This window comes from Enhydra lutris, unplaced genomic scaffold (genome assembly GCF_002288905.1).
Source record: "Enhydra lutris kenyoni isolate GAN:26980312 unplaced genomic scaffold, ASM228890v2 scaffoldscaffold47, whole genome shotgun sequence".
NCBI lineage: Eukaryota > Metazoa > Chordata > Mammalia > Carnivora > Mustelidae > Enhydra > Enhydra lutris.
The window spans coordinates 10,104,654-10,226,549 of NW_019154131.1; the positions used below are offsets into that span (position 1 = coordinate 10,104,654).

Sequence of the window (121,896 nt, forward strand, 5' to 3'; positions counted from 1 at the left end):
GTTGGCATGTTTTTATCTCTCTTGAGTAAATAAGCAATGGAATTGTTTGGTCATAGATAGATGTATAATTAACTAAATAATAAACTTCCATACAGTTTTCCAGGGTTTACCATTTAATACCCCTCCAAGTAATATACAAAATTTCCAGTTGTTCCATGTTCTTGTCAACTCTTGGTGTTGTCAGATTTTTTAACTTTAACCTTTTGGGTGAATGTGTAAAGGTATCTCATTTGGTATAATATGCATGACTAATGACTAATGATTTTGAACCCTTTCTCATGTGCCATTTGTATGTCCACCTTTGTGAAGTGTCTATTAAAGTCTAGTGTTGATTTTTAAGTTAATTTCTCTTTTCATTATTGAGAGGTAGAAGTCCTTTGTAAATTCTGGATACAAGTTTTTTGTTAGATACCTGTACTGTGAGTATTTCTCTTAGTCTGTAGATTCTTTATTCATTTTGATAATAATGTTTTTAATTTTGATAAAGTCCAAAATATCGGTTTTTCTCCTCACAGATATTACTTTCTATTTCCTATCTAAAAAAACTTTGTTGACCCAAGGGCCACACAGGTATTCTTCTGCTTTCTTCTAGAGGCATCATAATATGAATTTTTATGTTTAGATGTATAATCCATCTCAAATTAATTTTTTTGTATGGTGTGAGGTAAGAATCAGTGGTTTGGGTTTTGGTTTTCATATTGATATCCTATTGTTCCAAAAACATTTGTTGAAATGACTCTCCATTCTCCATTGCATTGTTTTTGTACATTTGGTAAAAATTATTTGGCCTAATTCATGTGGATCAATGTCTGGACCCTCTATTTGTCTATTTGTCTGTTCCATTGCTAGATTTGTCTGTCCTTTTACAAAATGCCACACTGTCCTGACCATTACCACTTTTAAGAAGTACAAGTCAATTTTGGTTTTCTTTTTCAAGTATATTTTAGCCATTGTATGTTCTTTGTATTTCCATATAAACTTTATAATTGGCTTGTCAGTTTCTGCTTTGGTTTGCATTGGGATTGCAATGAAATCAAATTGCAATTCATTCTACAGGTTACTTTGGGCAGAATTGACATTTAAACAGTTTTTAGTCCTCCTATCCATGAATATGTAATACATTTCCATTTATTTAGATTTTTCTTTAATTTTTCTCAGCAGTGTTTTATAGTTTCTATGTAGACATTTTTTCATATCTTTCTTTAAATTTTTCTTGAGGTATCTTATATTTTTTGATGCTATTGCAGAAGAAATTTTGTATTTTATTTTCTAATTGTTTATTGCCAGACTGTAGAAATACTATTGATTTTTTTAAAAGAATTTATTTATTTATTTGACAGAGAGAGATCACAAGTAGGCAGAGAGGCAGGCAGACAGAGAGAGGAGGAAGCAGGCTCCCCTCTGAGCAGAGAGCCTGATGCGGGACTCGATCCCAGGACCCTGAGATGTGACCTGAGCAGAAGGCAGAGGCTTAACCCACTGAGCCACCCAGGCGCCCCAATACTATTGATTTTTATTATTTGCTTCCAGTTTCCAGCAACCTTGCTAAATTTGCTCAAAAGTTATTGTAATTGGTGAGGTTTTTTTTTGTTTCTGGTGTCTGGGGAGGGGTGGTTACTTTGTTCACTAGTATTTCTTTGTACACAATCATGACATCTGTGAAGAAAGAGTTCTATCTCTTCCTTTCTAAACTGTCTACTTTTTCTTTTGTTACTTCAATGGACTCCATGTATAGTGTTAAATGATAGTGGTGAGAAAATATGTGCTTGCCTTGTTCCTATTCTAAAATGGAAAGGCTTCCATATTTCATTATTAAGCAGGATGTTAGTTCTAGATTTTTCATAGTGACCTAGATTGAAGAAATTCTTTTCTATTCTTAGTTTACCAAGAGCTTTTTTTTTTAAATCATGAATGTGAGTTGTATTTTGTCACACTTTTTCTGCATCTATTGAGGTGATCATAGAATTCTTCTCCTTTAATTTCCCAATGTTGTAAATTAATAATTAATTTGGGAAGGTTAAACCAGATTACATTCTTGTGATCAACCTGGATTGGTGAGATATTCCTTTCATGCATTGCTAAATTTGATTTGCTGATATTTTGTCAAGGACTTTTGTGTCCATATTCTTAAGGGATATTTTCTGTAGTTTTCTTTTCTTGGAATCACCTTGTCTGTTTTAGATATCAGTGTAATACTAGGCTCATTAAATGAACTGATGTGTTCTTTTCCTCCCTATCCTTTAAAATACATTGTGTGATGATGGTGTTATTTCTTCCTTAAATGTTTATAGAACTCACCAGTGAAGCCTTCTGACCCTGGAGTTTTCTTTCTGGGAAAGTTTTAAATTATGAATTCAGTGTCTTTAGTAGCTATAGGCTATTCAGATATTGTATCTTATTGTGTCAGTTTTGATAAAATATGTTCTAAAGAGAAGTATCCATCTTATTTAAATTGTCAAGTTGGAATAAACTATTTATATTATCCTCTTATTATTGTTTGAATGTCAGTGAGATCTGTCATGATAACTCTTCTTTCGTTCCTGAAAATGGTAACTCCATTTCTTTTTTCCCTTGATCAGTGTAACCAAGGTTTTCTTTTTTAAATCAATTTTGTTAATCTTTTCAAAGAACCAATCTGAGTTTGTTGGTTTCCTTTATTACTCATATATTTTCTATTTCATTTATGCCCACTCTTATTTTAGAATTTCCTTTTTAAAAATTAATTTTGGGCTTAATTTTCTCTTCTACTCTTCATCACTTAAGGTTGACCACAGACCATCTACTTTATATGTTTATTATTGTTTTCTGCAGTTACTCAAACCTACAAATTTCCCTCAAAACAGTGTTGTAGGGACGCCTGGGTGGCTCAGTGGGTTAAGCCTCTGCCTTCGGCTCAGGTCATGATGCCAGGGTCCTGGAATCGAGCCCCACATCGGGCTCTCTGCTCCACAGGAAGCCTCCTTCCCCCTCCCCCTCTGCCTGCCTCTCTGCCTACTTGTGATCTCTCTCTCTCTGTCAAATAAATAAATAAAATCTTAAAAAAAAAAAAACAGTGTTGTAGTTGCATCCATTGTCTTTTATTATCACTTATATCAAAATATTATATTATATATTATATATTATATAAAAATATATCAAAATATTTTCTAATCTCTTATAATATTTTTATAATATCAAAATATAATATCAAAATATATCAAAATATTTTCTAACCTCTTATAATATTTTTAAATTCATACATTATGTACTAGTACATTTTAGCTTTACAAATACTTGGATATTTTCTAGATAGCTTACTTTTTTTGATTTTTAATTTAGTACAGTGTGGTCAGAGAACACTCTGCATATAATTTCATTCCTTTAAGTTTATTGAGACTTATTTTGTGGCCTGCACGAGTGTACTATTATTCCTTGCTTTTAGGTAGGAGTCTTTAAAAATCGGTACTCTGGGAGCACCTGGGTGGCTCGGTCAGTTAAGTGTCTGACTCTTGGTCTCAGCTCGTGACAATTCATACGCATGTTAATGTTTGAGGAGTGCTGACTTAAACTATCCAAAATGTATATAGCAAGACATCCTGAGACTATCAGATGACTACTGTGGTCTGATTTGTACTTAACATTAAAATAACAGGACCCTCCTGACTTTAGGTCTTTTATCACCTTCCCATCTGCAGATTTTCCCTTTTGGTATTGTGGTCTTGACATCACAACATTGACACCAATTCAAAGGCTAAAGAATCCTTGGTGGCTTTTTCCAAAATAAACCAAGAAAGCATGTTATCTTCTTCTGTGGAAATCCATGCTCTACTCAATGATAGGCATCACACCAGGCAGCTTATTACTTGAATGCTGGACATCTAGACAAGACAGACATCTTCACTTCAGTGCTAAAATCTATATGCCAAAGTCTGAATTTAAATTTAGAAGGTGATCATGCAAAGTTTAAAAACACACCTTGTCATTTCAAGCTCACCAGCTCTTGGGGATGTACGAGTGTAAGCTGATTATGTCCCAGTGCATGGGCTGGCTTTACAACTCACTCAGCAGGTGGCTGTCTAGACTCTGCATGAACAGCTTCCTTGCCTTCCAAGCCAGCCTCCTCTCTTCTCCCATAGAACTGATGGTGCTCTATCCATTTTTATCCCTGTGGTCACTTCCACTCTTCCCTGTTCTTCCCCTTTGCTTGTATAGAAACATAGTCTTTCCTCATACAACTGTTATTTGGATATTTGTACTTTGCTTTTGTAATATCTCCCAGTTTTCTCTTTTTCAGGCTAACCACATCTGTATAGCTCTGAGAGAAAAAAAAAAAAAAAAAAACGAAGAAAGTAGAATGCTAACACTCTTCAAATCCTTTTAAATCCTAACACCATACTTCATAAAAATGTGAACAATACAAGAGGTCCCTTATAAAACAACCATTCTGTGACTCTGAGTATCCAGTCTGCATTTCCAATAGGCAGGTCATTTTGGCGTTATTTTAAAATTTCACAAACTACAGGTCCATAATGCCACTAGCTCAGAGAACTAACACAAAGGAGCAGAAACGCAATGGGTCTGGAGCTGTGCCATTATGGTAGCCCCTAGCCACACATCAGACTGGAGTCAGGCAGACCTTGGCTTTCACTCCAATTCCACCACTTGGAAATGTTGCTTAGTTTCTCTGAGTATTGGTTTTCTCTTCCATTAAATGGGAATAATAATGGAACTCAATAATAGAACTCATCTTATGTTACCTATTCTTGTGATGGACTGATATGATAATGTGTATAGAAGGCTTAGGACAGTGAATACATATTTCTTATCCAAAGCTGAGAAATCAAGTAACAGGGTTATGAGAAACACAAGGTTGGGACAGAGCATGTATCAAAACAGTGATCATCAGTACCTGGGGAGGTCATTTGGGCTGCCCAGTGTCCAGCTCAGCATGGCTGGAGACCGTCACCTTATATATTGAAAGATCAAGAAAGTTAAAAAAAAAAAAAAAAAAAAGCCCTGAAGTAATAGAGTGGAAATGCTGGAGCTTGGAGCAAAGCTGAAAATGACAAAATAGGACAATCATAAGTGGAGTTGTGAGCCAGTGGGGCCGCCATGAAAGTGGGAATGGAAGGATTGCAAGCAACTTATGTGAGCTGGAGTCCACACACAGGCAAGGGGTGGAGCCCAGGGGCCAGTTTCTATTTTGAATATATAAAAGCACATCTGATGGGCTCCTGCTGCCAGTGGGCCGGAGGCTAAGTGTTTTTCTCTCTCTCACTGAAGATTCTAATTTCTACTCTCATCATTCCAGGTCTCTTTGCTCAGGATAAAATGTATATGAACCAGCACAGTCTTCTCCTTATCCCAACACCATTTCCCTTGACCAACTGAGCAGGAATGAACCCACATGTACAGAAACATGCATTATAGCAGGGCAGACCATATAGGAAAAGGAATGGGACACAGAATCAGAAGAACCTCAAGTCGAACTCTGACTCAGCTTTGTCAACCACGTATATCATTTAACCTTTTTGAATACAAAGCCCTCGCCTGTGATGCTATTCCATGCCTGCTCATTGCATGGAGTATCGGGAGTTCCAGATAAGGATGCTGCTGAGCGTTGTACAAATATTAACTTCCTGGAAGGATGGTATCTGAATGAGGTCAGTGCAGCTTTCTCTGCCACGGAGGTCAGGGTGTTACCAGCTGTGGTTCAGCTCTCAGTATTCCAATGTGATTTAGGAGAGACAAGAGTCCTCCTTTCTACCCCTCTCCTTACATCATCAAAAATTTCAGCTCAACCACACTCCCTTCTGCTTCCTCCCAAGAGACTGAAGCTCTGGACAGTTGCAAGGGTCTCTTATCAAAGAACTTCACACTCTGATCAGAGAACTCCACACAAATGGGCCAAAAGATGTCCATTTTTTGATGCATTTGATGATGTATTTGATGATTTATGCATTTTACTGTAATTTCTGCAAAGGGAGCAGCAAAATCCCCTTTTCTCCCTTTCTTTACTGTCCCCCCAGCCAAATCCGTTCATAAGGCCCATCTGGACCCCTAGACTCTAGACAGAACCCCTCCTCCATGAACGGTTAAGGTCTGTGTTTTGGCACTGCTGCCTTTCCTCATGTCATTCTTCTTCTTCCTCCTCTAATTCTTTCACTTGATCCATCTCTGATCAAATTCACAGAGAAAAAATAGCAACCTCCTGCCCCACCAGGGAAATATCATTTCCTCAAGTACAAAGGGAACGTGGCCATTAGTTTGTTGTCACACAGAGGGGTACAGCCCAGGCCTTAAAGATGCCAGAAGAAGGGTGGCTTCTGGGTGGTGTCGGCCTCCTGGGTACCATTGTGTAACGGAAGGAGCTAGGACTGACAGTTTGAAGACTGTGCTTCTGCTCCTATGACTTTTCCTAATGGCTGTGTGAACTGGGATAATTGACTCTCCATAGGCCTGAGTCTAATGCTCATCTACACAGTGAGGGTGGTGAGTAGTAACGATGATGCTGAGAACTATCATCTAATGAGAACGTACTATGTACCAGGAATTCTGCTAAGCTTCTTACATGCTTTCCTCACTAGTATTATTTATCACATTTCTACTGCCAAGGAAACGAAAGGTGAGTGCAGATGAGTGAACCTGCCCAAGATTGTGGAGTGACTTGCAGAAATTTACATCTGCAGAAATTTACATCCAGGTCTGTCTGCTCCAGCCCCTGGGTTGAAACCTCTGTGTCTACAATTGTTACTCCTTCTCTGAAGACTTCTTTCATCTTCTTCGGCCAAAGTTGACCAAAGAATTGTCACGCTGCAATGCAGATATGTTTGCTGACCCATGTCTTAGGAAGAAGCATCTAGAGAACCTAGAACAGTTTTTTGGTTTTTTTAAGACTTTATTTAATTGAGAGAGAGAGAGAGAGAAAGAGAGAGAACAGACATGAGCTGGAGGGAGAGGGAGAGAGAATCTGAAGCAGACTCTGCTCTGAACACAGAGCCTGATGCAGGGCTCAATCTTACGACTGTGAGATCATGACCTGAGCTGAAACTAAGAGTTGAATGCTTAACCAGCTGAGTCACCCAGGTGCCCCTAGAACATTTTTTGGTACATAATAGGTAATAAAGATCTGATGGGTAAGTAATTGGTTTCTGCATATCATACATGAAAGCATTAATTTGATTTAGTAAATTGGCACACCATTCTCTCTTTGAGTTTAAGTACTTCCAGCCCCCTGGAGTGGTAACCCAGCCTCCAACCTTCTCTCCTGTGGAGAGGGGCTGGGAGAGAGCAATAAGCGGAGTTCACCAGAGCCTCAAGACAATTTCCATGTGGCTAAAAAGAGAAAGCTTAGTTCAACTCTATTATTTTCATATCACTGCTATATGATCCTTCAGTATATTGGGACTTAAAAGTGACAAATTATATTAAAAGAGCCAGCCAGGAAAATGCAGAGCCCAGTAAGATAGGAATTTCTAATAAATGAGTTGTGCACAGATTTTAGAGGGCACATTTAAGAGAAATGTGCTTTAGTCTGATTTTTTTATAGCTTGAGGACTTTATTTCCATACTTACCTACTTACCGCATGGTATTAAAGAACCCAAAGTAGATAAATCTTTGGTTACTCCACGAAAGTGGTTCAACTGTAATTATGGATTAGCACACACCCCCCGTTCAGAGTGGCTGCATAGTTATTTTCCTGTGCAACCACTCACATTGCTGAAATACGAAACACTCTTTCTGCCCCCACCCCAAACCCCCCAGGCACAATGAATGCCTACCAGGACAGGCTTACCTTCCACTAAGCAGATTTCACAGCTCAAAGCCTCAGATCATTTGTAATCATTAGGGAAAACATGAAACTGAACCAATTAAAAAAATAAAAACTATCCTGAAGCTCACAAAACCACGTAATTACACTGCATCACTTAGCATTTTGATTGAGTTTTTGGAAAACCGGACACAAAGGCTCAGAAACTTCCCTAAAAGGCCTTATAGAGACAGTGGCTTTACCGATGTAAACTCACTTTAAAAATATATATATATGGGGGTGCCTGGGTGGTTCAGTGGGTTAAGCCTCTGCCTTCGGCTCAGGTCATGATCCCAGGGTCCTGGGATTGAGCCCCACATCGGGCTCTCTGCTCAGCGGGGAGCCTGCTTCCCCTCCTCTCTGCCTGCCTCTCTGCCTACTTGTGATCTCTCTCTGTCAAATAATAAAAAAATTAAAAAATATATATATATATGTTTCAGGGCACCTGGGTGGCTCAGTTGGTTAAGCATGCGACTCCTGATTTCAGCTCAGGTCATGATCTCAGGGTCCTAGGATTGAACCCCATGTCAGGCTCTGTGCTTGGTGGGGAGTTTGCTTGAGATTCTCTGCCCCTCTCTGCTCCTCCCGCCATTTGCACTCACTGTCTCTCCCTCTCTCTCTCAAATAAGTAAATAAATGTTCTTTAATAATAAAAATTTTAAAAATGTATTTCCGTGACGGTAGACACAAGGAAGGGTGGAAGAAGAAAAAGGCAGGTGGGTAGAAATGTAGACAAATACTATTGTTATTTCCTCTGGTCCAAGCCCATTAAGCATTACTTTTTTATTCTCTGGTGTTGTAAATGTTTAATAGAAAATTTATCATTTTTCTTGTAGAAATGCAAGCAGTGCTGCCATACCATTTCTTTCCGAGTGTCTGTTTGTGGAGGCTTAAAGTCCATAGACCACTGGTTGTGATCAGATGACAGGGTTTAACACTACATTTTCCTCTGCCCTAAGAGAGATGACTTAGCTGTTTGGGCTCTCAATATTTCCATCAGTGGAAAGAGGTTGTCACCTACCTCAAGACTAGTCAGAATTTCAAAAGAATTCTGGAAAAAATATTCAGCTCCCCAGTAAAAGCCATAATATACATACTTAGCAGGTATCTGCAAGAGTGAGCAAGGCAATGAGTTCTCACTGTATTCTCTTTTGACACTGAACCTGAAAGCCTTCCCCCCACTACCCCGCCGCTGACACCGCACCTTCCATACCAGCACCCTCCTTGTGCACTTGGTAGCGCTCATTCTGTCCCCTAGGTTCTCACATTACTTTGCTTACTGAGAAGACAAAAGTGTGTCTGTAGCCAAGTGCTCTCGGGTTTCATCCACGAGCACAGATCCTGCATGGGAACCCGAGTAGACAGAGAAAGGCGCTGTAACAGAAGCAAAGAATAAAATTATAATGAATGTTTCATGGAGGCCACTGGCAGGAAAGCAAAAAAGGGATAAGATAGGAAGGGGAGCCCAAGAGTGGGGACCTGTGGGGAGGTTCGTGAAGCTGAGTTGAGGAGACAAGGGTGAGAGCCCAGAGTTGGGACCAAGGCATATACACAGACAGTGGTTTTTCAAAAAGTTGGCTAATTCAACTATTACCTATAGAAATCAGACTGCATTCAGTATCTCTTCCATAACTGTCCCCCAGACCCTCATTAGTATTTCTTTTCATCTAAGCAGACAAACGAAACAATACAGATGTGCAAAGAATTGATTTTAAAAATCAGAAATAACCACTGTTAGCATTAGAGGATAATCAGCCACGTGTGTGTGTGTGTGTGTGTGTGTGTGTGTGTGTTTTAACCCAAAAGATTATCATATTCCACATGCTGTTTTATAATTTTCTTTTTTCACTTGACACATCAAGAATAGTTTCCCATGTCAGTTACTATACAACCACATCATTCTTAATGGCAGTCTCATATTTCATTGTAGGAGTCAATGAGCTTTCATTTAACTCGTCTCTTGTCGGACAAACAAGTAGATCGTTTTTTAGTGATGACAAAGAATGCCTTATCAACTGATTTCCACTGTATAACAAGCCACCCCAAAACATCACAACTTTAACAACCCTTTTTCTTTTTTTTAAGAGTGAGTGGGGTGGGGGCAGAGAGAGATTGCAGCAGGGAGGAGGCAGATGAAGAGAGAGAGTCTTAAGCAGGCTCCATGCCCAGTGTGGAGCCCAGCGTGGGGCTCGATTTCATGACCCCTGAGATCATGACTTGAGCTGAAATCAAGAGTCAGATACTTAACAAACTGAGCCACTCAGGTGCCCCCAAAACCCTTTGTCTTAAGCTCACAATGCTTTGAGGAACCTGGGAGAACTGGGACAGCTGAAATGGAGGGCCACTCTCCACACAGTCTCTCATCCTCTAGTGGGCTAGTCTCAGCATCTCCATACAGTGGCCTCAGTGTCTCAGAGGGCGGACCCTAAAGTGCAAGTGCTTTTCAAGCCTCTGCTTCTGACACATTCACTAAAATCCTGCCAGCTATTCCAAGTCACACATCCAACCCAGATTCAAGGGACGTAGAAATAACGTCCTTGTCTTGGTGGGAGAAGCCACAATGCCACATGACAGGTGCTATACGTATAAGGATGGAGGAATTTTTGCCATTTTACCCCCCTCAGCAAATGCTCACGAAATATCCTTTTAATGCCTTCTGTGCACACGTACCTGATAACTGATACGGGATAAATTTCTAGAAGGGAACCCTTTCAGTAAAGGAACATTTCAAGCTGTGGACTCCTACTGCCACAACTGCGGTGTCTCTCATCAACTAGACTTTTTTTTTTTAATTATTTATTTATCTGACAGAGAGAGAGAGAGGTAGGTCACAGCAGGCAGAGAGGCAGGCAGAGAGAGAGGGGGAAGCAGGCTCCCCGCCGAGTGGAGAGCCCGATGTGGGGCTCGATCCCAGGACCTTGAGACCATGACCTGAGCCGAAGGCAGAGGCTTAAACCACTGAGCCACCCAGATGCCCCTCAACTAGACTTTTAATAAGAGCCTAGTATCATGGTATTCTATTGCACAGTAAACATGAATTAAATAATGGAATGAATGAATGGACTAACAAAACTAAATAACTAAGTCAACAAAAAGATGAGTCCATCAACAGCCCAACAATACTGAAATTATCATTCTTATTCTAAAGCCCTTCCACTCCACTCTTACAAAAAATTGTTTCCTAAATTTTCTTTCAGTACCTTATTCTTACTAACTTGTTTGAGAGAGAGAGAGCACATGAGCCAGGGGGAGGGGGAGGGGGTTGAAAGAGGGAAAAGCAGGCTCCCCACTGAGTAGAGCGAGCCCAACACAGGGCTCAATCCCAAGACCCTGGGATCATGACCTGAACCCAAGGCAGAGGCTTACCCGACTGAGCCACCTGTCCCCTTACTAACTTGTTTAAATTGTTGGGCTCTCAGGAACTTATTTTGCATGACAAGCAAGGTAGTATTTTTTTTTTCCAAAGGACTAGCCAATGCCCAATCTCATATAATAATATTAATATTAATATAATAAATAGAACTATTCCTTCCAACAGTTTGGACTATATTTTTATTAGAAACGTATGTATGCATTTGGCTCTATTATTGAATTTTATTTTGTTCCATTCCTTTGTCTGTCTATTCCAATCATACTAACCTTCCAAAATTAGTTTTTAGAGTACATTTTAATATCCAGAGGTCCCAATCCATTTTTACTACTTTTTTTTTCCCCTTTCCTCTTTATAAAGACCTTCTGGAGTATTCTGACATAGGTTTCTTTGATATGCAATTTGGAATCAATTTGTCTTTCACAAAAGAAGTACATTAGATTTATAGAAAATTTTTAAAAGATTTTATTTATTTATTTGAGAGAGAGAGAGAATGAGCAGGGAGGAGGGGCAGGGAAGGAACAAGCAGACTCCCCGCTGAATGGGGAGCCCATCTCGGGGCTCAATCTCAGGACCCTGGGATCAGATCATGATCTGAGCAGAAGGCAGCTGCTTAACCAGCTGAGCCACCCAGGTGCCCCGGATTTATATATTTTTATTACAGTCAACAGTTTTACACTTATATCTTCCTACTTAGAACTACTCACATCTCTCCAATTGTTCAAACTAATTTTACATTCTTTGTAAAATTTTAAGCCTTCTTTTACTTAGATTCCATAAGTTCTCATTAATTTCCTTTTAAGCATTTTATTTTTTAAGAATGTTATCAATATATAAGAGAGAAACAGACTTCTCTGCGTTTGAATAGTAAGTACATTCTTTCTCATTTGTGGTAAAAAAAAATAATAATAACACAAAATTCACTGTCTTAATCATTTTTAAGTGTACAGTTCAGTGACATTAAGGGCATTCTCATGTCTACGCGACCATCATCACTATCCATCCACAACAGTCTCTTCTGTTGCAAAACTGTACCCATTAAATGGCAACGCTCCATTCCCCTTGCCCCTCCCCCTTCTTCTTTCTGTCAGTGAAGCAAAGGACTCTGGGTACCTCGGGTAAGTGGAATCATACAGGATCTGTTCTTTTGTGACTAGCTAATATATAGTGCCTTAGTGGAACACAGGAACATTGGAAATAAATTCTACAGATAAAATTAACACTGTTTTTTACTTTTTAAAATATATTTTCAAGTGTTCATTGTTTCAGAAATCAAAGTCATGGGTGCCTGGGTGGCTCAGTTGGTCCTGGGATCGAGTCTTATTTCAGGCTCCCGGCTCAGCAATGTGTGCTTCTCCCTCTCCCTCTACCCCTTCCCCCTGCTCTTGTGCACTCTCTTTCTTGCTTTATTAAATGAATAAATAAAATCTTTAAAAAAATAAAATCAAAGTCAGGTCGGTTATACATGACAAAAATAACCACTCTATTATACCACTCCTAGTTAAATTTATATGTATATATTCAATTATTTTATAGTTTATTTACATCTGATAGACCTTTTCACATTTGTGTACAATACATAGTTGCTCCTAATGTAATATTTTTGAACTGGAAGGTAAATTAGTGATAATCTTGTCTAACCCTCTTTTTCTTTTCTAGATGATAATACCGATTCCCAAAGAAGGTAGGACAAACATGATGAAGAAGAAGGTGAAGCCCAAAGAATTAGCCCAGCCCTAACAAATATTTCAAGGACATGGAAAGAAGTAGAGAGTATGAAATTCAGAATCACCATCAGCCTTTTTTTTTTTTCCTGTCTTTTTGAGAAATCATGGAGAATAGTAGAGGTTCTAGAACGCTGGGCAAAACATATGCCCTCCCCCAGCATTTTTTTTTTTTAAAGGGAAGAGAAAGGTAACTAAGGGTGACTCTGTGGTAAGTTTGAGGCTGATAACGTTCATCTTCTTGTGAGGACTTAGAAAGAGTTGTGAAAACTTGGAGCCATCATATGTTCACAAAAAACGTCATGTTGACTAAATCCAGTTACTGCTTTGTTTTTGTTTTTTTTTTAGAGGGAGGAAGGGGCAGAGGGAGAGAAACTATTAAGCAGGTTCCATGACCAGAGCCCAAAGTGGGACTCAATCTCACAACCCTAAGATCATGACCTGAGATGAAATCAAGAGTCAGACGCTTACCCAAGCCATGCAGGCACCCTGAAATCCAATGACTTTTATTTGTTAATATTAATTATTCTCAAGTTCAATGGAAAAAATGTAATAAACACTGAACTTGATATAATTTATTAATAATACATAATAATATAATTGTCTTCTCAAATCCTTTTAGAATGTATGCATATATTTCACATGGCTATAATCAGCATATATATGCAATTTTATTTCCTACTCTTTCAACTCAATATCATTTTTACAACACATTTTCAATTATCTACGTGCATCAGGTATCTTATGCTGGGGTCAGGGCTACTCAGAAGGCTGATCTACTGAACTGGCAGAAGAGGGGGTAATAGAAGTCATATTAATTACATAAGTAAATTCAAGCAAAATCACCAGTCCCCTGGGCCCAGCGGAGAAAGAAACTGAGCAGGGAGAAAAAGCCAGGTGAGCCGAATAATGGTTGGCATCTCACTTGACCTAAGAAATGAGGTCCAGAGAACACAGTGGGAATTTAGTGAGTAGAGTTCAAGTCAAAATGGGCAGGAACTGCATATGGCTTGCTTCTGGTTTCCTAGGTGTGATAATTGATGGATAATGACAAAAATTGCATGCAGTGAGAAAACAGTGTCAACAGTAGAGTCCCACCAGGTGGAGGTCTGAGGAGGAGTCTGGAATGGCTGTGCCAATTGTCAGCCCCAGGCACTAAGAGCCTAAGCTACCAGATCAGGGTCTGTCCGGTTCCCAGCAGGCTCATGGTAAATATCTGTTCCGTGAACAACTAACAGGGTCACTAGCCCCATAGGTGAGGAGGTGGCCCAAGCCATTGTTTGTCTTGATTTCAATAAACAGTAGATGATTCTGTGATTCTATCCTATGGATAAGGTCATTGGCCAGAGTGGGTAATAGTTATTACATGTATTTTTGCTTGATAGACCAAATATACCCCAACTGTGGATTAATAGTTCAAGGAATATGTTATAGGACTCCATCCTTGGTTTTATCTGGTTTAATAATTTCAAAAAGAATTTGAACTTATATTTCTTCAATGTAATTCCTTTAAAAAAAACTGACAGACCCTCAAGGTTGAACTTAAATTATTTTTATTATAACATTACTTAAATATAGGCACAAACAAGACTAAATATTGCACATGGCTCTTATATCTCTATAAAGCTAAAAGTTAAAACTAAGATGCAAACCCCATGAAAATCAAATTAACAACATTAATGGAACACAAAATCACTGGTCTACCAATGGTCTACCTCACATGGTCCTGACAGCAATGGACAGGTGCTTAGAGTGTGGACTGGCGATACCAGGAAGGGTCTCGTGATATCTGTGTAGTCATTACTCCACAGCCTGATCCAGTGTTATTGACCTTAGCTCAGCACACGCACAGCATTTACACATCCAGTTGCCTGGTTTCCTTTTCTCAGTAGCCTAGATCATTTATTTCCAGCACTATGTTAAATGCTAATGCAAACACAGGCATTGAAACACCATGTCGGTCTCAAGAAAACTAGAATTTTTTAACCAATGATAATGCTCATGGAAAGGAAAACAGAACTCACTCATTCAACCAATAATGACAGAGCACTCACTAGACACTGGGCGGCTGCTAGATGCTAGGGATGAACTAGAGAGAGCGTGTTCCTGACTGCAGGAAGAACTGAAGAATTATTCCCCAGATTTATAATGACACCGGACTGGGCAGAGAAGCAACATGTGAAAACAGGACCTGGATTATAAAAAAAGAAAATAAAAACAAAAAGCAAAAAACAAAAACAACAAAAAAAATACCCAAAACATATATACATTTTTCCCATATAATATTTTGAAATTCCCAAATCACCACTTGCTTATTGTTAAAAAGAAATTGCAAGTGATACAGAAGTCTAGAAACTAATAACTGAAAGCTACCCCTCACCCAATACCCTGTAGTCCCACTCCCTGCTGGTCATAACCGTATTAGTTTGAACCTTCCAGAAATTTCCATGCGTTTGAAAAACTAATTCTGGAAAACTTCATTCTGTGAGCACAGTATTTAACCCCAGGTCTTTTTCTCTACTTGGTGGCATTTTCTAAAGGGTGTCCTTTTGACGTAGGAGAATCCTAGGTTGAAGTTCAAAGGGATCCTAGAGACTGGACTGGGAAAAATCCTTCAATTTTGCAGAATCGCAACCTTGTTTTAAGTTTTAGGAAAAGGATTAACGATGCAGTATGCAAAATACCTGGCACATAGTAGGCACTCACAAAATAGCAATTGCGAGTCTTCCATTAAAATCATGGTTGTTCTTGAACTGTTACTGGCTTTTCCAGGTGTGGTATACCATGTCTTGACTATGAAGTGACAGCAGTTCTTTTTTCAACAATCTTGAAAAAAAAAAACCAAACCACGTTTCTTAATGTGGCTGTTCTCGGACGATTATAGCTTTTCATATCTTTGGAACACCACTACTCAGTCACCCTTCCATTTAATATAATACCCCCCTTGTCTTCATACAGGACATGTCAGAAAGGAAGTGGAGGTTTGGTCATTTGAATGGAGACAGGGTATTAGCGTCAGGACCGTATTTCTTTCCAAGTCTAAAATCTAATTTCCTCAGAACTGTGTTTAACAGTCGTGCGTTTACGGCTTGAGTTCCTGGCGTCCCATCCACTCGCCTATACAACATCACTTAGGTAATGCTTGGAAAGTACTTTGAAGGAAATGGGCCCAGAAGTGCTAAGTGGAATTACATGATATGAGTCGACAGTGGGGAGCCATGTGAATAGATAAAATCTCCTGTCTGCCCTACATTTCATTTTCTCCAGTAAATTTTATGGAACCCTCATGTGTTACACTGGAAAGAAAGCAGAAAGTCACATTTTTATGAGTAATATGTATGTTGAACATTGAAAAATAACAAAGTCGTGGAGTGGAATATTTGCACTCAGTTGGGTATAATAAAAATAGTCGGTTAGAAATTAAGGGTTAGCCACTTTCCATTATACAGTATTTTTAATAAATAACAAAAAAATGAAGATAGGATTAAAGCAAAATATGGAGGGAAGAGTTCTGGAAAATTTCTTATCCAGGAAAAGTGGCTCTGGAGAATTTGAGAGAGAGAGTTTACATCAGAATATTTACCTATTCAACACTTGTGTATTAATTCGATAAGCTTTTACTGAATGCCATCAGAAAGCCAAGCACTGTGTTAAATACTGGTATAGAGAGTTTGAGGACAAGCTATGTTGGAGGCAAGGTAAATTGCATCCTTGAAGAACATGGAGAAGGAGTTCCCTGCAAAAGCCAGGGAAGGTGTCCCTCAAGGAGGTGATATTTAAATTATCCTAAGGGTGAATAGGTGTTTGCTAGGGAAAGATGGGGAGAGAGGGGCTTCATGGCAATGGAACAATGTTAACAAAGCACACAGATGTGAAAGACATGGGAGGTAAGGGAATGACAAGGTTTAATAACCAGGAACACATCATGCTAAGTCTAAAGGTGAGGCCAAGCAAAAAGCTAGCTCTGATTTTGCAAAACGTTGTACATATTGCTAAAAACATGTGTTCTTTCTTCCTTTTTCATAGAGAGAACATATGTTGGCATATTTGTGGAAATGATGTGTTCTATTCAATGAAATTCAGCAAATATACCCAGAGCAGTCCTGAGGACATCAAGATGAACATAAAAAGATCCCAGTGGTCCAAATTTCACAGTGTAGTTGGCACACTGTTCTTGCACACACCTTTGGTATTCACTTCAATCATTTGTCACTCCATTGGTTGGTACCACCCCCACCCCCAACCCCCGCCATACATCACTTTATAAGATCAAGAGCAGTGAGGCACAGACGCAAGAGTGGGGCTGTAGTGTCAGACTTGGGCTCAACTCCCAAGTCCCACAAATACTAGTTGCTTGACTTTGGGCAGCAACTACTCCTCTGTCAAATGGGAGTCCTAACCATTCAAACTCATAGGGATGCTGTGTGTACTAAGTGAGAAAATGCAGGCACAGCACCTGGCAAACTGTAAACACTGGAGAAATGTAGGCTGTTCCAATAGGCACTTTATATGTGCATCTGTATTTCCGTGAAGAGCTATGTGACTTCTCCGAGCATCGTCTGTAGCTCCATTGGGAAGAAACCACCACTGCTGATTGCTCCTGTTCTGTGACCGCTCTCCTTCCTTTGCAAGATGAAACAGAGATCATTTGGAGATGTTTGGTCACCATCGTCTGTAGAAACACTGTCCTCATCACTAGCGTTGTTACCATCCCATCATATATTGGGGGAGGAGGCTGCATGTAAGTGAACACGAACCAGTCAGAGAGCAAACCTCAACACAAACAGCCCAAGGGGACATGCAATACTGTGACATAGGAAATAACCTGATGATTTTTTAAAACTAAAGTAAATGGGGATTACATTTGAGGAAAAGTGTTTTCTCTCCCTTCCAAATGCCAGAGTGATGTATATATTTTATTTCTCAGTGTTTTCCCCTAACCTCATTTCTATTCCCCCAAATTGAAAAATCAGATGAGGAGACAGAGGGGCTCAGGAAGATTAAGTCCAAAAATATAAATAAATGGATTACTGACGTGTGTGAATATATTGAGAACATATTTTAACTTCTGACAATGAGCTTAGGCGTGATCACTGATTGGTATATAGAAAAGTAAACAATTTAGAAAGCATGGCAATTACTAACTCCAGGGAAAATAGAAAGTTGTTCAAAAAGTAAATGTAGGGACGCCTGGGTGGCTCAGTCAGTTGGGCCTCTGCCTTCCGCTCAGGTCATGATCCCAGGGTCCTGGGATTGAGTCCCATATCCGGCTCCTTGCTCCGAGGGGAGCCTGCTTCTCTCTCTGCCTCTGCCTGCTTGTGTGTGTACTCTCTCTCGCTCTCTCTCTCTGACAAATAAATAAATAAAATCTTAAAAAGTAAATGTAGTTACAATATATAACATGGCTCAGCTGTGAGAAATATTCACATAGTTATGTTAATGTAAAGTCTGCATATGTATCTATCAAGAGTATGATATAACTGTAGTGGGAGGATGTGGAAGGGAAAGTGTGTATGTGTGAGTTGGGGAGGCAGGAGAGGGCAGAAATAAAGGTAAGAATATTAAATCTGAAAAATCAAAACAGACAATCATGTTATTTAGAAATATGGAGGTAACTCAAAAGAAACAGTAAAAAGAGCTGAAAATGGCTGCTCTGGGAAGAAGCACAGGCAGAGGTTACAGTTTTTCGTAATAAATCTTGTAAAGCAGGACTTTTTCACTATCAAAACTATGCACATATATAAATTTAATACAAATAAACATTAAATATATTTAAAGGTAGGAAGACAATGCCGTTCAGTTTGAAGTGTTTGAATCAAGGGCTCCAAAGTGGGATGAATTTTAGTTGAACCCATTGTGCAGGGCTTCAGAAAGCAAGGAAAAGGTGCAAGTTTTTAAGCAAGGGAGTAGCAGATTCAAGTCGTATTCTGGAAAAACTAGTTATAAATATATAATAAGATTTACATATTATATATGTTCTACATATTATGATTAAATATATATTAACTATATAATTGAATTATATACATTTTTATTTATAAACATAATAAAAGGTAACCCCATAGGGAGTAGGAAAGGTTTAAAAACAGGGAGGCCGATTTGCAAGCTCTTGCAATAGTCCTAACAAGCAATGAAGACTTTCAGAACCAAACAAGAGAACGTGGGCATTGAGAGAAAATGGATGCAAGTGGTATGTATGAGGTGGACCTCTCTTGCTTCTATGGGAAATAAAGAGGGCGAAGTGAAGATTGGGGATGGTGGTACCATTAACTAAAATGGATCTTCGGAAGGAAAGGCAAGTCTCTAAAGGGAAGGCCAGGCAGGAAAAAAAAATGGTGCATCAGTTTCTGTACACATCTGAAATGTCAAAGGGACATCTAGAGGAAGAACTTGTAAACGCCAATCAGGAGGTCAGGATGGAGAAAGAAACAGAAGATAGGGATTTGGGAGTTCCTGGTTTATATGGGGTAAGCAGAGCCTCAGGAGGTATATGGTATAAATGTCCAAATGAAGTGTATGGTATAAATCAGGGCAAAGAACTATCCTGGAGAAAAAAAATCTTGAAGAAATAATCAGCTGGGCAAGAGCCAACAAAGACAGTAAAATGTCGAAAGGAAAGTAAGAGAACTAAGTGAAGTCACAACAGATGGGGGGTTTGAGTAGGAAGGAGGGTTCCATCAGGTCAAAAGTCCCAGAGAGAAGTCAAAGACACAAATTAAGGTAACAGCGACCTTAACAAGGCAGGTGCAGTGATGGAAGGGTAAGGACAGGAACCCAAATAAATGTCTCTTGACTAAGTAGATACAGAAAGCATGACAATGTCTTCAAGAAATTTGGTAGGAAAAGGAAATAGGAAAATAGATTATATTGTGAAAATCCATTTTCACTGCCCAATGCCCTTCCTTTCTTCTAGTTAAGCAAACCTGCCTTCATTTGGAGATCTGCTCCACCCACACATTTCAGAGAATGTTGGAATCATGGCACCCACGGGAGGGTGACACATGCCTCAAGAAAAGCCAACTGGAGCCCCTCTCTGGGGATTATTAAACAGGAGCTACATTGGTTGTTTCTCTCTGGTGGCAATGTTGAAAACAGATGCTCCCGGGGGATATCCTGAGACATGTTTCCACTTGGTGGAGAAATATAGTCTGAGTGGTTGAAGCCATGTAGACAAAAAGCTGAGATAAGCAACAGAGACATAAGGAGTCCTACAGAACAACCCTGGGAATCCTTAAGTTCTAGACCTCCAGGCACCCAAGCTGCCTATCCCTGAAGCCTGGTTGCTCAGCCCTTTTGGCTTTCCCTTCAGTTCTCTGAGCCACCCCAGGGTCCTTCAGTCAATCCTTCTGTTTGCTCAAATTCAGGTGGCTTTGTCATTTTCTACCAAAAACAAAAGTTCTAATAGAGAGTGGTTCCTCGAAGGAAAGACAGGCTAAAGAGATGATGGACAGATGATAGATAGATGACAGATAGGTGGATAGATGACAGGTAGATAGAGAGGTAGATTATAGATTCACTCAGGGAAGCAAGCATTGTTTGAAAGCGTAGGGGGATGAACTAGAAAATAGGAAGACTAAACATATAAGGAGAGAGGATGCCCGATGGACCTTCCAGAGAAAGTAGGATGAGGAGGGACTGTGAGCCCAGGTGGGGAGAGTAGTCCCTCTGAGACAGAAACCAAGGATAGGAACAGTTTAATTTGGTAGGGAATGAGCTTGAAGAACCCCATCCCTCTGCTACATTATTCCTCCTCCTGTGAAGTGGGGGGCAAGGTCATTTCTGAAAAGTGAGTGAAGGTTTTAAGGTAAGGGTATGTGAGGAGAGTAAAAAAGCTTAAAGCCACTGCCAAGGCCCATGAGACTAGGAGTTGGCGAGGAACAAAAATCTCAGTCTTATTTTCCTCTTTAACACTTATGTGACACCACATATTGAAAGTTCTCATCTGTGGGATTCTGTGTGAGCTGTGATGTGCACCATCTATTCACTTGCAGCAACGTGAAGGATACCTACATAGTCAATTGTCAATTCTCTAAAGCTGGGGTTGGCAACGTGGTTCTGTAAAGAACCAGAGAGTAAATATTTTAGACTTTGTGGGCCATATGGTCCCTGTGGTGGTAGCTCAGAAAACAGCCACAGACAAAATGCAAATGAAGGGGCGAGTTCCAATAAAGCTTCATTTCCAAAACCAGGCTACTGGCACAACTTGATTAAAAAATGGGCAAGGGACTTGAATAGACACTACTACCAAAAAAAAAAAAAAAAAAAAAAAGATATACAAATGGCCAATAAGCACATGAATATTCAGTATCACTAATCATTAGGGAAATGAAAACCAAAACCACAATGAGATACCACCTCACTCTCAACAGGACGGCTTCCATCAAAAAAATACAGAAAATATGTTGTTGGCAAAAATGTGGAGAAACCGTAGCCTTACCATTAGTGAGGTTGTAAAAGGTATAGCTGGTCAGAAAACAGTATGGCAGTTCCTCAGAAAATTACACATAGAATTAACATATGATCTGGCAATCCCACTTCTGGGACTATACCTGAAAGAACAGAACACAGCGTCTTAAAGAAATACTTGGACACCCATATTCAGAGCATGTTACAATGTGATTGAACCTTTGAGGACATTATGCTAAGTGAAATAGGCTAGTCACAAAAAGACAAATGCTGTATGATTCCACTTATATTAGGTACCCAGAGTAGTCAAATTCATAGAAACAGAAAGTAGGGGAGCCTGGGTGGCTCAGTGGGTTAAGCCTCTGCCTTCGACTCAGGTCACGATCTCAGGGTCCTGGGATCAAGCCCCGCGTCAGGCTCCCTGCTCTTTGGGAAGCGTGCTTCTCCCTCTCTCTCTGCCTGCCTCTCTGCCTACTTGTGATCTCTGTCAAATAAATACATAAAACCTTTAAAAAAGAAAGTAGCATCGTGGTTGCCAGGAACCGGGGGGAGGGAAATGGGGAGTTGTTCAGGGGGCATAGAGCGTCAGTTCTACAAGATAAAAGGGTTTCTGGAGACGGGTTGCACAACACTGAGAAGGTACTTAACATCGCTGAACTGTACAGTTAGAAATGGGTAATATGGGGGAGCTGGGTGGCTCAGTCGATTAAGCATCCAACTCTTGATTTCGGCTCAGGTAGTGATCTCAGGGTTGTGATACCGAGCCCCACATTGGCTCCCTGCTGGGTGTGGAACCTGTTTATGATTCTCTCTCTCTCTTTCTTATTCTCTCTCTCTCTCTCACTCTACCACTCTCTCTCGAAAGAAAAGAAAAGAAAGAAAGGGATAAGATGGTAGATTTTATGTTGAGTATATTTAGCCACAATCTTATTAAAAACCAAACAGATAAATGCCCACACTTACCCATCAGGCCATGGGTGGCCAGCCCCTGATCTAGAGATTCTGAGGGCAATGACGATTACAGAGTGGAAATAAAAGTTTCCCCCTTGGCGCTGGTTGGTGCTATAAGGGTAGAGCCTCTCCTGGGCCTCTTGGCCTCTCCCCCACTTAGTCCTACGGGTGACAAGACACAGCCACTCAATCCATTGTCATGGAATGGAACTGCAGTTTCCCTGTGGCCAAGTCCTAGAGAGGGCTGAATCTGGAGTCAATCAAATGGAAAGGGGGAGAAGGAAAGGAGTAAAAAACACGATTTCCTCCAGAGGAAAACTGGTTTCAATAACACCAGGGCTCTCTCCCAAAAGTAAAAGTTCCAGGGGCCTACATTAAAAGTATGTGTGTCCAGAGATCCTGTACGAGGCCTCTGAATGGCCCAGCGGGGTCCATGCTCTCCACAGGGCTGCCTTGTCCTCAGTGCTGTTGTTTTGTGAGGTGTACCTAGGACAATGTCAGACAATTGTTTGAGGCGGTTTCCAGCTGTCCTGATGTGCAACAGACGCAGGGTTTCTGGATTTAAAATAAGAAAACAAGTTACGGATGATAATGACCCGAGAGCCCACATTCTCCACCTCTTCTGGGGAGCACGTTCTGGGCAGGGGGGTTGGTGGCTCCACTTTCTAGTGCACAGACCTTGGCAACTCTCATCCTCAAGGATGGCATTTGTATCTCTCCCCTTACGCCCCAGCTTCCTGATTTTTCTTTGAATTATGCAACTGCACAGTGTTATCAAAACCTGTTTCTTTAAAGGACACCGCCACCCTGAGGTTGGGAAAAGATTTTAGTGAGAAATAAAGGATAACAGAGGGTCCCCAAATGATCACGAGGCATCAGAAAGGGATTTCTGGAGCCTTCAGAACCGATCCCTGGCTCCTAGCTAGCTCTCCTCTCAGAAAGCCAAACCCGGGGCAGGGAGCTGGGGAGCTCTCAGACCCACTGCCAAAGTCGAAACCCGTTCGTATTTTGGAAGGTTAAATGGCGAAAGTGAAGGTTTGATTGTTGGTTGTGTAAAAATAGGAAAGGAAGAAAAGAGACAAAAATGTGGCTTTTCAGGGTAACGCTTTTATCCAAAGCAGGTACATTGCAGAGCTCCAAGCCCAGAGACAAAGGGAGCCCTTGTGCAGCTCCCTCCGCCGGGCGGTGTGGTACTTCCACGGGGGTAAGAGGAGGCAGGGAAATGGTTTCTGTGTGCTGTGGAAAAGAAAGAGCAATTCATGAGGGCTGCAAATGAGGGCTTGCTTTGGGGGGCGCCTGCTGGCCAGGTTCAGGTAGTGGTCATATTTCACCATAAGGAAAGAAGGCCTGCTGGGGCTCGAACCCAAGGGAGGCCACGGGCTCCCTGCGGCTGATCAATGGGCAGCAGGCGGGATGGTGCAGCTTCCCCCGCAGAGCATCAGCAGAGCAGGAGTCCAGGACTCCTTGGAACGGGACGCCCAACAGAGAGGGACAGGTGGTGAGCGCCCCGCGCTGCGGCCTTACGAGTCCGTTCTCTGAGGCAGACCCAGCGGAGCACGCTGTCCAACATGGCGGCCAGCAGCCCAGGGCGCCGACTGAGGACTGGAAAAGTGACCAGTCCGAGGTCTGCTGGGAAGAGTTAAAAGATACCCCCTATTCCACAGAAAAGAATGTAAAATGTCTCAATACGTTTTGTATTGACTGCATACTGAAAGGATAACATTTGGGATATACTGGTTTAAATAAGACGTATCATTGATTTTACCTGCCTCTTTTCCTCTTTTTACTTTTTTAAAATATGTGAGTACTGGAAAATTTTAAGTCATACATGTGGCTCGCATTTTATTTCCCTTGGACTTTGCTGCCTTGGAGAACACATTCAGAGGAGCAGTGCCATCCTGAGCTAATTTTCTTTTGGTATTGGATAAAAGAGAGACTAAGATGGAAGAGAAAATCCAGTGAAGAATGCATTTATGGTCCTAAAGGCTGAACTCCTAACTTGAGGTGACTGATTCACATGGCACAGATCCATCCTAATCCTGTCCTTGGCCCCAAACCCCTCATGCCTGGGTCACACTATGTTCCCAGCACCCAGCCTGGCACAGAGAGACCCCTGTGTTTGTCTGAGAAAGGTGTATTGCCGGGATCCCTTCATTTTGCTGGGATTTTAGTTATGGTGTAAGGGGCCTTGGTGAAAAGTGCAAAGCCCGATTTCAAAGCCAATTTCACCACCACTAGTCACGTGACTTGGGATGGGTGACTTAGAGCAGCGAGACCTGATTTTTTTTTTTCTGTCAAACAAAAATGCTAACCAATGCTCTGATGTCCTTGTAGGGTGAGGATCAGATGAGAAAAATGAAGTCCAAAGCTCCTGCTGGCATTTGGAGTAGGAACGATGAATGTTATTCAATGTGAGATTCTTTTGAAGCAGAAACAAAGGGTCTCAATGTTCCCCTCAGAAGTCAAGAAATGGTACCTGGGACTGATCAACAGGGGGAGGGAACCCAACACCAACCCCAACGCCATCAGTCAGTCCGGAACCCTGAATGGTTACTCAGAGTCTACTCTCCTCGCCAGCTACCGCAGACTGAAATCATGATCACAAATGTGTTCATGGTGTCAGCGCTGAAAGAGCTCTAGGGACAATTTGTGCTGCGCCCTTCTATAGAACAAGAGAAGCAGGGAGGTAAGAATCGTTTTGGATCACTCAGCCCAGTCCCTGCCCAGCCCCATGTAGAACTCAGTTGTCCCAACATGGGGAATCACTCATGCAGTTCAACACATGAACCCTGAGACCCATGGACCCTACCACCACTGAGCTTGTGATAGGATGAGTGACACGGAATCTGGACGCTATCCCAAGACGAATGTAAAAGACCATGAAAGGGACCATCTGATCCGAAACAAGGCTGGCTCATCTTCAGAGTGCTCACAAAGATCTATCCAAAGATTTGTGAGTGAGACGGAACCTCAACTCATGGGCCAAACAACGAAGAAACGGAGTTGTTTATTTTAAAGTATGAAAAAAAGCCAAGTTTATGGCTACAACATTGTATTTCAAAGAAATGAATTAACAAGTTATGTATTTTATTTAGCCCTTCTGGCTGAGTACATGGTGAGTGGCTGTAAGCCCTTGAGTGCACATTGAATTATCGAATAAATCGCCCTAGCATCCCCAACAAAAAGAGTTCAATTAACACTATCGACTCCCACTAGTTTTTAAATCCTAAACAGGATGTAGAACTTACTTGTAAATCGTTCAGCTTTGCTAATCATTGTACCCTAGAGGGGCTGACTCCCGGTGCAGAAGGGAATCCAGAAAGAAGGGAGCATATAGGACCAAATGAGGTCAGACTGTAGGGGCACGCAGGAAGACAAAGGGTGTCTCTTCTCCCCAAGCTCCCAGGAGGCCTGCCTCTTACAAACCCCACCCGCTGTCCTAAGGCTGGGAACCACTCTGGTTTTGCCATCTGCCTTACAGCTTTTGTCTGATGTCCTGAGATCATTTATTTTTTTTTTTTCTGGGATAGGAGGGGGAGTACACAATATGGATGTAGTTTATGGAAAGTCTTCCTTCTCCTCTCCCCTCCCCCAGCCATACATGCAAAATGCGATTCGAGAATAAATGACAGGAAGGCTTAGACCAAGGCTCGTTACTCGATTTGAGAGCTAGAACCACTGGTATCCATGGTAAACGGTTACCCAGGAGACACCCTAGTTTGGGAGACGTGGGCCTGTGGGAAGAGCATTCCAGATGGGAAACAAGTGATGTCAAGGGGCAGGAGATTGAGGTCTTTTTAAAACATGGATTCACAGAGCCTAAGACAACAGCTGATGGAACAAGGTATGACACGGCGTGGGCCACCAGTCCCTGAAAACTGGCAACCAGTCAAAGAACACTAGAAATCTGTCATTGTCTATCAGAGAATCTAAAGGACTGTGGAACCAGTGATTTGAAGGGCCTGAGAATGCTGAATGGGTTCCCCTTTTAAGACAGGGATAAAGACAGCCCTGGTGGAATGACCGTTTTCTTGAAAAATGGAGTTCTTAGAGAGCTCTGACCTGGATGGCTGCGGAGGGCGTGAGACAGGGAGCTGTAAACAGCCGCCTGAGGCAATGCAAGTCGAGTGGGCTGGAGGGAGGGTGCGCTGGCGGAGAGCCCCCACCCCATGGGTGGAAGGAACCTACACACCTTGGTGGAGAAGCATCAGCAAAGCCACAGCAAAGCCCACTGAAGGAAGGGAAGCTCACCGCATTTTGAGCCTGGAGGACATCCTGACGATCACATAGTACAGTGGTGTGTGAGTTGTCTGCTGGCCTGGCTGCCTCCGAGTCACAAGGGAACTGAATACAATTAGAGTTTTTTTTCCACCTTAAAAGATTGGGGACAAAATGACTATTTTTTTTTAAAGATTTTGTTTATTTATTTGACAGAGAGAGAGATCACAAGTAGGCAGAGAGGCAGGCAGAGAGGGAGATGGGAAGTAGGCTCCCCGCTGAGCAGTGAGCCTGATGTGGGGCTTGATCCCAGGACCCTGAGATCATGACCTGAGCTGAAGGCAGAGGCTTAACCCACTGAGCCACCCAGGTGCCCCACAAAATGGCTATTTTTGACAAGCTCCTGGGGGGCTTACTTTGCAAAGAAGCTTGAGAACCACTTCTGTGGTCTACCTTCCAGTGTCTTTAATTAGATGGTGGGGTTAAGGTGAAGTGACTGGCCCAAGGATGCAGAACTAGTTAGTAGCACAGGAAGAACTAGAATCTGATCCTGTAATTCTAACCAGTAGTTTCTCCTTGGCCTCATGATGCCTCTTCAAATTTCCGCTTGGGCATATCAGCTCTAGTTGAGTCACAAACCAACCCAAAACATCATCACTGAAAACAACCATATCTACCTCAGAATTCTGAACAACTAAGTTGTTGGACCCTTAGACATGTCTCAGTAGGGTGCTTTTTCTGGTCTCAGCTGGGTTCCCTTGTCCATGCACTTTGCTGGAAGTCAGTTGGGTGGCTTCTTTGGGGACTGGCTGGGGTGAAGTGAGGTGGGTGACATGACTCTCATCCTCCCACAGTATAACTGAATTTGTCCTCAGAGCACCTGGGCACATTCCAAGATGGTGAGTGGAAGACAGAAGGTCCCTTTTGGTCTAGGGTGAACTATACATCATCACTGCTGCCATATTCTGTTGACCAAAGTCTCCACAAGGCCAACCCAGATTCTGGGGTTGGGGCCTAGACTTTCCCCTTTAATGGAAGAAGCAGCACGGTCACATTGCAAGGACTGTGCATTGAGGGAGAAAAATAATTTGGGCCATTTTTGCAACCAGTCTACCATAGGGGCCTTGTTTACCCACCTTGAGCACTGCCATCCAGTTCACCCTACACTCCAGCCAACTGGGATCCCTGTTTCCCAAACAGGATGCCATACCCTTTCAGAATCCATGTTTGTGGCCTTGCTTTCCTTGACCTAAGAGGACTTTTTCATTCCCCTGTGTCTTCACCCTTAAATGGTCCTTTAAAGTATAACTTTTGGCTCCAAGTTAAAAGGGACCAATTTTAGATGCAACCTTCCTACTCCCTCATGAGAACTTAGTAAAAGGATATAAAAAGGATTTTTAATATGGGGCGCCTGGGTGGCTCAGTCGACTAAGTGTCTGACTCTTGATTTTAGCTTAGGTCATGATCTCGGGATCATGAGATCGAGCCCCATATCAGGCTCCATGCTCAGTGCGGAGTCTGCTTGAGATTCTCTCTCTCCCTCTCCTTCTTCCCCTCCCTCTACCCCCACTAAAATAAATAACTAAATCTTTTCTAAAAAAGGATTTTTTAAATAAAGATGCATAAACCCACAAGGACAAAGAGTAGAGACGTTGACAGGTGATAAAGTATTTCAACAAAACTGTGGAATGTAGAAAGCAAATATGCAGTGCCCAACTTAGTAGACCAGAAATGGCTGAGTGTCTGCAGGGTGGGGGAGCCAAGTAACATAATGTATCTCATTGCAGAACCCAGAGGACGCAGGAAACAGGGGGTTGGATGTCATGGAAGGCAGGGTGGAAGAGGCTAAAAACAGTATTCATCAAATGTACAAGAAGTTGCTGACCCCTGGATCTACTTACCCTCGCCACACAGCCAGGTAAATACTCTCTCCACCCAGAAACTCTGAGCTTTAATTCTAGAGAGGCTAAGCCTAAGGAGCTCTGGGGTTAGAAAGACCAAGCAGATTATGACAAGGGCGCCAAGGGTTAAGGGAAAGTCTACACACTAGAAGGTGAGACTCCCAAGCTAGAAGGGGGGACTCCCCACTGCTTGCCCAACTTGGCTTTGAGAAAGCTGGCAACCAGATTTATGCATCCCATGCAAGAGACTGGAGGACGGCTCTCTAGGGAAATCAGCCAACACAAAAGAGACATCATAAAAATATTGACATTTGTGAGCTGCCCAGAAGATGACAAGATACCTGCCTGATTTCTCCAAAGGGAAGCCTCCAGCCACAGCCCGGCCCTTCCATACAGATTGTTCCAGGCAACTTTATACAGGAACCATCTGCCATGGCCCGGAGACCTCTGAACAAAGTCTCTACTATGACAGACAGCAACAAAACTGGCATCCAACCAATGAGATGGGAGGCGGACCGTGGAGGTCACGTGATAAGAAAGCCAATTCCCTGTTTCCATAGACCTAAGTCAGCACACAACACTTACCTTGGACAAAATTAAGAAATATCATCATCAGTGTATTATTTAGAAATATACTGGTAGCAGAACTAAAACTGAGAGTGCTAGAAATCATTGTCTCTTAGGAGTGGGAATCAGGGCTTATCTGATTTCATGAAAAACTTTGTAAAACTACCAGACAACACATTTTTTAAAGGTTTTTATTTATTTATTCACGAGAGACAGAAAGAGACAGAGAGAGAGAGGCAGAGGGAGAAGCAGGCTCCCTGCTGAGCAGGGAGCCTGATATGGGACTCAATCCCGGGACCACCCTGGGGTCATGACCTGAGCTGAAGGCAGACCCTTAACTGACTGAGCCATCCAGGCGCCGTACTAGACATATATATATATATATATACATATAATTTATTTAGCGAGAGGGAGAGAGAGCATGCACGGTGAGGAGGGGCAGAGAGAGTGAGCACAGAGTCCAACAGGGGCCTCCATCTGATGACTCTGAGATCACTACCAGAGCTGAAGCCAAGAGTCAGAAGCTCAATGGATTGTGCCCCCCAGGCGCCCCACAACTACTAGACATATTAAACCATATGCATGCACTGTGTTGTTAGAATAAAAACTTACTATTTTTTAAGTAAATAAAACCCACTTAAACGTCCTCTCTTCTTTACAACTTCCATCTCGCAAGTAAGTCATGGCTCTGCTTTACATAGTTTCACACGATTGTGTTTATAGGACTAGTTTATTGAAATATTCATGAATAAACACAGTGATGAGAACACATTCATGCCTTTAACCACATTTAACAGTATCCTGTTTAATGAAAAGTTTACTTTAGGTTTAGGGTTTAGGTTTTAGGTTACTCTTAGGCACTGAGAGGATGGTCCCACGCATGAGGGGTGGGGAGTGGACATGAAATTACAGCCAACTCGTAAGGCAAACATTTCTTCTTTTATTCACCATTTTATCTATTTTTTCAATTTTTATCAATTTATAATTAGCCTCCTTCCTAAAAGTGATTTAGCTTGACCTGTAAAAACATACTCAGTTGTAAAAGAAATAAGTGTAGAAATCAGGACAAATGGAAGCCTGCTTTTGAGAAGTCACCAATGTATCATTTCACACGTGAGAGAAAGCAAGTGGGGGGTTGGCGGGAAAGGAAAAAAGGAAGGGAATCTAAACAGCGAAACAACACTTATTTCAGCCTTCTCTTTTCCAGTTATTATTCTTAGGCATACCCATTTAATGTCATTTAACCATAGCACAATAAAAATTTATATTGACTTATTCTGTGATATTTTAAGCCACAAATTATTTTCTCTGATGAGAGTAGTAAGCTGGTGAATTGTGATCTTCGTAATTATTTTTAGGGGGTTATACTTTCATCCTGTCAATATGCCATCATTTAAAGCTCCTTCTCGTTATTGGATATGTTGGTTTTTCAATTAATGCTACAACGGTATCATGTACATATAGTGTGTATTTTTCCTTTTGAAAAATGGTTTCCTACAGATAGGTGATCTATTTGCCATAGATGGTCACACAGGCACGAATTACAGGGTCTAGAACTGCCCAGTGGCTTCCAACTCCCTCAAATGTTCACGCTGCTCAGAGCAGTCCAACGGGGTGCTGGTCAGAAGCATCAGTAGAGATGAGAATTTTTTTTCTCGTTTAACTTTATTAACCTTTAAAAACATTTTAACCTTATAATTCCTATTTTTATCTGATGTCAGTTCTGGGTTCTCATACCCTCTATTCATTTATCTATTGTACCCTTGGTGTTTTTCTCATTAACGTATGTAAGTGATTTATATAACACAGTGTGTTTATTTTATAGAACACAGATACTAGTCCTTTGTCAATGTAGTTATAAATATTTTTCCCATTGGCTTTCAGTTTCACTTTTGGCTTTGAAATTTTTAGTATAATAGAAAGTTTTCATTTTTAAAAACTGAGTGACAGGGTAATGGGTAGTGAGGAGGGCACAGGTGGTGACGAGCCCTGGATGTTGTACGTAACTAATGAATCACTGAACACCCCATCAAAAACTAATGATGAGCTATATAGTGGCTAACTGAACATAATAAAAGATTAAATAACTGAATAAAATGAAAAAAAAAAAAGAGTTGAATCTGTAGATTTTCCCTCATGGTTTCTTCGGCGCATCCATTCGTTGCTTTGAGCCCCTGGAGAGTTCAACGCAAGCATCGTTTGCTTTGTTTATAACTGAGTTTAATGGCAGTTGTATTCAGTTTATCATTCAAATAAACAGCCTTCTGAAACTAGGAAAGCCAGTTTATCAAACCACACCCAGAAGCTTCTCTGAAGCCAATTCCAAAGTTCTGAGTTAGACATTACTCTAATTGAGGCTATGACAAAATTTCATAATGAGCATGGGTGATGCTGGGGCAATGAAAAAATGACATGTTACAAAGTTATTTTTTTTTTTTAAGTTCATTTACCTTTTAAAAAAAATTCCATTCCCTTTCCAGGTCTTAGGTTCAGGAAATGAAAATGTGAGACTGACCCCTGACTCCTTTAACTCTGGAATTTGAATTGAACAGATTCAAATATATCAGTTCCATTTCTACATAAAATCTTAGGTGCTTTGTAAGCTCAGGAATGTTGAGTAAGAATTCGAAATGTTCTCGGACCAAAGCCAAGAAGAAGGAAAATGGAGTAGCTCCCCCAATCACACCTTCCCCCTCTCTCCTTTTGTCCCTTGGTCCCAAGAAAAGTCGTCATTCCAGGTTTGGAAGAAGATGAGGAGAACACACAGCCTGAAGGAGAAAATCATATCTGAGAGAAAGAAAGAGACCCAAGGACAGGGCTGGAGGGAATTTGCAAGCAGAGCCCCCACGGGCCAGGGGTAAGGAAGAGTCACTTGAGTCCACTTGAGTGGCCCAGAGAATTTTCCCAGTGCTTTCATGTCATCAGCCCCCAACCCCGCCCTGTGATCCGGAAGCCTTGTGGTCCTGTCCTTGCTTAGGCTGTGCTCCCCACCGCCCAGTCCCCTCCCAGCTGGTGGCTGATGCCTACTTAGACCCGAGGCCACTCGAAGTGTGGCCTAGGGATCTGTGCCAGGCTCTGAACTGTTTTGTTGGTTTTTTTAACCAGTGAAATGAGGGAAGGCTGGAAATTAAGAGTAAGCGTTTAGAAACTTTTATAGTAATATGCTAGAGTAATTATGTATCAGTGTACTCTAATAACAAAATGGGGCTTGTACTTTTAAATTTTACTGGTCTAGTCATCCATTTTTATTGTATTTGCCTAGCAAATTGGAAATTAAAAAGAGAAAAAGAAATGAGCCCTTTACCATGGGTAGTTTGAGAAGCTGCCGTAAGACGCGTCTCTAATACCCCCTTCTCCAGGAACCCTCAGCGTTTCCTCCTAGATGGGGTGCATGCTTTTCCTTCAGACTTTAAAACACAAAAGCAAATCTCTACTCTTGTGCACTTGTTTTAATTACCTGTTTATATGTCTGTTACCTCCAATCGGCCATGAGCTTCTTGAGGGCAAGTACTATGTCTTAGCTATCTTCGCACGTCCAGCATCTGGTGTAACGCATGGCCCATAGGAGACACTCGATAAATGTTTGCTGAATGTTACTGAACGGTCCTGCTTGGAAGGGTACAGCCTATATGTGGCTCAGTGACACCCACGAAGCTAAGCTCCCATTATTAATCAAATCCTCTTCTGATGGGCAATCTCTCTTTAAAATATGCTTCATCACTAGATATGGTTACCGGCAAACAACCATCTTGCTCTCCTGGGAGCCAGTCTGACAAGTTTCTTCAGCAGAAAGTTTCAAGTTCCTTCCCTGCCTTTCATTTTGTGTTGCTTCCACAGCCTCACCCTCTGAGGTAATTTAATTTCCTTGATTACCGATTTCAGGCGAACATCCCACTTTTGCCTCCCTGTTCTGCCCACATGAGAAAATGGTATCTGTTTCCTAGCGGATATATTCCCTAGTGGGGAATATATTGTATGGTGGAGGCAGAGTCTGTGGCATATAGTAGGCTTTGAATGAATCTTTTCTCTGAAGGGATGGCAAACACCAGGTGTGGGTTCTTTAACTTCCTCCCCACCCTCTGAGGCAGCCATTGCTAAATAATCATGGCGCTTTCCTACTCCCCCAAAGGTGAAAGAACCATCACATTGTTGAAGGAGAGGCAAGCAGGTCTTCTGGACAGTGATATGGTCTCTTTGTTTTTAAGGAATTAAAAGAAATGCAAACAGCATACAGCCGTATTAAGGTCTAACTGACTAGCGTTTCTCCCTCAAGAGAGCTGAGCCGGTAAATACCAATCTCCTGGTAGCTTTACTTGACAAGGTAGGACATCTTTGTGTTAGTCCCTTCGATGAAGCAAGGGCATAGTTGCTTCAGACGTAAAATTACACAAAGAAAATGCAAAACTGCATTGTAGTAAAATTATGTAATAAATATGCATAGCAAAAAAGACTGCTGGGCATACATCAAAATAAAGATCGTGGTCTTAGAATACAGTTATAGGTAATCTTTTTCTTTCTTTTGAGGGGTCTTCTATAATGCAGTTTTATTAAAAATAACACTAAAATTAATGAAGTGACAGTTTCAATTCTAAAATTTTCTAAATAGAAGGAACATTTAAGAATAGGGCAAATGGGTTCTCATGACTTGTAAGGGTCTGAAGGAGAGAGGAAGTAAGCAATGAGTTTTTATTGGTTTCCTGCTTCTTAGTTATGTACGGAAAGAGACACAAACCCATCTAAAGGCAGCCATGTGCCAAAATTATTTTTAAAACAAGACTTCCATTTCCCCCAAGAAGAGAGGTCTTGGTACCTTAATTAGAAAACTGGGAATGATTCACTAACTGTACTATTTCAGCTTGTGTGTGTGTATGTGTGTCTGTCTGTCCTTCGAGGTCAGAGGTAAGTATGGACCATCTGGAATCATAGTCTCTTCTCTGTGTAACCTGGTTTTATTCCAGAGCATAATAGTTATTACATCCATACAGCTTATGAACTGGAAGTCTGTGTATCCACTTCAAATACCCCAATATTGACTGTTTTTAAAGGGGCCCATTTTAATCTGACCATCGCTGTAACATGCAGAGAAGAACTTGCAAAAAAACAATAAGGGAAAACAAAAGAATGTTGTCCTTTTGTTGTAATCTGCTGGGAGACATGAGATGCATGCTTTGAAATGAAGCATTTACTAAGAGAACACTGCATACCATGTCTCTCTGAGGAAGCTGACTTGTTTATCTACAAGATAAGGACCATGTGTAACCAGGTGCATCACTAGTTGTTTCCAGAAACTCAGTGTCTGGGTTTGGAAATGATTTGAAAATTTTTTTTTTCTCCCGGAGGCTGTAGTTTTCTCTCTAATTATTAGTGGAATGTTGTGTAAAAGCCAAAGTTGTGATCTCCTCTTAAGTTGCAAGTTCATTTCCACCCTGTGATACCAGATTTTTTTTTTTTATCCATCCTCTTTAGAATAACTGCCTTGGAAGTCTCTCTCATGTTGGTTCCCAACACTTAAAAATTTGTCTACAAATCCCCTAAAAATGTGGATTCATATATAAAAAGTCACTACCCCTCACCCCTCCTTGACTTGTGTGCATTATACCACGTGACATTCTAAAATAGGAGTGAGTTGAACTTGTCTCTTGACTTTCGTGGGTAAACTTCTTGGGGGAGTTAGCGGCCCATGCATTCTGCCTGATCCAGAACACTCAGTTCTGAATCCCTCCCAACTCACCACACTCTGGAATCAAACTTGCTCTTAGGATCTTTTCTCTGATTTCAGCTTCCTTGACTATCCCATTTCCCTACTGTTAGTCATTTCTTCTTTTCTAGACACTCCCTTCTCTGGTTTCCATGTCTTTGTATTTTCTTGGTTCTCCCTCTGCCTTTCTGCTTACTTCCTTACCTCCTTTAAGAGCTGCTCAGCACCTGTCTGCCTTCTAAATGTAGGAATTTCCAAAGGTTATGCCTTGACTCTCCTTTTGTGCCTGCTCCCTCCATGACCTAACCCGCGATCACCTTCAACTAAGTATTAGGTTTCATCACTTTCCACACAAGTTGGATGTATTTCAACTTTAATAACCTGCCTGGACTTCAAAGTTGCCCTATTTCCAAATGAGATCATTATCTCCCCCCCCACCCCAAATTAGCTCTTCTTTCTTAATTCCCTGTTTTCATGTATGGCAACACAATTCTTTTACGGACCTAGACGCCAACATGGAACTGTATTTGCTGCCTCCCTCTCTGTGGCCCCAGCATTTGGATGGTGAGGAGGTTCTGCCAACTCTCCATGGTGATGTTTTCTTGAATTCTCCCTTCCCACACTTCTGGTACTGGGTCAGATACTCCCCCATACTAAGAACTATTATAATGGCCTCTTCCTGGTCTCAGTATTCTCCACCACAATGCTCGTCCCATTGTGCTTTGATCATGACACATTCCATGCTCCAGAACATTCAATGGCTCCCCATTCTCCAACAATGTAAGAGCACACCCTTCTTGCATTCAAGCACACATAGCTTTCTAACCCAGTCTTCCAGCAGCCTTTACATGTGCCCCATCCTGTGCTGAATTTACACCAGTGTATCTGTTGTTTCCTGGATGTTCCATGTTTCATAATTTTATGCATTTTCTTGCTTCCATCTCAGATATCCTTCCTGGTTATTTCTGTTCTAGAAATCTTATTCATCTTATTAGACTCTGTTCACTTCCTTCACAAGCCTCTCCATACCTCACCAGACTACACACCTGTCATTATCCTATTTCCTTTCGTATTCTGCCTCATAGTATAGTTGTTTGTATACCGTTTAGTCCTCTTTACTAGACTGATCAGAAACATGTCATCAGAAGAGAGGGGCTTGATTCTCAGTCTAGCTGTCATATGCCTCTTTTGAGCCTTACTATCCTCATTCATAAAATGCAGATAATGAGATAGTGTAACAGTGATTAAGACCTTGGGCTTCGGAGGCAGGCTGACCCGGATGATAAGTTCCCACTAAATACTGTCCATCATTATGATTGTTATAAATTCCCTCATGGGGTTGTTGCAACAATCCTGTGAGGTAAGACAAAAGCACTGCTTAGCATCGAGTGCCCCAAACACAGGACATTCTCAGCTCTGTGAAAGTAACAAGGAATACATGAGAGCTGGCAGCTCCAGGATCTAAGTCCCTCGTGAACAATGGAGGTGGGCATGTCATTATAAACAATAACGTGCTGTAGAAATAAGGTATGACCCACCTTCATCTTTGAACCTTCTGGGGTGGTTTGGCAAAGGAGTAAATGGTAGAGCCTTGGATTTTCTCAACTCCTAAGACAATGAATTCTGTGAAGTCTCCATTTCCTTAGCTATAAAATACGGCTAACTGTAGCAACCACAGATAGTAGATAAGGCGATTATAAAGTTCTTAGTACAGTATTTGGCATAAAGCAGCTGCTTCATAAATGTCAGATTCCTTTCTCTTATTTCCTCCCTTTCCCAAAAGTGCCTCACACCCAGTATAAACTTACCAAATATTTGTTGAAGTTAACTGAACTTAAAAATACCGAGTATGTGGGGTGCCTGGGTGGCTCGCTCAGTCGGTTAGGCATCTGACTTAGGCCCAGGTCATGATCTTGGGGGCCTCGTATCAAGCCCCATGTGGGGTTCCATGCTCAGTAGGGAGTCTGAGTCTCCCTTACCCTCCACCCCTCCCCCCACTCATGCTCGCTCATTCTGTGTTCTCAAATAAATAAATAAAAATCTTTAAAAATTAAAAAAAAAAATACCGAGTATGTGCCCAGAATATGTGTATCTTTCACAGGGGATTAGTGCCTTATCTGGCTAACAGACTGACTCCTGAAGCAGCCAGAAGTAAATCCCTTCAGAGATTTAAAATATATAATTAACTCTTTATTAAAACTGGATTCTCCAAAAAACGTTTTCAAGAGAGACAAAAATTATAGCAAGAACTAAAAGGAAAATCTGGCACCGCAAAGTAGCCCTACAGCGCCGTGGCTCTCTCTATGTGCTCAGATACTGTAATGGTTAGGCAGCTGTAGAACAAAGCAATTTCCTGTTTTCCTACCAGACTCAAACAAAACAAGCCTCAAAGCAAATATACTGCCATTTTTTTTCCTTCTAAATAAGTTCACGTGTACAACAACCTATTGAGGGACTGTATTCTAAGGGTTTTGCCTGCGCTAATTTATCTGGTCCTCAAGCCACCACATGTGATGAGTACAATTATCATTCCCATGTCAGAGATTATGAAAATAAGGCACAGAAAGGGTAGCTGTGCAACATCACACAGCTAACCAGTGCCAGAGCTAGGATTAAGGATCTTGGCTCTAGAGAATTTACTTGTAACTGTACATACAAATGATGTATTTAGTGCCCCAGTTGAGAAAGCACTAAGGTAAGGATTCTCAACCCTAGCTATACATCTGAATCACCTAGGAAGTGATACACGGAAGCAGATGCTCGAATCCAGATCAAGACAGACTGAATCAAACTCTCCAAGTGAGGTCCAGCTGTATGTAGTTTGGGAGGCATCTCCAGGAACAGAGATGGAGCTAAGGCTTGGCACGCTGACTCCAGGGCAGGAAGAGTCTGTGGCTACAAGACATCATGGAAGAAGGCTCTGGAGAGGCTCATTTCCTACCATGCACCTCACCCAAGACCAGCACTACATCTGAAACCCACACCCATGACCGCACACCCATGTCCTCGAAGGTACGAGTGTCGAAGCTTCCACAGCCTGGGTAAGAGCCTGAATCACTACACACAGAATGAAAGGCCATGCCTAGCATTCTAACTGCACCCACGTATGCGTCCCATTAGAGCTGATGGCAGCCATAAGGCGATGCCAGATCCCTGGGACACTGGCTAACTGCAGATGCAGGGAGATGGGCTGCTGGAGAGAGCTGCTGCCATGTGAGCCTTCTTTTCCTTGACTGTCTTTTCAGCTTGTGAGTTGCAATGCGAGTGTCTTTTTGGTGGTTGGGTTTATTTATTTCAGGAGGTGGGGAGTGGGATGGGAAAGGGTACTCATTTCTGTATCGCTGCCTCTGGCATAAGAGGCAAAGTTGAGGTTAACTGCCAACAGCTTCCCCTTTCTCTTCTTTTTGTTCACTCAATCTGTCTGGACCAATGCACAAGGAAAAAAGACAGACAGAATGGCCCTCCAAAGTTGCACTCTGTTTTAAAGCTGATAAAGGATGTGTTTCCCACAGCTTAGGAGAAAAATATATTATCAAGTGCCTAAGCAATTAAACAAATGGTATTTGCAAACATCTGCTGTCCAGAACCGTTGCCTGTGTTCAAACAAAGCCTCACACTGTCTTTGGCAAACCAGGGTGAGAAAAGCTGGGTGCCATTTGCTAAATGAACTCTTCCAGATTACAATTCTGTGGCCTGAGGGAATTAATTCAAATCCACATGGGGAAATTCATTCCCAAAGAGGTAGTTATTCCCGAAGAGAATCAAAGAAACGAGGACCTAGAGTAAAGTTGGCAGTAAGTCAATGAGTGTTTATTACCCTCTACTAAACCATATTTATTATTTATGTCTAAATCACAGAATCCTAAAGTTAAAAAGACTCTAAAGGGAGAATGAGACTTTGGTTGAAAAGGACTTCTAACAGCACCGCTGCTTCCCAGCCACTGGTACCTAGGAAGATACAACCCAAGAAGGAAACTTGCGAGAGCATCACTGACACTGATGGCCAAATGCACAATCTGGGGGACTATAGCACTAGTGGTTGGGAAATGCAGACTCTAGATCTTAATTCTGGCCCCACCATTTAATAGCTGAGTGAGATTCATGTTCTCATCTGTGAAGATGAGATCATGGGCCACTTTCATAGGTTTGTTCTAAGGATTAGAGAAGTTAATGCCCATAAAGCTCTCAGCAACCATGTGTGGCACCAAGTAAGTATCCCATAATTGCTAGCTATGAGTAGCAGAGTTTCGTGACTGTTATTGTTGTCACTGTAAAACAGAATTTTCCCCATTGTCCCGGAATCGTAACGAAGGAAGACAATCATGGCCTAAAATGTCCTAGGTCTACTGAGAGGTGTTTGTTTCTGTCTTCCCCACCTCAGACCCTAGTCCCCCAATTGATATAAAGGCAGAACTGGCAGGGAAGTGTGGACTTTAGGTGAATATTCCGAGAAAGAGGCTATTCCTGCTGCCCTCCCTTCCCTATGGAGGAGGGTAACTGACATTTGTTCTGCTTGAAACTAAGGAAGGGAAATCCTAAAAGAAATTCTAGCTAAGTTTGGGGACTTCCAAAACCCCTGTTTTTCATTAACCAAGAGATTAATAATTTTTCCTCTAAAGGTTGGCAAGGCACCAGGCAAGCTGAGCATCTGTGTTCTGTGGGCTCTAAGAAGTGAGTGGGAAAAGATGGCGCAGTTGGGCCTTGAAAGGATCAAAGTGGTCAGCAAGTAATTTAACTGCCCCTCATGGCAAAGTCTGACATTCTTAAAGGCAGGCAACAATATCTACCACTCAAAAGTGTCAAATTCAGAAGGTCTAGTATTTAACGAAACATTACTAGACACATGCAAAGGAAGAGCATGTAACTCATAATGAGGAGAAAAGATAGTCAATAAAAACAGATGCAAAAATGTCAGAAATGATGGAATTAACAGACAAGTCTAAACACAGACTATTTAAAACACAGCTGTTACAATCATGTTTAAATTTTTAAAGGAAAACATGTACCTCATAAAAAGATAAACGGAGGATACAAAGATCTAAATATAAATTCTGGAAATAAAAAATAAATCTAAAATGGAAAATTCACTATAGGGAATTAATAGTAGCTTAGAGACTACAGAAGAAAAGCCCAGGAACTTGAGACATCTGAATTGAAACTTTTTGAACAGAAGGACAGATAGAACACTCAAACGAACAAACAAACAGCCTCAGTAACCTGTGAAACAAAACCCAGTGGTATAGCATCTATTTAAAAGTGATGGGGTAGAAAAATATTCAAAAATATAATAGCCAAAGTTTTAAAGTTTTTATGAAAAGAAGAAACTCATAGATTTAAGGTGTTCCATAAACCCACACAGGATAACCACAAAGAAAACCACACCAACCACACATCATAATTAAAATGCTGAACACCACAGATAAAAGGACCTTTAAACAAGACAGAGCAAGAGAAAAAAAATGATACATTGAGTAGAGGGGGGAAAATAAAGTACTGTAACAAACGTCTCACCAGAAAATACGCATGTCAGAAAACGATGGAATACAGGAAGCTAAAAGTGGGGTAAGAAACCCCTCTACCTTAGAATTCTACAGTCAACAAAAATGTCCTTCAAAAATGAAGGTGAAATAAAACTTTTCCAGACAAACAAAAGTTGAATGAATTCATTACCAGCAGGCCTGAATCACAAGAAATGTAAAAGGAAATTCTCAGACAGAAGGAAAAAGATATACATAAAACCAAGATCTAAAAAAAGGATTGAAAAGCACCAGAAATGGTAAGCAGATGGGCAAATTTTAAAAATATTTTTCCTACTTTTAAATTTCTTTAAAAGATAATTGCCTGGTGAGCGAAAAGTAATAACAGTGTTATTATGAGCTTTGTAACACATGTATCAGTAAATATATGACATCAACATTCAAAAGGAAAGAAGAGGGAAATGGAAACAAAATGTTGTATGATTTTTGCATTATACATGAAATGGAATAATAATATCTGAAATAGACTGGAAAGTTTAAAAGCCATATTGTAGTTTTGAGAGAAACCATTGAAAGATTAAAGAGGTACAGTTAATAAACCAATAGTGGGAATAAAATGGAGTATTAAAGAAACACTAAATTAACCCAAAAAAGGCAGGAAAACAGAAAAAGAATAGATAGGACAATGATTTTTTAGAAATAGCTAGATGTGGGGCGCCTGGGTGGCTCAGTGTGTTAAGCCTCTGCCTTCGGCTCAGGTCATGATCTCAGGGTCCTGGGATTGAGCCCCGCATCGGGCTCTCTGCTCAGCAAGGAGCCTGCTTCCTCTCTGCCTGCTGCTCTGCCTACATGTGATCTCTGTCTGTCAAATAAATAAACAAAATATTAAAAAAAAAAAAGCTAGATGTTAGATTTCAACACAACCATAATGATAATTATGTTAAGTATAAATGGTCTAAATCAACAGTTCTAAATCCATGGTTTATGGCCCTTTAGCAGAAATCAAGGCAGAACATCACACTGTATTAGTAATCATTGTATTGTTCATCCTCACTAAACCTGCAGGGAAAAAAAAAGTTAGTCCCACTTAAGAAAAGTTTCATGAAGCAGTAAAAATTACTGATATTATTAAATCATGACCCTTCAATACACCTTTTTTATAAACATCCCTCTTTGTCTCTGGTACCATTTCTTGGTATAAAATCTCTTTTGTCCAATATCATTACAGCTATTCTAGCTCTCTATGATTGCCGGTTGCATGGTCTATCTTTTATAATACTTTATTTTCAGTCTACTTATGTCTTTTATCTCTTGCAGACAGTGTATAGTTGGATCTTGCTTTTTTTATCCAGTCTGACCATCTGTACATTTTGATTGGAGTTTTTATTCTATTTACATTTAAGTGATTATTGATGTAATTGGATTTATATATACCATTTTACTACTTGTTTTCTATATCTTATATCTTCTTTCCCTTCTATTCCTCTCCTGCTGCCTTCTTCTGTCTTAAATATAATTTTTAGTGCACCATTTTAATTCCTCTACTGATTCTAAATTTTATATATATATATATATATTTTAAGATTTTATTTATTTGACAGAGATCACAAGCAGGCAGAGAGGCAGGCAGAGAGAGAGGAAGGGAAGCAGGCTCCTTGCTGAGCAGAGAGCCCGATGTGGGGCTCGATCCCAGGACCCTGGGATTATTACCTGAGCTGAAGGCAGAGAGACTTTAACCCACTGAGCCACCCAGGTGCCCCTCTAAATTATATTTTATTGGATTATGTTCTTAGTGGTTACTTCAGTGATTAGAATCCCCATTGTAACTCACTACTATCTACTATGAATTAACACTAACCTAATTCCAGCAAGATACAGAAACTTTGTTCCAATATAAGTCCATTTCCTCTCTTCCTTTGTGCTACTGTGTATATGTATAATCCATATCCATATATATATATATAAAATCTATATATATTACATATAAAATGTCTGTTATAAACCAAAGAGTATGGTATACAACCAGAAAGCTCTAGCAATTATAAATCTATACCCATCTGACAACAGAGCTGTAAAATATATGAAACAAAAACTTAAAGAATTAAAAGAACAAATATACAATTCAACAATATTTAGAGACCGAAATACTCTAATCTCTATAAATAAGAAAAGAACCAGACAGAAAGCCACTACAGATATAGAAGACCTGAAAAAAACATATTAACCAACTTGCCATAACTGGCAGTTATAGAACACTACCTCAAACCAGCAGAAGGATCCACATTCTTTTCAAACATACTTGTAACATTCTTCAAGAGACATTACAGGCTAGGACAAAAAATATATCTCAATAAATTAAAATAATTGAGAAACTGTTTTTTTTTCAATGATAGTGGAATTAAAGTAGAAACCTACAGTAGAAGTAAATTTGAGAAATTTCTGAACTCTTGCATAGAAAAAAATAGAGAAAATTGGTAAAAACAATTTGAAAAAAAAATTGAAAACATAACAATATTGAGTAACCTTAAAGTAGACTAACAAAACAAAACAAACAAAAAAGGAAGACACATTAGCAAAATTAGGAATGAAAAAGGGAATATCACTACTGACACTACAAAAATTAAAATTCTTCTAAGGGAATACTATGAACAAGACTGTGCCAACAATTTAGACAATTGGGGTGGAATAGACAAATTCCTAGAAAGACATAAATTCCCCAAACTAAGAAGAAATGGAAGAACCCGAATAGACCTACAAGGTAACAAACTTGAACGAATTAATTAATTAAAAATCTTCCAGCAAAGAAAAGCCCAGGCCCATTTATCCTCACTGGTGAAATTTATCAAATATATATTTTTTTAAGATTTTATTCATTTATTTGAGAGAGAGAGAACATGAGCAGGCAAGGGAAGGGGCAGAGGGAGAGGGTGCAGCAGACTCCCACTAAACATGGGTCTCTATCCCAGGACCCCAAAATCATGACCTGAGCCGACAGTAGACACTTAACCAATTGAGCCACCCAGGCACCCCTTATCAAATATTTAAGGAACTATTACCAATCCTTTGTAGCTGGTTCAGAAAGTGCAATAGATAACACGTTGAGGATTATTCATACATAGAATAACACTCAGCGACAACAGCAAAAAACAAACTGAGACAACATAAAAACAAACTGATACAACATAAAAACATTATGCTGAGCAGAAGCCTGTTTAAAAAAAAAAAAAGGTTATACTGTGTATGTATAATTCCATTTATGTGAAGTTCTAGAAAACAAAAACATGAGAAGTTTTTGTTTCAAATGGGTGGGGGTATTCCTTACATGAAGTTTACAACTAGAAAAATATTGGTGAATGCTTCTGAAGTTTTTAACAGTAATTAATCAGAAGAATTAAATGCATATAACATATCTCCAAGGACACCAGTGACCTTAAAAATCAGATATGAAAAAATAAGGTATGCAAAAAAAAAATTTTGTTGGTGACACTTTGTATATCTGAAAAATTTAAACTTAGTCTTCCACTACACATTTATTACAAAAATAAAAGGTTATAGAAGTATATAAAATATTTTGAAGTTTACAAAAATTAAAGTTAATTGGAGTTTATATTCAGAAACTCTAATTAGCAGCATAAAAGAGCAACATTATCAAAGTTTTTTTGAAAAATAAAAAGAAATAAATAACCTTTATTTAAGAAAGGCTTTTTAAAACCCAGAGGTCTTAAGGTCTTAATATGATTGTATCAAGATCATTTACTTCTTCCCTAAGACAATGATTGTGGCAAAATTTATTTTCCTCAGATGTCCTCAACAGTATCTCCCAACTGACATGCTTTTCCTGTGAAATGTAACTTTGGCACTCTTCCCAATAGCTAGAGGCTACATTCTCTTTCACTGATTCTGAGCAGGCTTTATGACCCCTGAGACTAGGTCACAAGAAGTAATATAGCTTCTGCCTGTTTGTGTTGGGTCACTCTCTTGTGAAACCCACCCACCGTCCTGTGAGGAAGCTCAATGAAACATCTGGAAAGGTCCATGGAGGTATTCTTGATGACCGCCTCAGCTAGGCTCCAGTTGATAGCCAGTATCTACCATCGGACATGAGAGTAAATGAGGCTTTAGCTAATTACAGTCTCCAGTGATAGACTCCTTCGGAGTGTTCAAGTCTTTCTAACTGAGGCCCAGACACCACAAAACAGAGAAAAATTGCTGTGTCCTTTGTGAATCCTTGACCCACAGAATCTGTGACCACAAAGAAATGGCTGGTTCTTTTATGTCACTAAGTTTGGGGTTATCTGTTACACAGCAATAGTTATAGGAAAAATCACTATAAAGAAAAACAAGAGACTGAACTGAAATCTAGAAACACACTGAATAAATTTTCAAAAATCCAGAAAATATAGAGAATAACTAACATTCAACAAGGAGAAGTAAACAATCCACTCAGACGTCATAAGCAAGGAAACTAGAGAAGAGAGAAAAAAATGAACAGACACTTCTAGATTGATACAAACTTTAAAGATTAATACTATCGAGTGAGGTTGTGTATAAATTAAAGAATTTTGGAAGGTAATTTGATATTTCCTATTCAAAATTAAAAATAAGCACATCATTTGACTTGTCAATTTCACTTCTAGAAATCAACCTAGAGAAATAATAGTAAAGGGGCACGAAGATGTTGTACATGTGTGTTTACGGTAGCATTGTTACCAATAGCAAAAAGTAAAAATAAAAAAAGGAATCTATTTGATGGTCATTATAGAGGCATAGTTAAATAGATTATGGGAAACTGCTATGGTGAAATCTATAGAAAAGTTAAAAAGAATGCAATTGACTATTATGTCTTGGTACGGATGATCACAAGACATATTATTGTTAGAAATTCAAATCACGCAAGTTAATAGACTCTCCCTTGAAAACCAAACCAACCATGCAGATGATAAATATATGTATATATTTCTGTGAAGGAAGGGCTAAGGAAAGATCGACACCAAAGTATTATCAGTAGCGACCTTTGGAAGGAGAGTGAGAGTGGGGATTTTTCACATTTTGTCCCCTGAAAGACAGGGATTACTGTAAGGAGGTTTATATGAATTTTAGAAATTGATCAAACAATAAAATATTGTTCATGTTCACACACATAAAATTATAAAAACATGAACAGAATAATAGATTTCAAATGTATAATAGTGTTTACTTCCAGTAAGGAGAAAGGAGATTCCACAAGGACTGAAATACCAGGACATGGGGCTGACTGGATGCCCTCTTAGAGCTTCCTTACCACAGTGATTGTCCAAATTATTGAAATTATTTTTCAAAAATTAAAAAATGCACATGGAAAAGAAATGGCAAAAATTAGAGCACTTTGGATAGCTTGGTATTTCCCCCATTTGTGGGTACTTTTCCATATTGAGAATATTTGAAATGCTTTCAAAGAATCAAGAACTCTCTAAATCAGAAATCAAGTTATACGAAGTATAGACCACCCCCCAAAATTTGGTATCCGTTACTTCTCGTTGCCATTAAAATATGCTCAAAGGAATGAGGCTATCTGGCCTACAGTTACAAAGCTTATACCATCTATAGAACAAATTTCATTAACATGAGTCATTACTTACTCATCAAGGATTAGTCATCCATAGTTTTGGTGGGGAACTATAAAAGCTCCACATCATATCAGATCCTTAGTCAGTTTTTGCTATGGATCATAAGAAGTAGGAACACTTTCAGTTATAACAATAGTAAATTTCAAGGTCTCCTGGGTGGCTCCGACTCCTGGTTTCGGCTCAGGTCTCAATCGCAGGGTCATGAGATTGACCCATGTCAGGCTCCACACTCAGTGCAGAGTCTGTTTGAGATTCTTTCCCTCTCCCTTCCTCTCTGCTCCTTGAGCAAGCCTGCTTGTGCTTGCTCGCTCTCTCTCTCAAATAAACAAATAAAATCTTTTTTAAAATAGTAAATTTCAGTATTGAGGATAAATATAACTCATACCATGCCACAATTGTGTGTGCGTATGTACCGTAGCATGGGAATGTTTGGATTTGTATATTCCAAGTTCTCTATTTCCTGAATTATTCTGGCATTTTTTGCATCCAAAAGACATTGCTATTTGGGCATTTGATCTAAGCAGAGGCATTTTTTTCGTCTGGAGAAGAGAGCTAATTTGAAAAATACTAAGCAACCAGAGAACATGTAAAGAATATGCTGCAACCGATACAAATATTTTTTTTTAAGTTAGCTTAGATGTATTTTTTTTTTCCTTCAAACACATCCTTTATCCTTCCTCAGTCCTGTTTGCTCAGCTGGATGTCCACAGGGTCCAATTTTCCCTCCAATTGCCCTTGCACGCTAATACAATTGCTGCCCATATGGGTAATGGGTCAGCCTAGAGCAGCATTTCTAGGGATTTGTTCATCTACAGTATCTGGAAGCTTCTCAGATGGTTTTGCAACATTATACGGTCGTGCATTTTGAGTTTTTGTCTTTTTATAACAGGACTAAATAGATGTAAATCTTTAAGGATGCTGTATTTTAGGTGTTTCAAGAGCAGGGATATACCAATGCAAATTCTGTTTAAGCAGCTCCTGTTCCTTTTCACTTACCAAATATAGAGTAAGTGAACTTGAGTCTCAAATGCATAATGTTCTGCTCTTTCTTCTCCCTTGCTATCTTCCCTAAACAGAGCCAAATTAAGTAGATTCAGATAAACTTTGCTTAGAAAGGAGAATAAGCCAGTTTCTCTTAATATTGCCCTTTATGGATCAGTAAAAATGATCCATTTTATTAAATCTTGGAGTACATTTCTAATATTCCATTTGACAAGATGGGAAGTACACATAAAGCATTTCACCTGCATTTCAAAGTATGATAGTTACTCTTGAGGAAAAGTGCTGGTGCACCTGTTTGAGTTGTAAGCTGAACTAGCCATGTTTTGCACGGAATGCTATTTTTTAATTTTAAAGAGCAGCTATGCTTTTTCAGATGCAGGTATTTCACAAACATTTTTTTTTTTCAAAACTAAGTGAAGTGACCCCATCATTTCAAGGGAAACTACTACAAATAATAAAACTCAAGTTTTCAGATAAAAAAATCAGAATTTTGCAAAATGTAATGTATGACTTTAAAGCTTCCCAATATTTACTTTTCTAACAAGGTCAGTGGTATTATTAAGTTTTGTAAATTTTAATTTAGTTTTATAGGATGAAACATGTCAACACTTGGAAGATCTGCATGATTCCAGTATTTTCCAAATGACCAATGAATGCTGTCACAAAATCATGTAGGAGTTAAGAGAACTTTCCAAAGGGCAAAGAGAGACCAGTGGATTTTAATGTGACAAAATATGAAAAGTTTCTTGGGGAGAGTCTGGAAGATGGTGGTGGAGTAGGACTTTAGGTGCGCTTCATCCCATAAATACAACTAGATCACTATCAAACGATTCTAAATATCCCAGACAATCAACATGAAGACTGACAGAAGAAACTCCACAACCAAAGATAGAGAAGAGGCCACATTGAAGAAGGTAGGAAATGCATAGACTTGGTTTGGGAAACAGATCATGGCCGCCAGGGTGGGGAGGGAGCTACACTTGCAGAGAAGGGCAAAGGACAGACCAACACACAGGGGAGCACACAGAGAAAATGAGTCCATCTAGCAATTCCCTTAGAAAGCAAGAAGGGCTGAATTTTGCTGAGTTCTTGGGGCTTACAACCTGGAGTTTTGAAGGTCAAGCAGCTTGGCTCGGATAGAGCCAACGAGCATGGGGGCAGTTCTTGGACAGAAGGCAGGGCAAACAGCTCACAGACACACAGCGTGGGAAGAGCCATCTGAAGAGTGTCTTGGGCACACACTGGGGAGGTTATTTGTTCATCTCTGAGTGCATCCCAGAGAGGCAGCCTTCACAGAGAGACTAGGAACAAAGGAGCTGGCAGGGGCCACTTCCTTCTCCTGCTCCTCAGCGTAAGCACAGAAACACCTGGGGGAATCAGTTTAGTGCGGACACTCATTACCCAACTTGTTTACACCAAGCACAGATCCCACCCCCTAGCTCTGGAAGAATCACCCTTCCCAGTCACACTTGCCTCAGTCCCAGCGTGGCAGGCCCCCTCCCACGGAAGACCAGCCCAAACCCCCATTTACACCCCATCTCCTGGACCCTACACCCGTGCCTCCCGAGCTTTGCAGAGCCTCGGTTCCAGCAGCGGTGAGTGACAACAGTTCTCATTTCATAAGCAGACCAAAGCACACCTAGTTAAAACATGCCATGTTCAGGCCAGGGACCAAACACTGCCCTGTATAACAGGGAAAAAGACCTCCTGCAGAATTCGGGTGTGAAGGATAAAATAGCCAGCAGACATCAAAAAGCAAAAAGACTCAGATAAATAAAAAGACAAACGAGCGGGGAAGTAACAAACAACAGCACAGAAATACAAGCAATTATAAGAGAATATTATGAAAAAATTACACGCTAAAAATCGGACAACCTAGAAGAAATGGATAAATTCCTAGAACATAGAAACTACCAAAACTGAAACAGGAAGAAATGGAAAATGTGGACACACTGACAGCCAGCAAATACATTGATTCCGTAATCAAAAAACTCCCAACAAAGTCCAAGACCCGATGGCTTCACAGGCAGATTCTACCAAACATTTAAAGAAGAATTAATACCAATTCTTCTTAACCTATTCCAAGAAATAGAAAAGGAAGGAAAACTTCCAAATTCATTCTATGAAGCCAGCATTACCTTGATTGCAAAACCTAAAGATACCATTAAAAAGGAGTACAGGCCAATATCTCTGATGGACATAGATGCAAAATTCCTCTACAAGATACTAGCAAACTGAATTTAACAACACATTTTTAAAAATCATTCATCATGATCAAGTAGGATTTATTCCTGGGTTGCAAAGGTGATTCAATATATATAAATCAATCAATGTGATACATCATATCAATAAAAGAAAGGATAAGAACTATACGATCATTTCAAAAGATGCAGAAAAAGTATCTGACAAAGTACAACATCCATTTACAATTAAAAAAAAAAAACAAAAACCCTCAACAAAGTAGGTTTAGAGAAAAATATCCCAACATAATAAAGGTCCTATACGAAAAACCCACCACCACCATCATCCTTAATTGGGGAAAAACTGAGAGCTTTTCACCTAAGGTCAGGAATAAGACAAGGAAGTCTACTCACCACTTCTATTCAACAAAGCCCTGGAAGTCCCAGCCACAGCAATCACACAACAAAAAGAAATAAAAGGCATCCAAATCATTAAGGAAGAAGTGAAACTTTCACTATTTGCGGATGACATGATACTACATATAGAAAACCCAAAGGACTCCACCAAAAACCTGCTAGAACTGTTAAATGAATTCAGTAAGGTCACAGGATACAAAATCAATGTACAAAATCTGTTGCATTGCTATGCACCAATAATGAAGCAGCAGAAAGAGAAATTAAGAAAACAATCCCAATTATAACTGCACCAGAAATATTAAGATGTGTAGGGACAAATCTAAGCAAAGAGGTGAAAGACCTGTACTCTGAAAACTATAAAACACTGATGAAAGAAAGTGAAGATGACACAAAGAAATGGAAATACATTCCATGCTCATGGATGGGCAGAACAAGTATTGTTAAAATATCTGTATCACCCAATCTACACATTCAAATGCAATCCCTATCAAACTACCAATACCATTTTTCATAGAACTAGACCAAACAATCCTAAAATTGTACAGAACCACAAAAGACCCTGAAGAGCCAAAGCCATCTTGAAAATGAAAGGCAAAGCTGGAGGCACCACAACTCTAGACTTCCAGTTATATTACAAAGCTTTAGTAATCAAAACAGCATGAAAGAGACACATAGATCAAAAGAACAGAATAGAAAACTCAGAAATAAACCCATAATTATATGGTCAATTAATCTCTGACAAATCAGGAAAGAATATTCTATGGGAAAAAGATAGTCTCTTAACAAATGGCCTTGGGAAAAGTGGACAGCGACATACAAAAGAATGAAACCAGACCCCTTTCGTATACCACACACACAAAAATAAATTTAAAATGGATTAAAGACCTAAAATGAGCCCTGAAACCATTAAAATCCTAGGAAAGAACACAGGCAGTAACTTCTCTGACCTCGGCCACAGCAACATTTTTCTAGAGAGGTCTCCTGAGCAAGGGAAACACAAGCAAAAAAAATCATCAGGACTACATCAAAATAAAAAGCTTTCTGCACAGCGAAGGAAACAATCAACAAAACTAAAAGGCAACCTATGGAATGGGAGAAGATGTATGCAAATGACATATCTGATAAAGGGTTAGTATCCAAAATTATATATATAAAGAACTTATAAAACTCAACACTCAAGAAACAAGTAATCTAGTTAAGAAATGGGCATTGGACATGAACAGACATTTCTCTGAAGAAGACATCCAGATGGCCAACAGACACATGAAAAAGATGCTCGTCATCACTTATCATCAGAGAAATGCAAATCAAAACTACGAGGTAGCACTTCACACCTGTCAGAAGGGCTAAACTCAACAACACAAGAAACAACAAGTGTGGCAAGGATGTGGAGAAGAAGGAACTCTCTTGCACTGCAGGTGGGAATGCAAGCTGGTGTAGGCACCATGGAAAACAGTATGGAGGTTCCTCAAAAAGTTAAAAATAGAACTGGGGACAAAGGCTTTAAGTAATCCAATATCCCTAGCTCTAAAATGCCTAGATGTATACTTACACTTTCTGCATTTTATGTCAATTATTCCTTGAGGGGAAAAAAAAATTCTAGAAAATGGTGTCCACTGGCACAATAAATGGAAAATAAATTGGGTGACTGAACCTAGCCACCCAATCTAGGTCATCTCTAAGACAAAAACGTCTGACTGCGAATACTGTGTTTGTCAATTTCAATCCTGGTATGTATACCTAGTTCTTGATGTGTAATGAATTTTGAGATTATGGTAGAACAATATCCCCAAAAGGCTACTAATTAAGTATAACCACTCAAACCACATAAAAGTAAAAGAAGTGGCCTATCACACACTCTTGGTGCTAGAATCTAGAATTTGGGTTGATTTTTTTTTTAAAGATTTTATTTATTTGACAGAGAGAGATCACAAGAAGGCAGAGAGGCAGGCAGAGAGAGAGAGAGGAGGAAGCAGGCTCCCCGCCGAGCAGAGAGCCGGATGCGGGACTCGATCCCAGGACCCTGAGACCACGACCTGAGCCGAAGGCAGAGGCTTTAACCCACTGAGCCACCCAGGCGCCCGAATTTGGGTTGATTTTAATAAATAAAGATGTGGGGGAGAAAAACAGTCCTATGTTTTTAAAAAATATTTATTTAAAAATAAGATTTCTAAAAATACAGTACATAATACATTTCAAGAGAAGTAAAAATTCCACAATTTAAATTAAAAACAATCTGCAAAGGAAAACAGAAATATTACATGAATAAAAACAAAATCACTAAAACATATTTTTTTAAAAAGACATTGTTCTTATGGTAGATACATGGTTTTTCATTTTAAGAACCAGTGTAGAATTTTCATTTAAACAAGTTTATCTCAGATACATGGCTCCTGCTTGTCATCTTCCTCCCTCTTTTCAATCTAGGCTCGTGTCTCTCAACCATTATTTTCCTTTTTACCATGAGCATTAGAAATGTTACTGAAGATTTTCTTTAAATGCTCTTGAGGGACCAGATAAGCTAAAACAGACAATGCAGCAGAACAGCCCTCAGATTTAAACATACGCACTGAATGAAAAAAAAAAAAAAACCTGACATATTTAAAAATGGGATCTTTATATGGCACTTGGAACACAGCACTATTAAAAGCCTTATATCTTAGGGATAGAACATTAGACACAATTAGAGGTTGACACAAGTCCCCAAATATCACAGATTTTGCCCATTCATTAAACTTGCCAGTCAGATTTTTAAAAAGCCTATTCTGGAGACACACAGCCCATACAAGCATGGTCAACTGTGCTCAAGCCTCCCAAAGCCCCCCGCCTCCCAACCCACCCCACCATGTTAAACTTGCAACTCACTTGTCTGAGTATTTCTGATTGTGCAGGAAATTCTCCCTATCATATCATCTCAGCTGTTTCATTCTACCTATGCTGAAGTAGAACTTCTTTTCATATTCATCTCTGGAGGACAACAGATAGTGGTGAACTATGCACTACCACTAACTTGAACACATAACTACACTCAGCCACATTAATTTAAATAACACATAAACAAGCCAAAAAACTCAGAACCAATATTGTAGCAACAGAATCTAGGAAATATATTGTTGACAATTAGAGACATACTGTTGCTTCTTTCCATTTTGCTTACATATTTTCCTTTTACATCTAATGGCATGTCCATATGTATTTCTATATATAATTCAAATGATCCTAAGTCATTTCATTTAATGAATTTTTTTTCCATTCAGAAATCACTGCAAAACCATATATTGTATCTACATTCAAGGAGAGATTGATTTTCAGTTGATTGAAAATAATGCAAAACATTCTCAAATGTGATTGTCTACTTTTCCAATACATGAACAGTTACCTTCTTGCCAGAAATTTTAACTATTACAGTTGCAGTTTTAAAGACACTAAACTAAAGTAGTGTCTTGAAAACTTGTGGAAAAAAATAAGGAACCAGACTAGTGTACATAGCAGTATGGCATTGGGACAATTACAAGTATTTCTAAAAGGTATTCTCTGCCTTTTTTTTTTTTTTTTTTGTAAAATGAACCACCAAGCAGAATTAGCTTTTAAAATAATCTTACTTTAACTTTTTATGTAAAGTGACTAACAACAACCAGACTTCTTTTGTGTGTGTGTTTTGTGAAGTTCAATTTTCTATTAGTAGTTTTGCTTAAATGAACATACATTTGCATTTCTTCTTGGGAAAGTGTGTGCATGTATGTGTGTGTGCGTGTGTGTGCGTATACACATATATAGTTTTAAAGGTCTTCTTTAATTTTATCTTTATTTGCAAAAAAGACAAATGGCAACATCATTCTTTAGTGCCACCAAGGGTTACACACCCCCCGACTCTCACACATACACAGATGCAGGATTCTTCACTGATAATCAGAAAGGGCCCTTAAGTTTTCATTTTAGGATTTTGTTTCAGCCTTCATTAAAAGGGCTCAGTAAGCCATGTGGCTCATTTATAGAAATCAAAGGAGAGTTCTTATTATTTTTCACTTACTTCTGCAGAAAGAAAAACAAAATTAAAAAATCTTGTGAAAAGTGTTCAATTATCTTTTGGAACCTCAACCTATTAAACTACCTCTTAAAGCAGCCAATCTATATTAAAATATAGAGGAACTCTATTTTAATACAGCATGAAAAACCATACCAATATGCCTAACTATATATATATATATATATATATATATATATATATATATATATATATAAATCCAAATGGGAGACATTTAAAACCAATTAAATGGAGGCAGCAGTGTGCAAAAACGAAGATGTATTCATCAAAATTGTTCTTAGGAACACTGTTTACAAGGATGAGAGAAGAAAAGTCTTAGGCAACCGAAAATTAAAAAAAAAAAAAATTAACTCTTTGGTACAGGAATTAAAAATGTCACTCACTCAACGCTAAAGCGAGTAGCACCAAGATGTTTCAGTTGCTGAGGTTGTAAAACGCTAACTTCAGGCACCGATAGGTTCAAGTATCACCCGACGCACACCGGCAAGAGCGCAGAGCTCACAACATGCAGACAAGCTTCCCCTTTAGCTACCAGCCTACACGAATAAACCCCGCACTTCGTCCAACAGGCAGGCAAAACCACAAAACGAAACACATCTTTTGTTGTTGCTGTTTTGTCCACATCTCTGTTTATATATAAAGCGATCAATACCAAAAAAAGCTCCCAGTGGTGAACAGCTGTGGTCAGTGCCACACGACCTGACAGGTATTTATGATGATAAGATGGGTTAGGTGACCTCCAGGGGGATCAAGAACTCCAAAAAAGCCCACATTTTAAAGTGAAAATCATCCTTTATAAACAAATTGCTTATTTTATTGACTAGAAAACTCAGTATGCTTTCTCTGCAATAGGGAGCTTGTAAAAAAGGACCTGGACTTTTCAAACTTTCGGCAACCTGTCCATTTTCCCTCTGCACGTTATTTGTAATACTTCAGGTGAGCATAGGCTACAGAAGTACGATATTTAAAATTGAAAATCATTTCTCAAAGGCATCTGGCCAACTGATGAGAATCAGCAATAGAAATAAAATGGCTCTAACCAAATGCTTATGCGCAGTAGCCATTCTCACAGTAAAATGATATCAACAAGAAAGAAGGCTCACATGAGTCACATGATTGTAGCCTGGGGGCTTTCCTGATGTCACAGAGACAGCACCCCGTCAGCGCTGTTGCTGAGATGCTGCTTACCCATGTCCTGTCCAGCCTTCTCTCCATCGCTGTAAACTCCCCTACTCTCTCTATCCAATTTTGGCTACTCGCGACTCATTTGTACCTGCCCTTTATAGTGGACAACGGGAAAAGGACATATAATATTAAAATATAAATATAATGATAATGAAAAATACTGGCAATATCAACTGAAGAACTGTATATACCCCTGTTACTTCTGTTTCAAATCAGCACGAGCAGAACTAGACAAAAATTTTGTTGTTAAAAACTGCACAATGAAAATGAAAGGAGACATCAGAGAAAATAGTCACTCTCCTGAAATTAAACTATCATCATCCCAAAGGCAGCGGAAATGCTAAATACTGGCTGATTTATAAAATAACAACATGGGTTCAGACTACTTTAAGCAAGTTGCTTCTATTACTTTCTCACATTTCTACTGTAGAATATTCTAGAATTCAATTGAGGACGGCTAAATTCAGAGCATAATGAAATTTTTGATTTATAGATAAACAGAGGATGATTCTTAGAGTAGAAGGTAACAAATGTGGACATTAAATAATACATTCATTGAACTGTTAATTATATGGTTAATAACATTAGCAAGTAGAATATACTAAATGTACACGACTAACTACATCTTCCAATACTTACATTTTTTAAAGCAAGAATAGGTCAGGTAAAAAAATCTAATACTTGTATCTATTAGTAAATTGTTTGATGTTTATAAGTATAAGCTTTCCCAAATAAATTCAAGTATATCTACATATATTAGAGGTGATTTCAAAATTTTATTTACTGAAGCAGCAATAGTTTAGTAAACTTGAGCTAGATAATCTATAAATACATGAAGCACAAGGGACTAGTTAGAGACTAGAAAAAAGCCCAGGGAGAGACTAGCTGCTCTGTTAACATTAGTGCCGTTGTAAACTAGGGCTGGATACACTGATTTTAGAGCAACACATGTGAGAACACTGAAAGTGCCCTCTGATCTAATACATAGAAAACTGTGTGGCCATAGTCTAAACTACTTCACATTTCCTGGTTGGAAGTGTTATTCTAACCTAAGTCTTCACGATTAGCATTCAGAAATAATATATCCTTTTGGGTGAAACACACCTTCAAGTAATTACTTTTATGGAAGTGACCTGGAAAAGCCTGGTGATGAATGGTTTTAAATTAGCCAGCATCCTTAGAGAAAAATACCTCTAAGCATCAGCAAAAATTCACTGATGTTCAGTCTGACAGAAGTGTTAACTTAGTTGTTATACTGAATGTTACGTATGTTTATGTTTTCTAATTTTATTACTATTAAAAGTAAACTATGCTTTCTTATGTTAAAAGAGATTAATACATTAACTAAAATGTTAAATACAGCTATCTCTTATGTTAATCACAAATATTTTTAATACAACTCTTAAGCAAAATAGTATTTTTCTTATAATGCAACACCTTCACATATTTTAAAAACTCTTTAAGTCTTGGTTATAAAGTACCAAAAGCTCTTTAACCGAATACCTACAGTTTGGGGGATTCTGAACTCAGTCAACTTTTCCCCGTAATCTAGGGCCCATAAACATGTTTGTTTACAGAAGAGAACAACAACAAATATAATTGTTCAAGAGGCGTAACCTAGAGCATCTAGCTAAAAATCTTTCATTTCCAGACCCCAGCCACAAATTTGGCTGATGTATAGCATCCTTTAACACATATTTTGCCTAAAACGAAATGGAATGTTTATAAGGAAATACTACTTCTAACAAACAGATCACATCAGTAATCCCACTGCTCGTAACTATTTACTAATGCTCAGCATCATTTCTTATTTTCATGGTTACCCAAAATACCTAACACAATGACTACTAAAGTTACAGCTGTAACTCTGAATAGGAGAGCTTAAAAAAAAAAAAAAGTATAGAAAGAATTATTAATCTATTTTTTTTATGCAGTAGAATCAGGTAAAAAAAAATAAAGTCATCCCAAAACTGAGATTTAAAAAATAATTAAACATTTTTTTTAATACCCATCAAAACACATTAGGTACTTGCTTACTGATGTAACTACAGTAAGTTTCTGTGTTTTGTAATAAATTGGCCATTTTAAGTAACGGTTTTCCTAATTCTAAGGACTTAATTTGCCAAGGTAAGGTTTAAAATAAAATTCATGAAATGGTTTACATTTGTTTATCCTGATCTAATAGAAATTTCTAATTGAGAGTAAAAAAATATAAGAATATACATAAATGAAGCCAAGTACTTATCACACTTATATGAATTAGACGTCGTCATTATAAAGTGGAACACACTGATTTTCATAAACCCATACATTTTTGTACATACACTGCCCCTAAATTCTGGCATGTTCAGGATTAGGCTATACGGTTAATTGTGGCACTGTGGATCTCTAGAGCCAGTATAATTACACTGATTCGCCAAAAGAGGGCGCAGACAGAACACAACTAGACTTCCTGCACTCCCTAGCAAACTGCCAGTTGGTTTCTTTCAAGTCCTGGCACAAGAATTATAAACCCAGTTAGGTGTGCTAACTTGGGAATACTGAAAGTTACAGCATAAGTATATATAGCTATGCTTTAATATAGATTCTTATATAAATAGATTGATATATAGCATTTCTGCCATTCAAACAAAATAAATATATGCCTTGCCTAGTGTATCAATTTATATCCCCATAACTTAGAGGACTCAAGTAGTGGGATCAGGAGCAGGGAGGGTAAAGAGAAAGGAGGGAAGGAAGTGTGCCTAGAAGTGGTGTATCTAAGAAAACAAAAACCACCTTTGGAGTGAGAAACGGACCACCTCCGGCTCTCCTTGCCGAGGCAGAGGCTGGGACTGAGGACCTCCCAGGTGTGTACCTACTGCTACTATATGATGTTTAAATATGTCCAAAAAGCTCCTTGGGGGGGGGTCTACAGTAGGCTTTGCTTTTTCTTAAGGTTCTCATCTGACAGGAATGTATACAGCATAAGGCATTTGACTGAGACCTATTTATATATCTACACGTTACTTCCCTATAACGGTTCTGTCACCAGACCAAAATTTGGTCAGTACGTTAGCTTGCACGAAACTCAACCCAGTTGCCTGACATGAATATACTAATTTTGTGGTTCATTAAGCTCTATAAATATACTTCTCAAATTAAATTTACTATGCATCTTATCAGCACCAATAAATATTTTCATCTGCCAATTCTACATTTTTAAATAATAAAGCACTGCAGTCAGAACATAAAAGACATGATATTTATATCTCTGAGAACAGCTTATTTGATTATTTTAAAAGATATTTACAATTCCTGGAAGAACTAACTACAGTATAGTTAATTGGCTGACAACGGAAATCTTCGGTTTCATGATTTCTCAGGAGTGACACTTTACTCTCAAAACTATCTAAAAGGAAAATATTGATATGCTCCAAGAACAGCAGACCCCTTCAATCTTCTCTTCAAAGACTGTGAGGACATACATTTTCTAAAAAGATATATGGATTTTGCAGTATTCTAATGGAAAAAAATGTAATGGCTGAATTTTTTTCAAAGTCTGCTAAATGTCTTTTCACACAGATCTTCTCTGCTTTCCAAGAGACCATCACCATTAGCCATTTAAATCTGTATAAGCTAATGGTAAATATTGATCTTTATGTTTTCTTATTTTAAGGTCATTTCTTAACATTAGCTACTAACAAACGGTCTCTCAATCCAAATTTATAGTTGGCCAATTAAAATTTCATTTTGATTTGGGTGATTATAGGTACACAAAGGTTACTTATTTTTACTAGCAACTTCCTACAAATAAAATTTCATTATTTAGTTGGTCAATATCTATTACATATAAACCTTCAATGTGTAATTTTAGATGTACTAGTAGGTAAATAAAAGTAAAAAGTATATATATATGTTTTTTAAAAGCACATTATTCCTCTTTACAATGTACATTATATATTATCTAGTACACTAGCATTTTAAAAACATATTCATTCTAATATAACTGTATGAGAAAAGGTACTTGTGGAATTATTGCAAATTCTCTACCCTTTTTGCTCATCAAAATCTTAGTGTAAAATAAAATACATGCCCATGTGGCCAAAAATTCTGCCTTGGAGCAATTATTTTAACAACAACCAATAATTATATCCAGTGCAGGGAAAAGAAGTGGGAAAGTTAATATGGAAAAAAAATTCATCTTTCCTTTAAAATAAGGTAGGTAGTTGGTATTTTATTTTAGTGGCGTTTTTATTTTGTTTTTGGTGAAGAGAAAAACAGAAAACATTAGAGAGCTACTTCTAAGAAAACACTGCTCTTTTTCTGTTGTTTTTTTTTGGTTTTTCATTGTTGTTCAATTTATGCTGCATTAAAAAAAAACCCTGCAGCTCATATAAAAGGCAGTATTGCTATTTAAATTATGATGTATTTGAAAAATAAAACTTACATATAATATAAGGTGTATCAACTTTTGTAAACCCAAAGAATGAAATTCAGATTTGGTTAGTACTGCTTAAGAGTGAACAATTTAAATAAACATCTGAAATTTCCCATGAACTAAAATCGTAACATTGTCAGTACTAAAAAAAATTATGTACAATTATTTCATCTCAATCACTGCCTTTGGGGTCTAATCACAAAAGCATTTAAAGAAATCCCCGTGGAAAGCTAATTTGAAAGTAAACATGCTTTAAAACTTAAATATAGATCTCGTATTAGTCCCACAACAGGATCAAGATCACTATTAAAATAAAGCCTGGGGCACATTATGATGCCTAAGATTGGTGGGTGGATTTTAATTCACTTGAAGACTGTCATAGTTCTATTATCAGAAAACCTGTAACGCATTTCCAGCATGGAGGACCCATCTGTGCCCACCATCCATCTGTTTAGACGTGATTGGCAAAGTGGTAGGGAACTCGCAGTGGTTGCCTCTGCCTGAAAGGAATAAACCACAGGATCTTCCAACGAGTGCCAAAAACTTCTGAGAAGGTCTGCTGCCATGGCTTTCGGGGCCTCGATCTACAGAAGACAGCATTATTAGTGAAAGACAGCACTCCCATGGTGTACTTCAGTCAGCTAAAACAATACAGGTTGGCTGGGGATCCGTTACTGGAATCTGATGAATTGTGTCCCAGCATCACAAATACAGCTTTCCTTTCATTATGGCATGCAGCTGAGTTTTAACTCTGGAGAGCAGATATTGTATCTGTGTCGTCAATCAACCTAGGGTAACTTTTGAAGCAGAGGAGAATCTCAGGATTAACAGAATGTGTGTCAACAACACAGTAGCAAATCTCTTTTGATGTACTTTCGGGACAAATAATTTAACTTACTTTACTTAGACAAGGAACAAGAAGGCTCAGTACTTATTTTGTTTGAAAACTAGCATGGCTTGAAGACCCCTACTGGAAGACTGGATTATGCCTGTCTAGCTCAAGCCTTAGACAGGGCCCCGAGAAAAAGCCAGCATTATGCTATCTTGCCACTACATGCACACGTTTTTCAAATGTGGCCAGCTGTTTCCATTTTTAAAGAAGAGCACTACGGACTTCACATTTATACTTACATTTCTTCACAACAGTTAGACATCTTTTCAATAGATGTTGTATCCTATCAAAAATCAAAGAAAAATTATACTCAGATGGAACAAAGTTATCAAGGCTTTATTCTACAACTACTTTATGAGGCTTTTCATCGTATTTAGAGAATATTCTAAAGATTTAAACAGTTTACATATGGGTACTAAGAATTTTAAATTAACTGCATACATTGCTGAAATCCCCTTGACAAAAACAGAATGAACATTATATCGTGCCAAAAAAAAAAATTATTCAATTACAAAACCTTACAAAAATTGTAGGAGTCTCACTTTATTAAACTATAACCTTTTATTACATTTGCTTTCTTTGATAATTCTTCTAAAAGTCTAGGATTTATTTTTAATTCAACTGTCAGTGAATATGCACGAGAAAATAAATACCAAAATGATGAATTCAAGGCACTCATGAACAGAAAACTGCGAAGAGCCCAAGAAGGCTACTGGTTCTGGACTTCTATAAACAAACACAATCCAACAAGGCAATCTATGCATTTGCCATGTTACAGCATCTATCACTCTGAAAAGGAAAGTGAAACTATTTAACAGAAAGGCAGTATCTTCATAATAATACAATTTCTTCTTATGTGCTTTCTATAAAGCTCTAACACAAATAGGTAAGTGAAACAATTCAACAAAGAGAAGACAGTTTCTAGATATGCTGGTTTCATTTACATTAAGAGAAAAATCCATCGCTAGGCTGAGAAACTGTGCTGGTAAGTAATAGCCAGATAACCAAAACACAAATGACACAATCTTATTTTAGACACTTATTTACATTTTAAACAGACTTCAAAGTACTACAAAAGAAAATATGTTCTTTCAAATATATGAAAAACAGTCAGAGAAGTTTCCCTCCTCTTATCCTCTACTTCAGGAGCTCGCTCACATATGACAGGTGGACTACGCTGTTAGGAAACACGCAAGTGTCTGGGGCGGCCACTCCCATCCCAAGAATTGCTTTGGTTGTGGACCTCTCTTCCAATGATACTAACAAAAAACATTTGACTTTAAAAATCTCTTTATAGCATTTACATCAACAGCTCACAATATTAAGTTCTCAATGTATGAACAGTTGAATAACTATAGTTAGCCCACATATGAGAAAATAAATCTATTTTTTTAGATGACAAAGTCACCAATAGCAGTGTCTCATTTCCCTCTTCCCTGGGAATTTGTGACAAGATTGTAGATTAGCCACGTATTCCATATTCATTAGTTTTCCTATCATGCTTTGAAATTCATGGTATCCAATGACAAGTCTATTTATAATTAACTTTCCTCAGTTCTGTTGCATAATTTCCTCAAAATAACATTTTACTTTGTGACAACACAGTCTGCAAATACATGAGAACGTTGATTATGGGCTTAGTGGAAAGCGGGCCCTCTGCTTCCACATCTGTACGGAAAGTAAATGAAATAATTTGAACAGGTTCTTAGCACTGATGGGCGACACGTTGCCCCAGAACAATCTAGGCAGCTTGTGCAACCAGGCAAAGGAAAAGACAGGACAGAGGTCTGTAAGTGCTCTTAGGACAGGTAAGTAAATGGCCTCAAATCACAGTTGTGGATAATACTTACAAACTGTTTCGGGATAAGGAAGGCGACTACAGAGTCAGACTACTACACCTAGTATTATAGTAAATTTTTACTATGAGTAAGTTTACAATTTGATTAAAATTCTAAGGTACTTATATGAGGCTTAAATAAAAGAATCAACTTCAAAGACTTTGGATTTAGATTTCATGTGGGAAAAGCTTTTATTTCCAAGTGCTTTTGACATCTTTCCAGAATCTGGTTCAAGAAATAAGTAGAATAGTACCTGTTAAGTCATCATAAACAGATGGTTATTCTATCAAAGAATGTGATGTTTACCATGACTTTGTGAACAGGATTTTCGAGGCTAGCCAAAAACAGGCTTGCTTTTTTTTTTTCCCTCTAGAAATAGCAAATGCTTATCTCTCTCTGGAACTCAGCTATCAAGAATACTGTTATAAGAAAAGAAAATGCAATTTGTATTCGAATAGCCAAACGTGGCATAAACACGTCCCTGGCACTTATAGAACGTGCTCAGAACAACACAAGTCAACATGCTATCACATTCGTAAACACAACAGGATCTGTAAACCAGAGGAGGAGAGAGGGTTACTAATGGCAGAACACTGAAAACCACAAGTTAATGCCAAAAGTGCCAAATGAGGTTAAATATATCGTGTGTGTGTGTGTGTGTGTGTGTGTGTGTGTGTGTGTGTGTGTGTTGCAAAGCAGGGAAATGTGGACTATTTTAGAAAAAACAAACTACAAATAATTAAAATGGATTTTGGTGCAGTAATTTCATTCAGCATAAGAGTCAATACCATCAGTGACCATCAAGAAAGGACCAGTAAGATACTTGCCATCTTTGAGGGGTATAAACGTAATTTATAAATACTTAGTTATACATAAAACTCAACTATCCAGAAAAAAAATGCATTTGTCAAAGAATAAGAAACAAATTTTTATAGTATGTTGTCTACAATCAGGGTATCTTACCTCCAGAAAAATATTTACACCATGATGATGGGTTTAATAACCCAAATATCTAAGACTTCTATCAATCTGCATAAATAAGAGATACATGAAAATCTTTTCCTATTTTGTTTTGAGAGAGAGCGAGCCAGCAAGCACATGCAAGTTGGGGGTGGGGGCAGAAGAAGAGGGAGTGGACTCATAAGCAGGCTCCACACCCACGGCAGAGCCAAATGCAGAGCTTGGCCTCAGAGCCCTGAGATCATAACCTCAGCCGGTCAAGAGCTGGACGCTTAACCAACTGAGCCACCCAGGCAGCCCTGCTTTCTTATTTTAAAAATGGAAAGTTTATTTTCTCAAAAAGAATAAAATGGAAATAGCAAGACCTATATGGGCCTTTCCTAGTTTATCAACCAATACTTTATCTTCTCCTGGGGCTGATCTTACCCTAAGAAATGATCTTTAAGGTTCAATCTAAGAAGGTAAGTTAAAGAGAGACTATTTCCTGTTAATCATAGCACACTCTTCTCCTTTGAAGTCAGAACTCACTGTAGTCCTCATATGAAATAATCTGTTCTTTAAGCACTGATCTCCAAAAGAGAACGAGCTATATCTTTTTTTTTTTTTTTAAGATTTTATTTCATTATTTGAGAGAGAGAGAGCATGAGAGGAGAGAGGTCAGTGGGAGAAGCAGACTCCCTGCTGAGCAGGGAGCCCGATGTGGGACTCGATCCTGGGACTCCAGAATCATGACCTGAGCTGAAGGCAGTTGCCTAACCAACTGAGCCACCCAGGCGCCCCAAGAACGAGCTATATCTTTTATCAGAGATCCGGAGTTCACACGAACATTTAATCACTCATGGAACCAAAGTGAGAAGGCAGTAGATCTTACATATATAGTCACTGAAAATCTCTTTCCAAAATAATTACTGTCCTTCTCTTCATCAAGTCACTTCCCAGCTGTATAAAACCTTAGGAAAGTTACTAAAAGTCTGTATCTCAATTTTCAAATAATCATTCCTTACTCATAGATTTTTGTAGGCATTAAATGAATTAATATATGTTAGAGCCCTTAATAATGCCTCAATAAATGTTAGTCCTACTTTTTCCTGATATTGCCTACTATACTTTTCATTGATATTGCTTCCTACTATATATACCCTCTTTTGAGAGGGCTTAGAGATACAATATCTCAATTATATCAGAATATAACTTCTACAAGGTGGATTTTATAATGAAAGATAAAATGCAGAGACTACAGGAGACTACACAGATAAAATCCAATATTCACAAGGGGCATATACTACAGTTGAAAAAATAAGTACTGGGTATATAAACCAAGATCAATAGTCATTTATCCACCTATCGAAAATTTACTAAGGACCTATTGCTATTACTAAGGACACAGTCCTTAGCATCAAGGAGCTTACAGTCTAGTGAAAGCAGTCAAGTACACAAGATAACTGTACAGAAATACACAGAGAATGCCAGGGAGTATGGTTACATACAATAACATATTGTACAAGTAAGCCTTAAGCTAAATATTTGAAACGGCTGGAAACCATGTTCCTAATCAACACTCCAGGTCAACTACTCTTACATTTTTAATACAAACTTATACTTTCAATAAGATTTTTGGTTACCAGTACTGGTAAGATGGTCTAATGTGCTTCTCTGGCTGAGACTTAGGGAGTAACTAATGTATTGACAAAATGTGACAGAGAAGCTTACGAATCATTGTGGGAAAGATTCATAAGTTAACTATAAATACAGGATCTGGTGTTTTTGCCAATCCTACAGTAATGTTTTAAAGTCAGATCAAAAATTCGGGGTGCCTGGGTGGCTCAGTGGGTTAAGCCGCTGCCTTCGGCTCAGGTCATGATCTCAGGGTCCTGGGATCGAGCCCCGCATCGAGCCCCGCATCGGGCTCTCTGCTCAGCGGGGAGCCTGCTTCCTCCTCTCTCTCTGCCTGCCTCTCTGCCTGCTTGTGATCTCTCTCTGTCAAATAAATAAATAAAATCTTTAAAAAAAAAATTTAAAAAAAAATTCATGTAGATTCAGAACATGAGAAAATAAAATGAATGTTTGCGTAAAAATGCAAGTAAAATGAAAACTCATAAATGTTTAGCTTCTTTACCAAAAAAAGCATCCATTTAATCACTAGAGCAATTAGTAATGCTTTGAGAAAATAAAAATGCAGTATTCCTAAGGAAGAACTTCTCACAATAGATTTAAATAGTTTGTAATTACTTGTAATTTTATCAGAAATACAAGGAGGTTATGACCCTGAGCCAGAGAGATGACATAACATAAATTTATTTTTCACAAACGAACACGTTTATGCTGAAGAGCAATCCAATCCCACACAAAATAATTTTGATGCTAGCAGGCATTTTTTAAAAGAATGCTGTTTTATTACCATGCAATGTAACTTAGTATGTACTTAAACTAATTCTTTGGAAAGGGAGACCCTAGGTTCTATAAAGTTCTCTACATATTCAAAGTTCAAAGAAATATCCGTGTATAATATTAAAAGCATATAAGAAATGGCACTTAAAATCTTAATGATTTTTCTAGATTTTTAAGAGCCACTGAGAAGTATTATATTTCATCCAATATTACAACTAGGAGTACTCTATTAGAAATACATTTTGTTTTTCTTAAACAAAACATATAATTCAGAAAAGAAAACACCATACAGAGCACCCTTTATAAAAATGTTAAGTGAGCTGGGCTCAGCATAATTAGCAATGATTTCCATATTTGCAATGCTGATTTGGAGTTGAGTAAACCACACATAATTTGTACAGAGGCTATACTGAAAGATGCTAATTCACACTGATTCGGTGGGATACTTGGCAAAATTTAATTATAAGGATTAATAATCTCAGGACTACATTTCTGGGTACACAGTAAAAGGCAGGTAAGCCCACTAATTGTCAGACTAATGAGAATGCTATTTAATAGACAATCTCATTTAAACTAATTGAACACATTTTGAACAGAAGATACTTTTCATTGCCTAAGATAACCAAGTGAACATTAAGTCACCCCTGCCTTTGTGATTCTTTTCGTATTTATTTAAGTAATCATGAGTCAGTATGTTGGGGGGAGGGGAGACATTTCTCCCTTTTTAATTTGAAAAGCTTTACTTTAAGCCATCTTTAGTGATTCAAGTAGAGTTCAACAATAGTACCTGTGAGAGCAAAGGCAAAAGTTCCATTTTTTCTTTGAGAATTTAAAGCACAAAACCACAGCTAAATATGCCGCACCCTACCCTCAACCTCACCACAACTGAGAAAAGCTCTCTCTGCTCCAGAGATACCACCAAAAGCTTAAGCTATTATATCAACTCCACGGTGCCCAGAAAACAAAAATGCTTGTATACAAAATTGAGATAAACTGTCAGAGCAGTGTCATGGTACACAATGGCTCCCTGTCAGAACTCCACCAGAAGGCGCTGGACCAGCTGTTACAGCGCTTCCTGACGAACTCTCCCCAAGCCCAGGGACTGCAAACATGACTAATGCCATCACCCAGCACTATTAGTATCAGCGCGCATCAGAACGGACATCATTCTTGGCTGTGTGTGGACGACTGCTCAATAAGAGATTCTGACAACATCAATTACGTGAATAACAACATCACTATCCATTTCATTCGGAAACAGAAAAAGGCTAAACAGGCAAAGTAAGGAGTAATTAGAATAATCTGTTCCCTAAATAGAGAATGCGTCAAAGCAGATTGCTTTGAAAACATTTTAACTTCAATACTGAGTTTAGTAAAAAGGCACAAACATATATTTAAACCTACGTCTAAAATGAAATCTAAAAATAATCAAAGGTAATCCTTTAAATCTGGGTTGAAGATTAGCCTATTCCACAGAAGCATCTGGTTGTGTTGCAATCTTTAAACCTTGGAAACGAGATTAGAAATCCACTGTTTTTTAAACTTAATTTCTAGTTACTTTATCTGGGTCACAGATAATCTGCTCTTGCTAACTCTAAAATGACATCAGATAATCATTACTGTGATTATCCTGTTACCTTCTACTATCAATAAGACGACAGAATCTTCCCTCTTGCGTGGAGAGAAATGACTTATTTATTCTAAGAACAAATAATGAGGAAAAATTACTGAAAACGGATGTGCTGCTTCCTCAAAGCCTCAATCTTAACCTAAAAAAGCATTCGTTTTGCCTGTTTGTTGTCTAAGAGGACTATATTCAAGTTACGTAATGACATAGTTTATATAATGAAATAATACTCCTACCGGTGTTTTCCCAAAATGCCTCCTGGTCTTTGGAAGCAGGAATAGGGGAGGAGGAAGACTTCAGTGGAAGGAATGAATTTACTGTGATTGCTTTTCCTCTTTGTCTTTCTTATGTTACCTAACATATTCATCACTTCTTCCACATTGTGAGAGATGCATGGATTCAAATTATGACAGAAACATGTTCAGGTGTGAAATTTCCTGTGGACAGTCTTAATTTTTTTTTCATAAAATGAAAACAGCAAGCATACTGTATTTTTTTTTTAAAAAAGTAAGCATAGCCTCTATATTTTTAACTTAAATATTAAATTTTATTTTATTTAACTACTAGTAATTCATTAGATTTAAAATTAATACTGAGGTTTAAAACCTTAAATAATTAAGCTTTAAAGAGCCTTAAATCAATGTGAGGAGGAGTGCATGCTGGAAACCTTAAAAGAATTTTTCTTAATCCAAAAAGAGTGATGCTAGAAGGTCACTATTAAAATCCAGGTAAATGGAATTGAAGTTGACTACAATTGTTCAAAATACCTGGATTCAAGAGGAAGTAGGGTGAGTAGAGACTGGGCTAACAAATGTCTACTTTAACACTGCATTCTTTTTTGAATGTTTCACAAATGTATAATTTCTACAGACATCAGAACTGTCTAGTACAGAGTATTCTGAGAGAGTACTATATGTATACAGAAAGAAATGAAACTTTTGAAGAAAGCATATTATATAACAAATGTGGTTTCTACTTAGTTTTAGAAATACCAAAACATCAGAACCAACCTCCTCATCTTAAGATAATGAAATGCTGTTCAGTATTATAGCAAAAGAAAAAAATCAGGCAATTTGAAAAATATTAACACTTCGGTAATATGGAATAGAGTCAGAACAGAATCCAATATTACACATCTTTCCAAACCAAGAAATTCAATAAATAACTTTCGGGTCAACTCAGAAGTGAACACTCAAATTTTAGACTGGGGATTCTCAAAAGATTTTGAAGCTTTTGCTGCCAAACAAACCCTCTCTCTGAAGCTTCTGGGGCTGCTGGGTGAGAAAGAACCTGCTGCCCCCAGCTATAAACCCCAATGGCCCTCATGGGTAACTGGTATTCTTAGCAGCAACATCCCAGATGTCCATTTCCAGTCATCCGTAAGATAGCGAAAGAAATCTGAGAATTCTCATTCTGGGGTATATAAATAGATACCAATGATTTTGGTAAATCCAAAAGTGAAAATTCAAAAAATCCAAGTATAATCTGGTAATTCTGACATGACTTACAGACAGACTATAAAGTAATTGTGAATTAGTGTAAAAGTAGAGAAAAGATTTTAGGCAAAGACCTACTCTCATCTTCACCACTGTTCTTAATACCATGTTATCATCATTTGAGAAGTCACGAGATACTAGAAAATATTTCAAGCTGAGTAACAATAAAAATAATTGGAACAGACATTATGCAATCATGAACAGCCAATAAGAGCATGAAGGAAAAAAATGGAAATAAGCATTAAGCTCTATTAATGACCTGCATGGTGAACAACTTGATGCCTGCAATTTATTTTGATAAGTCTCAAAACATATAACAGATCAACAGACAGTCAGACATGAGATAAAACAAATATTCTAATGTTAACTGTGGTTGGATATTCACTATAAAATTCTTTATAATTTCCTGTGTGTTTAGTGTTCAGTGTTTTTCCTATAAAACCTAGGGAGGAAAGGTTATGATGAGTACCATAGAAAGTATGCAAACACAGGTTTGTACAAGAGGTACGTTTCCCTCCGTTCTGACTGCATTCTTCCAGTTTTATCCCAAGGCTAGTTACCACTACCTATAGCTAGCTCCCCGCCCCCAGGCAAACACTAACCTCCTTTCTGTTTCTACAGACTTGCCTATTCTGGACATTTCATATAAATGGAACCCCACAAATACAGGGCCTTTTGTGACTTGTTCAAGGTTCTTCCGTGTTCCCAGCATGTATCAGTACTTCACTTCTTTCCATGGCAGAGTAAGATCCACCGTACGGATATCCCACATTCTGTATATCCGTTCGTCAGCTAACAGATACCTGGACTGCTCTCAGTTTGGGGCTATTATGTATGAATAATGTTGCTATAAATATTCATGTACAAATGTTTGCACGGACATATGTTTCATTTCTCTTGGGTATCCACCTAGGAGAGGCACTGCTGAATGAAATGATAATTCCATGTGTAACTTTTTAAAGAACTGCCAGACTGTTATCTGTCTGGGCTGTTTTCTGTCCGCACGAGCAGTGTGTGAGGGTTCTGATTCTCTAAGTCCGGACCAATCTTTGTTATTACCTTTTTTTTTTTTTTTAAATTACAGTTATCCTAGTGTGTGTGACGTGGCACCTCATCCTGGTTTTGATTTTCATTACCCTGATAACCAGTGATGTTGAGCATCTTTTCATGTATTTGTTGTCCATTGGTGTAACCTCTGAACAAATACGCATTCAGATCCTCTGGCCATGTTTTAATTAGGCTGGTTTTTAGTATTGCGTTATAGGAGTTCTCTATCCTAGATTTTAAAAAGCCCCTTATCAGACAGAGGATTTACAAATATTCTTTCCCATTCCATGAGCTGTCTTTTCACTTTTTGATCATGTACTTTGAAACACAAAAGTTTATAGTTTTATTTATCCATTTTTTCTTGGTTGTAATTTTCTTGTCGTATCTAAGACACTATTTCCCACTCCAAATTTTACTCCTATGTTTTCTTCCAAGAGTTCTATAATTTAGATCCTACATTTAGGTCCACGATCCAATTTTAGTTAATTTATGTATATGGTGTGAGGTAAGGGCCCAACTTTATTCTTTTGCATGTGTATATCTCGTTATCCCAGCAGCATTTATTGAAAAGACTTTTCTTTTCCCTGGCGAATAGCTTTGGCACTCATGTTGAAAATCAATTGACTATTTGTACATACATCTCTGGACTTTCAATTCTAGGTCATTTATCTATACGTGTATCCTTGTGTCAGTAGCATACTTTCTTGATTACTGTTACCTCATAGTAAGTTTTGATCACCCTTTTTTCTTGCTATACATTGTTTTCACTGAACATATTCTGATAAACACTTATGTTTACATATACAATACATATGCTATACAGAATATAACAGTGGGGATCTTTTTTTAACATACATGCTTATTTACACATGTCAACAAATAGTTTCTATAAAACAAATGTGTAGAGGTTGACCAAAAGGACTGAGTTTTAAGGTCTGATACACACTGACAATTCACCTTTCAAAAAGATTATGCCAATTTATTCCCATCAACTATGTAGGAGAAAACCTTAACCTACATCTTCTATAATGCAGCATATTACCAAACTTGCACATCCTTACTCAACGTAATTTTTCTCATTTTTTGAACTTCTCTGTTGTGATAAATCCTACTTTGCTAATAAATGCATGCAAAAAAAATAACAATAAGACCCAATTACTAATAAAATGTTTCTACCAGCAACTCCATTTTTTGGAATTTATCTTAAATTGTCTTAAATAGTTTCAAGAGGAAAAAGAGATGTTCAAAGTAGTCTTATTTGTAATATAGAAAAAAAGATTACAAACTAGATGCTGATCAACAGGAAAACTATTAATTAAAATATGGTATAGTCACTAAACAGTATATCCAAATATTAAAAACTATAAACATGGAGTCTGTAGCCATATAGAATATGCAAATTTTTAAAAGCAGGAAACAAAACAGTATATATACTCTGTACACTGATTATCACTACTTTAAAATTACACAGGCACATGGGAATGAAAATATATAAATGACTATGTGGTAATTTTCTCCTTTAATATCTAAACTTTCTGTCACTTAGGATTAGGTTCATAATTAGGAAATGTGTTCATAAATACATTACATTAAAAAAATATACTTACTGTGATGATGCCAATTAGTTGAGTATAAAAAAGTCCCGTTATCCCAACTAACATAGTAATGCCCATAAAGGCAGCTAGTCTCATTATGGCCAATTCATGTCTAAAAACAAAGAGGTCCTATAAGAAGAAGAAAAAAGAAAGACTTAAAAACAAATTGAAAAGTTACTTATAATTTCAGTAACATTCAAGAATTAACCCATAAGGGGCGCCTGGGTGGCTCAGTGGGTTAAAGCCTCTGCCTTTGGCTCAGGTCATGATCTCAGGGTCCTGGGATCGAGTCCCGCATCGGGCTCTCTGCTCAGTGGGGAGCCTGCTTCCTCCCTCTCTCTCTCTGCCTGCCTCTCTGCCTACTTGAGATCTCTGTCTGTCAAATAAATAAATAAAATCTTTAAAAAAAAAAAAAAAGAATTAACCCATAACATTGCTCCTTATTATCTTAAAAAATACTCTCCCCCTTTTGAGTTTGCTCCACTTAGTCACTATATAAATATTTGAAAATTTCAAAAATAATTGCTTTTAATTTATAGTAGCATGCCAAAAAATGGGATTTTTACTGCTCTCATGTCGAAAAACCTCAATCTTAAAGTTGCAAATTAGCCACACTTATTTACCGTTTGTAGCAAAAACCAAAAGAAAACAAAAACCTCCAAAAAACACAAACAAAACATACAGTGTACAATCTTTGGTTACACAAAAGGAAATTTTATTATTATACTTCTAAAGAGTTGAATGCACAAGCCTGATTCATAGTATTGAAGTTCAGGTGACCAAGATAGCCGAGATTATGTCACTTAGTCAAAACAAGGGGGAAATATTAATGATGGGATCTTGTGGAAAAGTTCTCTTTAAGCCTACTTCATCCATCCATCCATCCACTCGATTACCACTGCCAAGCGCGGCGCTAAGTAACAGAAAAAAGTAAAAACGAGAAAGATATGGTTCATGCCCTGAAAAAGTTGCAGCTTATTTAGAGAGAGAAGCCAACTTCATGAAACTCCAAACAGTGTGATCTATGCTCTAACAGGGATGCATGCAGAAGACTGTGGAAACACCAAGCAATGCCTAGACAGGAAGGAGAAATGTAAATGCTGTGAGGGAACGCTGATTTCCTGGCTCACGGCATAAAAATGAGTGTCTCAAAAGTGAACCCAAGAAAGTGGTGGAAAGACAGGAAAACAAGAAGCACTTCATTTTCTCTGTAACCAAGCAGACAGACCAGAGCAGTGAGATGGGAGTTCTGGAAACCTCCCGCTGCTAAGCTGTGCAGTAATACTTCCACAGTGGACAGAAGCAACAGATGAACGGAAGGACCCCCCAAAACATAACCACCCACATGCCTTTTTAACACTGAATCAGGTTCAGGCTTATGGGTATCCTGGTAGCGACATCAAAAATAAGGAGGTCACCGAACATAAGGAGCTTGCTTGAAACAAAAAAACTGATGCTTTTCGGTGTAGCACAATGACCACCCACCAGACTCAAGCAGAAATCGGAGTCTATACCCAAACCACTCAGTTCATACAGCAGTCTGAAATCAGGCAGTCATTTCAAATGCTCATTGAGAAGAGCCTGACACAGAGTCCTTACAAATCATGGACGATGAAAAGATGGAGCTATGCACGATACAAGAAATTCCATGCAGGAAGTTCTGCTCTACCGCTGTTTGAAAACACAAATTTGTTCCAACGTGGTCAGTACATGAAACGACAACTTGAGCACAGCGAGAATTCTGTGTTACTTGTGTGTGACTTCATCCACGAGAAACCCTAAATGAACATGGAAGACTGCACCCAGCTAAACGAAGGCCTGCGGGTATACACAAAACGCATGCAGACTCCCGAACACCTAGTGACCACCGCAACTGACCGTCTGTGTTAGGGGCCGCACTCACCCACACCTGCTATTGCAACTTCCCCTCAGGTTTCAGATGACCCTCCTTCCATCACTTACAGCAACCTGTCTGATGCCCGCTGCCACACCAACACAGCAGGTCTCTCTTCTTAAGTGTCAAGTTCAGTATCGTATTTGTGTATTTCTCAACTATTTAACAGGTGTGAAACCGTGCTGCTGATTTTATTAGGTTCTGACCCTTCTGAGTGTCACTGACAAAGTTTCTGAGTGTTGTGCCTCCCTCTTTCCATAAGCTCTGTGGTTTTCACTGCATAATTTTGCATAGTAGGGTGAACTTCAGAAATGCACATATGGTGTTACAGTAGAGCTTGGTGTAATAAAAATACCATATATGACCAAATAAAAAGCATCTTCTCTTCCCCCAGTGAAAAGCTTTTAAACAAATTTTGCCAGCTAGAATTTATAAATGTTGGGGATGATGAGATTAAAAGATCTAACGCTAATATTACATTTATTCACAGGTTGCACATTTGGATTTAAGAGTATTCGTGTAAAACAGTAAAATACTTTGAGAAATTTCTTTTTATCACTCTTAACATTTTCAAAACACAACTGCATTCCAAGATTGCACACACATAATTAACATGTTCAGTACTAAATCCAAATCTTGGTCATTTAGCAAAGTTCTTCAGAGCATAACATCTTCACTTTATTTTAGATTTTTTTTTTTTTTTTGATGTAGCACTTTTGGGATCTAAAAATTCGCTTGGAAAACTTTATCCAAATCACAAGAACCCGTGTGCTATTCGAGATCTTTCCTACATATTCAGTGTTATGACTGAATGTGTCTTCCCCTAAATCCATATGTTGAAGTCCTAATTCCTAGTACCTCAGAATGTGACCGTCTTTGGAGACAGGGCCTTTAAGGAGGAGAATAAGTTAAAACAAGTCCCTTAGGGTGGCACTAATCCAATCTGACTGGTGTACCTATAAGAGGAAACCAAGAAACACAGACACCAGGATGCTCACGCACAGAGGAAAGACCATGTGAGGACACAGCGACAAGGTGGCCCAGAGGCAAGCCAAGGACAGAGGCATCCGAAGAAACCCAACCTGCTGACTTCAGGCTCCTCGATATCCAGCCTCCAGAACTACGAGAAACTGAGTTTCTGTTGGGTAAGCCTTCCAGTCTGCAGCACCTTGTTACGGCAGCCTTAGCAAACGGATATTGTAACTGTATTCCTTTATCGTTTTCATTTTCCCCACTTTTTGTTAAGAGATGTGCTTATATCCAGGAAATGCAGAAGATGTAAGTTCAGTTTAGAGAAAAGTCACACCATCCTCTCAAGAATGAGAACACGTGACAGCACACAGAGCTTTCATCTGTGCATTCCCTCCCCATCACATTCTCTCCCTCATCCCTACCTGAAGGTAAAGGTTACTGACTCACTGTTCCTGCCATTTGGATACGACCAAGTTTTAGTTGTATATTGCAGATGCCTTCCACACTAAGTCTACCTTTTCACTGTCTTTATGGCATATTTTGATAACTCCAAGGGCTTCAATTTAATGTAGACCAATGTATCAATCTTTTCCTTCAGTGCTTTTTATTTCTTGTTTAAGAAGCCTTTCCTAATCCTGAGGTACTAATAGCACTCTCCTACATTATCATCCAAAGCCTTTAAAAGCTCTGTAGCTTTGCCTTTCACATTTAGGTCACTAATCCATCTGGAACTGATGTTTATTCTTTTTCTGCACAGTGCAATATAGGGGTCTGAATTTACTTTTATTATATGGATATCCATCTGTATTTTCAGAAAAAATTTCATTAGTCTTTCAAGTTACACACACAATCAGAAACACACACACACACACACACACTCTCTCTCTCTCTCTCTCTCTCTCTGTCAAGCTTCATATTTTTCTCCCACAGGTCTTGTACTTTTTGGCCATATTTAATTCAGGAACTTTCTGTTTCTATTATAAATGGTTTGCTATTAATTTTATTGTCTAAATAGTTGTCTGCATACACATGATTTTTTTTTCTAATCTGTTAATGTGATAAAAATACTGATTTTCTAATGTAAAAACTGCCTTTCATGTCTAAGATAAACACAACTGGATAAGGCTGGTTACCTATATATCCAGATTCAGTTTGCTAATATTTTGTGTAGAAGTTGTTTATCTATGCTCATAATCGGACTAGTCTATAATTTTCTTTCTTTCTTCATTATCTTTGATAAGTTATGTATTTAACATATGCTAAACACCTAAAACGAGTTGGGGAGAGTTCCCTCTTTTTCTGTTCTTTCTAAAAGAGTTTGTATAAGACTAGAATTATTGTTTCCTTTCATATTGGACAGAGGTAGAACTCACTGATAAATCTGTGGATATTTCTTGCACAAGTTTTAACCACTCACTCATGGTTACAGAACTCCTCCTGTTTCCAATTTCCTCCTGAAGCAATTTTCTTCTTAGAGCTATGCTATGCTTACAATCAGGAAGCTCAGTACTGTTAAAGATGTCAACTATCCAAACTGATGGATAAAATTAATACAATTCCAATAAAAATCCCCACTGGCAGAGCATATAGTCTACTAATGGTGAACTATACGGGTTTTTTTTTAATTTTTTTAAACTTTAGGTTACTTTTCTTTGTACAAATTGCTAAGTAAGCTGTATCTAAATTTCATGGGAACAAACAAAACACAACAAATACCATACCACTCCTATATAAAAAGAAAATGGTGGGAGGGTTTGGTTTATTGCATGCATTCTCAATATAAGTAATATGGCCCCCAAAGGAGGGAGAAAACTGGTGCTTCTAGGGGAAAAAAAAAATCACCTATTTCAATAGTTTTGTGGCCATACACAAATCAATCCTACCTGACAAAATCTTATTCCTTAGTATTTAATTTCATAGAGGGAAGGGGAGAAAAGGCCTAAAAAGGCTCCTGAGGGAGCAAAAATAATGAAAAAAGAGGAGTCTCCACTGGATAAGAAGATTTGCTGTAAAACTATGGTTATGACAGCATGGTGCAACCACAAGGATAGACAAATAGACCAACAGACTAGAAAGAACCAGAAACAGACACACACATAGACGGCTGCGTTTCTGACAAAGATGGCACTGCAGAGTGGAAAGAATTATCTTTTTTAATAAATGGTGCTAAATCAATTGGCTATCCATCTGAGAAGGAAAATGAAACCCGACTCATACCTCATGGGAAACACAAAAATCAATTCCAGGTGGAAATGTAAAAAAAAATATAATACTTGGAAGACAACGTAAGAGAATTATATTGATGATTTGGGGATAGAAAAAGACTTCTTAAATTGAACCCAAAAAGCACTAACTGAAAAGGAAAAGACTGATAAGTTGAAGTACATGAAAATTAAAAACTCCTGTTCATCAAAAAATACCATCAACAGAGAAAGGGTAAGCTAGAGAGCAGACAATACTTATTACACATACTCAAAACAGAGCTCAAATCTAAAATGCTCTACAATTAGAAAAAGAAAACAAAAAAAGTCAAATAACCGCCCCCCCACACCACCACCACCAAATAGGCAAAATACTTCCACAGGCACACTGCATGAAATAGGCTATTCATATGTTCAGTAAGCATATGAAAGGGGGCTCAATACCATTAGTCATTGGAGAAATGCAAATAAGAACACAATCAAGTACTGCTCATCTCCAGCAAAATGGTTAACTTTAAGAAGACCTGAACCAGGGGCGCCTGGGCGGCGCCGTCGGCTAAGCATCTGCCTCCGGCTTGGGTCATGATCCCAGAGTCCCGGGATGGAGCCCCACGTCAGGTTCTCTGCTCAGCAGGGAGCCTGCTTCTCTCCTTTCTTCCGGCTCATACTCTGTCTCTCTCAAATAAATAGAATATTAAAAAAAAAAAAAGAAGAAGAAGAAGACCTGGACGAGTATTAGTGGGGCTGTGAAGCACTCTGAACTTATATTCTCTACTAGTGGGGGTTTAAATTCATTGGACCACTTTGGAAAACTGGGTAACAGTGTCTAAAGGAACACAGATATATCCTTTGAACACTATCCACTTCTAGCTGTAAGTCCAAGGGAAATACCTGCACACATACAGGAGAGACAAGGCTACTTCCTGGCCATTATCCGTAAGAGCCCCAAACTGAAAACAACGCAAATGTCCATCAACAGAATGGATAAATAAATAGTCTTAAATTAAATGAAATACAGTTGACCCCTGAACATCAATCTGACCTGCACCAGTCAGTCTACTTATATCCAGATTTTTTCCCTATATTATACGTATATTTTCTTTTCCTTACACTTTTACTAATAACATTTTCTTTTCCCTAGTTTACTTCATTGTAAGCACACAGTATATGATACCGATATAAAATATGTGTTAACCAACTGTTTATCTTATTAAGGCTGCCAGTCGACAGTAAGATTATTAACAGTGAAGTTTTGGGGGAGTCAAAGTTATACGTGAATTTTCAACCGCACATGGGGTTGGGTCCCCTAATCCTTGTGCTGTTCAAGAGTCAACTGCGCCCATGAATAAATTTACAGTAATACTCACAGCAATGAAAAAGAACTGTCTAATAACGAAAAGAATAAATCTTATAAGGACTCCTCAAGGAGAATTTGTGATAATTCACTGAACTGTTTTTATTTTTGTACACTCTTCTGTAGGTGTGTTTTATAATATAGAAGGTACAAAAAATGAAATTACACTGAGAAGAAAGCTGTGACCTTGAAATATACACTAGAAAAATACTTTAATTTCATAAATAGAAACAAAACTCTTTTAAAATACATATAAGCAACATGCAAAATAAAATTAGGTTACATATGGTCTGTGAAAGGAGAGACAAAAATGTCCAGTAAGTTATAAGAAAGGATATGAGACAGAAGGAAAAAAGGAGAGAGGGGAAGTCCCACTGCTCCGTGAGCTCATCTACCACTTTCTTCCTGGGCCAGGCGGATGGCAGAGTCTCCTCCCCCAACACGTGGAGATGCAGAGCAGCGCCCACAGAGACTGCTGCACACAGCGAGAGCAGAGATAAACAGAGAAGAAGAAACATACAGGCGACATGCACACACGCATGTCGCACAAACTGACAGAGGAAGAGAGGGGCGCTTACATGGAATAAACAGCGACATTCCCATCTGGCCATCTTCTGTAATGCTGTCATTGAAACTCTCAAAATGTTACAAAACTAGTGAGCAGTGGGGCGCTTCCTGATGCAAGCTAGATGAAATAAGCCACGAGCTGGACTTGGCCACTCACGATCTAGCAAATAAGTCTTCTGATAACTTGGGTCTGTAAATTCCTTGAACTCATCTCTTCCAACAATTTCATCTTCTATCCTAATCTAGTATTGATCCAAATTCTATGATTAAACCCTGTATCATATTGCTTCCTATAACTGTACCCATACCATAAATGCAAGTTCAAGCACAGCACACTCTGAATACCAACCTCCTACCTCTGGAGCCTAACTCCCTGTAGGCCGATGATGCTAACAAACAGTCCAATCTGTTGACCCAGCCACCATTTTACGACTTATTACTGTCTTCCCCCCACACTTTCACAGACTCCCTGCTTGTTTACTCTCCACAGTACACTGCCATAGCTTTCCTCAGTACACCATCCACTTTCTTGACCCTTTCCTTTACCACTGTTCTCCTCCTGGCTCACTGGCTGCACTTTCTTCATCACCTTTCTGATTCACCCTCATCTTTCTGTCTTCTAAACTTTAAGAGTGCCCTGGGCTTGGTCTTCAGACCTCTTTTCTTCTCAATGTGTACTTACTCCCTAGAAAATCTCCTATCAGATCCCATGACTTTAAACACCATCTTTATGCTGAAAGCTCATAGATTTAAAGCTCACATCACTCCACTGAAACTGCTGCCTACCTCTGTCCAGTCAACATCTCTTCTTAGACACGGAAGAGGCACCTCAAAGTAAACACATGAAACCAAAATCTTTAACTTATTCCTAATACCAACACTTCCTCCAGGCTTCTCCATCTCAGGAGGTGATATGTCTATTCTTCCCATTGTTCAGGCCATGAAACCTTGTGATCATCTTTGACCTGTCACATTTTATTTCATACTCTACATCCACATCATCACCAAATCATTTAGCTCTTCAAACTATAATGGCTCACTTCTCAACACTTCCACTACTCCCATAATCATCTCATGTTTGGACTACATTTTAATAGTCTCACAACTAGTCTTAAGTGTTGTCATCCTTGTTCTCCCTCAATTTATTTCCCAACCATCAGTTTTCTTTCTAAAATGTAAATGAGTTTGTGTAACTGTGCTTAAAACCCTCTAATAGTTTCCAGAGTCCCAACCACCAAACATCCTAAAAAAACCCATCTCCAACCTCCAGTTCTATCCCTCACTGCTCTCAATTCAGCTCCTCTTACCTTCTCCCAGCTTGCTCCACTCAAGGCAGACTGGTCTTCTTACTGCTCCTTGAAAATATCAAGTATGCTCCCACCCCAGGGGGACTTGGCCCAGGTCCTTTCCTCTCCGTGGAATGCTCTTCCCCCCAATATCAATGACTTGCTTGAGTTCCAGGTCGCTGCTCAAGTGTCACTACTGAGAAAGGCCTTCTCTGGCTGCATTATCAACCATTAATCTCTCTCCCTTACCCAACTGTATTACACTTAATAGTACTTTTTTGCTTGTTATGTATTTGTTTATTGCCTGTCTCCTCCAATTAGAATATAAGCTCCTTAATGCAAGAACTGGGTTTTATTCACTGCTGCATCCTCAGAGCCTAGATCTGGGACCAATGCACACAGTAGACACTCAACAAATATTTGTTAAGTGACTAAATGAGTGGTTTTTGTAATTTCCTAAAGTAAACATGTTTCACAAATAAAATTTTACATTATTATAAACTATAAGTTTTTATAGCACCAGTAGGAAGCAATCTTTATTTATAAGCCATTTTCAAGTAATTTTCTGTGTTTTTATGAAATGAATCTGAAAATTAACAAGATTTGACATATTTAGGATCTTCCTGTTACTAAAAAGTTTTTCAGCCTCAGCATGATGGATACTTTGGGCTGAATCACTCTCTGCTGGGAGACTACCCTATCCTTCTAGAATATTTAGCGGCATCCCTCACCTCTACCCACTAAGATGCCTGAAACATTCCCCAGATCTGTGACAACCAAAAAATGTCTCCTGATATGACCAATGTCCTTTGGGGGATTAGGGGACAAAATCTCCCTCTTCCCCCCACCGCACTACTGTAAGGGATCTGATTTTCCTTATTTTTCAAAAATAAAAATCGGTTGTATCACAAACTGATTTGAATTTTCAAAATGGCTTCAAAACCAACAACACATGCTGAAATTAGAGCCCTGTGGCAATTACTCTTACAGAAAATAAAATTCTGTTATATCTGTATGGTTATCAGCACTTTTGGGAATAAGCCTTAAGTTTGATCATAATATCCCAGAGAAGTTACAAGACTGTTCTGTACATCCCTCTTTCACATCCAGCCCCCAAGTAAAATGTCCTTTTTCAGTTTTGTTAAATTCTAATGAAAATTAATATCTAAATGAGAAAAAAATCATTACTCACACCTAACTAATGGCTATCATTGAGGGTTCAGGATGACACGTTAAGTTCTGATACAGATATAATTGCAGTTTTCTTAGAGAGCAAACTGCACTGGCACCTGAAAGCCAGTTTCATGGCAGAGGCTAAAATATTTTAGAAAAACCATTTTGTCTGCCTTCCCATACTTTAGTAGTAAAAACTCTAGAAAAATTGACACTATAATAAAGAAAAAGATACTATATTTTCTTGCTACATTTACCATTTAACATATGATGTTTGGTCAAAGATGAGTGAGATGGGCACCTGAGTGGATCAGTTGGTTAAGTGTCCGACTCTTGAACTTGGCTCAGATCATGATCTCAGGGTCATGAGATCAAGCCCCGTGTACGAAGCCTGCTTGAGATTCTCTCTCTCGCTCTGCCCCTCCCCAGCCCCACCACACTCTTTCTTTTTCTCTAAAATAAATAAATCTTAAAAAGAAGAAAAAAAAAAGATGAGTGAGACAATAAAATTGCTGCTGGGCTGTAACCATTTAAACTCAAAGTGATAACACCATTCTCAGAGAGAAATAAAAACTGCTAAGTCTTCTATGCTAAATGCCGTAATATTTATAAGTAATTAGCTATATGAACAAATTTAACAAAGACATATATTCAGTAGACCTGATACTGCACAGCAAGGTCAAGATTTCTTATGAGGATTCCATGTTCTATGTATCACTAAAAGCTCAGAGATATGCTGACACATTCAAATGACCACTGTTAGAATAACAGGGTATTCTTTTGGGTTTTTTTTGAGCTCAGGACTCTGAGATGGAGACCTGAGCTGAAATCAAGAGTCGGGACACTGAACCAATTCAGCCACCCAGGCACCCCAATAATAATATTCTTAAGCTGTTTTTCTTTCCCCATAAATATAAACTAATTATATTATATCTGACACTATTACTTTCAAGCAAAAGAAAAAACAAACTACCAAGTGATGATATCTCCACCACCATTTCAGGATGCATCCACAGACATGCCAAATTACCATCATATTAGCATTAAAAATAATTTACATTTCATTTTTTCTTAAATTTTTCTTAATTTCACACTGTTTTTGCCTATTCTCAACTATTTTTCCCCAAATCCAAAAAGTTAAATAAATACATCAGTAATTTTTATCCATTCTAAAGTGACCATGATAAATAAATGATTTAATAGATATCAAAAAACAAAGGTTATTGAATAAAGTCGAAAATACTGTTTAAAGAGCAATAAATAATGGAAGTACTCAGGACACTTTAAGATTGATTATATAGAAGGATAATATTTACCAACATTCGAAGCTACCTGCAATCAAATCTTCTGGCTATTTCTATTCTTTGTTAGCCAACTAATTCTGTGGCACTGTTATATCTGACATCAAGTCCTTAGCAACACTACTGGAATGAGCTAATTGGAATAATAATGATGTATCTTCCTAGCTGAAGAGTTTGCCAGACTGCTAAACATTATTTATTTTCCTCTTCTGAATATTGGCAGCATGTACCTTTTGAAATTCTCTCCTTTCTTTCCCCCTTCTGTCACTCTCCCCATAGCCTTAAATGTAGTTAATATCTTAGTTTCGGGCCTTCACAAAAAAACAGGTATAAAAGAATCAATTACAAATTATCTGAATCCACTTCATCTAAAAACAATTTAAAACACGTCACTTTAGAACTAATGTGGTAAGACACAAGTGGTTAGCTACAAAATCTCTACACTACTAGCTACGAATTATTTATTTCAAAAAGAAAACAACCTCAGATTTTCTCACCTAGAGAGACAGTATTGTCTACAATATGAGATTGCCAGCAGGTACTATTTTTAAAAATATTTAAACCACTATAATGCCTTTATAAGGCCTGTTTTGACAATCCTCATATTAGATAAGCTACTAAAAATGGGTTGCCTCAGTGAAAAATGAAAACAGCAAAGTATAAATTCACCAATCAGGAGATTCAATGAGCTCTCTCTGAAGAATAGATTTTTGTGACACTTCAGCATTTTTTAAGCCTGTATTTTTTTTTTTAAATTAACAATGTGACAATACTGTTTAAAAAAAAAATCACTCCAGGGAAAAATACAAAAAGTACAATAGCATCTTGGTACTATGGAAAGAACACTGACTTAGGGATGGACAGAAATGGGCCAAAATCACACCTCTGCCAAGTGGTAACTCTTGGACTAACAAGTTTTGGATCTCTCTGACTCTTAGTCACCTTCTCTGTACAAACAGGAACCATACCACTTATACTCTCAGAGATATTTTAAACAAGTTGACATTTTCCACTAATCAAATGCTTACAGATCCAGAATAACAGAATGTAAAATTCATGAAAAATATGACTAATGATATATTCATGACTCCATGAATAATAAATTTTTAAAAGTATATTAAGTAAAGTGATACTTTCCTTCATATTTAATTACAAAACTATAATTTTCTAATACTGCTTTTGTAAGCTAGCATACAATAAAATGAAATACATTATTGTACTTTAATAATATGCCAAATGACTAAGCATTTGCTTATAAATACTTAAAATAACTATGTGGAAAATAGTCAAATGTGGACCTTGGTCAAAGAAAATTTTCTTTAATATCCATTTATTTTATTCATTTTTAAAATGCCAAATCATTGCCAATCTATAGGTCTTAAAATCTTTAAAATAATTTTATCCTAGTAACTACTTAAAATAAGACATTTGTTTCAAGAGGGGTTTTAAAAATTAAATTTAACATTATATTGGCATGATAAATACAAATGATGGTCAAACTAATTCAACATCTAACATTTGAAAAACTTACCCAAATATCTCAAAGTTTATGATCTTTACGGATTTTGGATTCTGTGACTCTAACTAAAAATGCTTACATTATCCCTATTTATTTAGAAAGATACCTATTACTTAAGTTTTTGCCATTTTTCCATTTATGTATTTTTGTTTTAATACTGAGAATTTTTAAAAAGATTTTATTAATTTATTTGACAGAGAGATCACAAGTAGGCAGAGAGGCAGGCAGAGAGTGAGAGGGAAACAGGATTCCCGCTGAGCAGAGAGCCCGATGCTATGCTGGGCTAGATCCCAGGATCCTGAGATCATGACCTGAGCCAAAGGCAGAGGCTTTAACCCACTGAGCCACCCAGGCGCCCCTAATACAGAGAATTTTGAAATTAGTGACTGTTGACAAAGAAGATGGTGTAAGTATTATTCATTTTAGGTTTGTAGGCCTTCTTTAGTATAAAACTTAGAACACAAATCAATAGTTACAGCTTAAAAATATATCCGTATTTTGGGTGTTCATGCCTAATGAATAAATTCTTTATCTCCTATACCTCTTACTACCCTTTTCTCTCATTAAAGGATATTTGAAATATTTCCTCAAAACCTCATATAGTGAAAACATATAAATCCTTGGAAGTTCATGATAGGTGGGTATTTTAAAAGAATAAGAAGAGGGACGCCTGGGTGGCTCAGTTGGTTAAGCAGCTGCCTTTGGCTCAGGTCATGATCCCAGCGTCCTGGGATCGAGTCCCGCATCGGGCTCCTTGCTCGGCGGGGAGCCTGCTTCTGCCTCTGCCTGCCACTCTGTCTGCCTGTGCTTGCTCTCTCTCTCTCTCTGACAAATAAATAAACAAAATCTTTAAAAAAAAAAAAAAAAAAAAGAATAAGAAGAAATGTTAGAAGTATTAAGTTCTAAAAAAACAACAGGGCATCTGCAAACCGGTTAAAACAATTCAGACCAGAAAGACCTCCCCTGACAAGAGGAAGCTAAGAGAAGAGAAATGGAAGAAAATCAGGATCCCAAAGCCCTTCACTTCCAGAGTTTGTGAACAGCTTGCTTTTTCTCTCTTAACTCTCTTTTCCTTGAGCTTAACCAAAACATACCAGTTTTCTACGGAATACAGGCTGACTGCCATTACAACAAAGCTTAAATGGCAATCCATTTCTTCTTTTGTTTAATGAAAAAACACTCTTACCTAACAAACAAACAAACAAACAAAGAAAAGAAACAAAAACCGGAGGAAGAGTTGTTAACACTTTCTTTTCCCACCCAGAGAGCAAGCTCTGGGCCTTTGAATTTGGCTAGAAAAGATACTATGCTGCCATCTACCAACCTGAGAGGGTATAGGAAGAACAGAGAGTAAAGCTCTCACATCCTTTGACTGACAGAAGAATACAGGGTCAAAGTCCAGAGCATCCCTTAATTGTGCTAATATCGCCACGAGAAAGATGCACAGTAATCATTAATACAATCTCCAAAGATAATTAGGGGCATCTGGGGATCTTTAGTTCATACCCCAAATAACTGAAAGGGTAACAATGTGAATTAACATGTTTCTGATACTACCTGGCCAGCTTTCCATACAAAGGGAAGAGATGGTTATGCTTTTGTTTGTTTTACAGAAAAATAAAAAAGACACAGGCAAAACCTTAGAAAAAAAAATTGATGGGGCAGGGCTGTTTAAAGACTATTCCACTACAAAAAATTTTTTTAAGATTTTATTTATTTATTTGACAGACAGAAATCACAAGTAGGCAGAGAAGCAGGCACTGAAAAAGGGGGAGGCAGGCTCCCTGCTGAGCAGAGAGCCCGATCGATGTGGGGCTCAATCCCAGGACCCTGGGATCATGACCTGAGCTGAAGGCAAAGGCTTTAACCCATTGAGCCACCCAGGCATCCCCCAAATATATATTTTTTTAATGTCAATGGTAATAATGGTGACTTCTGTATTGAAATTACTTGTAGTATTTTTCTACCTTATCATAAAAGTACAATAAATTAAGTATATCATTAAGAGAACTAATACAGTAAGAACAAGGTTCTATTATTTCACCTCAGAAATATTTACTACACAGTATATCAGTATTTTAGAACAGATTTGACCTTAAAAGCAATTATTTCAATTATTGCCTCTGGCCTTTAGTTCTACTCTTCGCCAACAGTGACTTCCTTCATCTCCTTATCTGGTTAATCTCTACTGTACTAAAAGTGCACCCCAAGCCTCATTCCCTATAGCACAACAGTTCTCAAATCCTATGGCTAGAGCTCACTTTCTGTACAACTCCACAGGATACCTTTTACATAGACTATGACATGACTGTTGCCTCCTGGAGTTGCACAGTTAAGCAACACGGATTAGAATCACTTGGGAAGTGGGGCATCTGTGTGGCTCAGTCAGTTAAGCACCAGACTTTTGGTTTCAACTCAGGTCCTGATCTCATGGCTCCTCAGATAGAGCCCAGAATGGAGCCTGAGCTCAGCAGGAGTCTGCTTGGATATTCTTTCCCTCTACCCCTTCTCCTGTGCGCTCTCTTTCAAATAAGTAAATCTTTAAAAAAAAAAAAAAAAAAAGAAAAAAAGAAAAGAAAAGAAAAGAATCTCTTGGGAAATAATTTTTTAAACAAAATGCTACTGCCAATATCATCTGTGAGGGAAACAGTTTTATGAGACTCACCTCAATAAGAACACTACGAAAAGCCATATAAAACCCAATTAATTAATAAATAAACAACTGAATGAAGACACTGGGAAGTAGCCAAACTAGCCAAGGCTTACAGGGCCAAGATCCAAGGGTACAGAAACACATTAAGGTGAGTCCTACATTCTGCATTGCTTTTTACCATAAGGGACTTGCCAATTCATCCCCAGTACGAAAGGTCAAGCATAAGCAGAGGCTCGGAGCTGTCTGTAACCTCACAGAGTTGGGAAAAGAACAAGGAAAAGGCATGATCCACAGTAAACACCTAAATTGTTCAGTTGAGTCTCATGAAGGGTTACGTCATAAGAGAGAAGGAAAACTGAAAGTAGTCCTTCACCAAGACAAAGTCCTGTAATCATAAATTGTTAGAAAACTTCAATAAATGTAATAAATGTCATGTTCAAAGGAACTGCTGTATTAAGACCAATGTTCTGTTATGTAACCTTAGAAATATTTGTCATATAAACCCTCTGTTGGATCAAGATGAGCCTTCTCTTTATTGCCTATCCAAAAAAATGTCACATGTCAGAAGAAAGGACTGAATATCTGGAAACTAAGACAGAAAAAAAAGCTAACAGAAACAGACCCATAAGTAGATCTCAATACTGAAACTGACACAGACATTAAAATAACTTTAATTAAAATGTTCAAAAGTATAGATGACAAATGGAAAATTTCACTAAAGGAGTTACCTATGAAAAAGTTATCAATGAAAATTTTGAATGTGAAAAATAAAACTGATTTAGTAACTCAGTAGAATGGTTTGACAGATTAGACAGCGCAGAAAAGGTGATCAGTAAGTCAGAATAATGGTCAGTAGAAAATGTCCACTCTGAAGGAGGAAAAAAAAGAAAATACAGAAAAGACTGAAAGGTATGCAGTACAGTGAGATCTCACGTACATAAAATCAGAATATCAGAAATGCAAAAGAAAAGTTTGGCAGAAGCAGTATTTGAAATAACATAAGCCAAGATATGTTTGTAACTTAAGGATGTTATCAAGCCAGAGATTCAAGAAATTATATAAACTCTCTCATAGGAGAAAAATGTGAAGAAGACAATGAAGCACATCACAGATTAACTGCTAAACTACAAAGACCAAAAAAAAAAAAAAAAAAAAAAAAGAAGAAGAAGAAGAAAGAAAGAAAGAAAGAAAAGGAATTGCAGTCCAAGGTGGTGACATACAAGCTCCTGAACTCAACTCTTTTCATGGACACACTGAATCTACTGCTACATACGGAACAATTCTCTTTGAAAGAAATCCAGAAACTAGATGAGCAAATCCTACACAACACAACTATAGAAAAATCATCAAATCACAAAGGAAGAGAGCAAGAGAAGAACAAAAAATTATAAAATAGCTAGAAAACAATTAACAAAAGAGCAATATTAAGTGCATGCCTATCAATAATTACTTTAAATGTAAATGGGCTAAATTCTCCAATCAAAAACAAAGAATGGCTGAATGGATTAAAGAAAAAACCCTCAACAATATGGTGTCTATGAGAGATTCACTTTGGCTTTAAGGACACACAGACTGCAAGTGAAAGATGGAAACAGATATTCCATGTAAATGGAAACCAAAAGCAATCAGAAGCAGCTATACTTTTATACCAATCAAAACGGACTAAAGTCAAAGACTATAATGAGAAACAAGGAAGGTCAACATAATGATAAAGGGATTGGTCCAATAAGAGGATTAATATTCATAAATATTTATGCAAACACCTAAATACATAAAGCAAATATTAACAGACCTGAAGGGAGAAATAGAGAGCAAAACAATAATGGCAGGGGCTTTAATACTTGAGTTTCAACAATGGATAGATCATCTAGATAGAAAATTAACAAGGAAACACTGGACTTAAACTACATATTCGATCAGACAGACATTTATAGACCCTCCCATACAACAGCAGGAGAATACACACTCTTCTCAAACATACATAAAATACTCTCCAGGAGAGATCATATGTTTAGGCCACAAAACAAGTCTTATTAATAAATTTAAGATGACTGAAATTGTATCAAACATCTTTTCTAAGAATGGTAGGAAACTAGAAATCAATTATAAGAAAAAACTGGAAAATTCAAAATTCACAAATATGTGGAGATTAAACAACATATTACTGAACAACAAATGGGCCAGAGAAGAAATCAAAACAAATCAAAAAATATTTTGAGGCAAATGAAAGTAGAAACTAAACACACAACAATTTAGGAGATGCACCAAAAGCAATTCTGAGAGAGGTTCACAGCAGCAAATACCTACCTGAGGAAAAAAGAGAGGTCTCAAAGTACCTAACTTTATACCTCAAGGAACTAGGGTGGACACACACACACACACACACACACAGGAAGAACAAAGCCAAAAGTTAGTAGAAGGAAAGAAATAACAAAGATAAGAACAAAAGTAAATGAAATAGGGACTAAAAAGAAAACAGAAAAGATTAAGGAAACTAAAAGCAGATTCTTTGAAAAGATAAACAAAATAGACAAATCTTTAGCAAATTAATATAAATCATTCTCAAACTATTAAAAAAATTGAAGGAGGAATCCTTTCAAAATCATTTTACAAGACCTGCATTAAACTGTTATCAAAATCAGACAACATTCGAAGAAAAGAAAATCACAGGACAAAATCCCTGATGAACAGAGATGTAAAAATCCTCCACAAAATATTAGTAAACTGAATTCAATAAAATGTTTTAAAAAAATCATACACCATGACCAAGTAGGATTTATTCCAAGGATACAAGAATGGTTCAACATCTGCAAAACAACCAACATGATACACATTAATGAAATGGGGGAAAAAAAGAATCAAAATCATCTCAATAGATGCAGAAAAAGCATTCTACAAAATTCAACATCCACTCATGATAAAAAGTCTTAAATTAGGTGAAGAAGGAATATATCTCTACATAATAAAGGCCATATATGACAAGCCCAGAGAAACATCATACTCAACAACAAAAAGTTGAAAGCTTTTCCTGCAGGACCAGGAACAAGACAAGAAAGGCCATTTTCACCACTTTTATTCAACTGAGTACTGCTAGTCATAGCAATAAGGCAAGAAAAAAAATAGAAAGTATCCAAATTAGAAAAGAAGTAAAACTGCCCTTCTTTGCAGATAACATGATATATACAGAAAACCTAAAGACTCCACCAAAATCTGTTAGAACTAGTGAATTAATTCAGTAAAGCTGCAGGATAATAAATCAATATAAAAATATTAGTTGTGTATCTGTTATTTCAGGACCCCTGAAATCATGACCTGAGACAAAGGCAGAAACTTAACCAACTATGCTATCCAGGCAAAAAACAGTAATTATTCCTCTAACTGGTAGAATTTTTTCAAAGTTTCTACCTTTCATTTGGAAAGGGAAATCAGTTTGTAAGTTCAAATATGCTAATCCTTCAGAAAATAATGTATTTTTGGGTACAGAAATTTCTTTAATTTGTCATCAGTCTCCCAACAATACTATCACACAGTCTGTAAAATTTTCATAAAAATTAATAGGCCAGGGGCTCCTCGGTGATTCATTTGGTTGGGCACCTGACTCTTGGTTTCAGCTCAAGTCATGACAGGGTCCTGAGATTGAGCCCCATGTCGGGCTCTGCATTCAGCAGGGAGTCTGCTCCTCCCCTCTTCACTCTCTCTCTCTCAAATAAATAAATAAATCTTTTAAAAAATCAATAGGCCAAAGGAAAACTGTTTCCTCCTTCCAAGAGCTTTTATAAAAGTCAAACATAACATAAACTGAACACCTATTATATATCAGATACTTTTACATGTGTTACCTCATTTAATCTCTTATTAGTCACCTTTTCCAAAAGAGAACATTGTAATTCAGAATGGTTAAACATGGTGTCAAAGATTATACATATAATAACAAAAGCCAGGCTTTGATCCTAGGTGTGTCTGTTTAACAAAGCCAAGATCATTCTACTACCAGGGTTGGCAAACTCAAAAACAGCCAGAGAGTTAATATTTTAGGTTTTTCGGACCATATGACCCTGTCACAGCTACTTAACTGTGCTGTTGTAGTCCAATAGCAACTATAAACAATATGGAAACAAAAGTAGCTGTGTTTCAGTAAAACTTTATTAATAAAAACAGAGAGTCAAATTGTCAATCCCTCCACTATACTACAATGCATCTCCTCCTAGAGAACCTCTATTAAGTTTTTATTAACATCACCAAATTGTATTGTATCTCTCTCTCCTTAAAAAATTATGACTTTCATCTTACTGGGCAATGTTATTTTAATGCTTTTCTTATTAGGCTCCATTATTTGAAACAGGTTACTCTTGGAGGAATACGTTTAGTCTTTTACATATTCTAACTATAATGTCAATTATATCAGAAATTAATCTATAAATAAGATGAAACACTTCTAAAACTATATTACTTGCATGCACTAACTTATCAGTGTGAAAATGTCAAACATCTGTATTTAAAGTTCTCCCTTTGAACTTTTTTCAGTTATTAGTATCTAATTTTAATTGTTCAATCTATATTTAATAAGCAAATCACCACAAGGCTCCACTAATATACACAGCCAAGCAACAAGAACAAATATCCTCTTTTAATTAAACAAAATGATCATAGATGGGAGTGCCTGGAAGGAGCAGTCAGTTAAGCATCCGACTCTTAGTTTCTGTTCAGGTCATGATCTCCAGGTTGTGAGATCAAACCTTGCATCAGGCTCTGTACTCAGCAAGGCATCTGCTTGGGACTCTCTCACCCTCTCTCTCTGCCCCTCCCCCTCACATATTCCCTATCTCTCTAAAATATATAAATAAATCTTTTTTTTTTTTTTTTTAATGATCATATATAAAAAAGTGACCTAAAAACACAGAACTCAAAGACCTTATTTTTTGGAAAGGCCCTTCACTCCCTTATTCCAAAATTTAATCATATGTGCCATCACTGAGATTGTTATTTTTAAGATTTAAACGGTATAAAATTGTATAAATAGGAAAGAAATATTCCCCTTGTCTACCCTACCTTCCTTCCTCGCACACACTTGTGCACCCTTGTGCACGCTGGCTTTCTGTTCTGCCTGTCGGCCTTTCTCTGACTTACACACACACACATACACACACACGCAGTGCATTTCAAAAACACAACCCAAGTCCAAATAATACACAAGATCAGGCTGAATAACAACTGCACACACAAAACACAGAAGATTCAAAAACATATGAACAAATTCAAATCCCAGCTCTACCACTAAAACCAGTTGAATAATTACTTACTAGCTTTGTGCCTTCAGTGACTACCTACTGAACCTCTATTAATCTGTTTGCTCATCTATAAAAATGGGGGAAAAGCATACCCCACCTCACGTGGTTGTTGTGGGCATTAAAGTGAATGGAAGCGGCAAGGCTACAGCATGGCGTTGATACGTACGTACGTAGTCAATACTTAAAACTTGCTCCTGCTCTTACTCCCATCACTACCTCCAACATCACCAATCTGGGACAAGCCTTACTAAGACCTGTTGTTATTCCTGTACAACATGGGAAGAGCACTGTTTCCAATGGTGTATATATAATAAGAACTTTTTAAAGGATCTTGCAAATTCTTCTTTTTGTTATTATTAAAAGTCAGAGGGGGAAAGACCTTTTTTTTTAAAAAATTTAACATTCCTTCGAGTGCCTTTAAAAATTAAAGTCTAGGGGCGCCTGGGTGGCTCAGTGGGTTAAGGCCTCTGCCTTCGGCTCAGGTCATGATCCCAGGGACCTGGGATCGAGCCCCGCATCGGGCTCTCTGCTCGGCAGGGAGCCTGCTTCCTCCTTTCTCTCTGCCTGCCTCTCTGCCTACTTGTGATCTCTGTCTGTCAAATAAATAAATAAAAAATCTTAAAAAAAAAAATTAAAGTCTATCTTTATACCTGAAAGGAAACAAGAAATTAACATTTTTCACTTACTCTCTCATTGTTGTAGGTATTTTTAAACCCAAACATATATACTGAAAGATCTAATGTGTTGCTTTTTCAAGAAAGTCACTCAACCCTAATAAATAATCATAAATGAATCTGGTTAAAAGGGAATGGCAGATTAGGGCCTACTTTCTCAATCCCAACATATTTTAAAATTCACCAAGTTTGGAGTTTATTTTTGTTGCTTTTTGTTTTCAATCTTCTGCACTTAAAGGAACCCCATGTTAATAACTGTATGCCACAGTCATTCTAACATTAGTGGATATAAACATTTCTTACCAAGTTATGCTTTTTTACTGGAAGAAAGTAATAATAGTGGCAGAAAGAAAACATCAGAGCGTAGGAAGTAAGAAGTTCCGTGTAGAAACACAACTGCAGAAAAAGCCAATGATTATCTTCACCAACACAATTGTTAATCCTGAAGAAAAAAGGAAAACAGAAATAATATTTTAAACTTTAATAAGATGTTCACCTCAGGACCGGTAAAAACTGAAAATAAACACAAACAACTTTATATAGGCTTGACTTTATGGAGATCCGCTAATGCCACTGAAACCTACAAGCAAACAGTACACAGCAACAGACAGACTCTAAATATGCCACCTCGCATTTGCAAAGCACTCTCTACTTTACAAAGGAAGTCCATGGATACGGCTGCCTTCAACTCACAACCACCCGGTGTGGCAGGAAGAGCAGATGGCAGTCTCCTCGTTTCATTGGTATGGAAACAGGAACAAAAGAGTGAAGACACTTGCCAGAGGAAGCGAAAGTAGCCAAGAGAACAAGAACCTTCTTCTGTATATTGCTCTCCCATTACAGCATCCCAGCTGCGGAGAGCAATTTGAATGATTCAAAGTCAGAGGACTGAAACCTGCCACTCTGACCTTCCTGCTAAGCATCCCCTTCTTACTTTTCAATTCTGCCCTTTGTCGCTAAAAATAAATGTATATACCCACAAGTATTTACAAATTCTTAGAGCTACACTTCCACCATGACAACAGGGAATCACAGCTAGGAAAAATAATTAATGTGATAATCCTAAAATTTTCAAGTCTAATGCAGGTTGAAAACTGCACCATTCCAAATTTTCAGAATATTTTACAATTCCCACAGATAACCCTAGTTCAAAACAATAACTTACCTTGCTCAAATGTTTTCATTTCATTATAGCATTATACTGCTATTGTTTGGGGGGGAAAAGATATAACTGGTTCACTGCTAACAAACTGTTATTTCAAAAGTGTATCATTAAAATATTTTTTTAACTCAGATATAGAACTAAATCCAAAACCCAAAGAGGCATTTCCTAAACTTAAGAGCTCATGCTTTGTAAACCAGGAAAGTTCCTGCATATGGTGACTTGCAAGGGGGGGTCTTCACAGAAGTGCGTTCATGTGTGCCCTCAAACATACTCTCCAACAGCTGTGACTTCAAACACTTCTCCTCGTCCCATCCTCCTTGACCCCACCTGCTTTAATGATGGCATTCTTAACCAGAGAGCTCTGAGCAACATGAAGATACTCAGTCTATACATAAGAGTTCTCTTGGTAGCAAGCTATTCAAGGGGCCAGAAAGAGAGAAAAGCTCCAGGTGAACTGAGAACTGACCTTCAAATCTAAAGCTGTTAGGCAGTGAAGAAATGCAGTTTCTGAAAATATAAAAAATTTTCCCTGCTTTCATTTCACACTGTCCATTTTCCTTACCCTGTGACTACCTTGGCAATGCCCTATTAAGGAATTCAATCACCAAAGTCCCTTGGATCTATTCAAGGCCTCTGATCTACCCTCCCTCCTTCCCTACCTTCAACTCCTTCTACTTCCACTTTTCTTCCCACAAGTACTCTGAGAAGTTGAAAACCCACGGAACAGGCGGACAAACAGAGAGCTCACCCGAATCTTGGAATTTAGATTAACAGCACATTTTTCTGTCACCAAGTTAAGCTCTATTCCTTAAAAATAAAGAAAGGATGTCGCTAATCTCTACAGGACCAAAACATCTCTTAGTTGATTATTTTTTAAGCTTAAACTCCAGCATTCTTTTAAAAGGAAGTATCAATATCCAACCATAACATGAACATTTATTATATTCTTAATCAGAAACATTGCTCTAAAAAAGGTTACACAATTGAGTTTTTCAGTGTGGTTACTACTTGCCTAATAATACATGTTTTACCTAGCCTTTTGTTTTTTAATGTATTACTATAGTAATTGTAAACAGATCACTGAGGTTTAGGAAGTCACTTGAGAATTTGTTTAAATTCAAGGCACATTTCTTAAACATCAGCTATATATTATACACTATACTATCCCATTGATGGACTTAAACAATTTGAAACTTCTTTTATATAATAACAAAATGCTTTTATCTAAAATGCTTTTATTTTTCCTAATCTCAGGAAATTACCTTCTGTTTAAATAATCAGTTTACGGTAAAAATCAAATTTTCACGAAAAGCTTGCAAACATTAACTTGTGCTAGCAGAGTGAAGTCATCAAAAACATGGGAAACTCTAAATTGGTCAGCATCATTTGGGAAAGCTAAACTCCATCAAGGAGTCAACTATAGATAAATGCAGTGATAAATTTAAGAAGCCCATTGTGCAGTTTACTTTGTATATGTGCCTGTATGTGTGTACAAACATAAATATATATGTATTTAGATATATTTACAAAGTGCTACACTATACTAGTTTAAATATTTATACAGAGATCCCATGCTAGGAAAACAGAATTAAATACAATATCTTGTTCACAGATTTTTGTGACAGCTTTGAAATGAGATACAATGCAGAATTCTCACAGCATTTGTTTTCAACATTCTTTTTCTCAACTGAACTGTTTTTAAAAATATTACAAGAGAGCCCCCTATTGACCAAAAATGTTGGTTCAGTGGAATCAGCTAACTACCACGGACACAGATCGAGCTCACATGTAACCTTAATACCTGCGTCCAATACACAATATTGAAAAAAGCTTACAGGGGTAAAGATGAGGTTATCAGGGTATCTGAGATGTGTTATTCTTTAATTAAACAACTGGAAAGGGAAATACAAACCATGCAATGTATATGGTTTATTACAGTTAGAGACAATAACAGCTATTATTTGCTTTTTATGTGTCAGATACTCACTACAATGGTTTACATACATTGCCTCATTGAATACAACCATCTTAGGTCTCTTGTACATGTGGGTGCATCTGAATGTCAGTTTTCTGCTCCAATGCCTCTTTGTTAGAAAAGACAGGATCTCTGTGCAAAAATGACTTTGGCAGTTGATAGTACCTGATAGAATAAAGCTATCCTTACTGAAGGATTTTTTTTTAAACTGCATGACTTTAACATAACTTTTATTTAAATCTGCTAAGTACTAAGATTTCTTTTTTACTATTTCTTTTTCTAAAAGTAAATCATAGATTTCTTACCATGGACAGTGATGATCCATTCTCCTAACACAGTGGCCGCAGCGGCTACAGTGATGGGAACGCTTTGGTCTCATCAAATTACATTTGTTACATAATTCCCAGAACTCCCGTTCTAGAGAAGGAAATTAAAATCCATTTAATAAAGGCAAATGAGTAATGTTGAAATTTAGCAACAACAGTTTAGATTTTTACAGGAAGTCTTCGATATATGTGTCCAAGAGATTTTTCTTCTGCTACATCTTCACTGTAGAAGAGTTTGCCATAAATAATGCTTCTCTATTCTATGCATGTCTTACTCTATACATTCCTAATTTTAAACACTATAATAGTTAAGACACCATTAATGTTAAACTGAGGGATAGAAAATAATGTATTTGGGTTATGGACATAATTGCTATAAGTAAAATTTGATAACAAAACCCAAAAGTACAACCAAATTATTACATGAAAATAGAATTTCATGTAAACAAATTAATTTCTCAAAATTTTATTAAAGACTCTAAAGAAGAAATAATACTGAATCCTAGTCTCATTGACTAAGAAGTCAAAATCAATCCTATGAGACAACTGCGTGGCTCAGTCAGTTGAGCATCTGCCTTGGGCTCAGATCATGATCTCAGGGTCCCAGGATCAAGCCCTGCATTGGGCTCCCTGCTCAGCAGGGAATCTAGCTTCTCCCTCTCTCTCTGCCTCTCTTCCAGCTTGTGCTCACTTTCTCTCTCTCTTGCTTACTTGCTCAAATAAATGAATAAAAGCTTTTAAAAATAAATCAATCCCATAAACTCATTAGAAAAACAAAGATAGCATTCTCATCCCCTAACCATTTTATGTTTTTTTAATATCAGTGAATTCATTTGGGAGTGTTTATGGGAGATGGTTGGAAAAGGGTTTCAGACAGGTTTAGGAGGAATTAGAATGATTTCAGAAGTAAAGAAGATTACAAGAAAGTTATTATTTAATGGAAATAAGGGAGTTCTTTACCAAACTCTTTCTTACCACCAAGGAGCAATTTCTTTTACCTTGTAATTAAAGAGCACACATTTAAGTTTTGTGCTAAAAACATTAAGTTTACAGACATAAAAAGTCATTTATTTCCATTATAAACCCTTCTAATCAGATCTATAAGAACTATATGAAAGTCATCTACCAAGACAACTGCTTTATTATACAGAATGTATCTATTTCATATTTGTTGAAATGGAACTTTACTTTTACAAAATTCTTAAACCTTCCATCACTTATATTTAAACTACACTCTAACCTTGTTAAAAGCATGGGTATAGTAATATCAACCTAATTCCCATTTTGAGCGAATATTCGTATATGCAAAGTATGATCCTAGCACATAGTAGGTGGTCATTAAATACTTGCTAAAGTATGAATTTTTAAAAACGAAAGATTCTAAATGTAAGTAAAAGAAGATAATAGTAGGTAGTATTCAATTTTCTAAAAGATACCTTATTTTAATTCCATTATTTTAGTTTAATGACCAGGAGTAAAATCAATATACTGGAATTTTATAGAGTGAAGTATTAGGAAAACATTCTGCATAGAAGAAATCAATAATAATGATAATAATAACAATAATATCAAATTAATTGTTCCAATAATATTAAAGTTGAGAAATTAACTTTTGCATTTAAAATTTCTTTTTTAAAATTATTTAAATTCAATTTCCTTAACATATCTTATATTATTAGTTTCAGGGCTAGAATTTGGTGATTCGTCAGTTGCAAATCACACCCAATGCTCAACACATCATGTGCCCTCCTTAATGCCCATCAGCCAGTTACCCCATCTGCCCACACACCACCCCCTCCAGCAACCCTCAATTTATTTCCTAAAGATCCTCTTTCATTTCTTACTTACGTTCTTATTTTAATAAAAACTTCCATGAGAAAGCAACATTAAAGTTTAATTTAGATAGTTAAACTAGTATTATTTAACTGTAACTGAAATGAAAACTCATTTCATATGTAGCACAATACAGTGTCATAAGCAGATGCTTTTCCCACTTAGCTAGATGCTCCCAAACATCCCAGTGTTAAAACTCTGAATTCACATATTGCAAGGAATATATTCAGGAAGCAGACTCCCTCTGATGAGCCAATTTTCATTAAAAGACAACAGAAAAACTTCAGTTTTTAAACCAGTGCCTTAAAATATAAATATGGCATATTCATTACTGGTCATTTCAGCATATGATGTTCTAGAGAGTAAAATTTTTTATTTCATACTTGACATGTTGTGTCCTCGGAAAAGAAGACAGCATTTGGTTACAGCGAGAGAAATCCTGTAATTGTGTAGTCTAGACCATGGGGTGGCAAACTATAGTCCACAGGCAAATCCAGGCCACCACCTGTTTTCATGGGCTAAGAATGGTTTTTACAATTTTCAACAACTGAAAATAAGAATGTGTGATATGCAAAATCTTGAAATTCAAATTCCAGTGTCCACACATAAAGTTTTATCTGAACACAGCTCAAATGAACACCCATTCATTTACATTTTCCCTATGGCTGCTTTTGGGCTGCAACGGCAGAGCTAAGAGGCTCTGAAAGAGACTGTACAGTCTGTAAAGCTGAAAATACTTACTATCTGGATGTGTACAGTGAGGAAGAGTTTGCCAATCTATGGTCTGGATCATAAGTTTGTTTAAAGAAAGAGCCTAAGCCATTCCACTGGCTAAACTTAAGATACTATACAAGCATCTAAAATGGCTTTGAAAACTCACCATTTTCTCACACATACATACCCCAACTGTTCAGAGAACAAAGAAAAGAATCACTTTTTTAAATACCTAGAAAGTTAACTAAAGTATCATCTATGTTTTTGCCTTATATAGCAAGAAAAAAAAAATCCATCCATTTTAACCTACCCCACATAGCTAAGAAACCATTTCTTGCTCTTCTCCCTTTCCTTCTTTAGGTTTATTCATTCCAAATGTGACCTTGGTGACTAATATATTCTGATGTCTGAAAAATTTTGTACTAGCCATCTAACATAAAATAAAAGCCTATAGGGAAAAAAATCAGAAGGCAAAATGCCATCTGTAAGTGATGAAAATAAAAATTTTAAATTAAAAAAAAAAAAAAAGCCCATGAGAGAGAGAATTCAATTGCTAATTTATGGTAGCTACAGAAAAATTGACAACCGACTTTTTTTTAAAGGAAAGAAAAACTGAAAAGTGACTTTTTTTAGAGGAAAAAAAAAATCAAAACATAAGACAAATCAAAGAAAAGACAAACCCCATAAATGCCTGGGTAAACCTAAATAAGTAACCTAAGTAAACAGTATTGCACTCTGTAGCAAGGATGCTCTTAATGCTGTAAATGCATGAATAAATACAAAGCAAGATTTGGTTTTGTTTAGCTATCCCTCAGAAAGAAAGGAATCACCTTCTATTTAAGACTTTTAAAAGCCTTACGTATTAGGCTCTCTCAATTACTGTATTTCAAATCACAAAGTAATGTTTTAGGAAGAAAATATAACCTGAAACGATGAAAATCAATACAACACTTGGCTCTTCACAGAGGTTCCCTGACAGAATCACTTGCCAATACAGAAAATAAACGGCAGTAAGTCTCTAAAACAGATCTCCTTTAAAAAGCAATATAAGAAATAGGGAGGGGAGCAAAACTACAGGAGGAAACATGACCCTAAGCATTAAAGCACAAGTGTCCCTACCATTGGGGCAAAATTTCAACGGACATGAACACACAAATTTTACACATGCCACATTTTTTTTTTTCAAACTTGGAAGATTTTGCTCTGTAATAGGGTGACTACTTGAAGTGGCTCTAATGATGATAAAAACACTGAAGTCAAACATGTGAGTTAAGAGCTTGATGAAGATATTCTAGGGGCGCCTGGCTCAGGTGGTTAAGCTTCTGCCTTCGGCTCAGGTCATGATCTCAGGGTCCTGGAATTGAGCCCCATGTCAGGCTCTCTGCTCAGCGGGGAGCCTGCTTCTCCTTCTCCCTCTGCCCCATCTCACTGCTTGTGCTCTCTCACTCTAATAAATAAATAAAATCTTGAAAAAAAAAGTTCTAAAATTGACTGTGGTAGGACCCCTGGCTAGCTCAGTAAATAGAGCACACAACTCTTATCTCTGGGTTATGAGTTCAAGCCCCACCTTGAATGTAGAGTTTCCATACATACATAACTACATAACACTGATTGTGGTAATGGTTGTACAACTCTGTGGACATAAACAAGCCACTAAACTGTCTATCTAAAATGGGTAAATCATATGATGTATGAATTATACTCAATAAAGCTGTTTTATTAAGGTTAAGAGATTGAATAAAATCATTTCATAAAACTTGAAAATGACATAAAGTAATATTTCTATATTTCAAACATGCATGGGATTAATTGAATATAAATAAACATTTAATTATTTCATTTGACTATTTCATCTACATCCCAAGAACTTTATAAAAATCAAATTCTGGGGATCTTTGTGTGGGACAGAGGAACATCCTCTTATATTCAAACTGCCTCATATATTTGGCAGGTTACATAGATACTAGATTTATTTAAAATCTGTTTTTTTTTTTTTAAAAGAAAGTCATGTAAACTATGTCAGAGTAATTCAACTAACACGTGGTTAAAATCAAAAGTATTAGGGCTTAAGTTTCCTTTCCTAAAGAATTCAATTATATGAAACTGCTCAACCTTAAAACAATGATGATAAATGTCACTTTTTATAGACCCAACTCTCTAGTCGTGCTATGTTATTTTTTTCACTGTTAAAATTTTGTATTTTTTACTAAGTTAAAACCATATTTACAAAATGATCAGAAAATCAGCACAAGGCACATGATGACTTCAATTTTTCCCAGAATCAAAGCAAAGGTGAATAAAGGGCTAAAATTATTAATCTCAATATAGACACGTGGTAAAAGAGGATGGAGACAAGTATTTGAGTGTCACAGCAGCTCTATAACAACTCACTCTGTGACCTAGAGAGGACAATCTACACTTGATTATTCAGTCAAACTATCTCCTGCAATTACCATGAGAATCAAATGACAGGAACTAGTAAAAGACTTTGGAGACATTAAAATACAATAAATGAATGTATTTTTTTCTTCAACTAGGCAAAAGTTAAGTCTTTGGGACTCAGTGGAAAAAACTAGGCCAAATGTCAACTGAGATCAGAGAGAATGCAGACAAACAGCAGCAAGGTAACATGGAGTCTTCCATCACCAGGGTCTATAAACTAAAGGTAACAGGGTGGTTTCCTGTAGATTCAATTAGGCATACAGACATCATTTGTTTAGTATTCATCTAAAACCAATGTTTGTAAAATTTTTAATTAGTTGTTAGCTTTTTTTTAAATCATAAAAGTTCTCTCAAAAACTGCAATTCTGGGTCGCCTGGGTGGCTCAGTTGGTTGGGTGACTGCCTTCAGCTCAAGTCATGATACCAGAGTCCTGGGATCGAGTCCCACATCAGGCTTCCAGCTCCATGGGGAGTCTGCTTCTCCCTCTGACCTCCCCTCTCATGCTCTCTCACTCTGTCTCTCTATCTCTCTTAAACAAATAAATAAAATCCTTAAAAACAAAAACAAAAACATAAACAAAAACAAACAAAAAAACCCTCCAATTCTCTGTTTTCTCTTTAAAAATTATAAGATCTATGAATACCAGGCCTATGAGACAATTTCCCTATAGCTGCTACTTTTGGATATGAGATTTTCAATATGAAAACGGTTCTTTCTTGGCCCCCTCTCACTGATGAGCAGTATCTGATCCATGTAGGCATTTGAGTGTTTGACCACTGCACGCTGAAGATTTCATCAGAAATGGGTCCTTTTTTCTTTAATGTTCAATTGGCCACCACATTACACATCATTAGTTTCTGATGTAGTGTTCAATGATTCATGAGTTGCATATAACACCCAGTGCTCATCACAAAACGGTCCTGAGTTAGAAAAGGGTTGCTTCTCTAATTTTCTGGAAACACTGGGCTCTAGAGTTGAAGGAGGCAATACATTCACCAACATGTTAGAGAGCCTTTCTTTGGGTTAGGCTAGTTGAAAAAAGAGATTCAGTACAAGTTGCAGACTGCCATTGTCCGCGCCCAAACACACACAAAAACTAACTGCCAGTGATAAGGCTTCTATAAGGGAATAGAAACGAAATACTCCAACAGTTCTCAGGAACTTCTATAGTCACGTAAACATTAGTGTCGTATCACTCCCATTTAATCATTAAACTTGAAAGGCCACGTAAATCCCTAAATGATGGGTTTCAAAAAACAACATTCAGGAACTCAAGGGAGGCTCCCTTAGTGACTTGCCACTAATCTAATTTCAGAAGGAATTAATAGGCTCCCCAATTTTTTATACACTGGAATCACCTGAAATCTTTGAAAAATGCTGATATCTAGCTCCTAGCTCCATGTTATGATTTAATTAATACGGGATCGGGATCAGGACACTGAGATTTTTAAAAGCTCCCCCCGCGACTCTAATGTCTAATGTCCGCAAGGTCGGAAAGCATGAAACACTATAGAAAGTATTCTGGTTCTCTAGTGTCCAACAAAATCATAGAAATGTCTCCTTAGAAGAAAGTACAGACAGTTCTCAAAGCTGGTAGACCAAATGATCAAAAAGTGAAACTGAGGAAAGAGGGTTCCTGAGGTTTACTACACCTGGCACGTAATAAAACAAGCGATACATTTCGATTCATTTTCGTGGTTCAAATGGTTATTTTGCAATAAGGTGACCCAAAACCAACTTCAACTGACACTAGAATAAAAAACTTTCAATTTTTCACTGAATTGTCAGAACCCGGAAAAATACAGGCAACGGTATCATTATACTACAAATATTTATGCTAAGCAATATTCTATTTATAATATCACCAAGAGAGAGGCACCATCAAAAAGATTCCTTTATTAAATAAAAATGTATCAGGTATTTATGTATCATTCAACAAGCATTTACCAAGCAAGATCTACTAAGTGACAGAGATGGGCACTAAGGATAGAGCACTGAACAAATGAAGAAAACAAAACAATATCGATATCCTATGCAGAGGCTGCACAGATCTAGGGTGTGAGAAGAGAAAAACAAATAAACTACAAATAAGAGGTAGGGAGTGGGGGATACCGGGGACCAGCTGGGCTTTGCAATTTTAAATAAAGAAGTCTAGGGGAGACTGGGTGGTTCAGTGGGCTAAGCATCTGCCTTCGGCTCACGTCATGATCCCAGGGTCCTGGGATCAAGCCCCCCATCAGGCTCTCTGCTCAGCAGGGATCCTGCTTCCCCCTCTCTCTCTGCCTGCCTCTCTGCCTACTTGTGATCTCGGTCAAATAAATAAAATCTTAAAAAAAAAAGAAAAGAAGTCTAGAAAGGAAACAGAGAAGAGACTTGAGAGCGGTGTTAGAGGACATATATAATGAATACGTGCTGAAGGCCATAAAGTACATTCACGAAGGTAATAATGCCAAGAGAGCAAAAGTGACCAATCTGAAGAGCGCCATACCTCCATGTGGAATCTTAGGGTTCTCAGGGAGTCTTCCAGGATCAGTAAATGAGGCCCTCACTAAAGCAACCAGACAAAATATGGCAATGCCATAGAATACTTGGAAATAAATGAGAAAGTTAAGTAAATGAAATTAGTTATTCATTCTTTAAAACATTTTATCAAGAAACATATTCAAAGTTTAAATGCATGTTTTAATTAATGCCATCAGAATAATTTTCAAAACGAAAATGGAAAAATTAAATGATTAAATAAAATAATTAAACATTCATTTCATTCATCAAATAATACTGCCAACAGGACTATCTCATACATATTAACTTTAAATATTATTTTGCATAATAAATGATAAACTTGTTATAAATCAGATTTTTTATTAACAGAGATTCCTTGTCAATAATGGCATAAATGAATGGGCTCCCTTTTAATTACTACATGTACAAATATATATTTGACAGAATCAAAGGAGCATTTTAAAACCCATCCTACAATTAAACTTTTTCATTACCTCTAATTGGTTATCTTCCAAATTATTTTGAGTTAGAGACATTCAATTGCTCCTTTTCATAGAGCCTATGCTATTAATGTAATGTGAAAATAAAGATTCCAGGAATTTTGAGTTTTTAAAAGAAGACCTAGAAAAATAACAGTAAGGAAAAAGAGACTCATTCATTATAATTCAACCTTTTAAATGAATAAAAAAATGGGCATTTGGCAGAGGAGGGGGAAGACTCCACAACAGTAGTAGGAAATTCAGTTTGAGGGCTAAATCCAGGACTGACTACATGGTACTGGTCAGTTTTATCACTTGTATAACAGAGATTATATTTCCCATAGCATTTGTGAGGCCAAAAGGACATAATGTACAAGGAAACTGCTAATGCCATGTACATGTAAAATATATCATTTCAATCTTATTCTTTTAATCACAAGCAAACCATCACCAAATGAAACTATAGCAGAAAATAATTATCCAGAAGTTCAAAGTATTATCATAATCAACATGATAATCAACAATTTTTGTAACATGAAATTCCCATTTCTCAGTAACGTATATCATCTACATTCTTAAAATTCCTTCCACATTTGAAATAAGTCCACAATAGAAACATTAAAAATACACACGACACACATAAAATAGCACTATTGTGCCAGTTTCAATTTAAACAAGTTGACCTTTATATATTTCACAGTTAGATATGGAGATGCCACATTTATCCAACCCTGCAAAGTCTATAAAAGCCAGTCTTCTTTAAAATTTCCATAATTTGGTAAGTAACAATATTAATATCACTAATAATATTAAAAGGTTATCATAGTGAGACTATACTCTAAAAATATTCACAATGAGAAAACTACTTATATAAAGAAATAAATATCAGAAACTTACTTATTATTAATATGCCTGGAATATGTCCTTCTTCATAGTGAGGAAAGAGGACAATTTTGGGAATTAAAACAATATTGTATAACCAGACAAAGACAATCAAACCCATGCAGCACCAACCATGCGGGTCAACAACAAAGTGAATCCGGAGACCCATTTTGCAGTCCTACAACTGCGTGCCAACCCACAAGGAAAGACGATCCTAAGGAGAGGTGACAAAGAAAAAAGTTACTTATACAGAAAAAAAATCATTCGACTAAAACAAAACTACATTACTGGCAACTATAAAATGACACTGAGTTTTGTTTGTATATTTTTGACAAAATGAAACACATTGGAAAACAAAGAGAAGTTTCAGAGTATTCAAATTTCATCAAAATCTTCAAATAATTTAATTACAACTTTTACTATGAACTGCTACCATAGAGGATGAATTGGCAATAGCTTCTGGAGCTAAATACAAGACTGTCCTCAACCCAGCAATTCCATGTGTCAACCCAAGAGAAGTGAGACACATATCAAGAGATAGATTATTAGATCTATCTAATGATTATTAGATAAGATCAGATCTAATGATCATTAGTCCTAATCATTAGACTAACTGATGGTCATCCAAAATAGTGGTCCTCCTGTGGTGGGAGGGGCGTTTATCAACTGCAAAAGGACATAAGGGAAACTTTGAAGGTCTAGAGTTGTTCTATATCTTGACCTGGGTGGTGCTTCATGGGTATTCACATATGTAAAAATTCACAGTGCTGTACACTGAAGATTTGTGCGATTTATTTTAAACCACAAAACAATGCCTAATCATTTTTGAAAAATCATAATAAAAAGCAGAAACTAATCACAAATTGCCAAAAATATTCAAATTCACAGAATGAAGCTCAACTAATCTTGCTATTACCAACTCAAGAAGAAATGGGCTTTTTCCATACGAGTGTTAACAAAATGCTCATCGACCTCCCAGTGAGACACTTAAAGTTGATAGTTCTATGTTTATGGTATCAGAACAAGTGATTTAAAATACATGTCTACCTTAGTAGATATAATTTATAAAGCTTGAACAGGAAATTACTCTATAAGGTCAAGAGAGCACCTTTTACATAAAATACAATGGAATAATTCAATAATAAACTAGGACAGTGTTTCTCAAACCTGTAAGCAAACCAGAATCAACTGAGGAGCTTTTTAAAAATACTTATTCCCAGGCCCCGTTCCAGATCTACTGAATCATAACTGTTTATGGAATAAAAGCTAAAAAACCAATAAAATGTCTTAAAATGTTCCCCAGATGTCTCTGACAGAGCAGACTGGTGTCTAGAAGCTACTGATCCAAAAGCTTCCCTCAGACTTCAATGCTAGGGCAAGGAGTTGAACTCAGTTCAACAAATCTATTCACGGAGCCACCACAACATATCAGTTACTATAGATACAATGATGAGTGAGTTGTGGTCTTTGCCCAAAGTAACTAACAGTCTACTGGGGAAAAGAGTCATAAAAATGGGCTTAATACAACATGTGACATTTCAGAGATGTGGACAAGATGTCACTAGAGGCCTGGAGGATGGGGACTAGTTAAGTTAGGGCAAGACTTCCTGCAGGTGGTAAAATCTGAGTTCAGTTTCTAAAGATGGGTAAAAGTTATCCAAGCAAAGAAAAGTGGCAACAGTATGGCGAACAGACGGAAGAACAGGAGGTATACAAGAGTAAACATTGTAGGAGATATTACAAATTGCCTTCCTACGTCATAAAGCTCATAGTGGAGAGTGAGGGGTGAGAAATAAGGGGCTACGTCATGAAGGACACAAAGATGCCACATTAGAATGCTAAGACTTTATTCGTAGGCACTGGAAAGTTCCTGATGCAGGAAGTTAACATGAGATTTATAACTTTAAATGAAGTATTGAAGCTCTAGTGTCAAGGATAAAATTAAAGATCAGTTAGACTAAGGAAAGACAAAAGCCAAAAGTAGGTTTGGAGAAGAGATCAACTGAGGAAATAGTTACAATCAAACCAGTATGTTTTACTAACTGACTGGATATTAGGGATGACAGAGGAAAGACTCAAGAACGACTTCCAAATTGTCATCTTCTATCCCTCACTATGATCAGTTGGAGAGCCTCAGGGTCCTGGCCCTTAGAGGTCATGCCAATGTTCTTTAAAGCTACAAAGCTACAGGGACAAAGAGAAAAAGAAAGATTTAGGATTAGCTAATTTTAAAGTAATACCCTGATCCTATCATCTTTAGAACATGCAAATATAGGAGCAGCAGGGGAAAAAACAAAACAAAACCTCAAATGCAACACTATTCAACTGTTTAAATCAGATATGGTCTAAATTAGTCCTTATGAACGAATTTTAAAATAGGAATAGCACCTAGGCTTTTAAAAAAAGTAAAATTTGACCTTCATTACCTTTTAATTAGAAAATTAAAAGAACTATCAGTTATCCTAAAAGTGAGGAAAGTCACAGAGGATAAATTATACTGTTTAATTTACTGGGTATCTTGGTTTTAAAAAACTAAAGGAGCTCAAATACAAATGATAAGCTGTCTGCATAGCTAAAATGAGAAACATTAAAAAGAATGTTTATTTTTACAGTCTTGCCAACCATCAAGTGCCAAAAGAAATGACAGAAGGCTCTGTCTCTCAACATGTTCAATATTATTAACTTCATGTACCTTCTTCCTTGTAATATTTCAGTTCCAGTCAGGACTAAGAAACAGACCACGAGTTCCAAGCATCACAAAGAAGAGAGAACTTCACTACTTATTTCTAAATTTATTAATATTACAAGCAGAAAAGCATACAAGCCAGGAAAACAAGCAGCAGAATTCTCAAACACTCATTCATATTTTTGAACTCTATTTGTACTCTCCTCTACCAGAAAATAAAGAGTTTTTCTTAGGAGATTCCTGACAACTGAAAATACTAGACACTGAAAAGTAGAGTAAAGGGTTTCTGATTTTCCTAAGTGTGAGCATATACAGACAACAAGTTCTAAGAGAACAAGCATCCCCAAGGAAACACAAGCAGAGAAAAGAAAAACATAACAATGAATAAATAAGATGTTGAATTGTTTTTTAAATACCTGATGAGTGAAAATTAGTGTCACATAAGCTTTACAGCTAGACTGTAGAGAAGCGAACAGTAGTCTTCCAAGAGCTCCAAATCAGATTACAACCAGAAACACGTACCTGGCAGAACTGTAGGATCACTTCCCTCAGCTAATATCTACCAGGCGTGGCTTATGGCTGAACAGAAACTATTACACATCCTGAGCCATGACCAGACCGAACACAGTGCGCTGCTATCCGATCTGAAGGGTGGCATTTGTAAAATACTTTCCTTAGCTAGAGATCCTGACATGCTAATCTGTCTATTAAAAGGTGAGTTCATAACTCAAACTTTGATGTAACCAGTGGACATACTGGTACTTCCACATTTTTTAAGATTGCTATCTGGTAACTCTACCTGAGTGCTGTGACTAACTTCATTAATGATGTAAATTACTACAGCACCAACTTTTTTTTTAAAGATATAATTCAACTCTAATAAACTAGACTACATAAATATTTACAATGCCCAAACTATTCTAGGAGGAAACGACCTTCCCTTTTTTGCCTTTTTTGGCCACTAAATTTTAGTATGTATTTTCTTCAGGAAGAAAACTCGAATCACTATGAAAAGAAAGGGATAGAAAACTATCATAGGACAGAAAACTACAACATGAAAATGCAGATTTTAGAAAATGATAAAAATTAGCCAAGATAATTTACAAGAAATCTAGCCAAATGTTCTCTCGAAACTTGAGAAACTTAAGCCAATGGTCTTATAAATGTTCCATGAATATGAAAAAAAAAAAAATTTCCCTCTCTCATTCCTCCTATCTGAAACGTCCCTATCATCTTGTTTACTCTACTTAAATTCAATTCATACTTCAAGGTCAATTTGAATCTCACTCTCCAGACGAAATTTTTCCTGCCACCTCAGCTCACAGTGATTTTCCTCTTCTAAATTCCACAACACAAGGCAAAACTGGTACAAGAAAATAGCAAGTGGTTTTGTAATCTCGAAATGTGGAAGAACCTCATAAGAGACCACATAAAGATTAAAATTTCTGAAGCCTACAACGTACCAAAAATAAAGTCAAAAGACAAAGTATCCCTTTAAAAAAAAAAAAAAAAAAAAGGACAACATATGACTGGTAAGAGTCATACAAAGTAAATACACAGAGCAGCAATTCACAAAAGAAAACAAAATTTAATGGCTAATCATTACTGATTAGGAAAATGTGAAATAACTAGGTATGCCTTTTCATCCTTTGTATGCACAAAATTTTGGGAAGACAGATGATCATTCAATGATGAGAGAGCACAGAGAAAAGGACATTCTCATCCATTACAGCTATGCATGTAAACTGATACAATCAACTTTAGAGGGCAATGCAGCAGCATCTATTAAAAAGTCAAACTCTTTGACCCACAGTTGTATCTCTAGTAAGTGCTACCAAAGTACTCATTAGAGTGAGGAGGTACAGATACATTCAAGGTGCTCCACCCACTGCTTATTGTAATCATAAAAATTGGGCACAACATCAATGTTCATGAACAGGGAGGGGACTGATCAAATAAATTATAAGACATCCAAGATGTAGCATTATTTCCAAGCTACTGAAATTTAAAAAATGAAAGAAAGAAAAGAAAAGAAAAGAAAAAAGGAGATAGATTTAGATCTGCATATGGGTACACACACGTAGTGTTGAATGAAAGAAAGGAGGTTATGAGAGAAAAGCTTAACAGTGGTTTCCTGGAGTAGAGGAGGATAATGAGAGACTAGGAAAAGGTATAAGGGAACACTCTGGTTCCCTCATAAAGATCTCTATCTTGGTATGAATTTGAGATACACAGGTTGTGCATTTGTCGAAAGTCAACAAATTCACACTTAAGAATAGTGCATTTCGGGGCGCCTGGGTGGCTCAGTGGGTTAAGGCCTCTGCCTTCGGCTCGGGTCGTGGTCCCAGGGTCCTGGGGTCGAGCCCCGCATCGGGCTCTCTGCTTGGCAGGGAGCCTGCTTCCTCCTCTCTCTCTCTGCCTGCCTCTCTGCCTACTTGTGATCTCTGTCAAATAAATAAATAAAATCTTTAAAAAAAAAAAAAAAAAAAGAATGGTGCATTTCATGGTATGTAAATTTACCTTTAAAAAACCCTATAAACCAACACTGAACTCTAGCTAATGATAGTAGGCTGATGTATCAGGGAGGGGCGGAAGGAGGAAATGTACTGATGTCTGCAATTTACTATGAAATGGATCCAAAAAAAAATAAAGTGGATTGACGGATGGACAGAGAGATGGTCGAGCATGTGATGAAGTTTAATAAAATATTTGTGGAAGAACTAGGAGGTAGGTATTCAGGTGTTATACCATAAAATTTTTTCAACTCTTCTGTTTAAAATTTTTCACAATTAAATGTTGGTGGGGAAAGAAAATTACAGAAAAGTTCGTATAACATGATTCTTTTTTTTTGTTGTTAAAAAAACATGTATTAGTAATTTCTATATATGGATAAAGAAAAAGAGGTGTAGAAGAAAACATGTCCATCAAACTGTTAACACTAATGGTTATCACTGGGCTATCTGAAGGACAGAGCAGTGAAAAGAAAGCTTTCACATTTCATGTATGGCTTATGTGTTCTTCTAATTTTATTAATAAACATATGCACTTCTAAATTCTTTTCAACCAGCTGAAAAATAAAGATTGCTTAGGGGTTCTGATGAGACAATACAACCTTGTACATAAGATGTTTAATTTAAGCTCTCTTTATCATTATATGTATTACCCTAATATTGTTTGTAAAATTAATCTTTTTTTAAAATGCAGTGTAGAAGCATCAGCTATAAAGCCATTTCAAATTTGTTTCTGAAATTTGTATTACTTACAGTTTACTTTTCTCTATGAAAAAAGAAATATCTTATTCAAGAAGATGCCTAGTTAAAATTTAATATGAAAAATTTTAAATAAACATAATGTAACTACAATTATCTTTTTTTGCAAATGAAAGTCATTTAATGCATCTAAAAATAAGACTTTAAGGATACTATGCCACATAATACAGAAACATATTCCCATGTAAAATTAAATGTGGACTTACCAACTTGCAAATTCACCAAGATGTATTGTAATTTTTCTGGTGCTTGCATTTAGAGTTTTTATCTTGATTCATTCCTTTTTAAATTACATCCCAACAAATGGATCTCTCCTCAATAACAGTTCTCCATGAGAATCTATTAATGGTTTAACAAATAATGATCTCTTACAAAGATAAAAATTGCAAGTCGCTAAATATTCTGTGAAAATGTCAATTACAGAAGTTTTAAATTAAAAAATAAGATGACTCAACTCCACCTGATTTTGTGTTTCCATATCCTACCCCATCCCCCCCCCAAATCTGCATTTGATTATACCATTATACAGGAAAGTTCTCTCTTTTGAAACCACCCAGTTCCCATAAAATCAAATTAGTATTGTGTGTCCAACATTTGGGCTTCATCAAACTTCCTGACCACAAATCACAAAATGACAACAGATTCTGAGATCACTGAGGAGACAAAATGCATTGTAATGTCTATCAAGATGTGAGGCTGGAACTATCCAATCACAATTGATAAACATAAAGAGTTTAAAATAGAAGCAAGTTTAAGTTTAAAATGTTTTAAGGGGAAAAAGCTATCCTCCTGTAATGAACCATTAAGAGAATCAACCATAAAAGTTAGTTTCTACAGTTCAAGTTTAAACAATAATACTGTAAAGAGTTCTAGATAACATACACACACAGATTCAGTATCTTATTAATTCAATTAGCATCTATTGACTATATACTATGCTTTTGCACAGGATACAGATAAAAAAGAGATGGGCCCCATCCTCAGACAGACTAGGTATCAGACCAGATCAATTGCTTGTAAGACAAGGTGAGCTAGAGGGCAAGATGGCAGGAATGCAGCTCATATAGGAAGGGTACTGGCTCGTGGAACTTTTTTCAGTTATGGGAATATTTATGCGCATACTAGGTAGTAGTACAAAAGGTATTTCTTATGGTGAGGTGCCATCAGGAAAAGGTTTCTGGAGAAAGTGAAACCTGTGAGTTAGCTAGTCAAAGAATGGAGGCTCTTCTGAACAAGAGAGCAAAATAAGAAAAAGTAAGGAAGCAGGCAGAGAAAACCTAAGTAAACCGAAATGACTAGAGTCATTGCATATGGAAGAATGGGGTAAAACATGTTTAACCTTTTGAGTACACTTACCTCTAAGAAATATATTTCATAATATTACCAGTACACACAGAAATATATGATATGAGAATGTTTTATACTCATTAAATAAAACATAATTGAAAAGTTTTAATAAAATATTTGCTCTTACTACATTGTTACTCTATTTTACCCTAGTTCACTCCAATAAAAATATATAACGTTGGTCACAGCCCACTAAAGGGATTTCATGACCCACAAGAAAAGAATGGTCTAAGAGCAAAAAACACTGTTAAACCATGCTAATGAGTTTGGACTTTGCACCAAACACAGTGGGAAACCACTGCAGGATTTTAGGGGGAAGAATGCCATGATGAAGTTCACATTTTGGAAGAACAGCAACACTAGGAAGGATGGACTTGGGTGGATGGATAAGGCTCCAAAACTGACTACATAAAATAAGCTCTGCTTACTGGTCACCCAGGTGAGAAAGGAGGGGGAGGGGGAAGACCAAAACAGTAGTGATTTATAAGGGGAGTATGGAACAACTGGGGTAAAGAACGAATACTCAGGACAGGAGACATGCTGGAAATGGGCAGATTAAGAATTTAATGAGTAAAATCAACAGGACTTGGTGATCAATCTAACAATCATGGCCATAGAAAAACTGATGCTGGGAGAAAATAGAGTTAAAGTCTATAAGGGGAATGGAAATGTAATGCTAATGATTTAGATATATATCTCACATACTCAGAATGTAATACTTTCCTTCTGCTATGGTAAGCAATATACTTCAGACACTCCTAACTTGTCCTTCATTTCCTGTCTTGGAAATGGTACTACCCTTCATGTAGTCCCTACACCAAAAACCTACAGTCTGCCCTTTACTTTTTTTTTTTTAAGATTTTATTTGTTTATTTGAGAGAGAGAATATTAGAGGGGAGAGGGGAGAAGGTCAGAGGGAGAAGCAGACTGCCCCATGGAGCGGGGAGCCCCATGTGGGACTCAATCCTGGGACTCCAGGATCATGACCTGAGCTGAAGGCAGTTGCTTAACCAACTGAGCCACCCAGGCGCCCCTACCCTTTGCTTTTAATTGAGACAGGGCCAACGTCAATAACGCTGCTATGGCTATGACTCTAGGGTGGCTTCCTAAAGTTTCAGCAAAACAATACTTCCTGTCAGAATTATTAGGTAATAGCTCAAGTCAAACATCTATGAGTCAAACTCCAGTCACTCACTGGCTTACGCTCAAGGAAAATTCCTACTTTACATTTTCAGTTATTAGAGCTACACGGCACCACAGCACTTCCAACAGGATGACCATTTTATCTAATTCAGCAGCATCACCGACATCATGGAATCAAATCTCACCTATGAGGTACAAAAACAATGCTAGGCTTAAAACTCCATGTAATTTGGGGATAACGAATAATATCCTGAAGTTTCATAACTATAAAAGGTCATAAGGTCATTAGATATTTTTAACATTGTGATGTCTGAAAGAATACAATCAACAATTCAGAGGACAAACAAAACAAAACAAAACAAACAAAACAAATCCCACAGAAAGTTCCCAAAAGAAAACAGTTAATATACGGATATATAAAATTTAAACTTAAAACTGCACCTTAAAATGAAGTTACAACTATATACTTTTAAACATATTTATATAGATATTTAACTTCTGAGGTTGTCTACTTTGAAAATTGGCCAGGATAAATAATTCTACCTAAACTATCAAGCTACAGCGGCCCCTGGGTGGCTGAATCAGTTAGGCAGCTAACGCTTGATTTCAGTTCAGGTAATGATTTCAGGGTCCTGGGACAGGCCCCAAATCAGGCTCCACACTCTCTGCCCCTTCCCTTGCTCCTGCTCTCTCTCTCTCTAAAATAAATAAATCATTTAAATATATATATATATATATATATATATATATATATATATATATATATTTCTTTTTTAAAAAAATTAAAAAACATATCAGGCTCTAGCTGTTTCTAATAATTAGCCAAGGGAGTAATTCAGTTTTTTAAATATCATATAGGTATTCAGTTTATTTCAAGAGTAGGAAATTAATCTTGTGGGGATATGAAAAAGAGAGCCACATTCAAATTATGACACAGCCTCCAAGCTGCCGTTTCTTTTCAAGCTTCCGTTTAGCCATCTGTAAAATGGTGATAAAAATAACTCATGGAATTGTTGTCATGCTTAAATGAGAAACTGCCTGACAAATGAAAAGCAACTCCCAAAACAGTAACTTTAAAGGGGAGTGGGAGACAGGAGAGGAAGAGAGACAAATTAAGTTTTACTTCTAGTCTTGCAAACTCCAGAATCAAACAATGTTTCTGGGTCTCTATCTTTAAAGTCATGATACAATTTAACCATACCCCAGCTCTACTTCCTCTAACACTAAAGACTGAGAACACTTGTCAGGAATGAGAAGCCTCCCACAGCCCAGTCTTTCAGCTGTTATCATACTAGGAGCATAGAGGAAGTTTTATTTCCACATGTTGGCATGGGGTCTCTTCAAGCAGAAAACTGAAAATAGAGATTTGATCTAAAATGGAGTGAACTAAAACCTTCAAACCAAAGTCTTTCAAGGAAAAGCAGAAAAGCAGAAGGGCTGGTAATTTAAGGACTAAAACACAGGAGCAAATCAGGACCAGCTTTCAGAAACTAATGAAGAATGCACAATTTTGACTCAATGCTGAGTTCTCCAGGAATTCTTTGTGAAAATGTGGGTAGGCAAAGTGTCAAAGCAGAACATACTTGCACCATCAATGGTTTCAAGAACCCACTTCTAGAACAAGTCCTTTAATCACTACATTCTAGGCAAAACTGAACATAAGCCATTGCTCCTCTGTATGCCTGCTTCATGAGTGAAAAATAAATGTAAATTAATACCTCCATTAAAAATACTGCACTGCAGTGATACACTTCATCAGAATTCCCTAACAGAAAGTAAAAGTAGCTTCAAAGGTGTGGGATAATACGAATTAAGATACCAAATACTGCTTGAGTCAGTATAAAATGTCACGTGGGAATCTTCACTTAGAAGATAGGGATGTGGGAGAGGGTCAGGAAAGGCGAGAAGAACTAAGGCTGAATGTAGAGTAGGACAGAAGGCTACAGATAACCTTTGCTTCAAACACAGCACAAGGAAAAACCTTCAGATAAAGTAAAAGCCAGAAATGAAGAGGCTCTGGTGTTTCCTGGACATGAACCTGATACGTTCTTCCAACGGGGAAGGGAAACTGGCTACCTACCTCTAGTACCCACTCCACCAAGACAAACTGAAAAACAACAAATCAGATTTCCTTCACACCAGACTTTACCAAAGCAGGCACAGTTCAAGAACAATACTACCAAAAGAAATCATCACTCCTTACTTGCTTGAAGCTGAAAATCCTACAGGAGATTATTTGTTCCATAATTATGGATAAAAGGCTTAAAATCAGAAACCTGGCTGAGATCACACGTGAGCATGTTAAAGTTAGAAAGAACTAACATAAAACTCATCAGCGAATGGCAAAATACTAATTTTTAACCTAATCTGCCCTTTTGTGGAAGCAGCAACAGTTAAGATGAAGGGAGCAGATTCCTAGTCGGCCTCTTAAATGGGATGAAGTTAATTTATCTGCGAGGTAAAGCACAGGGCAAGAGGAGGCCTAAATGGCAGAAGACAAACTTGGAAAATGTTACGTCTTTTCCCTAGGGTACGTCAAAAGAGGAAATAGGTAAATAACCTACCATCATCCTAAGATATTTTTGTCAAGGTAGCTACCAATGAGAGCAGGGCTACATCTGTGAACAACTAGGTTTATTCAATTTACCAATGAATCACTATGCTGACAATAAAAAAGGGTTTTTTTCCCCATTTATTCTTGTCTCTTACCTGTGTTTTTCACTGATAACAAAAGAGTTCAAACATTTTCAGCTTAAAGCGCTCATTAAATAAGAGCTATAGGTGCACTGATTATTCTACTAGATGTTAAAATGCCATTTATACTTAGTGCACTTGAAAAATTGACTCTGAGCCCTAATGTTTTACTGAAGCAATATAAAATTCCTTCATGCCTTAATACAAAAGTAAAACTGAGCTTAGGGAAAACTCCCTGGGAATAAAAATAGCTTTTCCTCTGTCTTCCCTGTTACACCTATTAATATGGATACTACCAGTATGTAGCCTTCTATGCTGAAAACGATTGTATTGACTCACACTCAATTACAATCCTAGAAAAAAAGCTCCATGGAGACAATACTAGACTTCTCAATTAGTTTCTTCACTAATACATGGCATTATTTTATCCATGCACTTTTCCACAGGTTCTGAATCAGGTCCTATGAATTAAAGAAATCAGGCAGTGGGCAAATAAGTAGTAAAAATTTTATGATTCATAATGATGATCACTTCTTCTTTAGAATCTATCTGTTAAGCTGATGGTTACATGTGTGCATTTTAAAATACCTACATTTCTTGTATTAAACAAAACACCCCAGAGATAGGCAGTGTGACACAGTTACCATCATTTTATTGAAAATATGCTCTATTTTGGGACACCTGGGTAGCTCAGTGGGTTAGGTGGCTGCCTTCGGCTCAGGTCATGATCCCAAAGTCCTGGGATCGAGCCCCGAGTCGGGCTCCCTGCTTAGCGGGGAAGCCTCCTATTCCCTCTCCCTCTGTCAACTGCTCCCCCTGCTTGTTCTCTCTCTCTCTCTCTATCAAATAAATTAATAAAATCTTTAAAATATGTTCTATTTCACTGATTCCAACTACAGCTTCTAAAGTATTTTACATTTAACAGAAATCACCACAGTTTGAAGGGACCTAATATGATCCTGTTGGTTTACATCCAAAATGAGGAATTCTACACCAAATACTATTCCAAAAGTATAGAAATATATATACCTTTAGTTATATTTTGATATAATTTTCCCAATACTTCTGCAGGTGTATATTTAAAATGTGCTCTTAACGTGTTAAAGGGTTTTAAATTAATTACAAATGTAACATATAAAGCTCAAATGAGCCTTGAAGACTTCAGCCTAACTCCTTAGTTGTATAGATGAGAAAACAGGGTGAGTCACTCACCTATCCATGACCCTACGGCTAGACTGTGACAGCAACGGGACTAGAATCGAGTTTTTCTTTCCACTACACTAAATGTCATTTGGTTCTTCCTTCCAATTGATTTCTCTCCTCATCACTTCCTCAAAAATATTTTTGCCATTAAGAGGTCGAACAACTAAAGCAACATAAAACACTGCTCTAGATTTTATCTGTAAAATAAGTAAAATCTAAAGAAATGGAAGGATTTAACAAGCCATTGCGCAAAAAGCCAAGGAAGGCACATACCAAGCAATCATCAAATGATAACTATTCTCATTCGTTATTATTATTATTATTTTTACCACAAGGAAGGTAGTGAATTTTTTTTTAAGGATACATACATATTACCATCCTAGGCTGAGGATCCACTGACACATCATCTTTTTCAACTTGCGATTAATTATCCTCAGTTGTCTTTTTAGGCTGTAACTTAACACTATGATTTATGACCCACCCACAATGACCTTGATTTTTTTTTTCCTCTTGTACTTTTATGGGACTGCCGTAACTGCAATATTTTCGAGTAATAACCGGTCAGGTTCTCTCAGCCCTAGAGATACAGACATCCTCCACTGACTCACAAGGGATTTTAAAATGTGACCCAAATATAGCTTGAGAAACCACAACTTTAAATGGACTCTACACTTAAAATCCAGCGACCTATTTATTATCGTGAATGGTAACAAGTGCAGACTGCTGCCACCCATAAGCCATTTTCTCAAAATCATTCTCAGATCTGGAGGGAGGGAGGCAGAAGGTCAATAAAGGAGCAACTATTTCTGCTCCCGCCTAGTCCTCCGCAGCCTCACACCAGCGATCTGGAAATGAATGAAAGGCTGCGACAACACAGATAAATCCGGGATCCCTGCGCAGATCTCCGGGCAGGGGTGCAGAGAGGGAAACTGGAGTTCACAGGCGAGAAACTCCGGGCACAGATTTAATAAATTAAAAAGCAAAAGCGGGGGGGAAAAAAAAAACCCAACCCTAAATCACCTCGGCTAGAGCAGGAACCCACCCCCCACCCCCACCCCCAGTTCTGGGAGGGGGAGCTGGCGGGCGGCTGCGGCTCCGGCTCCCGCTGCAGCTGCTCTGAGACCCGCGGGGCCCGGGAGAGCGGGGTTTGGAGCCGGAGCCCAGGCGAGGGGGCAGGTGCCGGGGGCAGGTGCCGAGAGGGGCAGGTGCGGGGAGGAGCAGGGCGCGGGACGGGAGCGCGGCCAGGTGAGGACTGCGGGCGCCGGGCAGCGACAGAGGCGGCGGGGGCACGGCGGGGCGGGGGCTGGGGGGGAGGGGGGAGGGGGACGGGGGCGGCCGCGTCGGCCCCGCGCCTGCACACACTCACCGGCGCCGGCGGGCTCGCCTCTCGCCGCCGCTGCTCTCGCGGCCGCCAGCCGCTCTTCCCCCTCCTCCTCCGCCGGCGCCGCCGCCGTCGCCCAGGCCCGGCCGCGCTCCCCTTCCGCTTCCGGGAGCCGGAGCGCCGGGGCCGGCGAGGTGGGTGTGCGCCCGCCCGCGCGCTGGGGCTACCGGCCGCCGCCGTCGCCGTCCGCGCTTAGCTGCCGGGAGCAGCGATGGGAGCCGCCAAGGGCCGAAAGAGCAGAAATCGCGCCGCCGGCGTGGGGAGATGCGCCGCGGCTCCAGGCCGCGTGCGGCGGTCCCCGCGCCGTAACCGGAACACTCGTACCTGACGCACCTCGGCGCCTCCGCCCTCCCCTGCTGCCACCTTCCCAGCTGTGCCCGGGCCGTCCTTCTCTTTGTCCCCACACTCCTCACTGTCCCACTCTAAGGGAGACCGCAGAGGGGCCTTCGTGTAAGGATTGCCCAGTAGCCCTCTTCCTTCAGGGACAATGGCCAACAGGCCTCTGTCTTCCGCTAAGGCGTTCTGGATGTCCCGTGGTACCTTGTTTCAAAGTGCGCCCGCAGCATCTGCATCCTCTGGGAACTTGTCAGAAATGCACCACCTCAGATCTGCTGAATCAGTATCTGCATTTTAACAAGATCTCCAGGTGATCCCTAAATGTGCACCTTAAGTACTGAAAGGCACCGGATTCTAGTGCCTGTCCTTGCCCTCTTCAGACCCTCTACGCAGTAGTAGGAGCCAGGGTTGCCCCAGCTATCTAAGATGTTGTCGGTTCCCGTGGGCCACCTCAGTCCATACCCAAACCAGCTTAACTCGGTATTTAAGGAAACATCCAAAAGTTGTCAGCTTTCCCATCCCTGCAGCCTAGGAAAACTAAGTTGACCCAACAGTGTAAATAATCAGTCCACCTCCCAGTTTAAGTGGATATCTTACCAAACACCAGAGACCTACTTTAAAACCTCCCTTCTCTTCCCTCTCCTAAGCTGAGCAGTACTTTGGATACAGTACTACACCATTTGTAGTAATGTAGAGCTAAATCTTTGAGCTTGCATGCCACAGGAGATCATGTATGGATGGAAGAATATTACTTGATACATAAAGTCTGAACTTCTTATAGGATGGCATTGAAAGTCCTTCACAAACTTGTCTCTACTTACCTGTGCAGTCTTAGCTCAAATGAACTTGGTTCATTTAGCCTTCCTAGGTTGCCCTTTGTCTTCCTCCCTAATGATCGTTATCCAAACTTGGGAGTCAGTTCAAATCCTGCCAGCCCAGAGTACTCTCCCCCCTCCCTACTGTACTTATATCACACCCATGAGCTTATTTTGAAACCATATGTTACCTTGTATTCCTAGATATTTTTGAATATGTTATGTTCTGGTGTATTTCAATTACAAACACCTTAGCACCTTAAAGACCTACACCAGTAGATATCAAAGTGTAGTCCTCACACCAGTAGCATCAACATCACCTGTGAACTAGTGAGAGATCCACATTCTCCAGCTCCATCGCAGATATACTGTATTAGAAACTTCAGGGATGAAGCCCAGCAATCACCGTTTTCATAAGCCTTCTGGGTGATTCTAATGCGCACTCAAGTTTTAGAACTACTGACCTGAAATATTGTCTTTTACCCCCCGCCAAAGGAACTCAGTGATTGGGATTGATTTGACTATATGCAAGTTTTATTGGCTTTCAGATTAAGCAATCAGCTCCTTCATTTATGCATAACTAGGCTAGAAGGCAGTGACAGTTGCTTTTGAAAGAATTGCCTTTGGTTTTCACAATGCATTTTATGTAGTAGGATCTTTATAACTTGGGTTTGTTTGAAAAGAAAGAAATAAAGGGGCGCCTGAGTCCAGCTCTTGAGTTTTGGTTCAGGTCATGATCTCGAGGCTGTGGGATCGAGCCCCATGTCGGGCTCTGTGCTCCGTGCTGGGTCTGCTTCAGATTCTCTCTCCTTCTCCTTCTCATTCTCTCTCTCTCAAATAAATAAAATCTTTAAAAGGAAGGGAGGGAGGGAGGGAGGAAGGGTGGGTGCAGGGGTGCCTGGATGGCTCAATCTGTTATGTATCAGACTCCTGATTTCTGCTTGGGTCATGATCTCAGGGTTGTGGGATGGAGCCCCATGTCTGGCTCAGAACAGAGTCTGCTTGAGATTCTCTCTCTCCTTCTGCCCCTCTCCCCACTCACAGACATTCTCTTTCTCTCTCTCAAATAAATAAAAGAAGGAAGGAAACATAACTAGTCACTTTGGGTGAAGGAGAAATGTGGAATTTTACTTCCAAAATTCGAGTACCCAAATTGCATATTATTTGGCTCTTTTTTAGTATACTATTGTGAGAAGGAATAATTTGCAGTAAATGATTTCAACAAGTACCAAAATGAGAATTAGTTGAGTGGCACATGAGTGCTGTGACAATTAGAACTATATGTATTTTTTGTGCATTTTGTCATGAGTAAGCCTGTCTCTGATCAGCCAAGCCCATTTCACAGAGAATTCTCTAAATAAGACATGGAAATAGAGAAGTGGCAGGGAAACCATTCTCAAAATCATGATCTCGTTACCATGGGCACTTAAGAAGTCTAATCAGGGGCCTATCTATCAGGGCCCTATCAGGGTCAAGTCATAAGGATGATTGTCTTATGTTGCAACCCATATACTTGACTCCTATGTCATAATGAGAGGGTGAGGGAGATATGGCATCATATAATCTTTTTGAGAAGCTTTTCTATTTACTGTAAGGATGGAGAGAAGATAGATATGCTATATTCTCCCTCCAGAATTCTAGTCTCCTTCATCCTTTCTGTGACATGATTATTAATCAAACTAGTATTTATCTGGGAATTGAAAAAGTAGACAAGAACAAGCAACATGGCTACCACTGCCAACTTAGCTTCTCAACAAAGGCACAGTCAGGGCATTTATGTGGATAAACTCAGCCAACTACTGTGCTTCTGTGCCCTGATGGGGGAGGACTGGATTTGACTACACTTTCCAAAAGTCAGTGCAAGTGCAGTCCAGAGTTTAATCAACACTGGCTAATAGCCCTTGGCAGCTTTGGGTGGATGGTGTTCTCCACCTGCCCAGCTGGGTACCATGCCCTAAGCACCCACATTTGATGCACATTCATGATTTCTTGGTTGCTTATCGTCATCTCCCCCATCTGTTTGAGTGGCAGAGTGCCCATTCCAGAACAGTCTAATATTCTAATAGTTGTTCTTAACCTCTTTTGGGTTACACATCTCTTTGAGCATCTAATGAAAGTTACGGACCCTCTTTCCCAATGAAGCATGTGTGTAAACACGCAATTATATAAACACATACATATATATTTAAAAATAAAATTTCAGAAGCTGCCCTACCTTCCCATGCCTCCCAACGACCACAGTGAAGTCACAAACATCAGGCTAAGAATCTGCTTTAAGATATGGAGAGTGGGTGAAATAAACTTCTTTTTTTCAAATATCAAAGATAACTCCAAAAACCACTCTGTGCTTAGGAGATAGAACAAAAGCAATGCTAAGTGAAGTTACATTTGGGAGTGCTAAAGAAGCAGCCCGTTGTGCCAACAGAGTGGTTCAGGAGTGGCTTCCTGGAGAAATGTTCTTGCAAATAAGAACAGGACTTTGGAACAAAGGATCCCTCCAGTATAAGGGACAGGCTATGCAAAGGCATGGAAACATGGAAGTACAGTGGTCCATCTGGTGCGGCTCAAAAGTAAAATTCATGGAGAGAAGAGAATCAGAAGGTAGAACAGAGTCAAATCACGTTGAGCCTCAAATTCAACACTATTTCCAATAAGCAGCTAATGTAAGCTTTTGGAGTACAGTAACCTGGAAAGACTTTATTAGTGAGTGCCATAGTATCATCAAAATGCAGAGCAGTAGGACATTTGAAAAAGTTCTCCATAGGGGCACCTGGGTGGCTCAGTTGTTTGAGTGCCTGCCTCCAGCTTGGGTGGTGGTTCTGAGGTCCTGGGATGGAGGCCTGTGTAGGGCTCCCTGCTCAACCAGAGGTCTGCTTCTCCCTCGCCTTCTGCCCCTCCCCCTGCTTGTGTGCGTGCTCTCTCTCTCTCTCTCTCTCTCTTCCTCTCTCTCAAATGGATGGGTAAAATCTTAAAAAAAGAAAAGAAAGAAAGAAAGAAAGAAAAAATTTTCCATATCCTAAA

General features: G+C 38.1%; 1 protein-coding gene across 3 annotated transcripts; it reads right to left on the reverse strand.

The window, feature by feature from the left end:
- Window positions 1–58,848: 58,848 nt before the first annotated feature.
- On the reverse strand, window positions 58,849–110,286 carry LOC111156621 (zinc finger DHHC-type containing 21). Of its 3 annotated transcripts, XM_022517616.1 has the most exons (9): window positions 110,163–110,225; window positions 104,134–104,215; window positions 104,017–104,046; window positions 102,627–102,725; window positions 95,128–95,239; window positions 91,986–92,124; window positions 70,813–70,929; window positions 60,089–60,132; window positions 58,870–59,541 (listed from the first exon to the last, which is right to left on the reverse strand). In XM_022517616.1, exons 2-9 carry the CDS (start codon window positions 104,168–104,170, stop codon window positions 59,409–59,411), a joined length of 711 nt encoding a protein of 236 aa, XP_022373324.1. In that variant the 5' UTR covers window positions 104,171–104,215; window positions 110,163–110,225; the 3' UTR covers window positions 58,870–59,408. The 3 variants fall into 3 exon arrangements, with proteins under 3 accessions (XP_022373323.1, XP_022373324.1, XP_022373325.1); XM_022517615.1 differs by having other exon boundaries at window positions 58,849–59,541; window positions 104,017–104,215; window positions 110,163–110,286; XM_022517617.1 differs by lacking the exons at window positions 58,870–59,541; window positions 60,089–60,132 and adding an exon at window positions 60,584–60,638 and having other exon boundaries at window positions 104,017–104,215.
- Between the last annotated feature and the right edge of the window lie 11,610 nt (window positions 110,287–121,896).

What these genes read in the sequence shown, in the direction of transcription:
- LOC111156621 (XM_022517615.1), bottom strand. Translation starts at nt 104,170, where the DNA reads ATGGGTCTCCGGATTCACTTTGTTGTTGACCCGCATGGTTGGTGCTGC. An exon ending in CCCTAAGATTCCACATGGAG is followed by an intron (nt 95,240 to 102,626) that starts GTATGGCGCTCT and finishes TTCCTTCTCTAG; the next exon opens with AACGGGAGTTCTGGGAATTA. An exon ending in CAGTAAAAAAGCATAACTTG is followed by an intron (nt 70,930 to 91,985) that starts GTAAGAAATGTT and finishes TTCTTCTTATAG; the next exon opens with GACCTCTTTGTTTTTAGACA.